The sequence below is a fragment of the Neodiprion pinetum genome, chromosome 5, assembly GCF_021155775.2.
Source record: "Neodiprion pinetum isolate iyNeoPine1 chromosome 5, iyNeoPine1.2, whole genome shotgun sequence".
Classification (NCBI taxonomy): domain Eukaryota; kingdom Metazoa; phylum Arthropoda; class Insecta; order Hymenoptera; family Diprionidae; genus Neodiprion; species Neodiprion pinetum.
In genome coordinates, this window is record NC_060236.1 from 20954160 (window position 1) to 21080715 (window position 126556).

Sequence of the window (126556 nt, forward strand, 5' to 3'; positions counted from 1 at the left end):
ATCGTCTGAATGGGCAACACGCATCTCTGGATCATCTATCGCGTTCCGTGGTACGCTAGATGGGAAGAGATGCTGAGCTCGAAGACTTCGCGTCGAAGAGGACCACCGACCGTCACGCCACACAATAATGCATGCCCTCCAACCTCCCTCCCGATATCGCTTTGTATTCTGAGAACAACAATCCGCATAGCAATGTATCTAATTTAAAAAGATGCAGATGTGGATTGAGTTTCTAAAGAATTTTTGGAACAAGCCCCGGATGATAAAAGTTTTTTGACAGTGTAATCTGTCGCGCCTTATTGCGCATAATCACGAGAAGTGGACGCAGCCTTTTGCGCGTAAATTAATAACGGGAATCGGACACGATTTTTTACGCGTCGATTTTGCAAACAGTACATAAAAGAGTTACACACTCTCGATGTGCTGATCTTGTAGCTCTTCTGTCAATTTTTTTTATGAATAATAATGTTTTCAAGTTCCATGCCGCCCTTTGCGCGTGGACTTGATACTTTTTATCGTTAGTTATGAGAGAAAGCGTGGCATTTGAAAGCCGGCGCGCAACGCGCTGGTACAAAAATCTCGGTTCGGTAGTGTACAGTGATAGTGGAGAATCTTGGCGTAAGTATTTATGAAATATATCTAACATGTACAGAAACACTCGTTTAATTGAACGTATTATTTTCTGTTTCAGGGCAACGAAACCAATTTTTTTAAAAATGCACTGAGAGCTATAGAATGTTCAGTTGAAAAAGATATTCACTTGAATAACTCAAAACACAAAGAGATGTCGATTCAAAAAATTAATAATGCTTTTTGTTCATTAATACAATTAATAATCGAAGCAACGGCTATTATAGCGAATATCATGTTGAACTCGATCCTTTTTTTGTCAGTGTATGGACTTATGTGATTGTGCTAATCATACGTTCGTCTGTTTCAGGTAATAAAACTTTTGCTTATTTCAGATAATCATTCCTTTGTCCGATCCAGCTAATCGAACCTTTATCTGTTTCAGCTAATAAAACCTTTGTCTGTTTCAGCGGACCAAACCTTTTATCTGTTTCTGCTAATCAAACCTTTAGTCTGTTTCAGCCAGTCAAACCTTTTGTCTGTTTCAGCCAATCAAACCTTTTGTCTGTTTCAGTTAATCAAACTTTTTGTCTCTTTCAACTAGTCAAACGTTTTGTTTGTTTCAGCTAATCAAACCTTTGTCTGTTTCAGCCAATCAAACTTTTTGTCTGTTTCATTTAATCAAACCTTTTGTCTGTTTCAGCCAATCAAACTTTTTGTCTGTTTCATCTAATCAAACTTTTTGTCTGTTTCAGCCAATCAAACCTTTTGTCTGTTTCAGTTAATCAAACTTTTTGTCTCTTTCAACTAGTCAAACGTTTTGTTTGTTTCAGCTAATCAAACCTTTGTCTGTTTCAGCCAATCAAACTTTTTGTCTGTTTCATCTAATCAAACCTTTTGTCTGTTTCACCTAATCAAACTTTCTATCTCTTTCAGCTTGTCAAACGTTTTGTTTGTTTCAGATAATCAAATATTCTGTCTGTTTCAACTAATTAATTTGTCTCTTTTATGTTAATTATATATTTTTTACTTATCTAAACTAAGTTTATTTTGTCTGTATCGACAAATGTCACTAATTATATTTTTCTCTGTTCCAGATAACTGAGTTTTATTGACTATGCTGAAAAATTAACGTCTAACTTTTTAGGCTTCGGTCTGATTGAGGTTTGGTCCAGTCTGGTTTAGGGTCAGTAATCTTTTTCACCGATACATAGATTTAGCGATGTAGTTCAGCGTCATCATGATAACAAAGTGTGGTAAAATTTATTCATCTGTAGCTTTTTTTTAATGGTCTAACAGTCTTTTATTGCAATCGTTTTAGTGTCAGAGTTTTTTTTCTCGAATCACTCATGGGTCATGTTCGGTTTGTATTTCACTGTAGAATTATAGAACTTGTCGTATTTTAGGGCTTGTGCTTATTCTACTCAGATTTGTTTCCATTTCTTCAAAGATTCGTGTTTGCGATCTTGGTCTAGTTTATTGTTTTACGTATTTATCAAGTTCTCCATTTTAGTGATTAACTCGTACCTTATAAGAAAAAAAACCGTGCGCGAATATCCAAACTCAATCACCGTTCACCTATAAGATAAAAACAATTCTGCTTCATTCCCAATTAAAACAACCATCTTTCATCCATAATTAGAACAGTCATCTTTCATCGATAATAAATAGTCGGCGGGTTATATGAACTGAAATTTTTTTAACAAACTGCGGATATATGCGAGTACAAATTGATTGGGTAAAACAATTTACCATAATTAACATGTGACAAAAAGTCATCTGTAACTTTTTTCGAAGAACGTAAGATCGATCTTGCTATTATTCTCCGTGGAGTAGGCCTACTGGGGATACCACGTAAAAAAAACGCGCTAGATGCTCTACCGCTTGCGGTGGTGTGGAAACGAGCATAAGTGAACTGATTTTCACTAGACAAATACTAACATATTGTAGTTTTTCAAATGACAATCTTATTCTTGCGTAAATTTTTTTTTTTTAATCGTTTATTTGGAGTCGCACGTCTCTTTTGAGTATTAGCGACTTTGTTCTGAATACATCTTACATTACATATTTGTTATTTCTTTCTGTTGGCTTGCATCCTCTAACACTGTCATGGTAAATTTAATATAATTCATAGGTATGCTACATATTTGTTCTACATTTCGTTATATAAGTTTAATTCCTCAAGGTATTTAATGATGTTTTCACAGACTTTAGGTGATTGTAGCATTTCTTTGACGGTGTACCTCAAATTCATCTCCATTCTTATGCTATTTCTTGCCTGACAATCTTTGAGCACATGCATCACTGTGTTGGTTACCTCACAATGTTGGCAGCGTGGGGGGTCTTCTCTGGCGAAAAGGTACTAGTGCGTCAATTTTGTGTGACCCAATCTTAACCGTTGAATCACTACTTGGTTTCTCCTTTTTTTAAACGAAAGCGCTGGGTTATACTTGTAAACATCTGATCTTATTTCTAGGCTCCATTGGTTTGCTACGCGTTTCCATTGTTGATCCCAGCTTGTTAATATTTTATCTTTCCAGACTTTTTGAATGGCTCTAAAGTTTATTGGATATTCTATGTCTTTGTTGTTCCGCTGGTCTATAGCACCATTTCGTCCAGTAACCGCCTCTTTGTATCTTTTCACACATTTGGTCGGAATTTGGTAAAATACAATTTCGTACCGTGACTGAATCATCTGTTCAGTAGTCTCTATTAGTCTCAATGTAAAATCGTTTTGCTTATATTTTGCCACGATTTTTGCATGTATGTCTGCGATGTTGTCGGCTAAAATAACGAATTTTCTTTTGTCGCTTTTTTCCGTCCATTTCAGAGCTTCTAATATAGATAATGCTTCAGCCTCATTTTTGTTGTGCAAGTTTGACATTTTTGTGATTCTAGGTAATCCACTAGGCGTCATCATGCCGCTATATAAGTAATTTTCGGGATCTTTGTCACTGAACACAAATATGATTTCGTGAGTTGGATATTTTGCTTTAAGGGTGGCTGCTAGAGTCTATCAGCCCCTTACTCTATTAAAAATTTTCAATTTTTTTCCGATTTTCATGTACTGCACGAATGCGGTATACTAAAACTTTGATTATTAGTGCTGCCAAGAATTGCTTCCAGATCTGCAATATCGAAGCATTGAAATTTCATTGCATTCACTGGAATCAGTATTTTTAATAGTCGCAAATAATCCTTTAATCGGTTTTACGATCGCCGCTAATATGTGGAAACTATGTTTCGTATAAAGATCTATGGTGGCGGTAGTAAAAATGCTATCCACGGTGGCCATCCATACCCACCATTTTATTAGTAGGTAAAAGTCTAGGGGGATTTTATTTTCAATTTAGGGGGATTTAGGGAGAAATGTTGGCAGAGTTGGGGAGAAGCTGCTTGAGTCAGATGGCAACACTGCAGTTAGCTGTCAGGAGCGTCGGGACTCAGTTTGAGCGGGAAAGGTGGTGACGGGTGGTCGTTTAGCAATTCAGCGAGTTTAGTGCGTGTAAACATAACTTGGAGTGCAGTTTCAATTCGTGAGACGTCAGTCGGGGACATAATCGCACCTTATAACGACAACGAGTGTGCATAGTGACATCATCGCAGGCAGTTCTTCCATTAAATCGTCATGTGAGTAAATTTTCAGTATCAAAAGCCTGCTAATCTGTTTTTCTTAAGGGGGTATTCTAGTGTAGAAATTTGAAAAAATCGATTTTTTTTTTTTTTATATTTTCAAAGCTTAACCTTTCAAGAATGTGTCCTTAAAAGGACAAGTCAAAATTTCAATTATTTTCAGAGATATAGCTATTTTAGTGACACGTCTTCAATACTGGCTCGGCTGGAACGAATTTTACTCGAAACTTTAAACGCGTTTTTCTCAAAACTACATTTTTCAAAACGGTTGACATGATTTCTCAAGTTCTATTGAACCGATTTACTTGAAATTTGGTGAGAATCTTCTCAATACATGTCTCTATCGCACGAACTATTATTATAACGAAATAATAATTTTTACCATTTTTAAAAAATTCAGAAACGTCCAAAAAAGTCAAAAAAAACGTATTATTTTTTCGGACAGCCGTAATTTGGCAAAAAAAATTTTTTTTCGACTTTTTTTTAGTTAGTACGATAGCTGCATTTATGTAGATTAATAATCTTTTTTTTTTTTTTTTTCTGATTTTTAAAATGCTTGCAATCGTGACAACATTGGCGCGCCATTTTTTTTGTACCCCCCACTTCAACAACTCATAGCACTTTCAATTTTGTATTTTTTGACTTGTTTTTTTTTTTTTTTGTAATCGTGAAATAATAATAAACGCCTGATAAAAAAATGGATGGTAAAAATATTTTTTGTTTTTTGTTTATAGCACTTCAAAAAACACCTCAAATTCATGCCTCTACACTAGAATACCCCCTTAAAGTGCGATTTTTTTCTCACTCGCTGCACATAGCGATTGCGATTCGAAGAATTGTCAAACCCGTAACAACTAGGCCGTTGGACTTGTTTGTTTATCATTGATGTATCTGAATTACGCACTGATATTCGTCACACTGTCGTCGCTCGTATTTACTCAGACTTTTCTCCCATTTTTCCCAATTTTTCGCTAAATAATAAACTACGAGGATAGAAAAGCCGGTGTCACATGCTTGAAGATAATGATCTTTGGCTTTCTCTTGATTTTGGAGAATAAATCAGCCAGCGAACGAATATTATTCTGTGCAATTCTCACAATCAGATATATACTCTGCCCGTCGGATACGTTGAGGTGTTGGTTTATTTATTTATTTTTTTTTTCCAATCTTTCAGTTTATATGTATAACAATCTGTCAATCGGCTTGAAATATTTACATGAGTATCTCCCGCATTTCGTACAAGAATTTTCGCTATTTTCGAATTCATGTCGATCGTTCTACAGAGATTTTGGTAACAACCTGTTAGAAAACGGTTAAAAACAGTTGAAACTTGCGTAAATATTCGAATCGTCTTTTATTGTTTTGCGTATAACCGTTTTGTCATGGTCCGTCGGAACCTTTAACTTTTTTCAAGGTAAAATCTGAAACAAACGCCGTGTTTTATTAATTGAGAACGAACAAACGAAAAATGAATTAAGACGAAGATCGTTCGGGAATCGAGCTAACGCAATCGAAAATTTCTTTACAAGCACGCCGAGGCCTTAAGTAAACGTACACAAAACAGTGACGAATAAATGTAAATATATCGTTTCAATACGAGTATCCCTGTTTAAAATGCACACGTATTGTAACTCCGATGCGTAGAGAAAAAAAGAAATACACACACACCTTTAAAAGACGTAGAGAAGTATACAAAATTCATTTGTTTTCTTCTGCGGAGTGCACAGTTGAAAAAAAATTCCTATGCGCAGTGAGGGACTTTCTTTGATATATGCCGTAATTTCAACTGTTTGTATTTACTTCTCACTGTTACATTATTTCCTATTATTGCTAAACACAATTTTCTCACCGAATAATTCTTTTACTAGAAAGCTTCGTCTTTCTGTTTCATTTACATACTTCTACGAATTGAATTGTGATTGAAAGTTGGTGAAGTGTATACAAAAAAAAAAAAAAAAAATTCAACAGCCGAAGAGGTATTTTTTTTTTGTCCATCTTCGTGGAAACTGTGGGAATAATATTTCTTCTACAAGTTATAATTTCGGATAGAATTCAGAGTTGCACACCGAGTCGCTTGCCTACTCTGCTTCAATGAATTCATGAAGTAAATAGGATAGTAAAATAGAACGTGCTTAACTCCAAGCAGACGACAGTTGGCAGAAGCTACTGGCAGTTGGATGTTGTAGACAAGTTCTCGCGTTTTCATGTGTTTTCCACGCTTGATTGGTTCATTTCAAATTTTTTTTTTTGACGTTATTCCACTTCGTTTATTGTCATAGCAAATGAGAAGGATGATAGAAAACGTTTAATATCGCCCAAAAAGAAGCAGATACTTTACTGAAATAATTCGGCATAGAACATAACCTCGAAACAAAGTCAATCAGCAAGCAAACAGGCTTAGAAAACAATACACAATGTTTTCGTGCCACTCAATAGCTATGTTACGTCGATGTGGTCGACACCTTACCCTCAATATGAAAAGTCTAGAAGTATCTCTGACCATTCCGACAATCAGCCAATGCTCAAAATTTGCCACCGACATCGTCGACCAGAAAAAAGTAATTGATTATAGTTCGGTCAATCAGTTGCAAGCCAGTGAAGCAAAGAGCACAGATTCTGTTCCAAAAGTAGATCACAGAACAGTGGCAAACTATGAGTACGCCGATGAAATTCTTGATGTTGATCTCCTGATGGAGAAGCTTAAAAGAGATCGTCCAGGTCCCCTTGAACCCTGCGATTCTGACCTTTCGCACCTCGGTCCATATTTTCCAGCAACTTTCAACTTCGCAGCGTACGCAAACAAGTCGCCAATGATACAGAAGCTTGCGGAGCTTGGCGTGAACTTTGCCAAGATCGAGAAACGTAACGGTTTAATGAAGTTTCTGCTGCCTCTGGACTTTGAGAAGGACATGAAATACCATATAAGATTTTTAAACGACTGCGGAGTCCCGGCAGATTACCTTGGCGAATTTCTCACCAAGAATCCATTAATATTCAAAGAGCATCTGGATGATCTTTACACAAGGATACGATACCTCAGTGCTCACAATTTCACACCAGATATGATCACTCGAATTGTTATGAAAAATCCCTACTGGGTAATGTTTAGCACTAAGAGAATCGATGCCAGACTTGGACACTTCCAAAAAACGTTCAACCTCAGTGGCAAAGAGATCAGGAAACTCGCCACGAGGCTACCCAAACTCATTACCTACAACATGAACCACGTTAATGGTAATACTTTTGCTGTTAAGGAGGAAATGGGATTTGAAGATTATCAGACCAAGATTCTTCTACTTAATCATCCAAGCATTTGGACAAAAAGTAAGTCTCACGTTGATTTTTTCATGACAGTGTTCTATTCACATGTTCAAAGATCTTTTCTCAATATTCCCGGAATTATGTCAGGATATTTTAATCTCTCGAACACAGATGAAAGTTTTGAGTGATAACAAAATCAATAATAATTTCAACATTAATGATATTTTCAGACCGTTCATTTGTCGTCGAAGTTTTTGACTATGTGCACAACATAATGAAATTATCGCACGATGCCATAACACAGCAGCCACTAATATTGACGTGTAGATTGCACAGAATCAAACAGAGGCATATGTTTTTGAAAAAATTGGACCGGGCTCAGTACGATCCTGAAAAACCGTTGTACGTTCCTCTTCGATCCATAGTACTTGATTCGGATTCAGATTTTTGTATGGAGTTTGCCAAGATGCCGGTAGAAACTTTCAATAGGTTTTTGAAATCTTTGTAATTGTAAAAAATGGTAAATGAAAATGATGACGGAAGTATATCTTTGAAATTTGATGAATTATATATGTTTATAATAATTCAATAAAGCTTTAATAACGATAAGTGAAAAAAACAGTGACAGTACAACCTTGTTACTGTAAATATTTATTCATTTATATTAATCGTGTACTATAGGTATATAGTATGCCCTCATAATTATTACCTATATTATATAAACTGTGGGTTTTCTTATTCTATTTTCACCATCGGGTGTAATACATAAATAAGAAATCGTAAAAATTCATTATTATCATCTTTTTTTTTCTGTATTCTCCTTCAATTGAATCACAATTAAGGCTATGTAATAATAAATTTCATTACAAAGAATTCATAGCAAAATGCGGTTTGTTTTTATAGTAATTTGGTTCGCTGCTTTTTGTGCATTTTTAAAGTTTTTTTGTATTATTTTTCGCCATTGCTTTTTAAACTGTCATCCGCGAATAAGATGTTCGTTTAATTAATTATCAATAGATATCGATAATAATAATGTAAATTTATACTATTATTATTATTATGAAATACTCGTTGGCATTATTTTTCCCCCTCTATTTTCAAACTCACAAGTAACGGTTTAAATAAAATTTCTATGCGTTTATCACTTGACGTTCTGTATCCCGAAATTATTATTATCATATTTATAATCATTTTCAAGTTCCTCTTCAGTACATTTAGAATATATATATATTATTCTGCATTAATACCAAGCGAAAGGAAAAACATGAAAGTGCGAGAGAACAATCTGGAGGAACTCAAGTTTACGTCAAGTTCCCACGCCTCAACGATAATTTAGTATTTCCTTTAATAATATGTTCAATTTTTTTACACCATTTTTCCTGCCATACATACATACACATTTTTCTTTATTAACTGTTGTTGTATTTTTTTCTCGATCTCGTTATCTTACTCGACGAATTGCATTATCATTACATCAATAACGATGTAGAAAGTTCTAGCTAAATTTTCCTATTTCAATTTTTTTCTGTATCGCTCTTACGGAATGATAAAGAATCGAGTCTATCAAACCAGCGACAGTAAAAACACCGCCAACTATAGCGCATAAATTTGTTGCAAAATGTCCGAAGGATTTTTCCTTCTCGGTGTATTTAACCATAAGTGGACTTAATTCATAGCTAAAAAATATACCCGGCATACCGGATTCACCCGTGAACAGGGACACTTGACGTGAATGTCGGGTAACAGAAAATTGATTCGTCAACAACGTCGAACCGTCCGATCTCACGTACGTCGTTGGAACAATCTTTATGTAGTGCTGGAACATCATCGCACCTAGAACATACAAAAAAATTCAATGATTTCTCATTATTTTATTTGTGAATGTTTTCTTTTAGCCCATGATAAGCTATATTGAGGTAAACAAGGTTCCGTATTACTGCAAATTGCGTTTAAAGCGCACTTTTAGTATTCTTGCGTTTAAATTTACCGCTACACATGATACACGACGTTGTACCGCTATTGCGCATGCGCTTGCTGCGCGCGCAGCGAACGACGACGTCACATGAATAATCAAGGCCACATATAGTCGACGGGATATATCAAAATGGCAGTGTACTGAATTTTGTACCAGGGACGTTGAAACCCGAGAAAGAAATTATTATCAGGAGTTATACTCTAACAACGAGTCGGAAAATAATTTAGAGTTGATAATAGTGAGTATGAACGTGATGATATTCTTTAGTATATGAATAAACGTATCGAATCGTAATAATAAAAGTGGCGATAGAAACGAGGATACATTTCACGTAGGAAAACGTAACCTACAACCCACAGATATTGCCGAAAAAACAACTCCGTAAAATCCAGCATAGTTACTCAATTCTGTAAATTGATCGTGATAAAACATTTCTTTTTTTTTTTGCAGATTTCTTATACGTCTTTTTAGATCTTGAAGTCAGTCGATTAATTGAACTACATTTTATTTTCTCTTCACCTTCGTTTTAGCGAGAAGAAAAAATAAAATAAGTCAACATGCCTGTTATACCGGGAGGAGCGTATCAACAAGGGGGTCCCTCATGTTGGGATAGAATGAAAATGGGATTTGGGATTGGATTTTGCGTCGGCATGGCGTCTGGCGCACTTTTCGGTGGTTTTTCAGCTCTTAGGTATACGTAAAAATTGAGAAACATTTTATCCCGAAATAATTATACAAACTGATTTTTCTTGTACTTCTCAAATCTGTGAAAGAAGAAATTAATTCTTTGTACTACATTATACTTAAACGATCGATTATTACGTAATCTCTGCGCTATCATTTTACTTAAAAAGAGTATCATATGAAAAACAGAAACATTGATTTGCCGAAGGTATTAAAATAAAAAATTGTTTTCTAATCCGTGTTTTGTCTGTTTGAGAAATAATAAGGTTGATGACACATTTAAAGAAAATCGTAATGTACAAAGGATTGATTTGAAATCCAAAGAAACTGAAAGTTGATGTACAATAACAGAAATGCTGATCATTCGCAATGAAATAATGTTAGTTTAATTTGAACAGGTATGGAATGAGGGGTAGAGAGCTGATTAACAACGTTGGTAAAGTGATGATCCAGGGTGGCGGAACGTTTGGTACATTCATGGCAATAGGAACGGGAATAAGATGCTAGTAAAACAAATGCGAAAGACTAACAACGAACACGAGCATAAAGTAAATGTTAAAAAAAAAATTGTTAATTACTTAATTAATCTAGAAAAGAGAAAAAGGTACAGTTAATAATATAATCTTCCTCTGATTTGTAACCTTATTAAAAGAAAACATAAGAAAATAGACCGGGAGGAATTATTTTTAACCGAGAAAAAGAAACCTAATTGTACTGCCAAATTACCAAAAGTTTTCATTGTATAGAGCGTTTTTTTTTTTTTTTTGTTCAATGGAGTGATAAATGCATCAATAAATACAACGCGAATGGGAAAAGAGATTCGAAAATAAATAAACCGTATGAAAAGTAGCGGTTAAATGCCGAATACGAAAATTGTCGGCTATTTATTACTAGTTGTAGGAATGATTTATGGATACTTCTCTTTTTTTCTCTCTTTTTTTTATGTCGTACAGAAAAAATGTGTATGTGTTCAAATGGTTATAAAAAAATAACGATTCGACGTACCTTCCGTGGCGACAATCGTTGTGTCGTCCATTGGATTCGTTTTTCCCGGAATGTTGAGCCCGAAACTTAGGTGACGTATTTTGTGAGTCATGTTGAATTGCGTTGAAGCGTAAGGCTGAACGTCGTGAACTGGGCAAAAATAATAAAAGGCTAATGAATTGAATGAGATTGAAAATTTCAAAGTTACTGAAAAGAAGAAAAAACGTTATTCCTGTTTATAGGTATCATAAATAAATAATCGAATGATCGCATAAAGATTGAGATGAATATCTGATTAAAAACTGCGTTTTGTGCATAAAAAAAGGTAAAAAAATAAAAGAAACACCTAGAAAAAGGCAAACGAGTTTTGTTTTTTACCGTGCACGTGATTGACGGAAAAACTTTCGCCTGGTGCGATGTGAAAACTGCCGCCGACACGATTCACCTCTATGTATCCGTATATTTGACAACCTTCCGCAAAGGCGTGCTTCATTTTCTCAACGGACTTGTCATTTTTGCATTGACTTATGGTTGACGGGTCCGGAAACGCCCATTTGCGCATTCTATAAGCTTCTCTCACTTCTTCGCAAGTGTTGCAGCACCTGAAATTTATAATTTAAGAATTATTCAACACAGGTATGAATATACGGACACAAAATACTGTTCAAAATTATGGCCTTGGTTATGCCGAGTCATCAGAGTTTCTGTTGAAACTTATGGAGAATTCAATTACACGAAAACAGTGAAATCAATCGAATTGTTGAAACTTACTTTATTCCGAGCGCTTCACTTGCAGCTCCGTAACAATCTCCGCAAGCCTCGACGGTACTATTTTCCGCTGACTGGACACAGAAATAAAAATATATTCTGCGGTAATGGGACAGTAAATGGGATGGAAAATTTTGAAAAAATTTGTCTGGAATATTCAATTTCGCGTCTCTCTCATAGTTGAAACATAAAATGTTCAAGAGTCTAAAATTAAATTGATTATCAGTGGTCATTTAGAATCAGGGAAGAGAGATTTGATTACTTTTTGATGCTCACTGTCCAGTTATTTGAGAATCACAATTTTCAAAAGATCCAAGATTTTTTAAAAGAAAACGCAAAATATTGAGATATTCTGAATACTGACCACTTCAGTAGATTTTTCCGGTGACTTCGTGTTAGCGATGTCTGAAAAAAGGAGAAACAAAATTCGCTTGAAGCTTTCCAAATTATTGATATGTGCAACGTCTATTTTGAACGAAACGTTGTATATTGGAAATTTTGCTCAAGTTGCCGAAATTCTCAATCGTTTAAATGTCATTGAATTTCTCCGGGTGTTTATATCGCTGAATTTTGCGAAACAAGCAATATTCGAGGAAATATTGTTCATCTACTTTCCTAATTCTTCATACCAGTTTTTTGCGGCTCCTCAATGGGTTTTCCGTCGAGGTCGAGTCGCCGTTTGAATACATTATGATCTATCTGGAGGTGCTGCTCTCCCGTCGTGTCCATTGCGTCCAGGGAAAGTACTACGAAATATTGGAAAATCCATGTAATAAAATTGAATACAGGGTTCGAAAGATTGCGAATTGTTTTACGTGATTTCAAGCGTATTTTAACGATTCTCTGAGACTTCCTGAAAATTTTCGTCGAGAACCGATCGTGATTGTTGTTATTCCACTTTCTAATTTGTTTTATTCTACTTACGGTCGCAGGATATTGCTGGCACAATCAAGTCCAAATTAATCCTCAATCTCGAACCCCTCGAAGTATCGACGAACAGTTCCTCGCTCAAACTTGGCGTGAAATAGTCGTTCAATTCGGACATAAAAAGGCCGAAAATTATCGTCGTGCTGATAATGGTAACTGGAATTACATCGGAAGTAAAAGAATATTAAATTTGCCGTTATCATCACAGAGCAGAGCCGAACAAACTGGAATATTAAGTCGATGATGAATTAGAGGAAATATTAATCTAGCAGACGATTAATCTCGCGACAGGGAAATTTTGACAGCAGCTTTGTATTTTGTCAAGAGAGAAAACTGTCAATACTGAATGCAGGAGGATGCAGAGAATATTGCGAGAAACCGGAAATATGTGTTTCTAAATATTATCAATCTTCCACGCATCCATGAAAGATATTAAACACGAGTATTTATTTATTTACTTGTTGAGTCGATTCAACGATTACATGATTTGTATATGTTTTTATAATCGTATAAAATGCGTACCAATCGCTCCGCCGAATGTTTTTACGCTGAAATCTTCGATGGTTTTTGGATAGGCGTCAAACTGACGCAGCTTTTCGGATATCTTCATTTTGTTGAGGTTATATTACAGATGTCTGCGGCACAGGCCAGCACACGCCACACGCACTACGGTGCCACGATCGCGGTCCTTCCCACTTTCCAGTTGTATCCACAACAGAGCGCATGCATACATAGAGTCGAATCCCCGCGTGGACAATATACAGAGTCTCGAATGCGAGGAGCGACGGTGCTGCTACAAAATATTGAAGCTCAGCTGCGCGCGCAGCCGTCAACTGGCAGACGGCACTCTCCGATTGGTCCGCATTTGAATCTCTGCTCCTCTACTGCGCGCGCATGCGTCAAATTTCCGCCGACGATAGTGTGTTGTGTGTGTTGGATTCACGGCTAGCCGGCGGGCGGTAATTGCATTAGCGGTATATTTCACATAATTGCCTTATTTGCCACGGGAATCAACGCGCCTACATTTTCACCGGATCGTTTTTCATTCACGCATTTCCCTTCCGTAGTGTTCAAAGTTGACATTTTGAAGTATGTTCGAGGCCTTTTTGGCTCCCATTTCGAAAATTCTGTTTTGCGTAAAGACGCGTTTTTCTAAAGGTTTGACAGTCAGAGTACTGTTTGATATGAACCATCGTTATTTTGTATATTTGAATATACATACGTTGTACTCTGTATAAAATTCTTATTCGAGATGTGTATAATTTTACGATTGGTGATTAGATACAAAGACTAACACCGAATTGAAAAAATTCATCGACATATTTTGTACCGCATTGCCTTTAAATGAAAATACAAACGAACTCACAAATTTTCAAATAAATCTTTATTGTTATAAAGTTCTTAAGTGGCTTTTTCTTACCTGTTGCCTATTTACACAGGTGAAAAATAAATGATGGTATATGATGTGTACATATAATATATGTATATGTATATGTTGGTATATATATATACATGACAAAATGTTTGTGAAAAAATATGATATATATATACGCTAGTATGGTATTTCATTGCAAAAAGCACATTTACGGGTTTATTCAGCTAATGAAAATTAAAAGTGAAAGAAAATTTCTCATGACCTTCATTGCTTCTCTATATATATGTTACACAACCAGTTTCGGAGCTAATTAGTGACTTGAAAATATCGCAAAAATATATTAGAATATGTGTACATCATACATAACGTAAAGAAAATAATATATTGATCGGTCAAGAAATATTATGATTGTTATTGTAATTTTCGTAAAGCAATGGCAAATATAAGGGAGAGAAAAATAAAATATAAATAAATACATATAATACATATGTATGTAATGTAGAGATATCATTCTTACGCGAAATTATATAGGTGCGGGTACCGCACACAATCATATATTTCATATTAATTAACATCAATATTGTAGGTATATAATACAGCTAATAATTAAATACGGTGTCTTAAAAATATTGGACGGCATAATCTATAACTCATACACTTATACAATATACGTAAGGTTACGAATGGTGAACTAAAAATGTCTATAAAGTTATACCTATATAGCTTATTCTTACTATTTATTCACTTATATTTTTGAACTTGTTTGCATTAAGTTTACACATATATTACTGTTATACATATATATATATATATATATATATATATATATGCGTGTAATAATAGAAATACTAAATCTTTTTTCTGATGTTTGCGGACGTGTTTCTCGTATATACTAGTAAATCCAGTTTACCGGTACCCACTGATGCTCAGTTGCCAACGCCTCCATGGCGGCAACGACTTGTCTGAACGTCTGGTCGAAATCTTCGTTGACGATAACTAAATCTATGTACTTTTCGTACGCTCGCTGTAGAGCTGCCGATTCCTCAAGCGTTGATCTCAGGTCGTCCTCCTGGGTAAATAAATGAATAAACATACAAATAGATAGATTGACCGTTGCGTGAGGAGCAAATATTAATTACTTTTCATCATCGCAGATACTTTTTTCTCACACTTTTTTTTTATAACGATATAATTATTTTCATGCGAATAATAATACACAATACTTCATGCGTATTTATATAATATGTACACGGTCAACATATGAAAAACAAAGTTAGTATATTTTAATTGTGTTTACAAACCTCGTATAGGGATGCGAGTGATTCCAGGGTGCGAGCTCGCCTTGAGCTAAACCTGATGGAGCTTTGTCGGTCAAACTAGCAAAGCCAACATCGACATACGAAAGTACCAAAAAAATGAAAATAAAAAAACATTGTGTCAATCATTACGGGCATTCTCAAATTAAAGTTTTAACAATAATAATTATAACAGTAATGTACGTCGGGCTTGGCAACGATCAATACATACATGTATGACACAAAACCTACGGATAGGAAGTAGAGGGCTTACGTAAAAGTATATAGAAATAGATAAATGTATATAGGAACTTTTGTAGGGATAAGCTTGAGATAATTTTTCACTCTGAATTCAGTCTACTGAAAATATTTCATCGGTAATCGTAACTCTTTCGTGGATGGATTTAAGTAAAAATATAAAAAGACATTATTGGAGATCCGTGAAGTTGATATAAATTGAATATCAACGTGCAGGGTGATTAACACGAAATAAGTTCATTTTTTTATAGCTACGTAAGTCAAATATATTTGATTTTACGTTAGAGAGTTGATTTTTTGGGGGAAACGTTTCTAGGAAAAATTTGCCATAATTTCAAAATAAGTTTATATAAACGGAAAAAGTTGTTCCAGGAATGACATCTATAGATACTTGATACAATATATATTTACACAATGCTACCATGCCAAATCATCAAAATGCTGAAATACGGTTTTATGAAGTACAAAGAAAAAAACGAATCAGCGTTCAATAGGTATCGGAGAAGGCCTTGAAGATGTATATTTTTTAACTTCTTTTCTTTTCACATAGAAAGGGCATAACTTGTCGAACTTTTCTAGAAACCATTCAATAATGATAGAATCTATAATGCAAAACAACCAAAAAAAAACTAAAGAGATGCTTACAATTTGTTTCCATTTAAAGTCGCGCCTCTATAGGCTAAATGCGGAATTGATATTTATAACAAAAACAGCCATTATCTATAATATGATTTTATCTGAAACGTCATAAAGTCTAGAAACTGATCCAATTGCTTGTGTACCGATTGCCAATGAACTTTTTTTTACCGTCAAATTTCTGCTACTGGCGCCAGTCGACCTTCCAAGATCGTACAGTGATTTTAACTGCTCCATGCCAGGTGCCGCGATGAATATAACATATGGCATGAACTCCGTGCTGTTGTGGAGTATCTTCAGTGCTGCCGGACTGCAGTCGAGCACGCACATCTTCCCTGCCCTTATCAATTCACGAACCGACTCCAATCTCGTTCCGTACAAGTGCCCACCGTGCTCACCGTGCTCCAAGTAACGGTGCTCCAGTATATCAGATTCCATTGATTCTCGGTCCGTGAACCAGTAGCTCCGTCCGTCTTCCTCCAACACCCTTGGAGGTCGCGATGTGTCTGGAAAAAGTCACTCCAAGATCAGACGAAAACCCTTACTTTGTGACCATGTAAACATCACAGCAATATAAGGATGATATAGTGAACATTGTTTTTTTCCTGTCTGTGAAGTTAACATTGACTAGTTGTTCCATACTTTCAGAACTCGCAAAAAATCAGGAATTCAATTTGAAAGAAGAAGTTTAATTCGAACCAAAATGGAAGATCTAATGAAATTGGCTTTTTGGTGATGACTTAAAAAGTTCCAAGCTTGAAAAATGACAAGAAAACTTATGCAGCCAAGCTACTTGAACTTGGAATCATTTCTCACTACATCAGTTTCATCTTTGATGTTGTGCTACATCTTGTCTGAAAACAATTTCGGAACACCTTAAATCCATATTTTCAGCTGACCGAAGCTTCCCGCAGTTTCAAAGTTCATAAAAGAAGAATTCTAAAGTTTATTCCGGACCAGAAGTGATGACAACGGGAATGTTCATTTTGGTGATGCAAATAAAGTCCTTAACAATTTGGTGCAATGACAAGAATTCTTTCACTAAAGTTTGCAACTTTGAAGGACATCAAACAACCTCAGTATCATCCTTTGTGTTTTACAATTTCTCCAGAGAGTGAATTGCCATTAGACAGTTTGAAAACCATCTCAATCCCGCTCAAAGCGTCGATTTTTCGGATAAGTGAAGTACATAGTAGACTCACATGGTACAATTGTGCCGAACTTGTCTGGGTCGCTGTTGATGAGTCTGTTTTTGAGGGTTCTTCGTCCGACGCCACGTGGCCCAACGAGAGCTAGAGTCTTGCGTCTGAAGGGCGGCATTCTGGCGACTTCTTCGTAAAGGAGAAGTTCGGCGCTGTCGAACTGCCCATTCAACTTCGACTGGTACATCTTGCGCTTTTTCTTCTTCGATATTCTCGTGCCGCAGATGCTTATCTTGTGCACGAAATCTGCCTCTGGTGGAACGAACGCCTTTCTACGCTCCTCAAGTTCCAGCGAGGGAATCAGACCAGGAGCACCCAGACCATCGCCCTCAACTCGGCGAGCCTGCCACCAGTTTGGATCTGCTTGATCGACTATCTGCAGGATGTCTCCTTTCTGGAACGGTAAACCGATCTCTCGGCATGGGAGCAACGTGTCTTCGGATGGATCATAGTCGAAAAGAGCTCGCATGTAACACTGCGGATTGAAAAATGGTTTCAAATATCGTTCATTCAATTACAATCGTTCCTTTCACACGTCCAAAATTGGTTCATTTCGATATTTTATGGGAGTAAAGTAACAGGTAATGTGATGCTTACTGATACTTTCGAAAAACAGTTTTATCGATTTGGTTAAATTGACGATAAGAGAAGCTTACAAAGGGGATAATTACCGTGGATTTTAGGGGCCTTGAACCGTCGTTGGTGAGTCCTGGTCCCAATTTCAACGTCAGGTTCTCCTTGGCTTCATGTATCGCTTGTTGCAGTTCATCCGGTGTGTGAACATCTTTTCCGTTAACTTCTAAAACTATTTCACCGACCCTCAAGAGACCCTGACGCGCCGCTGTACCACCACCCAAGATTCTCGCTATCACGAGGTTTCCTACGTCGTCGACTTGCACCGTCAGTCCCTAAAAATAAAAATGAAAATCGAAGAATGATGAATTGTAAAACTTTCAAAACCAAAAATCTACTGCAGCCTTGTTATGGCTAGTTAACAAAAGTTTACAATAATTTAACGGATTTCCATTGCTCGCAACTTAGATGTTCATGCATTGACTTTTTTTCAAAACTCACCAATGGCTCGTCTTGGTTTCTTCGCAGCCCTACGACCCTAACAGCAACGGTTCTGTCATCGGCCGGCATATTGTTGGTTACGAATGATTGATCAGGCGTCGAAGCAGCGTCGCGACGTTCGGCGACCGCGTCGTGGGTTTCGAGCAGGGCTTTGAAATGTGGGTTCTTTAAGAGCCTCGTCAATTCCCTTGCGTTTTGATCGGGTGATGATTTGAAACCGTGGACAATATCGTCAACTATGTCACACGCCTGGCAAACTGGATTCGCAAAACCGGCCGGCGAGTCTTCTAGGCGATCTTGAACCTGTTGGTGCACCAGATTGCAAAAATGAATAAATTATTAATGCTTATTTCAAGTTTGTTTTTGCTGTATCATAATATATTCTTGCAACGTATCATGCATCTTTTTTTATTTTCAAATTCGGTTAGAACCAATCGTGGTGCAGGAGATCGATTTATAGAATATGGCATGATTTTTTGAAACTTGCATAGTTTTCTAATTCAAAATAATTTCAGATTCAAGTGATTGAAAATCAACTAATGATATTATTTCAAATTTCAAATTCGCATGTTTGATTTGGCAGCGATGCCAAAAACTTCGAATCTTCGCTTCAGTGTATGAAAAGGGTAATATTTGTATTGTTTAGATATACATATTTCGCAACCAAAGTGCATAACAATAAAATCATTATACCGCTACTTATTTAAACTTGGATACTACTGTTGTTTCACAATGATAACAATGTTCAATGTTTGTACGTTATGCTTGAAACGCGTTATTACACATGCATAATTTGCAAAAGAATGCACTGCAGACTATAATAACAATAATAATCATAACGATGATAAATGCGACAAAAATACTTGTCGTCGTTTGACTTTCCATACACCTACTGGTGTGGTTAATTCGTTAATTAGCAAATGAAAAAGGCAGTATCAAAATAATAACTTTTTTTCCTATAAAGATTTTTGATACCCTGCAATGGGCTGTGTTTCTGCATGGAAAACAGGAAACGTCGATCTCATAGTTCTCAGACAATCAGCGCAACGTATTTCATGTTTACATGGATCAGTTCCAGGGTTTACATCAATGCAGGTGTATACGTACATACGTATGTGTATATACAGTAGTTCGCCCACGCGATCGTCATGATTAATTCTTGCAAGTGACCAACATAGATCGAACAGAAACTGTACTTTGTATTTTCTGTCTACTTGCGTCGATTTTTACATAAACTTTCATGATTTACGTAGAGGCAGCTCAGCAGAGATTTTGCAAACTTGTGCGGTGTGTCAATAATTAAATCGAGCAACTATCCGGCCTGCAGCCTGTTGCTGTAAAGCGAATTTATCTTTGTACATATACGTATGGGGAATTCCATGCGAATTTGACCACATCTGACTTTGTTTAAAAAAGTTGTTGCCATTGTCCCATCTTTGGAACAGTACGAGATTTTTTTCAGATTTCTTATTCAAGTACTCAATTATTTATAAATATTTAAATTGCTTTTAAAAATGGCCTTTCTTAAAATTCTCAAAAAATTCTCATAAACTGTATTTTCTATTCCAAACATTTCAACACCAGGCCCATGATGTGCCGATTCTTTTCCATTTTACTTCAGCAGTTTCAATTTTGTCGGTCAACTAAAACATCGTTTGAACGGTCTGAAAATTTTCAAAAAATTCTCCAGCCTTATATTTTTTACGTTAAACATTTCTAGACCGGTTTCATTACGAAGCAATTAATTTTCTATTTTTTGGCACATTCAACTTTTTTCTATCAACTACATGTTATATATATACATATATAATATGATGATTTGTTGATGATTTGTTCAATGTATAACTTGCCGTTTTCACCGAACCGCTTCGATTTTATTTCTGCAGCCGATCGATCTGGGCAACGATTAAGTCCAACGCACTTGAGACTTTTGAAATTGAAACATTAGACCAGAAAACGACAGGAAGTCGTTCAAACGTTCTGCTGATCAGGGGCCGTGAATAATTCTCTATTATGTACACTATACCGATTAAGTGTTCTACACGTACACACACATACATGCAACTCTAAATTTCAAACGGACTTGGTCTAAATTTTAAACGAAGGATCGCAAACAACGAGTAGCGTTTTATTGAATATTCAGAAAAAAAATTCACTCACAAAGATCTCTCAAAAATGGAATGATCAACCACGAGCAAGCACTGTTTAAAACACTTTCTTCAAAAATCAGTCAAATATTCGGATATATATGTGTTTCATTGTGCCAATTCAAAATGAAACACCATGTACATTCAAAAGTCATGACTCGACTCAGTATTTTACTCGTTCACGTCGAGAGAGTATTCGATTCAACTGCCTCGCCCACGCTTGATGAAATACACTCTAACTAGTCCCTCAATCATGCTGTTGACGACGCCATCAGAAACCTCATTGGTTTATACAAACCAAGGAACATGTTTGCTGACCGATACTTTTAAAATGCAAAAAAACATTTTATAGTTTATGTTGTCGACAAAATGAACGGCAGTCTGCGTAACCGATGCAAATGATGACACAACCATTGCTAGCAATAAGTCATACGCAAAGACGCGAGTCAAGTTACTATATGTACTACTATACTACAATATCTGCTTATAAGCTACTACACTATTTATTACGAAATACCTCTGAGGCAAAAATAAAGAAAATGTCCTCACGATTGTATAATGATGACTGCATTGTGTATACTAAAAGACATTTGAAACCACACGAAGGCCATCGTGTCACTCACTGCCTGTAGTCAACCATGGATACTAATTTTTCAACCTCAGTGTACGTAAAATTTCAGTTAATACTGTCAAACTAGTATGCGTGTGTCAGTAAAAGGATTCAAATTTCGTAGAATGTGAGTCTGAAGATCTCGGAATTGAAGCAACAAAACAGAAGGAAAAGTAGCCACTGGTGTGGCCTGTACCAAAAGTACGATATTCACCATGTCGCTTCCCGACGCAATGGGAATTAAGCATACGGGGGAAACGCCCAGTCAACAGAAAGAGGTAACGCAAGACCACCAAACGATGATTTGTGTCCCGACGAAGAGGAAAACCACGTAGAGTAGTCCCGTAGAGTCTGGTCCAAAATTATTTCGCATATTTTCGAAACAGCGTTAAGAACAATGAGATCTTTGTTCACTCGTGAAGAAAAAGGTGATAGACTCATCCTCATGATTAATCAAGAAAAAAGTTCCATCTATTTTGACTAACTTGCCTCGAGTGAAAGGCTTCATGTTTGAACATGGCTTGTGGCGCCATTTAGCTTGCGACTCACCGATGATCAAAATCCAAACTGTTCTTCCAACAGGTCTACTTCGAAGGTGCGGAGGCTTGACATAGTCTTTTGGTGAACAGGAGTGACATACCTTGATCGGGAGTTGAACTCCCTCGACCTCAGACGTCGGCAGAGGATGGAACTGCAGATCACTTGTACCAGATTCGTGACGACGGCAATAACGAAAAAACGAAAGCTTATGAGTTCGTCGCAGAATGACGTGCTTCGGAGGACCGAGGTGTGCCGCTATTATCCGCCTCTGGGATCACTTTGTTGGCTTGGCTCGGCTTGACTTCACTTGGGGACCGCTCACAGCACACACGGCACAACGCAACGAACACAGTAGTTCCTCGCCTTCTAGCTTACCGCAGAAGACAGAGAACGGTACGGAATGGAACCGAACGGAACGGGCCCCTCTGCACTACTCCTTTACGAACAGGTGTGGAGGGGAGACCAGAAACCACCAGCCATACTACTGGCTAGGTATGCGATCCGATAACCCGCTCAGAGTTACATTTATGTGCAACACACTCACCTCGACTTCAGCGATTCTCATTTGATCCATGGGACTTTTATTCCATCCTTCACCATCTGGCATTCATGGATCAGAAGGAGGAACAATCATTGTAATGTTCGGACAAATGAATTGCTCAATGGTTCCAATGACCTTCATCATCTCTTCTGTGCGAAATTCACGAAACTCCGCGTCTACAGTCCGCCATTCGAGTGATAACCAAAGTTGACGTTAGATTCAAGCTTCAGCATGAACCCGTTCGTCTGACTGAACAGAATGCTTTTTGATTTCGTAAAAAGTTGAGCAGAGAAAAATCAAACCATTTATTTAACCACTGGCTTCGATTGACCAATAATGAAATCGACACTACTCGATTTTCTTGTGGGTATGAGATTCGACACTATGAACAAACACGATTTGAATAGAAAAAAGAATTACTATTTGCGTTTCGTCTTACAGATTGGTGAAAAGGCCCCATGTGATCAACTGTGTGATGGAAGTTGTTCGAACACTATATGCTGAGTGGAATCACTCAGAACCAGCTAATGCTAATGGCATATAGCATAAACAGCTTTTTCGGTTCCAGTAGCGGTACAACATAGAAGAAAATAAAGGGCTTCTGGGTCTGAAGTGTAACGGATTTGTTGTAATGTTTATTGCAGATGTTACCTGCTATGGCTGACCGACTAACACGTTTGAGAACAGACTGAAGCATGAGGAATAATTGCGAAACTCGTTTACGGGGCATTTGTACCGTTGTTCACTTTCAATTCGTCGTAGTCCGCGTAGATCGGCATGTACTCGATGTTCAATATTATTTTCGCTATTACTGTACCTACTACTAATTACACTCACTGTCACCTGATTGTCTTCGTGTAAAAGCCTGATGAATTTCGTACGGTACGAAGAATAAACAGTTGTGAAGATCCCTTTTCGCACAGATTTCATTCAACCACGCAGAGCTCGAAGGAAAAACGACCATCGTGATCTATTTCCCTGTATGTGTTATATCGGGTTTCGTACATGATAGGAGTCGAATTGCACGTCGTGGCTACAATACCAATCCAGCAAAAAGTAGAGGACCGAAGGCTTGCGCACTACTTGCACCTACTGACCCGAGGACAATTGACTCGACGCCCATTCACCACTGACCACGGGGTATGGACCAATTATGTTCATATTACCATGTTAATGCTGAGAATCTTATGATTCACACCATAATTGCCAATTAACCCTGTATTCCAACTAACGAAGATCTAGACCTCTGACCCCTCAGATCCACTTTCCTAATCCACTCTCTATCTCTTTATCACGTGTCAACACTTCCCAATCTCTGCTTACCAGACTTCCTGACCAACTTTGTTTGGAAACGATTCAGGGTCGACATTCTCTCAGAGGTAATCCGAAAACTTTAATTATCAGTTCATAATGAAACTGCAGAGTGATTTCTGTGAAAACTTGTGTTCAAGAGAACATCAGATTATCAACTGAATTTAATTACCGCTGTGATTGAAAACAGTGTCTAATATATAATTTTTATTTTACTTCCGATAATTGTGAAATTGGATTCTCTCGAATTTGTTTTTTTCAATATGCTCAGCCCGAATCATTCTTTGACCAGTTATCTTTGGTATTAAGGTGAGAATTATGATCTGAGTCAGAATTCAGATAAAAGTTACAATGGCCAAACGTTGATTAGGCTTTATTTATACGAATAGTCATATTTCTATGGGATCTCTTATTTATTAACTGAGAACATTCGATGACACAGTTTAGACTTTCAATCAGAGAGCAATTCACTAGAAATTTCATATAAAAAATGTCTTAACAGTGGTTGAAATTCGATATCTGCATCTCGTGAGATTTTGAGTCGATTATGAACTTCATAATGCAAAGACCGGTGAGAATCCGAGGCTGTTAACCCGTCTTTTCGTCGGTTCTTTCCTCCTTCTTTACACACGCACACATGTCCGGCCAGGCCATGAGGCTTTCTGCCTTACCTGGACGGAATGTGTGGCTCGGCGAGTAGGTAAACATGAAGTTAGGTTTGGTTTAGCTGGATATCACAGAGAGGGGGAATTCTTCATTATACATATTACTGTATATGATGTGGTGGTGGGTGCGTGCCATGCTGTATGCGCATTTACATACTACGCGTATACACACTTTCTTGCTTGCAGCTATCAGAAGATGAAACGATGCTGAAGTTGGCTGGCTAACCCAAGATGTCAGGATTGTAACGATGGTAAAGAGGGCCCGCAACGTCAAACATTATTGTGTCATAAATTTCCTGCAATTATTACACTTTTTCTCAAACAGAAGTGAATTAAAAGAAACGGTATCCCTCTTTACAGAGAATCAAACTTGCAAGGTGAAAACATCAAGTGGAAATATTGAATCGTTAATGATTATGGATAGATTCTACGATTCTATCATTTTGCAAGTGTACCAAGTTTCAGTGCTTTCGTTATGATCATGTTTCAATCGAAGTAAAATTGAATGAATGTTATGATATTGCCTTCAATTGAACTGGTTAGATATTTTTTACATTTAAAATAATAGAACGGAATGATCTCTTGAGATTTTTCAAACAATTGAGCAGTTTTGATTTGGCTTTCACGATATCAAAATTTTTTTCACATCTTGCGCTAACTCGCTAACTAAATTTTTATGGATGGACAGCTCCTGTAATGGGATAAATTTTGCAGTCCATCATTTTAATTCTGAATCGACCGAAATGGTTTGTTGTATCCTAAGTGACACAGGTATATCTTCTTTTAACAAGTTTTAAAATTTACTGTTACGAACGTGATTTGTGCAGATTATACTTTGATAGAGTTTGTGCCTTTCTGGCAAAACGAAAGTCCAGAATGTGAACAATGCGCGTTTTGTTTCACAATAGAAATCAAAAGCAACTGACCTTAATCAGCGAAGTGACAACGGGACTGTCAAGTAGACCCTTCAGGAAAAGTAGATCAGTGTCGTCGGCTGCGACTTGGAGTTTTCCGAGTTCCTCGATGTTGTCGCGAACGTGGTTGAAAGCGGCTGGAACAGAACCCTCCATTGTACTAAAATACGCCAGAATCGTGGTTTTTTTTTAGGGTGGTGTGAGGTCGCGCGAATCGTACAGCGCAACGCTACGTAGTAACGTGCAACGTAACTTATCGTTAACCAAAACGTGTTACGTTATACCTACTAACGTATGTATAATGTACCTAGTCGCCTAAGGGTGGGTGTGAGCTACTCGGATCCCCTGCACGGTGTCGCTACTGCGCGAAAACTGCGCGAACTCGGGCTCTGAAGAACGCGAATGAACGAAACCCAACCCTGCACACCCCGTCGGGTGTGGCACGCGTAAACCAACCCCTACAAACTCTCGCTATATGTATAGCCTTGCCGTACTCTACGGGATCAATATAAGCAACCCCCTCAAGCCGAGAGCCACAGGTGGTCGAATGGACGACTCAAACTCGTGGCGAATTCTTCCGGCAGCTTTCACATTTTGACAAGTTTCAATTCTTTCCAATTTCACTTCCCTGTCAAAGATTCTAACGAATTGCTGACGTTGTTACGAAATTACCTTCTATTTTTTGGGTAGCTGCAATTTTTTTTGCTCAATATTATGAGGAATCTCCCTAGTGTGGCTCATCAGATTAATGCAACGAATTGATATTAAAAAAAAAAAGTAGCATGTTAATCTGAAAAAAAAGACTTAATTTACGCCGTTAACCAACACTTTTTAATTAGAGTAACCGAATTTTATTGTACAATATTTTTTCAATGCCTTGGTTTTTGCTTTTGTATTTCCTCTTTTTCGTTTCACTGTTGTAATTTGAAGATTGTTTACTTTCAGTTTTTGTTAATATATGTGGTCATGTTTTGAGATTTGTTAATTTTTCTTATTTTTGTTTGCAACTTATATAAATCGTGAATGAAAATTGCAATTGAGATTGTGTGGTTATTTTTAGAGAAGGAGATAGCATGAAAAAAAGTTTGAGTCTTGTGGAGAAAAAAAAAAAAAAATACTAGGATGAATGAGTGAAAATTGAAACACAAAGAAGCATACCATTGTCGACTTGGTGTTGAGTTTTGGCGCCATTGACAGCGTCCATACTAGCCAGAAGGTGCCTGTCGTCTGGGCGTTCTTTGCGCCGAAAAAGACGTACCATAGTGTTTTTGGATATTGTATATGCACCTTTGTATTAGAATATCGCAGTTTTTTTTTTTTTGGTTTTGTTTTTTTTCCGTGTCTTTTAACTTTCCGTGCTTCCCAAGCTTTTCTTGATTGTTTGTTTTATTTTTTTCTCTTGCGTCATTAAGAGAACATACTTTTTTCTTAGCTGCTATAATTATACGCACACCTGCAAATATGGTGCTGGGGTCTTTGGCAATCGCATCAACTACGCGATCGTTAGTTTCGCGAATATTTTTTCAATGTCTGCTTCGAATTAACATTATCTCGTATATCATGACACGGTGCATTTTATTATTTACATCTCCGATTTATTTTTCAAAAAATCATCAAATCCCAGCTTACATTTCTTCACTTCCTATTTTTCTCTTCTTTTTGTCTCTCTCGCTCTTATTCTCTCTTATTCTCTCTTAGTTAGGTTGAAAAAAAAAAACCTTATTATACCCACGTGTAATATTTACGCACTAAAATCCGTTTATCCTCGCGTTCATCTCACCCATAGCGGTACCAGTGAAAAGACAACACTGTCACTAATTAATTTTGCAGAGATCGTGTACATAGAAAACATAATTACAGGTAACTGGCTATTACACATTGGAGAGTGAAAAACCCGCAAGGTAAAAACATTTCGAATTGCCTTCCTGTCTGCCTGTCTGCCAGCTGACTGCGACACGAGGCGTGAGCTTTCCTCTATTCATGAATACTAGTTGTTGGACTAGCGGAGTTAGATACGTATAGTATACGTCTAGGCAACGGTCTTCGCTTTAGAACTATGCTAGGTATACATGAATATGTGTAGTATACATGTGAGGTACAGTTCTAACTCGCTACCTACTCACTCACTCTCGGTTTGCGTCATGGTGTGATGGTTTAGCGTGTATGTATGTTCATGGATCACGTGTGTGCATTTATATATACAGGGCATTCCACGCCATCTCAAACGACGTCGTGTCCTGACCATTTCAGATTTTGTTCAAACAATTTATGCAATTGCCCCAACTCCGAAACAATACCCCGGATTTTTTGTGGCTTTTTTTTCGTGCACATTTGTTTTGCTTATGATTTTTGAAATCCAAAATGTCTGTGGCCGTAATCTGAAATCGGCAAAAAAATGTTTAAATCTTGTGTGAGATATTAAAATTTTCAAGTCTAGACCCAGTGCGAGCCAGCGTATCGTCCTTATTTGCCTCGATTTTTTATCGGAAGAAAGATTTAAAAAAAAAATGTATCGAAGAGTTAGTTCACTATAGATGGCTGCTTATAAAATTTCATGAGTAATACATGGTATTTGAAATTTTTTTGAGATTGTTACAGGCTGATTAAAAAAAAAAACTTATAAATCCTGGGATGTGTATGAAAATGTTTGAGCAGCAGCCTATAAAAAGCTGATGATTGCTTTTTTTGAAATTTTTTGAGATCTCTAAATTAAGGTTAAAGATATGTCGGTTTTCAAAAATCATAAGTAAAACAGAATTACTGAACAAAATTTTAAAACATTGAGACCACTGTCTTGGATTTGGGACAATGTTATAAAAATTTTGAAAAAAAAAGAAAAAAACAAATCGTGAGGGTCCGACGTCGGTTGAGTCGGCATGGAATGCCCTATACTTACACTCAGTTCCCTTACTCGTTGGTTTCTCTTCCTCTCCTTTTCTCTTGCGGGAAAAAGAAGGTAACTTTCTAAGGACGCATACTTGCATTAGATACACACGATTTAGATATGTGGATGTACAAACGCATACTCTATACGGAGTGGCCACGGGATTTTAGCCCCGATGAATAAAGTAAAAGAAAGCCACCTAAGAGACTTCTCGCAGTTGAAATGTTTCGGCACTGTCTATATAAACATCTTTGAGACATGTCTACACAAATCTTTCGGACATTTTTTTTCATACATAGCCCTAATGAGGAACAATGGTTTTTAGACGTCTTCCGAAGGTGTCATGAATCTCTGGTATTTGTCATCGTTTTATCAGAAAACTCGATAGAGACGTCTTAGGAAAATAATGTATACGTCTTTAAGGTGTTTTCGAACTTTGAAAGAAATTGGTACGAACTCGAATCAATCTGTTTTTGTTTCTTTCATCCACTTAAAAAAAAAATATACGCAGTCAAAGACGCCCGGAAAATATTAATTTTTTTCTTTGGAAGCTCAAAAAATGAAACTTTCAAATCTAACGGCACCCAGATATCTTCTAAAACTTTTGAAACGCACGTTTAAAAGACGAATTCCCGTATGCTACTTTACAAAATATAGATAGCGAATGTTTTCATAAGTGTTTTTTCGAAGTACAATAGATACGGACCGTACAAAAGTTTCTATCTTGCAATTATGTCACATAAAACTCGTAGGATTTGAATAAGATTTAATTTTACCGACTTGTGACCACCCTATATAACTGTTTTCACATAAACGTGTTCTGTGCCTCCCCATCTCTGTTCCCCTGTAACAGAGTAAAAGCCACGTGGTCGGTGGGGTCGGTTGGTCGGTTGATTCGTGCAGGTATGCACGCGGGTATTGTCGCAGGTAAAAATGCCTTCACCTTCTCGTGTTATTATACCTGGTGTCGCGACGCCTGTGCGTATCATAAGACATTTCTAGGCAAGGTGTTATGCCCCTGGGACGGGTAATATTGTTACATGGATAATGTCACAATTGTGTATTTAGGATTATATGCTTAGGTCCATCAGCAAAAACACTGGTATTTAGTAATGGGATTTTGCCTTCTTTCTCTAAAATTACGTCTCTTTTGTCAATTTTTCGCCAAGTCGTGAATTAAAATTGTAAATAACCCAAGTTTATTTTTAACACCAAGTTTTGCGGCGGTAAATTTTTGTTTTTTAAAGCTTTGTTTTTCAAGATATTTTACGTCAGCGTAAATCCCAGAGTGCCAAGATTATAATTTTGCTCAACGAATCATCAAGGGGGGAGTCGGAGAAAAAAGAAGAATTTTAACTTACCAAAGGAAAAAAATTACGAAAGCAAAAGCACTATCAATTTTCATCCGCAACCAGCTGCGCAACTGTAATATTAATATTTTCCGCCCAAACAACTAAATCGCATACTTGTTTTTTGATATGTTATATAATCCAGAAATCTGTGTTTTCATTCTATAATAATAATAATTAACTCCTGCGTTAAAGTCGCGCTCTTCTTCCTTTGGTTTACCAAATTTTCGCATCATAATTATTTGCACTTATCGTTACAATTCAGCACTGATTTTTCTGTATTAGAGCGATTTTTGCAGCTTTTCATTCGTCGCAATCTTCGCGGCAGCACCAAAGCCGAAGAAAGAAATAGAAATAACATCACACATTAAAAAAATCACAGAAATCAAAAACTCGTAAAACACACGTGCGCAAATAATGGATCAGAATGTTAATCTGTTCAGGGAAAAGTATAAAAAAGAAAAAGATCTGTTTAAAATCCGTTCAACTCATTTCGACGCGAGAGACTTCTATTCTGCTCCGCGACGCTGGATGCAGGCAGTCTCAACAGAAGGAAATCTTACGACTCTGGGATTGTTGCTCTACAGCGGAGAGAGATGGTAATTTCGAAGAGTGGGTCAGATGGTCTCACTGAGATACAAACTACCGACGAGACGTTGCAGGTTAGCGAAGAAGATGAAAACCAGCTGCCTTCATGCTGTGAAGCTGTGATTTTTACTATTGCAATTCGCTTGTGGTTTACAATGAGCGAAAGCAGAAACGAAGCAACAAGAAACATGAAATGCGAGTTTTCAAAAACTTCAAAATTAAAGTGTATTATATCAATCCGTTTGAAGAAAAAATGTTGGTAAAACGCACTCTGACAAACTGAAAATAGCGACAAGTACTGGATAAAATTCAACTATCAGGGTTGTTGGGGAGAGGAATTCTTGGGATCGGTCTAATAACGAGATCCTCAATAATATATAGTCTCTTCAAGAATGACATCTGGATAATATTAACAGAGCTGTGTCAAATAACCTAGCCATGAGTTGGAGCGTCATTAAGCGTTAATTACAATCGAGCGAACTGATAAGAAGAGGGATGATAATGAATTGATGTTTAATATCATCGAAAAAACTAATCGGCCGGGTTATTACTCACCAACTATGTTGGAACGACGATCATTGTAACCGCTTGTGCAACATCCACGACTTCTAAACGTCTCTTGCAACGCTGAACACCCACAAACGATTGTCGAACCCATTTCTTTTCCAGTCTTCATTTCTATTATTATTATTTTATTTCCATCAGAAAAATGAATTCAATTTTTTAATACACATTCCTATAAGGTTTACCCTCTTCTTCTAACTTGCACTCGGACAGATTTTATTCGATTAGGTACACTGAATCTCAATTTGCCTTGTGCTAGAACCATTTCATGATTTCTATCTTCGATTTTCTTTGTTTATTTCTGCGCTCTCGGTTTTTTTCATCCCGATTCTAATCTAATTTTCGGCTTCACTTGATTTGAATTCCAACTTGATCACATGAAGTGGCACTCGACTTTTCTTGGTATGGAATTTGACATTTTGTTTTCCATCTGTTTCTTTCAGTATCCTTAAAATTTTCGAGTCTCAAGTTTTCCTCAGCTTCTCTAACACTCAATTTTTACTCGATCTGTGGTGTACGAGTATAACAAGCTATAGAGGGCTAAGTTGTGACGTAAATCGAGTGTGACGCGCGAGTATAATGGAAGAAACATAAACAAATGTTTTTTGCAATGACGTTTAGAAAGCTATGTTTAATACAAAGTTATCAAAAAGACTATACGTATTAAACGCGCAAAGAAACGACCGCGCTATCCTGGTTAGATGATGTAACGCATGGATCTGCTAATTCTTCTTCACGTCATTCTACTTCTTCTGCCATTTTATACGTACGGTGTATTTAGGCCTTGTGGTTCGCACTTGTAACGCGAGTAAATGATACAATAATTATTATTGTGTCCATTGGGCGTTGGGCCAAAAACTATTGCAGGACTCTCTTCGCAAATTTTATCCGGTAAACGTCCACCCGCCCCCTATTCCTATATTAACTATTCCTCCGGCTATTCCTATTCATAGATCCACGACGATATAAGAAGCTCACAAACCAAACAAATCCGTGACGTATACATACCTGCATGCGTGGTCGTGTTATTCGATCAAACATGCTAATCAGGTCTTGAGGCGATGCCATGCACAACCGTTGAGGCACCCCGAACCGTCGGTAACATGAAAACTGCAGGTTTTTCTTTTCGACAAATCAAGATTTCAACTGTTGAGCAAATTCTTTAAAATATGTTTATTTTATCGCAGTATGCATTTATAATTATTCCGAAATTGCAGTAGGATTCATTTAAGGAGAATTCGTAAAAACGCAGAAGTATAGTAGAACCATCTCACTCGTGGTAGACTACATAAAACCGTTATCAATCATTAACATGAACATTAATTACAAGAGTTTCCTATACATGAATTCCATGCTCGTTTTTTTTTTCACGTCTGTTATTAAATTTCCTCTAAATGTTTACAATTGCGTGATTTCGTGTAATGATAATCTCGTATATTCTAGGTAGTAAAGATTGAATATTTTTCCGATTAAATGTAGTAATAAGAATAATAACAAAGAAAATTAGAATAACATAGTTTTAATACTTACAATATATGTACATTATAATTATACTACAGTTGTACAGCTGATTATTATTTTGTGATTACAACTTTTACAGACAAGAGACGAAATGAAATTTAGATACAATTCAAAATAATCAATCAATAACAATAATAGTGATTTAATGATACCAGCAAGTATAAGTGAACGTATAGAACTCGATTTAAAAAAAAGGAAAGTATCAGTTTTTCGGGATATATCGTCGCTGCAGTGTTTCGAAAATGTCCGAGTGACGTCGCTACTTGCTGGACAAACGTATCCTGAACACTTGTACGAAACTGATTGAGGATCACCACTGTGAGAGTTCCTACACCGTTATACGAGGCGAAATGCGGAAATGTTATTCCTCAAAAGTAAGGCGATGACTTGACCAACTCGTCAAGCTTGTTTTTGAAGAGTTCGCTCTGTATCGGTTCGTTCAATTGACAAAGTGGATTCTTAATCACATACTCGACGTAAATCTGGCTGTAAAGCTGTTGAAGCAGACCCCTAACGTTCTGCGCCGAGTTGTCGGTGTTCAGGACGAATTTCAACCCTGACGGTGTTTCCAAATAGTTCAACGTGTACTTGCTCGTTTTGTAGTGGAGGAAACCGTCCTTCGGGTCCAACGGCGATATTTTGTTTATGAACGATTTTATCGAAAACAGCATTCCGTACATCAGCTTAGCCTCCTCCTCCTTCGTCATTCCGGACTTATTCAAACGGTTCCATTCCGCGTAATACAAGAGGGTGCAATTACGCGAGAATATGTATAGGTTATGGACCGTCATGTTTACAACGTTCGATACTCGAAACTCTCACTCCTTTGATTTAATCTACAGGTTACTTCAGCCAGTCACTCGTCAAAAATACAATCAAATCCGCGTACGTAATCCATTAATTTTGACGATGGATCGACAAGATGTGAATATCTTTATTTTCCTCTCTAGGCTTTGTGATCAACCAATATGACAGCCGTCAAATGATGTTGACGCCTTTGGGATTTCGATTTCAGAATTTAGCTCCGCTGCCCCCGTCCGGAATATCCGAGTTCAGGCTGGAAGAAAGCGTCGACGCGTTCTGCTCGATTGCCGCTAGATGGCGCTACTTGTGGGTGCGCTAGTAATTTCTGGCAACGGCATCATCACAGCGTGATTAGATGTATGTACCAACATTATGAAATCGTGCGCGCGCATTGCGCAGTACCAACTTGGCTGCTGTCGAAACGTGTGCCAAAAACTAACAAGCACCCGAATTGTGTGCCTTCAGTTTAAAGGGAAAGATGGCGGGTGTCCTCGCTAGGTGTACTCGAATACCGAGGAGGCAGTTAGGTAATTATTGAATCATGGAGTAAATATCTGTCGCAATAAATTGGTAGAGCGTCGTCGTGGTGTTTAGGAATTGACCAGAAGTCGAATATTCGCAATTCCTGAACCGCGAATAAAACTAATGTTGAAAAATCACAACAACGTCGAATCGATTATCCTCGGTCAAGGTTATATAATTCTGTGTACCTAATTGATTCTACGTCATTCATTTTTACCTTCTCTTTTTCATCTACCAAACATGTGTGTATACTCGTGTTCCTACCAATGCTTTTATACACACTCGCAACGCATTGTGTGATTCCACTTCGCCTCAAACATCAGGCCTCGTCGGAACATTCCTCAACGCTCAGCAGCCCAAAACTTATTCGAATGCTCCACCGGAGGGAAAGGTAATGCCTTGCCTTCTCAATTGTTGATATTAATCCTTGATTTCAACTCCCAACCATTAACTGCATTTGGTGTTCCAACGTACTTCGAATTCGGAATCAATGTGTTAAAATGTATTGGAAAATTTGTCATGATCTAATACAATCTTGAATTTCAAATTCATCTTAAGCCGAGCTCTAGTTCGAAAAAATTTGAGAATATTAATTAAACACAGAGCCTGATGGATGCTAACTTTTCATTGAAATTGACACTGGAAGAAATTGTAATGCGTTCCTGAAATTCTGATATGATCACAACTCACCTCATCTACATTGAACATTTTTAAACCGCATGCAGAAAGTTGGAGGAAATCTATCTGACGAGGATAGGATATTCACCAATCTTTACGGTCGTCATGACTGGAGGTTGAAGGGATCGCTGCAGCGTGGTGACTGGTACAAGACGAAGGAGATCCTGGACAAGGGCGCAGACTGGATCATAAACGAGATCAAAGTGTCCGGTCTTCGTGGTCGAGGCGGCGCAGGTTTCCCATCTGGCATGAAATGGTCCTTCATGAACAAGCCGTCGGATGGTAGGCCCAAATATTTGGTGGTCAACGCAGACGAGGGAGAGCCAGGGACCTGCAAGGACAGGGAAATCCTGAGGCACGATCCTCACAAGCTTGTCGAGGGCTGCCTTATCGCAGGGAGAGCTATGGGTGCCTGTGCTGCTTACATTTATATTCGTGGGGAATTCTACAACGAAGCATCGAATCTCCAGGTCGCCATCGCTGAAGCCTACCAAGCTGGCTTGATCGGCAAGAATTCTTGTGGATCGGGATACGACTTTGATATCTTCGTTCAGAGGGGAGCTGGAGCATACATTTGTGGTGAAGAAACTGCTCTCATCGAGTCCATCGAAGGTAAACAAGGAAAGCCCAGGCTAAAACCACCCTTCCCTGCTGATGTCGGACTCTTTGGATGTCCCACTACAGTGACCAATGTCGAGACTGTCGCTGTTTCACCTGTAAGTATAAAGGTGGATTTTGGAAATCGCGGAAAAAGAGACGAGGATTCTCCTATTATATTTTCTGAGGTTTTTCTATCTTTAAGGAACGTATAAAACGGAATACTTGCATTTTGGAAACGTTCGAAATCAACAAGATAGTTAGAACTCTGAATACACACAGAGAAATGTTATTATTAAATAACAGATAAGTACAGTAATCAGAAATCTTGAGAATGAAATGTGTAGTGTCTTTAATTGAGCTTCTAGTAAAATAGACTGAGCAATTCATTTTTCGAATATTTCGGATCAAAGCAAAATAAATATGGTAAAACAACTGTTTTAACTAAATTTGATACCAATTTTTTTTAAATCCGTATTCATGAACTGATTTTTGACCAGTATAAAATCACTAGATGTGATTTGGCTCACTTTTGATGGTAAAGGATTAGGAATAGTTAATCTACAAAAAAAAGTATTTCTATTGTTCAATTGCTTTACAAATAATTATTTGGGTTTGTTACTTTTATCAACATGTGAAAATGCAAAGTAAATAATTGTTCCCTTGGAGTGTTCAGGAAACTTGAAAAAAAGTGGGACACCACCTGCTATTTCCTGCTACACTGCCACAATCATGAATTTTTCTTTACAAACTGAAGGAATATACGAAAGAGATTGAAATGCAGTAGAATAATCTTGACGGTTAAAGTTTGAGAATATATACCAAAAGATTTTGATGAAAACCGTGAAACTTGACGCTAATTGGTATATCTTGAGAATGTACGTTTCAGAACAACAAAAAACCGGTTTTATTAGTTTTTCGGAGTCAGGAAACAAAAAGTTAACAAAATTTCAGATTAAGAATGAATAGGCTAGGGTCTGGATCAAAAGTTGGGAAAAGACATAAACCCGTTCGCCTATCTGTATTCTAGGGATGTTATTTCATCTGTGTCCACTATCATTGGCATAAATATCACTGCTGGAGATTTTTCGAACGATTTTTTCTTTTGTCTGGCCCATTTATTCTTAACTATCTCGCGTTTAGACAATCTGTAGGCGCGGTGGCACCTGGTTCGCGTCATTCGGTCGTCCTCGTAACAGCGGTACCAAGTTATACAACATATCCGGCCACGTGAACAATCCATGCACAGTTGAGGAGGAGATGTCGGTGCCGTTGAAGGAGCTAATCGAAAAGCACGCTGGCGGCGTCATCGGAGGCTGGGATAATCTGCTGGGCGTCATTCCTGGTGGATCGTCGACACCGATAATCCCAAAAACGTAAAGAAAACGCAGATAAAATGAATTTTGTTATTCATTTGAAAGTCCTGGAGACCCTGCTGCTACTTCGACACCCTCTTCGACCTTTCAGAGTCTGCGACGAGGTGCTGATGGACTTCGATGACCTCGTCCGCGTCCAGAGCTCCTTCGGAACCGCTGCCGTCATCGTCATGAATAAGCAGACTGATGTCATCAAGGCCATCGCTCGTTTGATCAGCTTCTACAAACACGAGTCATGCGGACAATGCACTCCTTGCAGAGAGGGTATCAACTGGATGTACAAAATAATGTGGAGGTGCGTATTTACGCTCCGAAAATAATCGCCATTCGGTCTTTCATCAGTTTTTCGGCTATCTTCTAATTTAGAATCAGCAAGAAATCAATACAACTGCCTTCCATTCATGTTGATCCGGAAGATCGGATTGTAAAGTTCTCATCCTCGTTCACTTTCAGGGTCTTCGGTTTCTTAATTTTCACGTCATAAGAGGATAGTTTGGAGTCCAACCCTTTTCTGTCTCTTCTTTTGCTTCCATTCGATTTTATCACATACACGGATATTAATTGTAGGGGTTGATTTTCTGATTTTACAGATTTGTCGAGGGTAACGCGGAGGAACACGAGATCGATATGTTGTGGGAAATAAGCAAGCAAATCGAACTTCATACGATTTGCGCGCTTGGCGACGGTGCCGCGTGGCCGGTTCAGGGGCTGATCAGGCACTTTAGACCGGAAATTGAAAGTCGTATACAAAAGTTCAAGTGCGTGGCTGCAAATTAAATGTATTACATGTATATTAAAACAAAAACAGAGAGTCGCGCGTAACTAGATCAATTAAAAATAAATAAACCACATGAAGAAACACTGATATAAACACCGAGAGAGAGAGAGGGAGAGAGAATACAAGAAAGAATAAGAACATGAAAAAAGGATAATTATTATTATTGTTATTGTTATTATTTTATTGTAACTTGTGATGTGTAATATTTATCTCTTTAATGTATAAATCATTTTCAACAAAAGAAGAGAGAGAGAGAGATAGAAAAGTATAAATTGATATACGATCGGTGAATCGAAATTTACATAGAAACGCGATTGCGTGTTTGATTCTTCAGAAAACGTGCTACGAAGATTAATCCAGTGTGTATAGATATCAAGTTTAAAATCTCGGCTGAACCACATTGGGTATAGTTTGAAGTACATAAAATTGCATTCAGCGAAATGGGATGAAATAAAAAAAGCAATGTAGATTTGTACGTGGCAAAATTTCAAATTTGATGAAACCATCGATTCTTTGTTTCTATTTATATTATACGTACGATTCTCGTTCTTCATGCAGCGTGTTAATCGTGAACACGTTATTCAACAATGTGGGAAGATTCAATCATGGAAGGTAAGTCAAAATATTTGAATAAACTTTAGCAAAGAATATTCATGACTTCGTAGAACTAAGCCCAAAGATTGAAATATTAAGTCATTCTTGATTTTGCTTCAATTTTTTTTTTCTTTTTACAGTTTCACCGATATCTTGATAAAGAATTTTTTTTCGGTATTTGTATTTTGATACGTATGCAAAGATTTTTTTTGAAGTGATATCTTCGTTTCAATTATGAATTTCTCCTTAGTTGTGTTCACTTATTTCGTTTTTATTTCCATTTCGTATTTTTTTCTTTAATTACAAAATAAACTGTCTTCATATTTAATTAATGTATACATGTATATCAGAAATAAATAAACATATAAATCAAAAAAACAGCAAAATATCGTAGAAGAGATTACTCACTGACAAAAATATCAAAAACGATCGCTTGTTTCAATACATCATTCGGTGTATAATATAATACAGAATAATCACGTCACGTATGTACGTTATACATAAACAGCATGTATGCATAATATTCGTATCAAAGCAAGGAAAGAAACAAAAAAAAAATATCAACAGAAATTTTGGTTTCCAAATTTTATTGGCTGTGTAGATTTATTATCGCAAGTATTATTTTATTTACTACTTTTTCGCATTATCTTCGATCGTACTAAAAAAAAATCACCATCCATTAGTTATTTTCATACTTTTTATACGTGCTGCATTGGTGAATGAAATTCTTCTTGCGCCAATCGAACTGAAATGGAATCATAATATTGAAGTTATAAAAATGCTACTTCAAAATCACATCCATCTTTTTTCTTCTAAACTTATGATCAACATAATTTGTCGTTCTAAAGTACAAACATTTTCAGATCAGCAAGTGATGATAAAAATTGAGATGGAAAATGGAAAAATGTACCACTTTCTCCTTCGGCGAACCGTCCATCAGTTCCATTTCGAGATTCTTTACTATTTTTCGTTGCTGCTCCAATAACACTCTGGCAAAAGGAGAAAAGGAACAAAAAAAAACAGGATTACTTGGGTTTTGCAAGTTGTACAAATGAACCGTATTTCGCATACCCGTAATTATCAGCTCGATCCTGATTGTAGGCGGACTGACGACGCAAAATGTCTTTTTCTGACTCGGCACTTCCATCGAGTTGTATCGATTTGCTTCTTTCGATACTAATATTGCTAGTCTTCCCATCGGATAACTGATTCTTACTAGAAACGCCTCCTGACAACGTCAGCCGCCTCTGCAATTCTGCATTTCTCAGCTGCTCTTTTGCCACCATTTCTGACATTTCTTGAGACCGCTTCTTCTCCTGCTCAATCACTATCTCGAGTTCGTATACTTCGGGATAAATAATCGATCAGTTTTTAGTCACATCGAAAAAGTAGAAAAAGAAAACAACAAAAAGAATTCAAAAAATATTCAAATCAATCATGAATCGACAATAAGTATGTCTTTAGTCTCACAATCAGTTAATGTTCATAAAACATTCTCACCTTTTTGACGAGCCTCTTGCTCAATTTGAACAATCTCATTCTCGAGAGTAGCTATCCTCTTGTTGAGTTGATGTTTCTCGTTCAGATCCTGTTGGTAATTTCGTTGCAAACTGGTTACCGGTGATTCCGAATTGTCTGGTTTAGACTGCTCATTTGACATCGAGCAAGAAATTGTCATGCAGATCCGATCGTGAAGCTCGGCGAGCTCTTTCGAACTCAATGACTTGTTGGTACCATGGAAGAAGGGGAATATAGAAATGAGGTAAAATTCAATATTGAAATGATTTAAAATTATCTGAAGATTTTTTTGCGTTCACAGCCGTCAAGTTACTTCATGGCTCGTTCACTTTTACTCACCCGCAACCAGCTTTCGGGGTCGAAATAGTCACTGTCCTTAATCGCGTCCTCGTACTGTGTCTGAAGCCTCGCGATACTCTCGTTGTGGTTTTCATATAGCACCTTCAGAGTCCCTTCGTAAGTCATTTTCACAGCCTGTAATCTCTGACTGTTCTGGATCTCCTTGTTCTAAATAAAATAACGTTTAAAATGGTCTTTGTCCTCACGATTATGAAATCACTTTACGAAGAATCAATTCTTACCTTGATAATTTCGTTAAGGGCGTCCCTTTCCTCGGCAAGCGACTTGATATTTTCTCTTAGTGAATTTATCTCGGCGTTTTTCGACTTTACGTCGCACTGAAGCTTCTGCATCTCAGTTTGCCTTTGCTTGTTCTCATTCTCGGCGTGATTGAGCCGGCACGTTAATTCCGCCACTGTATCGAGCTTGTGGCTGGTCTTCTCATTATCCGGAACAATTTGATTATTCGATTCGTCGTTGACATCCTTGTTATCCCCTTTAGTCACCATGAACTGACTGCTTTTCTCCAGAGCTTCAATACTCCTCAGCTTTACACTGAGTTTTTTTATTTCTTCCAGTCGCTTATTCAACTCGTTCTTCAATTCACTGTTCGCCTTTTCCAAAACCGCCAATTTCTCATCACAGATTGACACCTGAGGATAGATATTGATAATCATTCAATTTTCCTACCTTTCTGTTCATTTTTCCTTACATATTCGAGGTTTTTTGTCTAGACTCCATAGGTTTTGAAGGTTTTTCCCTGAGATTTGACCATTCAGATTATGAATTTAGAATAGAAAAATCAACGTTTTATCACACTTTTTATAACAGTTCAGGTTTGTAGCCCGATTTTATTAAAACTCCAAATTTCGAAGGGCAATACCACCTTGAATTCTGAATTCACAAACTCATGCACTCACCTTCTCGTTCTGGAATTTATTCTGCCGCTGAAGTTCGTTGATGAGAACAGCGTCCTCGTTGCGTTTGGTCTGAAGTTGTTCGATCCTGTTCTGAAGATCCTGAAGAATGTTGGAGGCTCGAACTTCGGTGGAATGGAGTCGCTGTTTGAGGGCTGAAATGTCGTTGGTGAGCTTATCGGGAAGTCTGGCGAGCTTTTCCCTGGCCGAAACTTCGCCGACTAGCTCAGACGACAGCCTGACATTCTCGCCGTGGAGCTTCTCGATCTCGAGCTTGAGGCCCTCATTGTCGTCAAAGACTCGGTTCAGGTCCTCCTCCAGTTTCTTGTTCGAGGCCTCCAGCGATCCGAGCTGATTTTTCGAGCCCCGTAGCTCGCTTTCGAGCTTGCGCTTGTCCTTCGTCAGCTTCGTTATTTCACGCTGCAGGTTCGACACCTGTTCCAGCTTTGCTCGATCTCCTTCGAATTCGGATATCAATTTGTTCATGTCGCTAATCTTGCCCTCCGCCTCGACCAGCTTTGCGGTCAAACTTTTGTTCGCTCGGAATACTCGGTCAAATTCTTTCCGACACGTCGCTAATTTCATCTCGTACACAGCTGCGTTACGCTCTGTCATCTCACTCTCCTTTGCTCTCTTATCAATCAACGCTTCTATATCGTTATTCCTCTCAGATAAAATACCCTTCAATGTCGCTACCTCTCCAATCAGTTTCTCGTTTTTGCTTTGCAGTGACAGCAATCTGTGAAATAGACCACGGATCACAAGATTAGTGTGCCATTTGAAATACTAATCTTTTAGAAAAATTATGATTTCTTCTGAACATTGTGTTTCAGAGGAAAAGACATGACACCCTTACCAAAGATGATACCTTTTTAAAAAATGGCAATATTTCTGAAAGTTAATACGGTTCATCAGAAGAACGTAATAATTTCGAAAAAAATCGTATTGCACTACCTCGGTTTCATTTCTTCGACCTGAGCTTCGAGTTGGTTCAAATTCGCGTGAATCCTTTCGGATGAAGTGACTTTACTTATAAGGGAGGACATTTCGGTGTTTGCTGACTCGAGCTTCTTCGCCATCTCATCGTTACGAGCAAGGAGTTCGATTTTCTCGTCTTCCATTGCTTTTATTCGCTGTTTCAGTGAAGCTTGCTCCTTGTTAGATCCAAGTAACTGAAACTGCCAGGACTGAAGCTGGTCCTCGAGCTCCTGTATGGTTCTGATTTTCTCTACAAGTTCGTTCCGCGTCCCCTCAAGCTCCTGCAGGCCTTCCTCAGCGCGATCTCCTTCACCTCGACGCTTCGCAGTTTCCTGAGCCACCTGCTTCTTTAGTCTCATAATCTCCACGTTCCTGACCTGAATCTCTTCCTGCTGCTTGGCAATCTCTTTAACAATCTCGACGCGCTCTTCGTCGACCTCTGAGAAAGTTACCCGAAAAAGCAGTCCATGAAACTCTGCGATAAAAATTCATGATTCATTTTTTGGTACCTTTGATCTCCTTCGATAAATTTTCGAGCCTCTCGATCGACTTCTTCACGTGAATCGCCAGAGCTTGATCGACCTTTACGTCTGTGCCGGTAGCCTGCAGCGACTCCCGCAGTTTCTGTCTCAGAGCTTTAACACCCGAACAGCCCGACGTGTTTTCGGCCTCTTCCAGTCTCGCCTGCAAGCTTTTTATGTTCTCGGCATGCGCCAAGCGCTCCTTCTCGTTTTCAATACGCAGATCGCGCAGCCGTTCCTTAAGCATTGTTATTCCTGCGGAAAATGGATGAAAAACGTCAATAAGAATGACTCTTATCACAGAAATTTGCCACAAAACACGGTACTCAGTTTATACCCTTGCACCCCTCTGCCGATTGCGAATCCTTCAAAGCTTCGGTAAGGTTCTTGATTTTGTTCTGCATTACTTCACGTTCCATTTGGTACTGCTTGAGCTCCGCAAACAGTCGGCTTAGCTTCGCCAGCGAGTTTGAGGCCTGGTCGACGATGCGTCTCTCGACGTTCTCACCGTCTCCGTTTTCCTCTTTTCCGCTCAACGTCGATACCTGAATTTTCAACCGTTCTATCGTCTCCTGCATACTGGCCTTTTCGTACTCCCATGCGTCCAGGTCCAGCATCGCGTTATTCAGTCGATTTATCGTCCGTTTCGCTGACGCCACGACGTCCAGGTCCTCGTCCAATCCAACGGCATCCCGACCACGATTTCCCAGTCGATCTTGAAGCTCCTTTTCTACCTCCTCAAGCTCTTCCCGCAACGCACATTTTCGTTTCCGCAAATCCAGGGTCCCCAAATCGCCGACGTCACCTTTTCTGCGTATCTCATTTTCCGCTGCGATAAAATTCTGACAGCAGAATCTGTTGAGGGTATTGTTAATGTGGTTTTTGTTGTACTTCATTTCCTCGATCTGTCGCAGCAGGTTCTCCCTCTCCAATTTATACTCCTTGAGTTCCGTCATTGTCTGGTTTAGTTTGCAAAGGGCGCTCTTAGCCTGCGAGTAAATGTCTCGGTCCAGGTCTGCGCAGTTGCAGGCATCCTGATAGGCGATCTTGAACTCGTCCATGCTGTTCAGGCTGTTCTTCAGCTTGACGTTGAGGCAGTCGACCTCTTTCTCCACGGACGAAAGCTGTGCCTCGCATTCGCATATCTTGCAGTTTTTCTCGTCTATCTCTAGCCGCATGCTCTCGATTGTTCCCTTCATCTTTACCTGCTCGTAAAGTTTGAGGCTGTTATTGTGTTTAGACGATTTTTCTCTTCCACTCCTTCTTACCTGCAGGCCCTCGTGCTTCGCCGACAGACTTCTGACCAGCAGCACCAACCGCTGTATCTCTTCCTCTTGGTCCGCCAGCAAACAGCTCTGCTCTCGGTTTTGACTTCGCAGTTCGTCACGCTCTCGCAGCGCCGATTTCATCTCCGTCAACGCTCGACCGCATTTCTCTGCGTCCGTTAACAGATCGCCCATTTCATTTACTTTACGCTGGGATAAAGTTCGTCAGGTTTAAGTCATACATATGTTAGCTCAGTTCGCGATTTAGTGAAATCGAGGAATAATATGTTTTCAGCAGAGGGCAAGTGGCCAATTTAAGAGTATTCCCGAGATTTGGCCTTATTTTTTCTAAAAATTTTTCAACGATTTGGAACTTATTGTAAACCGATTGTGCTGTTATCAGATAGTGCGCTCTGGTCAGCTAGAGCTTAATAAATGTCGTACATACAGATTTTGAATCTATTTGTTTCATTGTGAGACGAGCTTTGAAGTAATATGTTGCAAATTATTTATCGGCGCTAGCTGACCAGAGCGCAATTCCTCACATCTGAATGAATACATCACAAAAATTTTCAAATCATCACGATGCTTTACTTCAAAATGGAATCGAGTCTAAATATTCTTAAATCGGTCACTTTAATTGTCGCTAACGGAAGGGATTTTTTAATGACGTTAAAATCGCACGATTTTCAAACTGTAAATCGTAAACCGAATTTTATCTTGGTGCTGTTTCGTTAACTTGTGATATTCATTCACCGAAAATTTGGCAATCCGATTCTTACCAGCAGTGAGTTCCGTTCCACTCGCAACAGCTCGGTTTCTTTCAGACGAAATCGCAGCTCTTCGATTTCATGGCCCTGAGCTCGACATATCGATGCCTTTTCTTTCAAATCACTTTTGAGTTCCAATATTGTGCACTCGCATACGGCTATCTTGTTGACGATAAAGTGACGTGTAATGTTTGAATTTTGTCGAAAATCAGCGGAAAATTATCACTGTCGTGAAAAACATTCAGAAAAGGGTTTTTACCTTCTTCTTCAGCACCTCAGATTCGTACATTATGTCCTCTCCAACTCCCGCAAACTGCTGTTCCGACATCTATGGTAGAATAAAAATAGAGATTAAAACTGAGATGTAAAATCCATGTACAATAAAACAACCTTCAAGTTTCCCTTCAGGAGCTGGATGCCATCTTCCTTCACTTTTAAAGAGGTTTCAAGCAACTTGTTCCTTTCCCTAAGTTCATCGATCTCCATTTCCTTAGCCTAAGCGTTGAACGTCAGAAAACATATTTTCACATGTCACATTTTTCCGTAGAGACCGAGTATTTCAAAGGCCAAAAGTCTCTTGAGAGGATGAAACCAATACATACGCCGATTTCGTTCTTCAAGGCGATGATCTCCGAGTCCTTTTTGATGATTATAGACTTGCTGTTTTCGTCATCGGTTTCGTAGTCGGTAACCGAACCGGTTCCAGATCCTGTTTCCGTATCGCTTCTGCCCGGAGTTCCGGAACTGGAAATCATTTCCGGTCTATTCCGCGTCCGACTAGCCGTAGAATCTCCATCCTCTTCGTAATCATCGGTGTACTCCTCTCCTGAAGTTGAGCCAATAAAAGCGAGCTCATCCTGATTGCAAATCGCAAAAAGGTATCAATCAGGTATCAAATCAGAAATCAAGAATATCGGGACAAAAAATCGTCGCACTTTGCCCGCTGCAGCTGTAGCGGCATTGTCGATTAGTTCCGACCGCGTGTCTTCCGAAGTTCCGTCGGTGCTCAACCAGATGGCGGAGACTGCCCTTGACTGGAGGATCGGGCTTGTCACTGTTCCAGTCTGCAATGATTTATCGACGCCATCCGGTTTCGAAGACCTCACAGGTGAGGCCGAACGGGCTCGTGCCGTCTCGCCGAATTCACTCTTCTGCGTACTCGTAGCCTGCGGCGGTTTCGACCGAGATCTTAATCTCGGGGAGGCGAGAACCTTGACGGTGATAATTGAATTAATTGCAAATAAAAAAAAGGAATAACCGAAGTTGAAAACAGGCTGTGCATTAGATTTGTACATTTTTTTTCTATTCAGCTATCGAACAGGATCTAAAACGATATCCAAAAATTCTATGTTCCAATTTAAGACAGCTGTGATCGGATTGGCTCGCGCAGATGATGGCGGCATTATTTTGGTCTCCCCAACCTCACGACTTTGGAGTTCTCGTACCGCGCGCTGGTTGTCGATACCGTAAAAAAACAAATTTATTCAACTTTCTAAACTTGTGCACGACCGAAACAAGTCAACATGATCAATTTTCAAACGTTTACATAGATCGTTAGATAAGAGCTAACCTTTTTTCTAACCTATTTAACCGACCACGACTCCTTAAAATCGTTAAATCAAAATTTTTCAATAGAATCTTATGGTTGAAAATCATTGTTGACATTTACTCACGGCTGATTGAAGTTGGTGTTGCTGCTCAGGCGTCAACGTGAGGCTTTTATACCTCTGCAATTCCCTTCTGCAGGCGCTCAGCTCATTTTGGGTCTGTGCTCCAAGTCCGATAACATTATCGATAACAACGTTCAACGGCACGATTTTTCCCGGCTGTGTCCAGTTAAATGTGAAACAGTAAATCAAATACACAAAAATGAATTGTGCTTCAAATCATGACGTGGAAATCCCCTGCTCACCGTTTTTGCATGCTCGGCGAGCTCGCGAATGTATCGTGTATTGTCGAGTGAATTTTGGCTCCAGGCCCTGATATCGGTGCACGATTCGTAAGCCTTTAAACGTCCTTCAGATCTCTTTCTCGGCAGAACATAATCGCCGTACGTAAGTGTCTGATCGCCTCTAAAGTTCTTCCGCTTACCGCTACCAGCCAAAAAAATTCTCGGTCCGTGTTCGGCGTACGACATTTTTCTTCTCTTTATTCGGATATTCCAAATTTGTTTCCAAACTGTGCGCCGAACACTGCAGTTACATTTGAACTAACACACTTTCGTAATAATACATTTTACACGCGTATATATAGAAAAACACTAAAATATTACAAAGTGAGAAAAAGGACGAAGTGGATGCCGGAAAAAAATATTTCTCCGATTATCCCCGGACACGACGACAACGGTTATCATGACCTGTCTCAACGGTCAACGTTTGTCATCGCCGGCAGCCATCTTGACACCACTTTTGTTTATGTACTGATTCTTCCGACTATTCAGCACCATGACGACGACGACTTTGACGATTTTTTACTGTAAAAGCTGTATGTTACCTATGTACATACAGTAATGTCTATTAACGCCTATCTCTATTGGCTACCGAATTTTCGGTTCGAAACATAATCCGAGTTCGATTCTATATGGATTATGTGACAATCACTCGATCTCTCACGTTGACGTAAGATAATGAAGGTCAGTCTCACAAAATTGGTATAGAATCGAATTCGCATATTGTGCGTTTATAGGTACATACGTCAGAATTGAAAGATCTTTGACAGATGATCATCGATACACGGATCAAACCATTACGTAACGAGTGTCGCAATCAATTGGTGAGTACCTATCTATTTCTGTATGATTCGAATAGATGGATAAAAAAGTAAAGTTGAACTGTATTATTTATTGCGCAAGGGAGGGGAAGGAATCAATTCATTTTTTTCTACTAAAATGATAAAAAAACACTATTTTTCAGCTTCGATAATATATATATATTACATAAATATATTGTACATGTATAAATGTAGTTTTTCCATTTTTTTTTTTTTTTTTATATAAAAGCATACAAATCTGTTTTACATCGTTACTATTACTACTTCTATTACCGCTATTATTATTTATACCATGCAAGATTGTAACTGAAGTAAAAACAAGTTACAAAAATTGTAGGTACATTTCTCTAATGCAGTACATATAAATTTATGCAAACATTATACGTTTATATCAATACGCGCTATAATCTGTTAGATCTAATATTTATAGGATAAATTGTTATATATTATATATTTACTTATTCTATCGAGAACCTTTATACTTCGTGAAAATGTAGAAAAAAAAAAAATTTCTCGCTCGTTTCCTCCACTTCTTCTCACTTCTCAATATATAAATATAACATTAAATAGGATGGAAAAAAATACTCATTTGTCATACGTGCATTATATTCAAATTTGCTGATACTGATAGCTATAATTGCGGTGTTATTTTTGTATTATTCAAAACTACGTAGGTATTTGTCAATAGGTACCCAAACATATTTGTACCATAACTTCGATAAGAATGGCAGTAATTAGTAAGTATATGAGCAAAAAGAGTAGATAAATGTATTTTTATCGTATTCCGATGGATTTTGAGGTATAAAAATTTCTCGTGAACCGCGCGGAGTTGTAAACATACGGAGAGGGATACAAAAAAAAATCTCATTTTATTTTTCCAAATTGTATCTAAAAAAATCGCTTCCGCTCATAATTTATTATTATATACCTATACTCTTAACTTCACATTCGTTGTACAAATTCATGCTGATCTCCGACTGTTATTGGTCATTATTTCTATCATTGCCATAGTTATCATTGTGATACCATCATTACGAATTGATAGAAAAACACTGTGTATGTATGTATTATGCAAGGTATATGTTAGTAGGAGATTTTCAGGAAATAATAACTCTAAGCGTAATCTACAATCTATCATATTTTATGCTATACACGGCGATTTTCTTAAAAACGATGAATTATATTATGATATTCTTTCTTATTTCTTAAACTTTATTCAATTCTCTACAATCGTATCGTTATTATAATCACAAAAAGTATGCAACTACCTATAGTTATTTATATTTATTGGTTGATTCATTTACTCATTTATCTCTTTATGCAATTTTCTTTCTTTTTTTTTTCTTCATATTTTGGAAATATCAAGTATGGTGACAAAAAAGACGGGGGTAAAAGGGGCAGATAATAATCGATCGCTTATTGTTTTTATTATAATCGGATTCAAAGTAAAAGAAGGAATACATTCAATAATAATAACAATACTAATAGTAATGATAATCACAAGGAGCGGTGTGAAAATATATAACGTGTGATGTATAATTACGTACATGTATATACATATTTTAGATACCCATTAATTTTGTTTTTCACACAATCTTTGTATAACATTGCATAATTATATATTATTTTACGCCTTCGTCTCAAACATAACGTATGGAAGGAAATAATAATTAAAAGAAAAAACACGTCATATTTTATTATCTTATAATAAAATATGTAAAATATTATATTTTTTATGGTATATAGCATATATATTACTATATGTATATAAAACAATCATCTGTTTTGTACTGGTTAGGCCTTTGTATATACCATGCATTTATAATACATGTGCAGATTTAGATTGAAATTATAGACCGTTTTGTTACATTTATTCATTCATTTATTTTATTATTTTCTTTTACTTCCTTACTTTCTGATCCATTTGAATGTACAAAATTATTGATCTCATCATTATTCGCTTCTGCTGTAAGCTGCGGTTCGAATACACTGTACGTATATCAGGCCACTGAGTATTATCGTTCAAGATATTTAATCATTTGTTTATTCAATTATTTATCACTATATATAAATATTTATCGTATCAAAAGTAATTAATCAATCAATTAATCTCTAGTTACCATGGTAACTTAAGGGATGGAAACTTTTCTTGAAATCTTATATTACATACATATACACGTCATGCGATTACTACTACTACTACTATTATTATTATTATTATTATTGTTGTTGTTGTTGTTGTTGTTGTTGTTGTTTTCGTATGCGCATAATGCAATTGGATTGAACAAATAATATTTAATAATTTAGATTTTTCAGTTTTAAATGTTGTTTTTTTTTCCCTCAATAAAATAACTATAACATCATAGTTATCATATGATGTATACACGGTAAAAGTAAATAGTTGTCAATTACTAATTGTATTATACCTATACTCGCACTACGTTCAATAATACACTGAATATTCTTTATCGTTATAAATATTACATTATTTTAATACATGATAATTATGTATTACACTTACGATTATTATAGTGTAATATAATCTACAATTGTATATGTACACAGAGCATAGCTTATTTATTTTTTTTCTATTCGTTAGAAAGTATAAAAGACAAGTAGAACGCGTACCAAAATATTATAAAAGTATTCAAAAAAAAAAAAGACGTACAAAGTTAATCGAGTATCATATTGCATATTGTTTTATATCATATGTTACGCGATAGTTTCTTCTCGTATTCTTCCATTAATATTTTTAACATCTAAGAAAAGGAAGTTGCATATTTTATTTGCCATTTCCTCTTCTTACGATATTTTGTACAGCTGCGAATTCTTTTTATACAACGTATTGCCAATTTCACGAAATTTATACTTTTTCATTCACGTTATGTTTTCCAATTAAGTTGGAAACGGAAATCTTACAGTATCACTGCAAAATACTGCGGCAAATTTTTCTTTCACTCGTCTATTCATTATTGCGTGATGTATCCAAGTACGTATAATAATTGTGCGATAAAAGGGAAAACCTGAAAAAATTACTTACCGACAAGTTATAACAATAGTAATAGTAGTAATAATAATAACAATAACAATAATAATGATAATATTATTAATATTAATAATAATAATAATAATGATAATGATAATGTCGGTAAGTATGTATTACAGTACATGTTATATAAATAGTATGTACATTTGGACGTATTTAATGAATATTGGCAAGAGGGCTTATGTTAAAACTGATTGCGCGCAATCGGTGTGTTAAGGTTGTTATATCGAAAGCATAATTGTGTATTATAATGAATTATCTCCGTCCCGTTAAACTAATCGACGGTAATCGTCGTAAGCGGTTGTAAAAACAAAAGATAGAAGAGTTTTATAAGGAAAAAAAGAAATTGTCATTCGGGTGCCGTAGGAGTATTTAATGATATTGAATGCGGTGTTAAAAAGTTCGGGTTCGGGACGGCTTTGTACAGGATCGGATTTTTTGGCGATCCCGGAATCTTCGGGAGACCAGAGATTTTTAAGAAACCGGCTTAACCCGAAACGCGGGTAACTTGACTCACGTATAATATTCATAATATTATTTAGTAAAGAGTATATATCGTCATTAAACGGGAGATCCGAAAATTCAGAAAACTTCGACAAAACTCATGTTTACGAGAATCCCGACATTTTCATCAATCGACTCGAAACCAATAGATTTTTCCCGATTTTACCCGACCCGACTCGAAAAATTCTGGTTATAATGTATATTACATACTGGGTGTCTCATTTCAATCAATCCAGTCAAATATTTCGAAATTGCCCTTGCAAATGCCGATGAGAAAAATATACTATTGTATTTTAAAACACCAAGTTGACCTTCATCTGATCTTGGCGGGTCTGGTTACAGAAAATCTGATACTTTCATCTTTTTTCCCCCTTCAAACCTTTCAACTTTTGTCTCAAACAGTTATCACTCACACTTTTCGTTTTCGAGATATTTGACTGGATTGATTGAAATGAGGCACCCTGTATGTAACGTTCAACAAAGTTTAAGCTGCATCACACCATCATTATTATTGGTATTATTATTATCATTGTTATTTGAGTTATTATTGTTGCTATCGTCGTTATCATTATTATTATCAACACTATAAATAATGTATAGTGGAAGGGACGGTCAAAAATTTTATATGAGTAGGTAGGTACGTATATAATATATATCTATGAATATACACGCACGCATGTATATTATTTATATATAATATAGTGTAAAAGTATAATTATTATTCGTTGAGTATGTATCTAAATCACAGCTCATGCTACTAATTATTTATTCATATTTATGCAGTTATATGCAGGGTATATAGTATTATATACACCATATATCGTAGTAAAAAAAAAAAAAAATAGGTAAAAAGAGAGAGACGTACAAATTTATACATAATATGATAGGTATAAATCACTTTTACGCGATTTTATACTTTTTTTTCTATGTATATACGTATTTGCACACATCGTTCAGATACGTATATGGTTGCTAAACTTACATATAATATATTGTGGACGTTATTATTATATTACTATATATATTGTTACTATGGATTTATATTTTTTTTTGTTTAATTTTCACTTTAAATTTTCTAGTCAATTCTTGTAAATTGTTTTGAGTCATTGTTATTTGTTCACGATTTCGTATCGTTGTTTTTGTTCTTTTTGTTATGCAGCGAAATTATGCTATCGTACATTATCACAACCGTACAGTATTAGTATAATACATTATTGCTACACGCGTCTATGTGTTCAAAATATTTCAATCAAAGTTCTATCATTATTTTGTAACAGATTAAAAATTATACAGTAGAGTCTCTTTGTCTTCATTTTGTGCGTTTTCTTGTACTTAGGAATAAAATTTCGAGAACCGAGAAAGAAGTCAACGTATTGTCATAATTTTTGCTCGTTATCTTGTTAGAATATTATTTCGTGTTTAGTACGCGTATGGGATTATAGTTATTTTTGTAACTGGATTCAAACAAAGCAGTATTCTTGATACGCCACATAGTACACACCTATGCACCACTATTTCACATAGTATATATAGAAAATTTATGATTCTACTTAAACCAAATTCGTGGAATAATTGAACACAATGAATAATTGAACGGGATTTCAACTAGTTTACATTAGAAAATAGTAGTTGATTCAAACGCCTAATAGTTGAAAGCAATAAAACTGTTGTGGTTGAGTCTGAGGTGTATATTAGTTGATTTGGAAAATAAGGATAATCAGTTTCCTAAGGATATTAATTACACAGGCCCACAAAATGAAAAAGGATGTTGTGCCAGGGTCAGACCCATCGTTTCCTATGTATTACGACTTGCAAAAGTAGGAGTGAATGAATTAATTCTTCTGTTAAAGCCAAAAAATTGGTTGAAAAATCACTAAAAAAAGAGAACGTCGGGAAATTTTTTTTCATGGAACAGCCACCCATATCTACACATATATGCTATAATCAAATTTTACATTCACCCAAAAGTCCAATACTCTAATTAAATTCAAAGTCCAACACTCCAATAACTCGAAAGTCCCATGCCCCGATAATCCTAAAGGCTAAAAACCTTCATAACCTCAAAAGGTAAACTAGTTGTGACACTTGGATATGATATATACGTGTAAATATAGATGGTTGTTACAAGATACAAATGGTCCTTTTTTGAAAAATGTTTATTCAACTGTTTTTTCTCAGCTTAGTGACCAAATTACTTTATCGACCTCTACTTTTGACTCTAGATTCGTGTTCAGTAGGTCAAAATACATGGCAGATGACGATTCTTAATCCCAGCATAACATTTTTTTTTCTAGCCCCGCATCACCAATTCGGGACAATGCAGTTGAATAGTTGTTTGATATGACGAATAGTTATTAATTTAAGGTAAACCAAAAAGACCAGTTCGTTAATTGATTCGATGATTACTGACTGACAAAAATACAATTGCTGATTCGAAAAGTAATGATTGATTCAGCGCACATTCAACTTTATAGTTCAATGGAAAAATAACAAGTAATCGATGTCGATGAAAATCTATTGTGTTCTATTAGTGTAATGTTTTTGAGGTACATCTATTCGTTTCCACTTATTGAGAAATAATTTTCGAAAAATGAAAAAATTAAACAAAAAACCAGAAAGACTACAGGATCTGTTTAGTTGATTCAGGTAATCAATTCTTCCAATACTTGCGACCATATAAATATGATCTAACCAGCATACACTATACAAGCAACATGTGTTTTCTTTTCGTAATCGTTCCTCTATCCAAAATCGCCGGCTTTAAAAATGATCCGACCTCGAAATTCAATTGTTTCCCAGTAACTATGCAGAAATACACACAAAAAAAAAAGAAGAAAACCTCCGCTCTTCTTATCTTTATACCTACACGCTCGCTTTCGCCATAAGCGCGTCGCATATGTAGCGTATCTAATAGGATTTCGATAATAAAGAACTTGTCAATTTTCTGTATACGTATGTAATAGGTACTTTCGAGTCTGCGCTCGGCGCTCTGACTACCAGCGTAGCACCGCTGCCGCTGCAGGTGAATCGCATCCGCTCCTCGCCTCCATCGCAGGATGGAATTGATTCCCCAAAACCGATCAGAACCAAAACCACCCGCGCCTATTTCTGCCTCTCAGACTCTCTCCAGGACATCTAATCAGTCTAATCCCCGGTTAGCTGGTGCTGGAATTGCACGAATTGGGGTTCTGATCGTTACTGCTCTGGCTCCTGCTCGCGGAATTAGCGTCCGATACGGAGGCCGCGGGACTTCCGTTAGCCGGAGTGGACGCAGGCGTGTTTTGCACGCTCGCCGCGGTCGACGCTGGTGGTGTTGGCGCTGGCGTCGGTGGGGCCGCAACACCGGCCGGCTTTTGCGCGACGTGAGTCTGGTAGTGCTTAGCGAGGTGCGCTTTCTGCCTGAAGCTCTTACCGCAGAGCGAGCAAGCGAAGGGTTTTTCCCCGGTGTGCGTCCTGATGTGAACATTGACGCTATACTTGTCCTTAAAGCCCTTGCTGCATATGCTGCAGTAGTGGAGTGAACGTTCTTTGCGCTGAACGCTGCCCGGCGACCCGCCGCCCTGTTGCTGCGTGCCGTTCGCGCTCCCAGCTCCACCGGCCGCGGCGCCACCTCCGCTACCGTTCCTGTTCACCCGCCTCATGTACTTCTTGGTAGGCTTGGTCGTACCGGGAGTCGATGCCGGTGCCGCTCGCGTTGGGGAAATTTGAATCTGACTCGGGGCGGTTTCAGTTTCGGTCCTGACACCGGTTTGCGGTTGCCCTATGACGGTGTCCTGCTGCCCCCCAGCTGTGACCACGGTCACGGTTCCCATCTGGCTCAAATCAGCCGGAAGTGTAATCGTTCCAAGGCTCCCGCTGGCTGGGTCCAGGGTATACATGACCGTTGTTGTCGCGGAGACGTTGCAGACCGGCTCGATCCTGCAGTACTCAACGACCTCGTTCGCTATACTCTTCAGCTTCTCGTAGTCACCAGGTCGGTAGGTCGTCGCATCGAGCTGTGAGAGGAGGAGGTCTTCTTCGGTACAGGGGTGCATCGTCTCGTCGGCGGGCTGGTGGTCGGCGATGATCTGGACGTGGGGGGTGCCGGACGTCGTTCCCTGGAGCGCCAGACTCGGAGTCTGGGAGGTTGTCGATGAGGACGAAGACACGGCCTGGGAGGACGCGCCGGAGTAGAGTTTTCCCTGAAGCGCACTGCGCAGGAGGCTCTCGGCGGAGTCGCCGGTACTTCCGCCCTCCGGCAGGTGGTTCTGGTCCGAGAGCTTCCAGTCGTTGTTGTTGTCGCCGGTCTGGTGGGCCGGAGTCTGTCCACCCCTAACACAGAGCTCCTTGCTCTCGACGAAACCGCTGTCGTCGGTCGAGTACTGAGAGCCCATTCCGGCTACAGGAATGATGTGGAAACTCTCGCGTCGCGAGTTCTCCGTAACGGTTTCGTGTTCGTGATCGTTGGCAGGGTCGAGGTTCAGGATTGCGTCGAGGTCGAGGTTCGGCCGCAGTGGCCAAGAGTCCGTCGACGGCGGCGGCGGGCTCTTGCAGCAGTCGAGGGCGTCCATCGAGTTTGCGTCGTTGTTCAGTACCGTCAAGGTATAGATTGCACCATCGGTGTTCTGCCGATGGGACCCGGAGCAGCCACGCCCCGCGGCCTCACCCTGAACTATCGAGTCGTGGCTCTGGCCGTGGCCCGAGTTGCTGCCTGTCGACCAGCAGTTGTACTTGCTAAGGTCCTCCAGGAATATGCTACAGGTCTGCTCCTTGCCCTCGTCGCCCCAGTAATCGCAGTCTGTTGACGGCTGCTCCTGCATCGTGACGTCGACGCTCTGCTGCGTCGGGCAGCTGTGGCTTCTGTTGTTGTGGTGTTGGTGGTGGTGGTGCGTCAGCGAGCCGGTGATCGTAGAGACCGGTGGCAGCGCCGTCAGCGTGTTGTTGTTCGTCTCCTTGACGAACGGTGAGCCGTGGAGATCGTGTCGTAAATCGTGCGTGTCCTGGTGCCGTGGACCGTCTAGGAAACTCACGCCTATGCTGCGGCACGCGGAACGGTGCAGGAAGCCCTCCTCGTCCGAAACTCCGTCTCCCGACGGCCCGTGCGGAGCAGGCGACACGACAAAGTCGAAGAAATCCGTCTTGCCAAGGTCCTCGTTTCCTCCGCCCGGCGCGAACGTCTCCGTTATATCCATTGCGGGTGCGGTTGATGGGACTCGATTCTCGATTGATGGATCGACTCGTTATCCAGTTCTCCGGGACAAGAAATCGCTCTTTATACTTCCACCTCCACTTTCCAGAGGGTTCTTATCTGCCGTCGGATACCAGAATCTTCCGCGCGGTGATCCTGCTTCGCATCCTTGGCTTTTGCGGTGTTGTTTTTTGTTCCTTTTTTTCTTCAAAACCCTATAGATCAGAAGAGAACATTAAAATTACTAAGTGTAGACAAAATCGATACATAGTTCAAAGCACACCTCAGAAAACTTCAAGCTTTCTTGATCGTGTCCAATACTTATGACGACTTTGTCATTCAAGTAAAATCAGAAATTGGTCGACTTGAAAAAGCTTATTGGGTCAATATTTTTTTTCACCAATCCTGGTAACACCGAGTACAAAATTTAGTATCCAATCCACAATGTGATGATCAATAAATAAGAAATATAAAAATTGCAAACGAGTGGCATAATACGGAAGTTGTTCATCAGATTGGAAATTGGATACTCGTTTTTGTTTCCTACGCTATCAAGTCCAGGTTTTAAAAGAGCCTTACATTTTTTGTGTGGTACTTTAAGAAAATTGTATTGAGGAACGGGATAAAATCCATCAAAACTGGCAAAACAATTTTTGTATACATGGGACATACGTGACCAAAAACCTGACCCTTTCAGAATTAGTTTAAGCTTCGTGAAAACTTTGTGTTAGTGGTCGAGAATAATTGTGATTTTTTAAACACTGTTATTCGACGACGTTTAGAGTTAGCGTTCGATATAATATATGCGGCATACGAGAATGTCGGAAGTTCACTTAAATTTAACTCGAAAACTATTGATTTTATAAAAAGTATCAGTTCTAAGTGAACTTTAACGCCAAAATAGGCAAAAATTTATCGAGGTCGCTGAAAAGTTTTAACAAATCAATAAAAATTAGTTTGTGATATGTTTCAAAAACTTGTGTAAATTTCATCATGGGCTGAGGTTTGGTTTCTACGATACGAGCTTTTTTCTTTCAGTTTTCGTAGAAACGGTTATGTCATGTCGTAATGTTGTCGACATCATATGAAATAATTCCAAAACGTTTTATTCGGCCATAAGGATATGAATACACAGAAGTTTTCTCGTCTAATCAAAATATTCCAAATTCATTTATCCGAGTATAGCTTGAATTACCCGCGCGAACTTCGACGTTTTCGCTTAACAGCGCCTCAGCACGGAGAGAACCCGAACAACGACCACCACAGTTCGTAATACATAACGCCCGGTGAATGGTAGAAATCAACGCGCCGGATACTTACTGAAAAAGTTTTTTTTTTCTTTTTTTTTTAGAAAACAATTCAGAAAAAAATGCGTAGCTTCGAAACTAAATGCCGGCCCATGATGAAATTTACACAAGTTTTGGAACATTAAGAGAAGAATATCCTCTGGACTTTTCAGCGACAAGACTTCAATCGTTTTTAAAAATTCTCAAAAAGTAACATTTATTGAGTTTTAAAGACCTTCAGCGACCTCAATAAATTTTTGCATATTTTGGTGTTAAAGTTCAGTCAAAACTGAAACTTTTTTGTATGTAGCTTTTCTTTTATCTTAGCAGTAGTTTTAGAGTTATACTTCATTACACTTCAGACATTCTCGATTTCCACATATATTATATCGAATGTTAATTCTGAACGTCGTCGAATAAAACTCTACAAAAAAATCACAATCATTCTTGATAAGTAATGGAAAGTATCCACCAAGCTTAAACTAATTCTGAGAGGGTGAGGCTTTTGGTCAGGTCGATCTGACGTGGAATGCCTCATATATTGATTATGGAACTTTATTGATACTTGTAAAATTTCGAGTACATTGAAAAAAGTTTAGAGTTTTACTGAAGTGAAGTATTATAAACATCGAAGTGGAATGCAAGAGTTGATCAACTATACGAGACTATCAACGAATGTCAAGCATTGCATGGGAATTGCGACATGGTCTCCGAACTCGGTGAAGCTCGATTCGTCGACATTGTTTAATGACCGCGTGCTGTGCATGGATGCCCTATATTTTATGCACATTGTATAAGTTGTTGCGCACATAGAACAGCGGCAGTGTAGAGGAGGCGGAGGTGGTGGTGGAATCGGAGGCTTGTGCAGGATAGTTATGCTGGATCTGCACGTGGTCGTTCTCCACAAGGATGCTGGATAGGCAAGAGCACTGGTTGCAGGTATAGTCACTAGGTCGAAGACCAGGCTCACATACTCAAGGCGTGGGAACGCGATATGCCCGGGTATAAATTCAGCATATATATATATTTAAATGTATATACGATACGTATATACATAATATACAGGTAAGTCGGTAACTCTGGCGAACACCGAGTCGAGGAGACACACCGAGCCTAAGTGCAAGTTGCGCAACTCAATCTTGGCAATCCAGTATTATACATTGTATATCTATACATATACATGTGTACACACACAAGTAGATCATACCGTCGGCTGAGAGTAACAACAACCTATCTCAGAACTTGGTTCAACAAATCCTCATCTCAGATTTTGGTCCAACAAAACCTCATCTCAGAATTTCGTCTTTGTATTTCGTTTTTGTATCTCCGAGGACATACGACATTTTTGAACGAAATTCTGAGATGAGGTTTTGTTGGACCAAAATCTGAGATAGGGTTTTGTTGCTCTCAACCGATGATATTTAAACTTAGATACTCGGAATCAGTAGGCTGGTCTTATCAACTGTCGAATTAATCAAGCAATTTTGTTTATCTGGTTACATTTGATCACGGGAATACGTGTAAGTGGTATTCTAATTTACATGGTTCCATCGTTATTACTACAAATGATCGGCTGGATTTGTCTGCGCAAGAAAAGGTTTGTGATGTAACCGTTAGATGGCGGTGCAGATTCGTTTCACTAAATGGTAAGACCTGCTGCGTATACGATTCATATAAGTGTCGAGTGATGTTCCTTATGTATATATTATACATACGTATACCTATATCTATAAGAGTGCACTTTTTAATTGAGAATCAGGCACGTTTTACGGCCAGTTTTACAAGCTGTAATGATACGCCGGTACCTGAAGCTTTATCGGTTAATTAGCCGGAACGATTTCACGATGAGACTCTTTCCCTCGTAACCGTTGTTTTTCCAACACATCCGTGATGCCCTCGGGCCACTTCGTGGCCTTGTCAAAGTTTCTTGTACTGCGATTTCAACTTGCAAAATATCATGAATCAGTTCGAAAAACAAGAAGAAAAATAAAAAAAGAATAATAATGCAGGGAGCAAAGAAAATATGACCCGGTAGTTGAGAACAAGATCTGGTGTATGAACAAAAAGTTCCGTATCGTTCAAAGTAATGTACAAAGCGCGAGAAATAATAATAATAAGCAAACGATTGACGGCAGGAATGAATGATATTGAAATAACCGTGACATTATGAAAAAGAACGGATACACAAGAAACAAGTAAAAGTACAGGGACAATAATACGAAAAAATCGAGGATCAGGAAATGATCGGTACCTACTTGACCTGCACAGAAAAAAAATCGTTCATGCCTGACAATGAGTAGATATAGAAATCGGTAATAAAAATAAATAATCTGTTGATATTATCAAATTTATTTCTCAACACGTTGAGGCACGTTTTTCGTAATCAATCTACAATTCGGATCAAGAAATAAGGTACGTACCTATAGTATCGAATAAGTCGCCAAAGAAGCAACAGATTGCTCATTGATAAAAACGACGTTATTTCGTTGAAACATGGAATCATTTTTTTTTTAGAAACAGTCGAAAACTTGAATCAGGAAATCGGTACCTAGTAATAAATGAAGAACGACAAGATCGGTAAGCTTGAAAAAATTGTAAGACGAATTGACTGAATCGACATCGTGAAAACAGGAGCGTATGATTGTCAGAAACAATCAACAACATGTATCAAGAAATTACTATACCTAATATCAAGTGAACAATGTAAAGATCGGTAAGCTGAGAAATATTGGACGACAACTTGTTTCAATTTATTTCACAATAAAAAAATATAAACGTACAGTTTTCAGGAACAACACAAACCAGGAAATCGGTATACCGAATATCAAATGAGGAATTAAAGTATCGATAAGATTGGAAACATTGGAACACGAAGTGTTTAAGTTTCGACGATACCTCTGGAAGAGGTGTGATATTGCAGTTGAGGGCTTTGGCTTTTGGTCCAGATCGGCTACAGACTTCGACGGTACGAGGAAAGAAAAACGATAGAGATCAAGCCGCCGCCGCCAGAGCAGGGGCAACAGCGGCCGTGCCGCACTTTCTCTATCTACGACGTCGACGACGTGCGAGAGCGAGGAACATATAATGAGCACAGTGCGGGTTGGGGCTAAGCGGGGGACCCGCTGAAGAGGTGACCTGTTCATTTATCGATCAGCGATAACTAAATTGAATTTCCTGCTTCTGTATTTATGATTTCGCCGGGGCTCGTCCTCGTCTTATGTGTTTCCTGTAGTCGACGGTCAAATACAAGCCCCAATACCGCTGGAGAATATGGGGACAAAGAAAATCCGTAACGAAAAGTAGGTGGAACAAAAAGGAGAGAAAGAAAAAATCTTTCAACGAAAGAAGCTCATTCGTTGATCGTATTACACGTGTAACCATGCAGCGTGTAATTTATAAGGAATGTGAATTTCACCGCGTGGTTTTTAAGACTATGTATCATTTTTTTTTCTCTCCCATTTTTTCCGTTCCATGCGAAATCATCAGATGCAGGCTTTTACTTGTTGGGTTGAACTGGAATCGGTCTTCCGATTTCCATAAAAGACGGTGAATCTCGGCTGAGTAGTGAATTATAGTAAAAAAAATATTCAACTCAGATTTCGAGCCGTCACCGGAATTCGGTGCCTTAATTTCCGACCGATCAGCGGCTATTTGTGTGCACCATTTATGTTTTCAGGTTATTACGAACACACTATGTAAGTACGTATAATGTGATTTGCTGAATGAGTCAGAGGCTTGAGGATCGACAGACAATCGTAAATAAAACGTATCGCAGTATAATATATGCGGATAACAACGTTTGCCTGTAGGGGGGAGGAAAGACGGACGTAGTTCCTTGTTGATGGCTGTTGGTTGGTCTGAGGTTAGATACGCCTGGATTATACAAGGCTGTTCCGAAGGTCTAGGATAGATCTAGCATCTCGCTCGGTCTTGAATTTAGACCAGGATGTTGCACGGGCTTTATTTAGTCAAGCATCAGTACTCACTGTCAAGTGTCAAGGAAAGAAAAGGAAAAAGAAGCGGAACGTAGGTAAAAATAAAACAAAAATAACGCATCGTTCTCCGCAAGCTTTTATTGTGTGTGTGTCACACATATTTACATTGCGCGCACACAGGCTTCGATATACCTCTAACAATGTTTTCTTTTTCTTTCCGCAGGGTAGCGGTCCGTCTAGCTATGTACATTATAGATAGATACATAGATGATAAATCCACCGTTATAAACTTCTTAAGGACCATCATCATCATCACCGTCGTCATCATCGCAGTGCGAAGTGAAGTGAAGTGAGTTCTAAACACCTAGAAGCTCGCACTCTCGATGGCTGCAAGGAGAACACGTCACTTCGTCTCTCCTAAGACGCGGTTGTTGCTTTTCCCAACTAATGTTTTTTTTCGTCGTCGTTACCTCTTACGGAGTAGGTACAGACACGTGTATTCTACTTGTATCATTAATTGTCCGTGTACGTAAGTACAGATGCTCGAGTCAATGGACCAGGACACTCGCGCACAATGGGCTCGATATCGTCATCCGGAATTTCCGTGCGAGACACTCGAGAGGAGTATAAGTGGTGAGCAAAATTCGAACACTTCGATCAAATTTCTCCATACGTAGCCACCGATGCACGGAACCTTTGCTCCTACCTTATGGTCGATGAATTAGCGTCAAGTATCTAAAAGCCTACAGGCACTGACATTGCTCGTGACACAGTTCAACGGACACGATCCATGAAATACCCGTTCGATCGCAGAAGTTAGGGAGCTGGAACATCGCGACGATGATCACGAGGTAAATATAGATGAATTCAAATTGCCGGTAAAGATTTGGGAAAAAAGTATCGACCTATCACAAATAGGTACCGTTTTCTGGTGGCGGTGGCGGCTCAGGTGAGTTTCACAACTAGAACTAGCTCTACTTGGATGTATACATATAACTATGTGCATGTGCGTGATATACATACTCGAGTTATTTCTTGATCGCGTTGTAGGCTTGAGCAGGTCGCTCGTTGCCGCGTGTAGTTGAACGAGGCATAATATTATGGCAGCTACCTTGTCTAGTCTGGTCTAGTCCGAGCGATTCCACTTCTCTCTGATTGCAGTATGGCACTAAGAGCGTCCGATATACGGTGCAAAAAGACAATATTTATGCGGGTGCTTGTTGGTGTGTTAACCATTTTTCCAGCACGTGTTTTATAGCCTGGATACAGTCTAACGGTCGTTAATCATTGTCGGTTGTTTCCAACGCGAATCCATAACTCTGGAGCTGGATAAAACGGATTTCGAGACCATTCGGTCCTTGGTATTCCCCCATTAGCCGATATGTAGTTCCGTTTCAAATCAAAGTTTGGAGGTCTGGTACCGTCATCTAGAATTTATTGAAGACGAAAATAATACCGTTTCTTTAATTTCTTAAGTTTTTTGAATCCTCTGATCATCCGGTCATAGAGTTTTACACGCAATCGTCGCAATTCTTTTTTTCTCAAATAAATCTGATAAATCAAGCTGCACTGATGAATCGTAGATCAGACGGTGCGCCGAGAACCCAAAAGAACGAAGGATCGAAACGTAACGAAACGAAACGTGGCGTTGTGCAATTATATCGGCGAGAATCTAGTCCACGAGCATAGCGAGTCGCTCGGTAGCGGCAAGTGTATATAATCTATCTACTTGTACAATACACAGACAGTCGCAGGTGGGTATAGGTATATAAAGTCTAATAGTACCAGTACTTGCAACCCGGTGCAGCACAACTCTGAGGCTAGTGTACCCGATAAACTTCGTGCTTCACAAGCAGCACTGGCTGCATACCCAACGCCAGGGTTTAATAGTGATGCAAGTCTCTTGTTAGGGTCCATCGATGCCGGTAAATTACCTCCCTGTCTTTAGTAGTCCTCTCAGTGCCTAGTTGCGCTTATTTGTGCCTATTTGTTCGGAGGAGTTTGCGTTGACGTGCTTAAAAAATATCTCGCTTCGAATTCTGAGTAGATTTCCTCCTATATCTTTTTTCTTGGAATCCGGGTATTTCTGGCCTTGCCGATTCCAATTGCGACATCAAGGCTGCGGTTTCAGTTGCTTATATTCCTGCACTGTGTCAAAATTCACTAACTCGGATTGGATTATCGACGATATTATCGCATCCCGTTTTATTATGCATCGTTGATTCTTACAAGAGGCTGGAGAAAAATGCCGGTAGGCATATTAATTTGCGCGTAATGTTTGAGGAGAAAAGAAGTGCGGCAAGAACTAGCTGCCCACATCCGGTTAGGAATAAATCGGTTGCGGTTGAAGCTTGGGCGTGTTGTCTTGTATAATACAATAGAGACTAGCGGAGAAAAGAACCGCGGAAAGGTGAAGCGACCTGCAACAGTGGAGACTCGAGTTTGTCTAATCTTTGTTGTGCAGCAGTAGATGCTGTGGCGGCTGTTTAGGTATAATATAATACCTCAAGTGTGTTATGATAAAAAAAGCATATAACGAGCAAAAAAACGGAAGAGAGAGAAAGGGAGGAAAAAAGAATGAAGAGAAAAAGAGACAGAGAGAGAAAGAGAGACACTCAGTTTCCTGCATCTCAAATCGGCGCGTAATTAATTAGCAATATTTATTCATTTATTTGTTATTTTTTTTTTCTTTCCCTTTCTTTGCAATAATATCATACCGAGAAGAGACAGAGAGAGAGAGAGAGAAAGGAAAAAATGTGTATCGAGATCCTGTCGACGACGTAGAGGCCGATACGCCCGACGGATATCCGGAACGGTCGATAATTAACATCGTTGGCAACACACGTATGCACATATCTAGACTTATGAACACAGCATAGTTCACGGCAAAAAATTGCAAGCAGTAACATATACCTATTTTTATATACACGCGCTGGTTATTTATGCAGCAGCGGGCGCGCATAATTTTATATCCACCTAACCTTATGTACTATATTGATTATAGAATTTATTCCGCGGTTTATTATGTACCCACAGCTATTGACATTTTATACATTTACATTCCGTATACCGATATAGTTCACGTATACGTACAATAATGTGGGCATGTATAAATATCACCCTACCCACCAGAAATGACGTGGCAATAATACGTTGCGTACGTATAACACAGCAGGCATGCTGTATATATATCTACGTTTCGATATCCTAGATGGAATCTGGCAAGCCTAACCTAACCTTATCTTAACCGAACAAAAAATGGCGGCAAAATACGATGGCATAATTTATAGGCACGTTGCACGCAAATTGCACGTCGATAATTACGCAAGTGGATTTTGTCCCATGTCTTTCATTTTGCGTGAACAATATTGAGAAGAGCTTCTTTCTTGTACGTAATTGTGCTTCAACCTCTGAACGGCAAAGACGAGTTGAGAATAATATAGATGACTGTTTTTCTTTCCCTTTCTGTTTGTAATGGAATATTTGTCTTTGTACCTGCACAATGGACAATTCTATAACAAAAAATATCAATCGTGTGCTTCTTCAATGTTTGCTTTATACTGACGTTTATTCGGAAAAAATTCTCATTCAAAGTAAATTGTCAAGTATTTTTTTTCATTCGGTGTATCACAATAATATTCTTCAGGTTAAAAGGAACGATCGTTCGAAATCCATTAAACTGTGAAAAACGAAGAAAAATAAAAAAAGAACGAACAAATAAAAATAATAATAAAATCAACAGTTTTGAATAAATACGCGTAAAATTTTTGGTCATTCTCACATTAAACGCTACATAATAGTTGTATACCGTTACTTCTTTTAATTTAGTTTTCGTGTTTCTTCCCGTTCTCGATATTAAAAATGAATTATTACTCTCATTCTTCAATTCTTTCTTTTCGTAGCAAGCCACCTACCTTCTTTTCATTTTGATCTCACATGTACGTTATACACGCGTCCTCTGTGCAATACATACGGTTTCACCTGTAACTTTTTTTTTATATTACATATGCGTACGGTGTATACTTGTGTATACCCACGATAATTATTTATCTCACAGGTATGATCATTATTATACCTGCAACTTTTCATACTAAACGTTGTCACTCGTTTCTCTCTCTCTTTATCTTACGCATACGCCTCGGCACATACGAAATATAAACAGTAAAAAAGTAACTCTTAATCCCAAGAGACATTAAGCTAGCTCGGTTTCTTTTTCAGTGCAGTACAAGTTGAGGTGAAAAGGGGGAGCTCAGATCGCGGACTAAATTAACGTCCAGCGACCGTTAAACTTTATCATTAATTAACCAACCAATGACTCGTAGCTATACGTACAAATGTATATGTACGTAATATATATTCACCTGGATCGAGTGGTTATTTTACTTCCAGAGACGGAGCACCGTGCGTAGAGATGAATAGAGAGAGAAAGATTGAGAGAGAGAGAGGTGGGGGGGAGAGAAAAGTGAGGTTAAGGTGGATGGCATGTCAGCAACGTCCAGTGCAGCGCTAACTCCATAGCCACAAGATGAGCAGTCGGCTCGACTTGGCCTAGAAAACCGAAGCAAATATCCTGAACAAGTCGCGGTCTGCGCATACCAGGAGTAGACCTAATTACCAATTAGTGGCGGAGTTAAGATTTGTAATACCAGCGTTGCGAATGGCTTATTTAATATCGCTTGACAATAATTGATGCGTGTTATTTTGCCCTGAAAGAATGGATCGGCAACCCGATCGATCGATCGATCGTTTGACCCACATGAATATAATAGGCAAGCCTTGGACCTGTAACCGATTCCCTGCGGAGCGACGATAAATCCCGCTTCTCTTTTCAAGAAAGAATAAGAGAAAGACTTGCAGGTCTTTCGCCCAACGAATGTTAATTCCGATTTTCTTCATAAGATGTGATCGGTTGGTGCGAACAAAGAGAGAAAGAATGTGTCTAGATTTTTTACTCTTATTCCTTTATTCCTTGCCATTTACTTTGTCATTAAGTACGTTCTTGGTATCATAGAAACTCGGTTGTGCACTGCTCAGTCTTTCAGTATAATACGATATCCTGCACCATTCGATCCGTAATAACTGGACTGGTGATTGCTTTATGGTCTTTTACAAGAACAAGAAAAACAAAAGAAAGAACAAAAAGCTTGTTACAGGTTATTACAGCTGTCTCTAGTTTTTTGCCTTGTACATTTTAATATACGTGCCACCTTGTTCCGAGCTTTTACTTCTATTTTTTAACCTTATTTTTACCCTAGGTTAAAGAGTACCTGCCAAATTTTTCTAACGTGATTACGGCCGATTTATTTCGTATGCGAAAGAATAAAACAAGGATAAAAAAGAAGGACGGATAATAATAAATAAAAAAAAAAAAAAAAAAAAAAACGTCAAAGAAATGGAGGGAACTGATGGTGGCACTGCTAGTGAGCATCTGAATAAGAAGTACAAAATAAAATGAATTAAACCGAATATACGTGAATTGTGTATAGAAACGTTGGGTGCATCTAAATTCGTGGTAGCATCCGTTTATCCCGATTGTTGTACTACACCGCGTGATTTAACATGGAAAAAATGAGTGAAGAAGAGGAAATATGAAGAAAACAAAATACGCGGGCGAGGACACACACATACACACACACACACACACGCACACAAGTGCGCGCTCGCAAGCAGTGGTTGAAAGGAACACTAAAAAAAGAATAAATAAATGAAACGAAAAAAATATTCAAGTCTTGTACATCGCATACGAAATGACGCGTGTGGTTCCCGGTGCAGTATAAACTCAAACCACCCGTCGCCGTCCATCTTACTTCTGGGGTACGTGCAAGAACGCGGGGTCTCTGTCTCTGCCGCATCGCGGAGTATGCAACATGTGTATACCCAGAATTGAAACAAGGGAGTTTTTTTCATTCTTTTATGAAAATGGGGTTTTACCTTCCGTGTATCTGATTCTCGTCATCGCCATAGATCGAATGTTCGGAATCGATCGACAAAATAGGAGAAACGAAAGATCGTTAACAAAAAGCTCGAGTTCCAAAATCGTCGAATCGAATTCTCCGTTATAATAAAAGTAAAAAAAAAAAAAAAAAAAAATTTGGAGGGAAAGAGGTTGATTTGTGAAATCGTTTAGGAAATCATTTTGAAAGTTCTGAGAGAAATCGATATCAATTATCCGTCTGAAATCGATCCACGAGAAAGAACATGCAATCGTTACGGAATTTTTTCAAGAAACGTACAAGAAAATCGGCAACGAAATCAGAACGAAGATTTGGAAGGAAAAATCGGTAAGAAAATTATGAGCATTGTTTGAAGAAAAGTAGAAACGCAGGCCATAAGATCGGTGAATAAATCTTTGCGAGAAAGTTGCTGAATAAATTTGTGAAAATTGGAGCAATGAAAAAAGCAAATTTATTAATAAAATTAGTGAGAAAATCGGCAGGAGGAGTCAAACAAATCTGAAATGACCGATGAAATTAATTGCAATGAAGACCGTCGGATAAATCGTGGAAAAGAAACGAAAGCCGTGCGAAAAAAATTATGTTGAAAATAAATTTGATCAAGAATCGTTAAGTCGTCGCCCATTATTACAGCGAGGAAAAACAAGTCCGGGTAAGTACCTCTCATGCATATAAATACACCGCATGTGTAATAAATCCTAGTACATATCTCGATCAGAAATCGGTTCCTAGAAAATACAGGGGTACCTGTTACAACCGATATAACAAATACAGGAGACGACGACATATCGGTTTATCTCGTTTAATATACCTGCGCATGAGCGCATGATACAGACTGATTGTAGATTGTGGGATAGATCGGTACGCGACCGGTAGGAAAATATGCATATAAGTAGCCTGTGGCTGAGAGTAGCCCGTCTTAAGTAACAACAGCTGGAGAACAGAGCCAGAGGTATTAAAGGCAGGCTAAACTCTTAATTGTGCACAGGCGGCTGTGTGTGGTAGAATTCTTGGCAATCGGTACATTGGTTACCACTAATCACCCTCGCTTGGGCAACTGTGTACGACAAGCGAATAGTGCACTAGACCTTATTCCATTTGAGAGTATGAGTTACGAGCTGCTACCGACACGGAACGATCGGTAACTCGGCCTCTCAGCCATTAGACAATTGTGAGATCAGGTAAGGGCCCAGAATTTGAAAATGGGCTTCCCGGTAAACTGCAGGAAGGCCGATTTTCAGTCTTTGCACGCAGTTTCTAGGTTAAAATCGCGTTCAAATCGTTCACGGCAATTAGTGCGGGAACAATGAATCTAGTATAATATCAATTATGCATACCACTAAACGCAACGCATGTATTTATCGGTGTATAACCGACCGATCGGCGCATTAGAGCTACGTCTAATAGGCATAGGCAGACCTCCTTTCAACGGGGCTTACCTCTACCTATTGTCAGTGAGCTATTATGCCGGCTTGGCATTATCTACCTGAGGTGAGCCGTAATTCGCCTCTGCCTGTGCGCACTCTTTTCTTCCGACTCACTCGCCTGTTTTTCTTCCCATTTATTCTATCAGTTTCAGGGTCACTGCAGAGCAATTTTTTCACAATTACTCTTGCGCTGTGGGTCTCCGATACAGTTGCGAAATTATTTTTGATTTAAAATTGCGAAATTCAAAGTGACAAATATAATATCGTGGATGAAATTTTGCAATGTCCGTTAATTATTAAGAAAGCTTGAATTTTTTTAATCTTCATTAGGCCAGTTGACTTGATGAACCTGTGATACGAGTGTCGCGTTTCTGAGACTGCATTCCAGAACTAATCGTTTTTCTATATTTGAGTTAGCTATTTTTTGATTTTTATAATTATCTGACAGCTGAATCATATTTTTATGAATGTGCGATTTCGATTTTCAATTTATAGAAGAATTCAAATAGAAATCGGTTGAAAGTTTCCAAAGCAAAGAAACGAGATAACGGAAAATGGAAACCAGAACAAATTGAAGACCTGATTATTTCGGGTGTAGTCCTAAAAAATTCGGATCTGTTGCAAAAAACCGAAAGAAGCTTACCTACATGCATACAAATTTGAATGTGAAGCGATCAGGTTATCGCCGGGCGGTTTCTTTTTCTGTTTCTTTCCTCCGCCGATTACGGTCTCGATGAACATATGGACAGCGATTTAAATCGCAACACCATCAAGACACGAAGTTAAAAACCGAGAAATCCAACTGCATGCGAAGCCTGATATATACATATACGCATGCGCAAAGACGCGCATGCCATCGTGCACGAGGACGCGCGAGTATAGAGGCAATTTCTCTGAAGAGAAATCTGTTTTGAGATATAAACGACGAAATGACCAAATCCACGGGCATGTATCTAGAAAATATGCTATACAGCCATCGCAGCAAACATGTTAATACGTGCAATATAAATATACGAACAACGCGTAAGCGTACACCTATATGTATACGTACGTATAATATGCTCGAATCGAGACGGATAAAACCTCCAACGTATGATGTAATTAATTATTGTAAGCGTATGCCCGAGTTTAAAACATCGCTACGTGCAGCTTCAGTATCAAGAATAAATTTTTAATTAAAAATAAATATATGTGAGACAATTGGACACACGGTCGTGTAATCAAGGCGAGAATGCGATTCAAATACATTATACATTATACGTGTATACGCTACGCAATTATGTCAGTGGTTATATATCTTTTTATCTATACATAGATAGGCACTCATGCAATATAATCGGTGTATTGAAATTGGTTTTCAATATTTTTACCCGCACTTTATCACCCATGGAATGACTCAAAGTCGAATAAATTGGAATAACACGCCCCTAGTGGAAAGAACGTTGAAGCTCATTTAACGTTCAGAATTCAAGACTAAGGTACTGGTTTGAAAACCGTCCAAAGATCAACTGCGATTTTTCATCGGTTGCGAAAAAACCACCGCAATTTTTAATTTCTAATCGGACATACATTTGACGATTATTTGACACCGTGTATGAATGGTGTATGAAACGCGCTTAAATTATATATATTGCGAAAGATTTTACGATCGGAGCTCACCGGTAGTTTCTTTCGTGTGAGTTTTGAAGCAAGTGTGTATTTTTCTAATTATCTAGTCTGACGAGACGCGAGGTAGCCCTAGGTAAGCACACATGTGTATATAGATATATCAAACTGACAATAGCACCGCAGCGACAGTTTCGGATCGACAAAAATATCGCTTGTACGTAGTTCTAGTGTCTCTGTCTGCGTGTGTAAAACCTGAAGCCTAGAGGCGTTTATTTTGCAATTCCCAGTAGAAATCTCAAGTTGAGTCAGTCAGTCCCTCCCGCTGTGACTGACCGATCGTTGCGCCCCGCTGCGGCTGAATTTTTGGAGTACCGATCGCGCGAATCGGAAGGAAGAAAGAGGATATGGAATCCAGTTATTCAATCAATTCTTTGGAGGATCGCTTACTTTGACTCTACAATTCGATCCTATTCTTATTGCAGGACTTGAAGTAGTTTCGTACCTCGAGTAATGTGGCGTAAAAACTGGGTTAAAAGCTGATCGTTTTACCTAAAACACAGGAATATAAAGTGACGGAAAACTTCTTCCATGTAATTCAACTTCTGTTCAGTTACGTTGAGTTATTACCGAGTGACACGTGCGTTTTAGATTAACTTTTACAATAAAACACGACTCGGCTGGTGTGGTATATTTCTTGCCACCAGATGGCATCTTTCGATTTTTTTTTTGATCCCAACTCTCTTACATCGATTTCAGCTGACCCAGTTCGCAAGACGAATTAGTTCTCTACTTCGATCCTCTATCCTTGCTCTCTCTTCTCATTGTGCAAAAACTTTGCAGTAAATTAAACATCCCGTAACGCTGGTGCATTGGGTCCTGGCCGAGGCCACCGTGCAGCGAGTGGTCGGAATGACCAGGAACAGCGTCAGTCACGTATGTATAATAATCCTTGGGACAGTCCGCGGGCAGTCAATCATCCGGTCCACCTCCTTCGAAATATTGGAGGCTGGATAGTCCTTGCCATTCGCAGTTGATCGGTATGGGAACAAAAAAGCATAGGAAAATAGAAGAGAAGAGTGTAAAAAGGTGGACAAAAATCCGAACCTTTTTTGCTCTAACGCCGATCGGCTGCTGTCCGCCTCATCCGGTAAAAACAATTCCCTCAGTGTCAGTCGGGCCACTCGAGTCCTCGACACTATCATTGTCACTCGGTGACCTCGCACATCCACCATGGCCACTCGCGCATTAGTCGCGGAAGAGCAAGACTCGCCCGGTCAATAATTGGACTAGATAAACAATTTACTGTGTATGGTAACGGAAATTTTTTCACCTCCGTATCCAACTGCCGATTTCCTTCTTTCTCTCTTTCTCTGTTTGAATGATTTTATCACCATCAAAATACTTCAAGCCACGGATCACTGTGTTTAACACTTTGACATTCGAAACGAAAATCAAATGAAATGAAATCCGGTTACCGATTTCTGTTTTTAACGATCCTGTCACTCTGCACGGCCAAAGAAATTATTCTGTATATTATGTCAAGCCCAAAGAACAGTCTTACAATTAAGCTTGATTATTTTATTTACTTCACAGAGAAAACTTTAAACTCAATCATTAACGGTTACTAGTTTTTTTCTCTCCATTGTAGATTATAAATCGGTCGAGAAAAATTTTTGCTCATCGTTACCAAGATAGAGCTAAACCGTGAAGAAAACTGTTCGATCGATCGAAAAAAAAAGAACTCAAATCGTGACCGGTTTCTGGATACCGATTTATGGTTTCGATCGTTCGTAGATTATTTTACGTACCTCAGAGAAAACTGTCGAAAGACACTAAATAAAAAGAAACAAACGTCATTACCGATTTTCTACCGATCTATAGTGTCAAACACAAAAGTAGTACATAAACTCAACTCGTGACCGGTTTTTTGATCCAATTCATCGTTTCGACCGTGTAACGCATTTTTGAGAAAACTAATCTGTACGGAAACGAATCAGAAGTAATAATAAACTCTTTCAATACCGATCTATATTTTTAAATACAGAATATCAGTTTAAAAATAAGGAAAAGTGTGTGCAGGGATTGGGTTTCCGAATAGTTGGACCCCGTTATATTTTGAAACAGCGTTACCGAGTTGGCAATCTGTTACGTCTTGATAGTCGAGGAGCCTCGAGCCTGGGGAACCGATCGGATTGAGTTGGTTAGCACGGCTGCTGGCTCGGCGACTCGACTCGCGCTGAACAACGCGTTAAGGTATAACCTATTTACTTAATAACCGACAGAACGATACTAGGCACAGCTTAGGTCCGAATATTGCGCAAGGCGGCAAGTCCGCCTACATAGCCCCGAGCTGTCATGATTCTTGCATGGGTCTTAAGTCTCAACGGGCGTTACGAGACGCTCGTACCTATAGATCCTGAGGCCCGTCGTATACCTTTACGTGCAATAATGTAATGTACTATGGGTGCCTGGGTGTATAAGTACATACGTTACCCGTACACTTAGGGATGTACATAGTTGCCTAGATTTGCCGGTATGTCTTCATACATACATTATACATATATATATACATCATGCTGTGTGCACATGAATTCGATTGCGTTATTAAGCAGCTGAATCCAGTTTTACATGTATAATTTATATATAAATATATATGTATATACGTATATATGTATACATACTCAGTTGTCAAAAATGTTTGTTTCAAAGTTTAGTTTTAGAATTGGTTATGGTGAAAATTAATTTTCAAACTTATCTAATATCCGTTAGTGCACGCCATTTATAATAGTTGTGCAGTTAGAAACCAGATCGGTGACGATAAAACAACTGGGAAACAGTTTAGACTACGGTACGAAAAAAAAAAATCAAAGAAAACCAATCGTTATTAAAAGACATTGAGAAAAATCGTTCGAAGGACAAATATCGTCGTCATCGAATCACCGTTTTTTTTTTTTTTTGAATCACAAATCCTCAGTTTATCACGACAAATCAATCATTCGAGTCTTTTCCTGTTTAGTCTATCGTGGAATGAAACTGGATCGTTTCATATCCATTTTTTATCGGGTGCAAAATTGTACACCGTAGCCATTAACGCCTCTCGAGGGTTCACGCGCCTCTTTGCACGCAAAAAACATTGTATATGAAAATGCGCGCGCACACACACACACACACACACATGCTGGCAGTGACATCATCGCGAGATGTCTTTAGTCGTTATATTGGCAAGCACTTATACTTATGATACCTGTAGATATGATTAGTGTATAACATATACAAGTAATGCTGCCAGGTATACGTATATATGTGTATCTTTACATATATGCAGACTGTGCACGATGACTTTACACATAACCATATGGTTATTATGCCTCGTTCTGCAGTCATTGAGTAGCTCTTTTGCAATAAATTGTGCATCTGGAATTCGTCTTCCCTTTCTTCTTTCCTTCTCCTTTTCGGTATACGTTTAAACATAACATTATAATATTATCATCGGAATTTATTTATTATGCCTAATCTAGACTCGTGTTTACTGAAAATCCGTATAAATATATACGTGTATTATTTATCTGTATTGTACGTAATTCTATGTTTATGTCTGTGATATACAATGCGAGAAAATTACGAACGCATGGCTAAAAAACCTACATCAGGATATAAAAAAGTCTCTTAAATGCGACTCAAATTCGCGCATACATTGTACGCATTTATAATCTGTTAATGTGTTTCTGTGAAATATGATTGATTAGCGCAGCGGTAAAGAAGAGTAACGAAAGAGGAAAAAAAATTGAAAAAACAATTAACGCTTGTGTAACTTGAACCGTCTGTGTGAAAACCAAATTCTTTTTATACGTGACTTAAAGACACACAGAAGGATAGAGAAATGTAATCGAAAAAACTAGAAAAAAAATCGAAAGACCGGCATGCTGGATAAGTATGTTGAATAGCAACTTGTATTTTTTTTGTTATATATACGGCACATCCTATTCATAGTTCATGATACACAAAACTCTTCGCAGTGTCATCAGCCATAATAAAAATGCAAAAATGGTCTGTACCGATCTGAAAAAAAATCCGTTCATTCTCTTTGCCTGCAAGATTCAAAATAAACGCGAATGGGTAATTTTACCTTGTCAAGAAACCTTCCGCGCAAAAATTTTTAAACAACGAATATATATACCTAAAAAATTTACGAAAATTTAAAGTTTTGTTCAACGTGATGAAAAAAGGAAAAGCAAGACATACGTCGAATCACACTCGCCGAGAGAGTACCGATCTCAAATTTGATTGAAATGAGAAAGAGAAAAGAACGGTATTAATTAAATGGTCCCGATGCATTTCACAAACATATCAAACCTGTTTGTTTTTTTCGTTTATACAGAGTGAAGTTTTGATAGGTTGGCAACATTTTTATTTGCCGAAGAGTACGCGACGTGTCGAATCCTGATCAGTTTATTGTTAGTCGTTTTCAGGCATTTTTACGATAGATGTATACTATCTTACGTAGTTTTTACAGACTTTTATGGGTTTCAATATTAAACATGCCTGTTGTTTTTATGTATAAACCCCACTCTACGCGTGTAATCTGTACAACACACTAGCGCTACTTGATTTTCAACTTTTCGAGGCCAAGCTTGGCTCCCGGCTCGCGCACAGCTACCCCAATGCCCTAAGGGCTTTTTATGCGCGCTACTCCAAGCTCCGTGAGCCTTCGTAATTCTTCGATCGCAACGCCGCGTTGCCAAGGCTTCCGTAAACCCGAAACCGCGCGCATGTCTGTTAAAATACATATATTACGCTACATCAGTGATTTGCAATTTTGCAATAATAAACACCGGAGTGTCTCAATTTTTCTTTACCTGCAGATCAAAAACCTACGCAATGTTTCAACTGTTCTAGTTTTTTTTTTATTTTATTTTTTTTATCTTTCTCGACACTCGTTGATTTATATCCCGTGTGTTATTCGTTTGCACGGTGAGCACTGAACCCTGACTCGGCGCGTACATACCTGCGTTTTATATACTTGTATGTACCTGAGGATCTTGGCGAACATGGTCATTTGATATCCGCGTCGAAGTTTGAACGCGCATCTCAAATTCCCTTCACAGAAAGTAGAGACACTTGTATATACATATTACATATAGAAACACACACACACGTATATACGGGTACATAATGGGGTTGGGTTAGTTGCTGGCTGCAGAGAAGGTTGAGATACAAGAAGGCGCTACATGATAACCGGAGAAAAGAAAGTGTGTAGGTATACATATATAATATATATATATATATATATGTATGTGTGAATCATATATTTACGTATGCACCGACATAAGTATTGTCGATGTAACAAGGTAAGAAGACGTTTTTTTTAGAGAAAAAACGATAACTGGAACATAATTGCCGAAAAAACTTGGAGTTAAAAGTTAAAAATCGAGATAAGTACGCATGTATATTGTAACGCAAGAATACGGCCGATGAAACCAGACAAAAAGTTGAGCCAAAAACCAAAAAATAAGAATGAATGAACAAAAAAGTACACATATATACATCGAAGCAGGTGCAGGTGACCCGTTGGTGCCGATCGTTTTATACCTGGGCTGCAACCTAAATACCACGGGTTTCCGTATATCCGTAATTTGACATACTTGCCCGGCAGCTTCGTAAAGTCAACGCCGTTTTAATCCGAGATAGGAACTCCGGTTAAGAAGGAAAAAGAAAAAGGAGAAGAAGAAGAAGAAGAAGAAGAAGAAGAAGAAGAGAAAACGGAAGAGGAAGAATAATAGAAAAACGAAGAAAAGGAAACAAAATGTCTTGCTTCACCGTTCAAGACTCTTTTAATAAAGAGGAACGAAGACGGTTTCGCAATATGATCGATCAGTCGAGGTAGCGTCGATAAAATCGGGTATCAGTGTTACCGACGAAGGACGGTAAAGCAGAACGATACCGATGTATCGAAACCGGATAAATTTGCTATGATCCGTATTTCTGGCGTTATGTGCGTGCATTTTCAGGTGCGTGAGGATCGATGTTCGTGTTTACGGCCAGACTGGGTCAGGACACTCAGCCCTTGGCCAGCTATCCACAGATCCCGGTGTGAGTGACGTGCGGCAGACACTCGAGTCGTGGCTGCTGCTGGGTTGCGCTGTTCCTAGATCGTCTAACTAATCGTGCGCTAGCTGACTGGCCGGCTCGTTGAAAATCCCTCTAGGATTTCTCTCGGCGTTACTCTTGCTGCCGGGCATCAACGTCAGACCTGTTTTGCCACGGTGTAATATAAATATATATATATATATATATATATATATATATATATATATATATATATATATATATGCGTGCATGTACACCTACGTACGTAAGTAATGGCTATGAGTGTGTTTATACCAGTATGTAATAAATACATACAGACGTACAACGACCGCGTCTTTAGTTTAGGGGTATTACTCTTTATCGCTGGCTTGAGTATATGACGAGGAATCTGCTTAAATTTCTGTGATTTGAATATCGGGTACTGATTTCATGAATATTCTGTTACTTGAGCTAGTTGCACGAAATTCTGTTGGAGCAGTTACATCGAGACTAGTCACTAATCGATCGATATATGTACAGTTTAAGTTCGGCTGGGAGTTATGCGTCGGTTTGGAAAAAGTTTTACTGTTATCTGCAATGGATATAGTTATCCCAAAATACCAGTCTTCTACTGGAATACATTAATAGCTGATTAACAAGGTGATTTTCTGAAAAAATGTGGGATTCTGCTTCGGTATATTCGGTATGAAAATCAGTTTGGATTAGTCACTTTTATTCAAATCGTGGCAATAGTTGCTTCACTGTAATCGTTGAAAAACGACTTCAGGGAGTGGAGTTGAAATTATTTAGTACTCGAACTTAGTCGTTGGAACAAAGTATGCCGATTATAATGATGGAAATAGTAGTTTTTTTTGTCTTAAGACTTGAGAATCAGTCGTTGAAAAAAGTTCTGCGACTATGCCGGAGAAAATTCAAATAATTCACCCTTTGAATATTGAAGATTATTGTAGTTTCGTGAACTAATCGTTTAAGTACTTGTCGATGTATCGACTAGTATCTAAAATCTCGTTTCCGAGATAGAAATAGTAGTTGGTAATGGTAAGCATAACGGTCTTTACAGTTGCTATTTTCTTGCCTCGGCTTCTAATCCCAGATTCCGAGCAATTTGTGTTCGCTGCTGTAAAAGCTTCGGTACGCTATTTCGTCATAAAATATAGGAAAACTGGATACAGATCCCGAGGCAACTATCAGCGTTTGTCCACCTCTACTCGCCTCAGTTTCCGTAAATAGAGATAAAATCGTTTTGAAGAATCGTATCCACGGTCTGGATCGTAAAACGCAATAACGTAAAGAATAAGAGGAATAATAAATTGCGGAAAAAACGTGGAGAGGGGGGGAGCGAAAAGAGACAAGACAAATTGTTCCGTATATATAGGATCACAATATAACTTTGTCTCCAGGTGTACGAGTACCGAACCATGGAACGTACCGACCATTTTCCTCGCCAGGACAATAATCCGCATAATACAATATACGCCACAACGCACACTATGCGGTATTATAATTGTACTGTGAACATCTTGTGTGCAATACTTATTGTTAGACTAGCTGAGCTATAAAACGTCCTGCCTATCGAGCAACCTCGAATAAACATTTGTTTTCAGGACGTGGCATCGCCTGCGTAGTATGTTTTTGCCGGGATTTTCCTAGTGTATGCTGAATATACTCTCAAGCACTTATAATACGCACATGCATGTGACACACACAACATGTATACATATACATATATATATATTTATATGTATATACCAGTTGGCTGCTTGCCGAGAACAGAAAATAGCAGGAAGTTGGTTGGTCGGTCGGCAGGTTGGTTTGGTTCAGCCGACGGATCCCGGCCAAAACAAAAGAAAGCTCCGAAATGAGAAAGATATGCATCTTTATGCGTATGTACGTGTATGTTCAGATGTATGCGTATGCACAAGGCGTGGGAGAGACACACTCGGTGTATGAATAATACTATTGTACGAGTATGAATATCTGTATACGTATTGTGCGTGTGATTATATCATTTATCCCAACGCAACAGCCTCGCTTTGTAAATGAGGTTTGTATTATACGCTGTATACGTAAATTCGGATTATATATACGGTACTACTTATCGCAATTAAGAATATTGCACCTTGTAGTCGGGGAGAGATGCAAGCAGTTTCCTTTACGCACGATCACGGAATCTTTATTCCACTTTTAATAAAGATAAATGAAAATTTGTAGAGAAATTTAAAAAAAACGAAGGACTATTTCAGAAAAGTAAGCTCAAAGCAGTAACACTGCGGTGAGAAGTTTATGCAATGTCCAGTAAAGCAACGAAAGCTCGATCGTTAGAGAGAGGGGATGAGATAAAAGACGCAAAACGGTATCTTTTAGTAATTTTTAGAATTCGGTAACATCCAAGAAAGAATGAATATCCGGTGGGAAGAAAAGTGAAATCAAATGAAGGCTTCTGCACGGTAAATGTTGGATTCCTACCTGTTTAAATAATAACATGAATTCGAAAGAAAATTTATAACTTACAGACATACAAAAATAGACACCAGCTATCGACAATATAGTTGATAAATAGCTGTGAATTAAAAGCTGATAAGGTAAATAAAAAAAACGTGATTCTCGAAAAACGGCATGACCAGATTTCAAAAACTGAAGAAAACAATCATAACTGTATCTGCTAATCAACGAGTCATGATATAAATCAGAAGATAAAAGTGATTTATATAGTTACGATTACCAAAGAACAAAAATTGATCGAAAATAAACTAATCTATGCGTTCGTAGCTTGATTGCAAACGTCACGATTGGTAGAAATTGAATAGAGAAATTTTTTAACAACCAAACACAAGTATCATAAAAGTGTTTACTAATGAAAATGAAGAAATCACACGAAGAACAGGACACCGTGGGTATCGTAAAGGGACAGAAATGAGTATACAACTAATTACAAGATGAATACCGAGTACAGTATCGCTCGAGGATCGAGTTGAGCAGCCAGTCCGGCGGTCTAGTCGTAGTCAGTTGCCATCTTTTTCCGTTTTCGCAACAGCTCTCCGCGTATATAACGCTCGTATACCGACGATTATATATTTATGCGTATGTACCTAATTACGTGAATGTATGTATACATAGTTATCGGGCTGCATCTCGAACCTGTAACGTATAAGCCATTCGTCCGTGTCTGTGGAGCAAAGTTTTATGCTAGACGAAACGCACACTGTCTGACATTTAGTCGTGTGTGGGTCGCTGACGGTGGGACAGGTTCTCTCGTGTAGCCAGATGCAGGATACTTTGACATTTGCCGGGTCGGATCCAGCAGCCAGCCAACTCAATAAGCAGCTGGGACCTGAAGAACCTGGCGAACCGAACGAAACGCCGCTTCCCCAACACCGACTATCCGAGAACAATAAATGGCAGAAAAGAAGGCAACGAAAAGACAGAGAATAACGGCATAGATTGGCCGGATAGTGATCATAGAAGACAGACAAGAGCTGAATTGCAAACTTGAATCGTGCGAAAGATAATTCAAATTTTTATCGGCAGAAAGACCGTCGAATTAACGGAACTGTTGGGATCAATTTCAACTAGGAACGAGAGAAACAGAAAAATAACGACTGTATCAAAATACGCGACGTATCACGTATCCTGTAACTACCAATCTACGATATACATGCGTTCGAATGACGAACGAAGCGAACGCGTTGTTCGAGGTGCGTGACCGACCTCGAACGACTCTCTGCAGTATGGATAGGATAGGATAGGATAGTGCAGAAAGACACACACGACGTTAATTAACCTACTACATCGCCTTCGATAGTCCAGCGTCATCGTGGTCGTCGTCTTATTACACATGTGAACACAAATAACACCCGGTTTGTCAGAATTGCACTTTCACCGCGTTCACAATTATCCGATATACGTGTTCATGCGACGCTCTGACACTGGCTGACAGGTCTTCTTCGACGAATCAAATTTTCGATACGTCCATCGAGTTCCTTCCGACAATCCAAGACAGAAGTTCCTTTGCCAAAACCTCGGGGGAACCGCGGTTCGTGAGTTACACAACATTTGCCGTGGACCAATCACAGGCCTACCCGGAATAGCAGACTACACCGTACGAACGCTCTGATTGGGCAATCTTTGAGCCTTTGTTACTGGAAAACCGTGCTTCCCTCGATTCTCGAGCAAAGAGACTTTCGTCTCAGTTTTTTGCCAGGAATCTACCCTCTGGATTGGTACGACACGCAAATATTTCAATCACAGTCACCCGAAAGTGAGAAGAGAATTGCAATAACATCATGTGAATCAAAGAACAACCGGACATTTTGCTTCTCTTTCTTCTTTCCTTTCTCTAGTTTCGTACAGGTGTGATCTCCATATTGCGTATTTAGGTACACATTTACTGGGCCGGAGCTAAGAAAATTCCTGATATGTAAATTACACCGCGCAACAAGTTGCACACACACGTGTTCACACATGTATACGGATACCTGTTGTAGGGTGCCTGTGATTTTGTTATTAATTACCGCTGCACAGCTGAAGTGTGTCTATGGACTTCTGGACACAAGGAATTTAAGCCAATTATATTTATGCCCCTTGCACGCGAGTCGTTGCCCGCCGGCCCACTGTTGGACCATTTTCCCATACGTTTCTACAAATGTGATATACATGCATGGGGCACAACGTTGTAATTTTAACTTAATTAGAAGAAAACAAATTTATGAAATTTCAAAGGGAAAAAATGAAAACGGCAAATTCGACTGGAATTTGGAGTATTCGTAACTGGTTTATGGAACTGGTAGCGATTAATTTAAAAATCTATTCATTGCAGAGGATAAAATCGGCAAGTTACTTATAGTTGGAGGATGTCGATGAGTCCGGAAATCTTTAGCATTATTGGTCAAACGAATCATCGTCTCGGAGACAATTTTGTTGCCGTATTACATATAGAATCTAACTAGACGCAACACGGTTTGAACAATTCAAAAAACGGCTTCTGACAGAGTAAAAGAGTTCTTTCACACTTTCTCCATCCAGATTTCAATCGAAATATTGTACTTCTTGTCTGGTGAATTTCAAATCTGGTGAGAATGATGATTGGTTGGTAGATTAGTAGATTGGTATAAGAACAACTACAATTTAACCAATAAAAAATTATGCAGTTTGGTAGGGAAAACGACTTTCGTTGCCGAAGGCGTCTTTTAAGAGTGGAAATCGAAGGGTAATTCTGGAACCGGATGTCATTGGGAATACCTTGCTGATGTACATCCTGTTTGTTCGGTAAATCACCTGTGCACGCAGCGCCTGTATAAGTTATTCGGTGTCTAAAATGAACAAATATACAACCGTTTTAAAAAGTTCACATCGATCGCCATCGCCTAACTAATTTACCACGATGTGGAATATGGGTTAAGGGGTAAACCAACCTTAAAAACCGGTTGATGATATCAGAACCATCAGCGCAGAGTGTAGGAGAGAGAGAGAGAGAGAGAGAAGACGATGAGGAGGAGAAGTAGGGGGCGTTGCTGCGGCGTTGAAGCAACGCGATGCTGAGAAGAGTCGAAGAAGTCAAAGCCGGCTGGCGTCCGTTCCGGTTGTAAAACACTTCCACGGTTTCTCGTACTTCGATTCGTCCCGCAGGGTGTCGTCTTCAGAATAGCAGAGTGAATCTTTGGTTTTAGGACACAATCTGCTGTCCGATCAGCAGGCACCAAAAACGTCCGCGCAGACCAGAAGGCTGGAAGTGCGTCCAGCTGGCAATCCCAACGAAAACAGTAACGAGCCACTACTTCCAAGGAACATGGCAAATCTGTCACGAAAATTGTGGAGGAAACACGCGGCGCACTTTTCTCTCTCGAGGTGTGAAAATTACGAAGAAGTATAAAAAGGAGAATGTGAATAGAAGAATTGAAAATGAGTGATCAGCTTCAGCTATAAATCACGATCATCCCGATCAACGTTTTCCATTACGTTCCCCCGTGTATTAGAATCTCGGTGCGAACGAGAAGACGTACCAAACACTTTCCACATGACTGCTCTCTGCAGCTCGGACACCGATTTCTTACTTTATTGACGATTTTTTATTTTTTTATTTTTTTTTTTTCCACACTCTCAAGGATTATAACCGATTATTTTCATCACCGCACTTGATTTACCGCGCTCAACGAAACCGGTAGTTCACAGTCCGCAGAAAAACGTCACTGTATGGTGTTCGACGGTAACCGCAGTGGTTGTTTTCTATTATTTTAAGTACTTTGAGTATGCAGCAATTACTTGATCGGTGAAATATCCTGTTCGGCATAAACCGGTCGCTTTAACGGATTATAAAATTGTTATTATAAATACTTGTGTAAAGCGCAGTCAATATTCTCGTCGAGCTGCTATAATTCGACAATTAACTACCTGATCAATCACACGGTACACACTTGAACATAGCGACGATTAATCGGTATAATAACATTATAATATGCCCACGAATCCGTAACAACACCTGTATCATATACGTATCACAAGAGGAAAAAGAATAGAAAATAACGTTGCACGTATGTTTGAATGACGAAAAACGCACATCACGAGGCACAACGACGATGCGTATGTATTTTACGTACGAGACACTGAAAACAGACGAAGGGGGATGATTCAGGCACAGAACTAACTGTTCGGGGTTTTCGGAACGATTATAATTTCAGTGACAACCGCTTTGGGTCCGGGTCCGCGTCGGAGGCCGTCGGCCACGAGAGTGCCAGCCGGTCGGGGGCCTCATCGAAGACAAAGTTGACTCCGCTAACCGACGACCGTTGCTCGGCAAACGCGAGAGTGTGGAGGTGCGTAAGGCCCTCGACGACGGACCGAAGTGTACCGCTGCCTATACTCCGCTCGCTATAACGTTTAACGTGGGCCCCACCGCTGGCCCAAGACGCGTACTGTACCTACCATCGTTTTCTGTGTGCAAGGTAGGTTCGTGAGCTGGTGGTTAGGTAGGTAGGTTGGTATTTCGCCTCAGGGCGCCTCCGAAGCGTAGCGGTACTTCTTTCGGCCCCACCGCTGACATGACGCCTTTTACCACCACCACCACGATCCTTCCTTCACCCCCCCCCCCCCTCCTTCTCTCCCTCCCCCGCACCTCCACCACCCCCCGTCAGACCGCTACCCGCCTTCTCGTTCCCTCGGAACAGCGCCATGCTGTGCACCGAGAGTAGATATCGCTGACCCCACCATGTGCGGACTCCTCATCGTCTTCGTCTTCATTCGCCTCATTCTTGTCGCTCCTTTTCATCCCTCAGGATCGGTTTTCCGTCACGAACGACACGTGCTCTCGTCACTCGTTGTGTCGGGTAGTCGGGGAAAAATAAGGACGTATGCACGGTTTGCGGGATGAAAAAATAAAAATTTTAACTTCATACGGAAGTTGATTTTTTTATTTTCTTTTACAATGTGTAGCTTGAGGAGTTTCTTAATGTGGTAATTCTTTAGTTTTGTTGCGCCCGAGGCGTGATATATTTATAAGGATATTTGAAGAAACTTTAACGGAACCTCGGACTTCTATTTCAGTTTCTAAGTCTGTCCCGAAACATTTAATTTTCCGATTCGAATAAACTCTCTTGACATTTTTATCGGATACCTGAGAACGTAAGTAAAAAATTTACTAAACATCAAATTTTTTTTCACACGTCGCATCGATCGAAAAAAACGTTGACGGTGAATGCCGGTAATTCTGTGTTATTCAAATGGGAGGATTCGAAGGCTTTCGGGCGGAACTCTAAAATGAGATTGGAGTTTGGCGTTTCGAAAAAAATTTTTTAACATTTGTTTCACGATATTTCAGGCTATGGAAGTAACAAAGTTCGATAATGGCAATTTTTGGGGCCACCTCATTACGTATATTCGTTTGAAACCTGTAATTGAACAACATAAACAATCTTGCACATGCTTGATTTTTTAATAGGAAAATTATTAAATAACTTTACGAGAACTGAAACACATGTACAATTCATTCAACCATTTGCGCGACGTCAATGTTCCATATTTGAGCGAGACAAGTTGCCAAAATACCGATAATATAGGTAAGAATAGTGGCGCGGTAGTGAGTTCGGTACCTTTTCAAAGAGTAATAACGTGAGGTATATATTTACAAACTAAGTTATCGTTTGAAAAGGTAGAAATTTTTTTTACGCTTCGGCAATCAAATTTTACACCGAATAATTATATTATAGACAGCGTTTTTTTTTTTTTTTTGTTTCTTAGCCTAAATTACAGGGTTCGTAGTGATAATTGCTTCCCAGTTACCTTGAAGTTACATTCACGAATATTCTTCCGAGTTGTCAAATGCCAAAATTGCTGTTGCTTTTACCGTAACAAAATATCCCGCCCGTATAATTTTATGCCGTAGCGTGCATGTGATTCCGACAGATCAGTTTTTCCGTGTTGTAGAGGTCTTCAACCTTGATTAATGGTTTGGTTCATCTGAAAGGTTACATTTCTTGTAACATCATTTCGTGATCTTGAACCAAACTCGAGAAACATTTTTAACACGTTTCTACTCGAAAAACGATTTTTCACGATTGGCTACTTGACGAAAAAAACAATTGAAAACCTGGATTGATCATGAAAATTTCGTGTCCACATTTAATTATAGACCCTGAATCTCTCTGACTGAGCGGAACAAAATTGTAGATTTTGTTCATTTGTCATCTCTTGTACCTTCATTTTTATTATAATTTATGGTGTACTATTGAAGAAGGTTTGTCATCCTAGATACATGTATGTATATATACGCAGCATAAACTATACATGTATAAAAAAAAAAACGTGATGCAGATAATGCCATGATTATGGTACAGTGCTCACGGTCATCCGTGACCGACCGTCTATTCGTCGATCGAATATTTGGGACTTTTACATTATCTGAGAAGCTTCCGATGAACGCAGAAATTTTTTTTTTCATTTTTTACAACTCCTCTTCTTGTTCAGCGTTCATAACTGTCAGACTAATTTCAATCGGTCTAAAATCCGTTACGTTTCGCATCTAATTCAGGTGTCATTCTTTGTTTTCTATAGAGACCGAAGAACGGTGCATGAAGATGCAAGAAGTGTGTAATAAAGATTCGTCTTCAAGATATTCCAAAGAAATCGAAGGCTCCATGTAATTCTTGCTTTTTTTTTTGATCTTTCACTAAAGATCCAAATCGTTAATTGTGAGTATAATACAAAATAGAAAAAAAAAGAAAAACATGCATGACAGAATTTCCGAGAAGGATACTTTGAAAGATGAAAATTACCATAAAAGGAAGGGAAAACATCGCTGAAGATAAACTTATACTTACATACCGCATTAACGCGAGTTTGGTTTTCCATTATACTGCATGATGTTTGTTTTTCAATTCGCTGCAAGTGATCAAAACTTCATTCAACATCTTTTCGACTCCTTGCTTCTGTCATTCTGGGAAGAAGCGAAGTTACAATAATCTTGCTGGAAATGAAAACTTGACTTTTGACCAGATCTGGACGTTTAGAGAACTATATCAGTTTTTCGTACAACGATACCTCGAGAATGAATTAACGGATTTCAATGACTTGTGAAAGATGAGATTTTTTGGTCCAAAAATATTCGGACCACTGATACTGATGGACTGATTCAAGCGTAACTTGATCCATCGGTTTAGCTTTATTCGACTCAGAAGCGGTCAGGTTTTGAGAAAAATTCGTTCATCAATATCTCAGTTTCTTGTTTGAACGAAAATCCTCTCGTGCAAAATTCCCATTTTCGCAAACAACTGAAATTTATTGTGTGGGGTTAGAATTTCAGGCCAGTCAAGACAACAAGTCGAAAACAGATGGACTAATTCAAGTTCGAAGTAATCAGATACAGAACAAGAATCGATCCAGCAATCTCCGAATATTTTGTAAAAATATAAATCCTCTGGTACAAGATTCTGATTTTAGCAACAAAATAAAACAAGAAAAAACGGAAAATACCTATCGGGCCAGGTCAAAATTCCAGTACGAGTCACAAGGATAACTCGAAAACGAATGCGCTGATTCATCTTCCAACCGTTCGAATTCCGAAAAAAAATTCCTCCAGCGATCCGCAATTTTTTATGTGCCCAAAAAATATTCTCCAAAAATCTTTCCAGGGCAGGGAAAAATTTCAGGCAAGTCGGGAGATTTTGCGCCCGGTCAATTTTCCCGCCAAAGTTCAGAAGGACGATGGTAAAAAACGAAGAGCGATTGATCGTATGGTAGAAAACCGGGGCGGCAAGGCGTTTTTCCTCACGCGCGCCCGGCGTTACCTGAACCTACGAATCACGGTGTGGAAGCCGATCGACTCCGAAAGTGAGGCGAAGCCGAAGGAGGTGCAGGAGAGATGCAGATGACTGTGTAGGCGCGGATGATCGGGGGCTGGGAGGCTCTCTCTCTCTCTCTCTCTCTATCTCTCTCTCTCTCTCTCTCCTCCTCCTCTCCTCTCTCCGTCACTCTCCGGAGCGCCGGCTGCTGCAGGGGTACGCGGCTGTCTGCAGGCATATGCGCGTCATCCGGCCAATCGGGATGCGAGACCTACATTCGCCCCTTCCACAAGGCCTTCCGCTCCGAGCGGCGGGCCCAACACGCCGGTTCCACCAGAGTTCCGGTCCCGTTATACCAACGCCGATACCCCCGCCTCGAGAACTTTTTACGAACAAACCCAGCTCGCCTCTCTACCTACGTGATCCTCGGCTTCACGTCTTATTCCCGGCCATCCGTTCCTCTAGGTTTCTTACATACTTGCATGCGCATATTTTTATTATTTTCATCTAGCGCGAGCGCGCCTTAACACACACACAAATACACACACACGCGTGCAAAAGAATCATCTTTTATTAGAACTCGACATCCTCAGGATCTTCGTTTTTTTCCCCCCCTTTTTTTTTGTTGCCGTTACAGTTTCCGGTATATTTCATTCCTCGTACCTCGAATCGAATCGATACGTAGACTAAAAAAAAAAAAATTTGCCTCCCCCTCTTCTCCCATAATTGCGCAAAAAATTCGTCCCTTATATACTTGCGTATAATCATAAATTTATACATATACCGTTTTCTCTTTTACATCAATATCGATTCTCTTTCAGTTTCTTCGTATACTTCTCCGAATAATTTTTTCTCTCATCGACATTATTATTGTTTCTGTTTTATTGTCATTCATGTTTTCTTTTTATTTTTTGTCTGTTTCGTTTCTATTGCTTTGCTCTTATTCGACTAAACCTCTTCACTTTTTAGTACCGGGCTGTTTCTTCATGCTTGGCTGACTCCTTGACTCGCCGTCGCTGTTGCTGCTGTTGCTGCCTTTGCTCGAGTCGAGTTGAGTTAAGCTGAGTTGAGCCTGAATCTTTACTACCTGCAGTATCCACCTCTTTACTTTTACACTTTATACCGCAGGGTACGTATACGTATAATATTTGTATACATGTATGTATACTGCACCTACGGTTACTCACACACCTGAACAACTTTGCTCGCAATTAGCTTCTAGACCTCGAGACACTGATCGAGACTCATTAAGTGTATGAACATTCTGTTTTTATCCATGTGATTGTATTCTTTTTTCAACCATCGTCGCAAAATATTTAATTTCAATACTTTGGCGAATTTTTGTACCTCTCCCGACTGAATCTTTATGGGGAAAACATTTCATTCCGACAATAAGTTACGATATATGTAATCAAAACAAGACAACTGTCATTTTAAACTAACAAAAGTGACATGTTCGCATGTAATTCATACGGTACGTTTACGATTGAACTTAAGTATTAAAATTGCAGCGGTACTTGTAGAATATTATATTTTCAAAGCGCAATGCGATGCGTCAGAAGGAATTGCTGATAATTGAGAGATGAAGAATGAAATTCCTTGCGCCAAGTTTGCAGCCTGTGAGTAGGTGTGTGTTTATAATTGTGTGTGTGTGTGCGTGTGACCGTGTAATGCGTGGATCATCGCCATTTTCATCGTATACAAGAAAGATCTGCAGAAGCAGCGGTACCGGTATTTAAACGTGATCGTCGAGATGAGCTTCTTCTCTTTGTTTGCCTTCGAGTATTATACCCATAAATACTTACATATGTTTGCCATGGATATACGTGTATATTGTAATAACTCCATACGCTGTACAAATTGCAATATCGGTGCATCACCTCGGAATCGCAAAATGTACGTGTGACCACGTATGCTATCGCATGCACACATCGTTATTATTATACTATGTATGCTGCCAAGGACGTTGGGGAGAATTTGTGAAACGTACTCAACTCTGCATGCACTTCAAACATTACCGTTATATTTATAAATACGTGCAGCGTGTCTATTTCTCGAAGTATAAGCGAACTACATACGTGATGAATGTAAATTTTCTTTACTTTCATTGTTTTTATTGTTAATCCATACCGGGATCATTTATCATTAACGTCACATCTCTGTAATCGTCATTGTCTTTATATCGATGTACGTTGTCACGGCTTTTTCTATCGTATTCTACATGAATCTGATATCAATTCCTGTGATTTTTATCGTTACTCAATTATACTTAGGTATCATTCTTCGAACAGTAGTAGTTAGCATTATCGATATCATTAATATCGATGTAAACATTATTCTCATGTATTATTCCAAAGCATTATGACAATCTGCAATTATTCAGTTTTACGCATATCTGACAAAAATTAATCAATTTCTCGAAACGTGATCAAGACACCGTAAAGTTAATCGTAGATAACAGGTCAACAAAAAAAAAATGTTTTATTTTTTTTTTTGGTTTTATATTTAAACGAATAAATTTTAATTCTATACATCAAATAATAAGCAAAATCTTCATTTATTATTCGTAAAGTTTGCGTTTGTTTTTTTTTTTTTTTTCTACTCCGATAAACAAGTCTTGAAGATTTTGGTTGATAGTATCTATAAGCAGCATGTTGAAATAAAAAGCAAACTTTGTCTAATAAAACTAGTTTTTCCTTTTATTAGTTACGTGGAAGAAGTCAAAATTTTGTCGTCTAGAGCGCAGACGTTTGAAGGAAGGTTAGTGAAAAAATTGTAACAAATATGAACGAGGAAATTTTTCGATACATGAAGTGCATGTTATATAATCGCAGGTTGCATGTATTGAAACACCAGAGAGTGGAAATATTTAATCGTTTGTTCGTTCGGTTCGTTAGCCGTAAACCCCTCGAGGGCTACTCCCCTCCCGAATATATAATATACGTATATACATGCATACATGCATGCACATTTATAATATGTATGTAATAGCACGTGTGTGCGATATTGTAATTACGTACAAAAGAATATTTTCGAAACTCGCATGTGTATCCGGCAAACAGTAATTTTCATTGACGAAATTTATGAAAATCTGATAACAGATGCATTTAAATAACTATATGTACTTGTTCCTCAATAAAATACATTGTGCCGTAAAATTCGTGATAAATTTGACAGAAAAACAAGATTTAAAAAAAATTCACATCGATATTGGGCGGGAAAAAATATACTCGTTACAACAGTGAATATGTATCGCGTGCACGTACGCACACATTAAAATTGACCATTCGAAAATTCGATTTTCCATCCCGCGGGTAAAGAATCATTATATCCTACACATGGACCTGTTACTATGTACACTTTGTTGTACAGAAAATACATTTTACTATAATTATCTATATTATATATAAAAATACATGTTACTATAATTATCTCTACGTATATATTTTCGTCCCTCCAGAATATCACAATGAGTGAAAAAATAATCGTCGTTTTTTTTCAAATGGATGGTCATTCTCATAATATTCTTTCGCGTTATTCATCCATTTAAAAAAACGTCGATTATTTTTTCACTCATTGTGATATTCTGGAGGGACGAAAATATTTGCCGAACGAGTGAATTCGCGCGACGAACTGCCGCTGCTTTATGCTCAGGTAAAAACTTGTTGAAGTCTCCGTCGCGAGAGCCAGCAGAGATCTTTAAATTATACCAACTCGCAGCCGCCGCTGTCGTCGCCTGACAAGGCGTTCAAGTCTCTGTGCCGTCCGGTCAGTAAAAGCATTGCAGGTGCCTCTGATTCTGTGTATAGAAGAAGCGAGGTACCGAAATTATTGCTGAATATTACCGTCATCAACAAAAAACGGTACACTCTTTGTTTTCCGATATTTTTAGTATTTTTCGCGTCGTTGTTCTTTTTTTTTTTTTTTTTTTCACCACATTTATGAACAGTCTAAGCGCCGTATGGGAATTAAAAAAAAAAAAAAAAACCATCGAAAGACTCTACGAACTTGAAAAACTCCGCAAACGTCGGATGAAAATTTGTCTCTCATTTCTGATTATATCCCGATTATTATCGAAGAATTTTTCAAACCTTTCTTACACGCAAAATCTGAACACGAAAATTTTCATAATTTGTCAGCATTGTCAATTGACCATCGAAAAACATTTTCGATTCAGAAATTTCGATCTCGACCATTCTCCCTTCTTTAGAAAAAAAGAAAAAAAAACCCACTACCTTAAATTTTGACAATTTCTTTATACAGCAACTCTGCAGCGAAAAAAACATTCAAGTGTAATTAGGTAAAAGATAAAAAAAAAAAAAAAAACAATCCAACTTACTATACAATACAATGCCTGAAATATAATTATATCAGAGTCGGTGAAAAAAATTTCTCCGAAGTTTCCTATTACTGTTAATTCTCAAAGAAAGTTAAAACAAAAAAAAAAAAAACACATTTCGTCAAGAGGGATATTATTTATATTACATATTACGTATGATCGATTGCAAAATTATTCGCTGTATAAACACAACTACTACATTATAATACGTATTACGGATGTATAATAACGCACATGCATGGGTATATATAATCATGCGGTGCAAAAGGGATACATTAAGAGACGGAGACAGTGAAAAAAAAAAGAAGAAACACTAATGTGCGTTCACACACGAGTCTACACGGCATGGGTAGCACGAACGGGCGGACAAACGGGCAGTCAGACAGGAGATTCGGTTCGATGGTCCCCCGTAGCTCGAGCTAGTTGCGCTGCCCGCCGCAGCAGCAGCAGCAGCGTTACGGGCCGGAGAGTTACGCCTCACGTACCAGCGAGCTGCGTGGGCCGGAGCTACATGCGTCGAATATCCGTCTACCTGCGTATTACCCACTTGCGCGCGTGCGCTCTGCGCGCACTGTTACACAGCCGTGTACGTATACGAGCTCAAACGATCAACCTGACTCTCGCGGAAACGACGCTCATGCTGAGTTTTGCGGCTTGCCTTGTGCGCAGGTGAGCCCGCGAGCACACGTGTTCGCGATTAACTACATGCTCGAATTTTCTCGTCGGAAGGGAACCGGAAGCCACCCCGGTTCTCGCCGAGGATTCGTGTAATGTCGCGTGTAATATTTTACGGAGGTAATTGTAATCTTGATTCGAGAGTCGTTGGGTCGGATGTTTCGGAATGATTTTCCGAGTCGGGGAAAAATAGTTGTTGAACGGAAATTTGTTTAGAAAATATTTTTTCTCATCTCGCGGGGCGATGTTAGGGAAATCCGGATAACGAATTTTTTTATTTTTTTTTTCATCTCTTTCTACCATAAGGGGATTCGTGAGGGTAAACGCGACGATGGTAGTCGGTATGAAATTCGTGTCAACAATTTTTTATATTTGTCGGGAGTTAGTGGAGCGGTGTTCGGGAAGACCGAATCACCGACAACTTTGAGCTCTTTAACGCATTTAGTACAAAGGAATAAATTATGGCGAAGATGCGGAAGGTGCGCGATATATAGGAATGTTATCAACAATTGACACTGTCCGCGAGCTTGTTGGGTGATGTGAAGGGAAGCCTGAATAACGAATAGTTTGAAACCCCCCTTGCTAAATTTTTGATTTTTTGCATTGTTTTTTTTTTCGACAGATTATTTTACCTACGTCAAGATTCTTAGCGCAGTATCTTGGTTAAATTATTAAACAATCATATAAAATCGTTAAAAAAATTTATACAGCAAATAACGTCATAACTGTTCAGAATTTATTTTTAGATGACTCATTTTACTACAATTCTTTCGCTTTCATACTTCGGAACAATTTTACTGTATAGAATACATCGTATCACCTGGTTTATGAATAAATGATACAATAGATTTAAAAAATGTCAAATATTCTGTACATGCATCATTTTTACAACTTTATTAGCCATGAACAACAAAATCCTCGAGTTATTTCGAAAATTTGTTTTCTCCTGCATTTTATACAAAGTATGGACATCAAAGTTATGCATGTGAATGTTTTTTTTTTTTCAACTCATTTTAAGTATCGAAAAACATGGAAAAAACTAATGTAATTTGCATTTAAATTTTCAATCGCTCGGTGGCACGTGTTAACGTTAAAGAAAATACCATTTAATATTATTCGGATATTCTTGGGGTAAAGGTGTTGATACACCGAAGATGATGATATATTTTTTTAAATATAAAAACGTATTCCTTGTCTGAAAATAATTTCCCAAATGTAGATGTAAATGAAAAATAAAAACAAAAACACGTGATTTGAAAATATTTCTTCAGAACCAGAGGGGTAAAATTGGAAAAACACTAATAATGAATATTTTCACCGTACATTATATGTACTGTTTATAAATGAAGTGATATGACCGTTGTGATAATGAAATACATAAAACATATTCAAATTAAAAATAGATATTACTCTGTAATAATTGGGCCGATGTTTGGTGAGCCCGGGTCAACACCGTTTTCGTGTTGCATATTATAAATGAAGAAAACCAGCAACTAGAGCGAATATTTCTGAAAAAATGTACACATATGAGTAAATTATATGAGAATGAAGCGATACGAAAAATAATGTAATATGGGTAAACAGTGTGCTGGGAAAAGTTGGGCAATGCTCGGAAAACACTTGATAGTGAATTTTAGTCAATTCAGATAAAATATAAGAATGAAAACCAAACCGGTGGAAATATTTACGGAGATACTTACTTGACGTGAAAAGTCGTTTATCGGTAACTAGTCAGAAATGATTACAGGCAAACCCTACAGTGAGAAAAATTTCATTTGTTACGGTAACTAAAAAAATTGAATAAAACAGTTATCGTTAAAAAAACTGTTTGGATATTGTTGGAATTACGAAAAACGAGGCACGTGTAACCATTTTGCGCTATCGTCGATCCTTTCTTGGTAATTGCAACGCAAAATCAGTTCGTTCGGTTTACTCTACTTTTTTTAGTTGAATAAGGCTTTAACGTCAATTTATTGTTGCGCGAGCATTAAATTTTCGCAACAGTTATACAAGAAAATATAGTAACAGTGATCGTAATAAGAAAGAATAGTAACGGATACTAGACTTTCCGGTAACAGTTAAAAAACTAATTTTCATCTTGTACCTGGAACTATATTTTTCGATTCTGGCAAAAAATGAAAATAGTTAAGGACCGAACGTTAACCGGAACTAAAAGTTTCTCTCAGTTTAGTAAAAACAACGACCGATGCGTAAGAAATTTGTTTGAAAGATGTATGCACGTTCTTAGACTCAGGTATACGCATCGAACGGATCGTTTACAACAGTGTTGCATTAATGAGAGCGTGATCGCGATTAAGTGCACACACGTGTAATGTGTATGTGGATTATAAATAGAAGCAGCTTCTGTAGGCGTGTTAAGTGTAGTGTACCTCGATATTCGTCATGGAGTGCCCACCTCCCAGCCTGAAACTAACAGTATACAGGTACGTGGATTATATACACATAACCCGTGTAGTTTATGCTTATATATGTATTTACATACACACCCCAATGCCGGTATATGGATAGATGGTGCATATTAAGATTTGCGGAACGAATCAAAGCGCGATGCGCGATCCAATTATTATATCCACTATTTTACACGGATACACATACACGGATCTAAGCGAATATGGATTGCCAATGCCGTCGGTACGCAAAGATACTTGATAGATCTACCTTGATACGCCTGCATGTGTGATCATCACACATATGTAATTGTATCGGAACAGTTGCAAGCAGGTAGCAGGCATAGTGAGAGCTCGATATGCGTATTAAATTATGAAAAAAGAATGAAAATAAGAAGTGTGAGGAATCCAGTTGACTACAGCTCGGGAAAGAAGAAATTCGTTTTCTTTGCTACAAAGGCCTTGAAGCTATTCGTTCGAAAGGAAGCCGTTTCATTTGAATAATCGATGATGTCTGTTGAATAGATTGAAAATGATTTTTTTTTTTTCCCCTCTTCTGTTATGATATTTAAACATCGAATCTGAGCGTGTGAATAATTCAACTGATTCCGAAGCTGAATCGAAAAATCTGGACTATTCTTTTCTAAGTTTTTCATATCAAAACATTACACTGATTGTGAGTGAAATTTTTAATTCCGATTACCGTTCGGTCTTTAACTATTTTCATTTTTTTACCGCAGTCGAAAAATATAGGTCTAGGTAGAAAATGGAAATTAGTTTTTTAACTGTTACCGGAAAGTCTAGTATCCGTTACTATTCTTTCTCATTACGATCACTGTTACTATATTTTCTTGTATAACTGTTGCGAAAATTTGATGCTCGCGCAACAATAAATTGACGCTAAAGCCTTATTTAACTAAGAAAGTAGAGTAAACCGAACAAACTGATTTTCCGTCGCAATTACCAAAAAAGGATCGACGATAGCGCAAAATGGTTACCTGTACCACGTTTTTCGTAATTCCAACAATTCCAAACAGTTTTTTTTCAACGATACCTGCTTTACTGAATTTTTCTAGTTACTGTAACAGATGAAATTTTTCCCAGTGTATGAATGAAAACTCGATAAAAGCGGAATGACAACGTTTTTACCAGTTAACGCTTTCATGTAACAATGTTCTTGCATTTTTTATATCCGCACGGTGCGTATTCCATGCGTGTGTCTCACAATCAAGTGACGCGAAGGCTATATCACTTTCAAATTTCACGACCTACGACAATAAATTTATTTAAGACCTAACGTGACGCGCCCGTTTCATATACATTTGGCATATGCGTATCTTGTAGAGATTCACGCGTTTCGTGCTTATAAATTTAAATACGAGTTTACGCGCATGCAATGATATTACATTTTGAACACTACGCGTGATTATACAAATAATACTTATATAATATCCATGAAAATTGTATAGGCGTATTTATTTTCAACTTCAGTATTTAAAAATCGTATCGTTGACATCGATTTGACACCTTTCGTAAATAACAAACACATGCATTACGTATGTATTTATTCTCTGGATGGACACCAAAAAATTCACTTTAAGATACTCGTTCTCGTCACATGAACAGGATAAATTTTTTTTCTTCACTCCTTTTTGCTGCGTATTTTAGGTAAGGTAAAAAAATTTTGAAACACGATTTGCTGGATAAGCTGTTTATATGTATACATATTCATGCTGTCCTACAATTAACGCGAACTTTTTCACGATTCGAACTACCGAGTTATTCCATTTCTTCATTTCTTGCTTATTTATAGACGAAGAATTTTTACTTTTCTCTTTAGGCACGATCGTTAAAGACTCGAGTGCCTTATAAATTCGCCATCGCGAAAAACTTCGAAAAATATCTCAAACCACATAGGAATCGAAGCACGTTTTGGCACCTGAGAATTACTTTCCGAGCATTTTCAAGAGTGAGAATGTCTTTAGCCCTCGGATTTCTTGCGAACAAAATTACAGTCAAGCATTTACTAACAAGCTTATACATCTGATCCCACTTCTGCTCTTCACAAATCTGGAGACGCAAATATTACGAAAGCATTTTTTGGCCAGAACGGGCAGGTTTATTTAACTTTTTTGTTTTTTTTTCCCATCGTTTTGCCATTTCTGCAGCGATTCTGAGGTTTACCTTTTTTGGGCAGCGTCTCCAAGTGGAGCGAATTAAGATTTGCCGGTCGATAAAATGTCGCTTGATGAGTTAAAAAAAAATTAAAGGAATCACAGGTATATAAATGTTAAGTATGTCATTTTATATGTGCCGATACATCATGCTGCTGTTTAATGAAACACTTTTACGCCTGAACAAGATGCAATCGCACTTAGTTGCGTTGCTAGGAAAGCATTGATGCAGGCGCGTTGAAATATCGATGATGTCTTCGAGCGATCAATTCAGCAATGAATCGTCGACTTTTCAATTCCGGCGCGAACGTACGCAATGCATAATATGATCGCAAAACGCCAAGATTTATATCTTGAATGAAATTTTTATAGATCAGTCTCGAGATTAAAATGCACCAGAAAACAACTACCGAAAAATGAGCAAGTAGGAGATACATATGGATTAAAACCGTGAACTTGGAGAGATGGCTGGTACGATTTATGCAAAAAATTTCAATCAATAAATATCTCAACCGTCAAAGACGTCAGTTGATCGTCAAAAAAAACGGATCCCTTCATTTACAGCTACGCGTATACTTTTATATCGCATTTCACATATGATATAATATTCTTTGAGTTTTGTGTGTTGTTGTTCATTTTGTTTTCTTTTTTGTTTTTTTCAACGAGAAATTAGCTCACCTCGCACAGTCTTCTTTTTCATCATAATTCAGACATGCATGAAGCACTTCGATACACTTTTACATGTAATGTATAATCCATCTTTCTATCCTCCATGTAAAATAGTTCATAAAAGAGAGAATCATGTGCCCTAAATATACGGAAATTTTTTCATTCGCATTATCTTTCACTTTGCTGCCAAAAAATTGCTCTCGTTCATGTATGAATATGTTATTTTTTCATGTAACATTCAATTCCGAAATCTCAATTATTAAACGTGTAATATATGTGTTCGAAACGAACGGAGGCTTCTCAATTCATCCGTCGGCAGTGCAAATCTACATTATTTTTATTTTTTTTACTCAATTTATTTATTTATTTATTTATTTATTTTCCAATTATAATTCCTTGCCGTTGTCTATTTCTTTCCTCCATTCAGCTTCTTTGCCACTTCATATAATAAATTGCCATTCGCGGTTCAATCGTTCGACTCGACTATTAGAAGATCGATGAGATGCGATAGCGAATGTCTACTCGACTCTAAAAATCTAGTATATGTATATAACTGAACCCGCTGATCATTGGCCCGGATATCGCGCGGACGCTTTACTTACACATCTGTAATACACACATGTACGTATATATATATATATATATACACTTATACAAAAATACAATAGACCCTCTTGTGTCTCCGCAAAGATTTCACTCGTGTCCTCGCGTGCATATAAGGCATTCCATCGCAAAAGATTATTTTCCAATCATCAACTCCAATCATCAAATCAATTTAATACACAAATCTAAACTTTGAATCGTTTTAAAAACTCTAAGAATCGAATTTGAACTTTGACCTTCGGTATGATTTTTTTTGTTTTTTTTTTCATCCGAGCTCATACTAAAACAAAAACTAAATTTCGGATGACAGTGATTATTTATTACCGATGAAAAAAAAAAAAATTTGCAAATGTATACGAGCTACTGAATAACCGTCGATTCAAAAATCTACAGGCACGCAGGAAAGAGGGCAAAGCGTATTGTGTACTCAATGGCTATCATAACTGTTCAGGGATTCTATACTTATTTTTTATGTGTGTATATATATATACATACATATCATTCTCTACCTTTTGTATAGGTGTACCGATCAGGCGTGGCTGAACAAATACAAAAGGGTTCAGAAAATCGTACATAGAATATAGAATCGGCTCTTCAGTTTCTTTTTTTCTTATGCGGTTCAACGGAGAAACACAAGACTTTGCGAGAGACCGAATGCGGCGCTGACTTTATGTACATACTAATAGATACTTGATATATAGTCTCTACTTTTAAAGTAACCAGTCGATACATTTATTTGATCAATTGTCTATGTTTAATCTTGATATATTCTTCTTACCATCTGTAGATATAATTTGACGAACAATGGAATACGAAACAGAAGAAATATATCCTATGCATAACCATGTATAGGTATGTACTCGTACATTCATCTATTTTCCATCTTCTAATCTATCCGATCTATGCTCGATCTATTCATGGAATAAATATTACGTTGAAAATATTTCACAATTGATATTGTAGAGTAAAATGCTTTTAAATAGATATTTTGGAAAACGTTATGAACAGTTTACACAGAATTTCTGAAAACGACTACAAATTGTTAGGGTTATTTTCAAAATATGTCAAGGTTATAGGAAACTTTGACGATTTTATTAGGAAAGAATAAACGAGCAAATAAAAACTGTCAGTTTTTCCCGTCGGTGCAAAACCTGGCTAGATATTTTCTTTAAAAGACAATTTCCTAGGAACGCGTACGTACCGTTGTGGCCATTTCACAGACTGTAATTTCGCCTACTTTTATCCGGCGACGGTACCAATCCGCCTTTCATAACGACAGAATAAGTCACGCATACTTGCACCAATTCTTCGAGTGCCCATAGTTGCTTTTTGTGTTGAGTTTCGGCTGTGTCATTCGTTAGCCAACGATCTCAAACTCTCTTCACATATAACCGTGTGCAGTATGAATGTATGTATGGGTATACAGATCACTGAAATACCTATCGGTAAATTGTATAAATGGAATTCTTTAATTACATTCGCCCCGCGTGTAAAAGTACCGATCATCGTGACCATCGTCGAATTGTCGTCTGGTTTTATAGCTACGAGGGCAGCTGTAATTCTCTCGACCATCGTCGACTCGGTCGTATGTATCGGGTAAACACAACAGCCTAGCTATTCCAATTCTAATTTTCTTTTAAACCGCTCCAATTCTTATCCCCTCGGGCGATAGCGATTCACTTCATTTCACCAGCAGTATACACTTGACTCCAAATCGAGTTTAAGCCCGTGCAGATTGGTCAATTCGATCCCAGATCTCGAACGTTGACAATGCGTTCCTTTAATCTCCCCATTTCGCCACTGCAGTCGTAAATTTTGTAAAAATCTCATAAACCGGAGCTGTAAATTATCCGGCCAGTTGAATTGCCCGCGAAAAACCAGGATGATTTTGTATTTCGGCTAAGTTCGTATATCCCATAGGATTCAAACTAGACGGGTTTCAAGTCTCGGCCAATAAGAACGCGCGGCGGCGTTCGAGCGGCGCTGATTGGTCGCGACGTCGGAATGACCGTTAAAACTTGAACGGTCTCTAGCTGGAAAACTATTCACCGTACGAAGATCTGGCTTAGACATAATCGATTCAGTTTTTCACGAGGAATATGATTAGAATACTCGAGAAACCCTTCGAATCGCTTCGAGGAATTCACCGAGGCAATGAGTTCTTGCCTCGTTTCGGCCAAAGTCGGTATCGCTTTTCATGGGGCATGCGATTTACTTCCTCTGTGCAATCCCGGGGCGCGAGTTGAGCGAAATAGAGAGAAGGAGAAAGAGAGCGGAGAGGCAGAAGCGTTCGTCTTTCGCTCGTTGCTGAGAGACCTACTTAACGAGAACTCTGCCCACTGACCATCAGCATCGCGGTCCACCAGCTGGACGCAGACGTATTTACCCACCTCGTCGGATGCTCATGCTGGTATAATTGATTGTCCGAGTCCGTAAGATGCCTATCTGCCATTTAGCATCTTGCTTCTTAAATCAAGCTTAGGTTTATTATCCGCATCTAAACGTGAACTTCTCCACCATCCATATCCGGCACATTGCAGGGTAAAACAGTTCTGCGCATTGTATCGTGCACATTACAATTAAAAAAACAAAAAACAATTCTTCAATTTACTAAATACCGCGAAAGAATTTTTTTTTTAATTCATGTAAACGTGGTTCCGTGTGACATCGCAAATTATCGCTTTACCATTTTTTTTCATAAGTCAAAAAAAAAAAAAATTTCTTGCGCCATATTCAAACGCCGTGTTTGGCAAGTTCAACAAATCCTTTCGTTATGTGACATGCAGGTTTGTGTTTACGTTCGGTATTTATGTCACCCCTTTTCTCAAACTTAATCTCAAAGATGTGATCGAAATTAAAAAAATCGAAGGGAAATTTGTCTTCCTTGCTTCCTGCTCCGTTTCCGTTGAAGCGAATCACAGAAAATTGCACGCTACATCGGATCTAGGAGAGGAGAGAAAAATTAGATACGCAAAAAAATTCAAAGAGCATAATTTGATGGAAAACCGTGAATTATTAGCGCGTGCGCGAATGTGTATCATATTAAATATGGAATATTATAATACGTTTGTACATATGCTAATTTACCGTTATAATTCGTCTGTAGGTTCTTACATATTCCATGTTGTATACAGATTGCGAAATGTATCCTTCGCATTCTCATTGATACCTGCAGGAACTGAAATATTCGCGGTACGCGAGTATGCACGTATCGCGTTATACCAAAGATAAAAATTCATGCTGACAAAGTTCCATGAGTGTGTGCGTAAATATATACGAACGATCAGAGTGTATCGCTTGAACATGAGACGTCACTCCAAACCGCGACGATTGAGAAGCTATAAGGTATCTGGTAGACATAGCAATAGAAGACAAAAAAAAGATGGTGAAAAAAATTAATACTCGTAACAAGGGACAAAGAAAAATTGAATCAAATTACGTTCGGATCTTCGATTTTCGAACTATTATTATTATTGTTTACTTTTTTCGATCGAATTTATTTGTAACGTATAAATCTTGGGTAAAATTTTATCTGTAGATCGCTGGACCGAAGGGACAAAAAAATCAATACATAAGCAATAAAAAAAGCTCTTGCAAAACTTGAGATTTCTACTTTTCTCCTTTAATGCAGTGAATCGACCGTCGATGCAAATTTTTTTTCCACCTTCTCTACGTTTCGACAGATTTCTTTAAATGTCGATTGGACGACGATGCTGTACGCAAAATTATTGATTTGATTGAAACGTTTGTACATTGCAACGGCCATCAATTACGGTGCAAGAAACAAAAATGGAAGAAAATAAATTCCCCGGCAAAGGGATCCGTCAATCATGTTTTTAAACAAGTCTATCACGTAGAATACTACATACAATATACACATGTATAGTTACATAGAAGACCTGCGGACGGGAGAATCGTGAAATCGATTTTACACCTGTACAGAAGGTGAATCTCATTCATCGCCTCGTATCGTTGAAGATTAGGACGTTAAGAATTGTTCATACAGAACTAGCGACCATCATTACATATTTTTTTCTAGTTCAATTAATTAGAAGAATGCAGTTCAAATGAGGAATCAAATTTTTCTCCATCATCAATGGATACCAGATACTGTAAATGTACAGAACTCAGTTCCGTTACGGTCTTATTTTTATGTTACGTAGACTGACAATTATATTAAATTATCTCTTCAGATCTAATATGTATATATATATATATATATATATATGTACACTGGTTTATATTTAGAAATATTCCCCCGAAGGCAAAGAGCCAAGCATCGACGATTCCTTGGATGACTCGGCTCTGTGACTATAAGGTAAGTTTTATGACTATCCATCTATAACTATACCATAGTAATTATTGTATCCACTCTGAATTGAACTATCGCGTAGCGTCTTTGAGAAAATTTCTCTTCGGTCTATCGTATTAAATTGGTTTTGCAGCGTACGCCGTGCAATTTCTCTTTTTTTAGAAATTCTGCGTTTTTTTCACCCTTTTATTTGAAACGCCGTGTCGACATTCTCAGTATAATTGTAATTCCAATAGTTGGCTGAAATTGAGATTAAAAATTATAGAATTTCAGTTGCAATCGCAGTGGAACAGTTGAATTTGTACTTACAATTCTCTAGCTAAAATCATGATAATGGAAATATTAGTAGTGACGATCCTTGGGAACGAAAATTTTGACCACAAATTAGGCGAAGCTGATGTTATAGTCTATTTAAAGTAAATGCATTATACATACATACACTTGTACAAAATAATATTTATATATAATATATATACAGATATTTAATAAGGAGATAAAATCTGGCGCTGTTTCCTGTTAACTAATGGAAGTACAGTAACAACTTACAAAATTTATACCAAGACAATGCTTTAAGTACCTCTGTAATTAACAACAGCCGCTTATGCACTGTTGAACGATTGGAACAACCGCATTGAGCTAACAATAAGCTGAACGGTAACACGATTTCCATACCGCGATCATTTTCTTTCACGTGCAAAACTAATTCCATTTTAATTGCATCTGTAATCACGGAGTCATTTCCCCAGTTTAATTATCATTTTTGGCATATTTTTATTTATTTTATTTTATACTCAAAAGGTTCGTAAAATTCGATTATGTCAAATTAGAGGAAACATGTGAATAAAATACCTTTTAATAGTGCAATTTTAAATTCGATTTCGATGAATCTAAGTAATTTTTACTCCCAGCAGCCATCATACCCACGCATATTTCATATATTCCGGACAGTGGTGTTCGGAGTTTGAAAAAGAACGAAAGAAAGAAAGAAATTGTTAGGGGAAAACCCGAACGAAACGGCCTAGATAATATCCGTGAGGGTTTTTTTTCGCACTTAACGGGTAATGGGAATGAACTATTCGAATAAATGCTCCGTGTCTGCATTATTTGAAATCATTATTTCAAATGAGAGAAGCGGATGAGAGACGATGCAGGAAACGCGAAATTACATATTCCGCCAGTAGATATAGATTCGAGATCTATCCTGCCTTACCGATGTCGGTGACAGTTGGTCGGAGATCGAGGAAAATCTGTGAATAAAGGCGGAAAAATTTTAGTTTTACTCGTTGATATGATTGGCTGACATTTCTATGCTACAAAACAAATCAGTCTTATAATTTTTAATAAGCTGAGAATGTTATAATGTTCGAGCCCTGTGTTGCCGACCAAAATTACCAGCGCCGATAAAGCAGAACAATGGGTACGATTTATTACAACAGTCACGTTCTGCAATGTGTAACATAATAATGCACAATATTGTTTGCCAAAAATATTTGCTGAAATGTTCAGAGAGTGAATGTATAACGCAGGAGAGAAAATACAGCTGATTTTTCGTAAATGGGGACACTCGCCTGTAATCGCCGTCCCATCAATTTCTTCAAACTTTTTCGATTCGGTTTTTTTTTCTAGCCTTCGTCTCCTTTTTCTGTGATTGTTTCGCTCCGCTTGCACGATACAAATATGTCATGCGGCAGCGTGATTAGGTTTAAGCGTACCTATAGCTAAGTAGACTTGCCGAGATTAAGTAGAACGTACGATAAATCGAGGCGACAAAAACGACTCCATGGCAATTACATCGCGATAATTCAGGCACAGATGTGTGGTGTAAGCATGATTTATATCACGCGATGGTCGAAATTGAGCTGCAGCGTCATCGAGCGGAAATCGATCAATGATCGTAAATCGTAAAATTGATACTACGTGTGAGAAAAATCGGTATTCCATTCTTCTGTCGAGTAAAAAAAAAAGCTGATTCGTCTGTATAGCCGAAAAACTTGAAGATGTCGGGCTAAATCCGACAGAATATTATTCTCGTCTTGTACGAATGGTGAAAATATTCAAAAGCCGATTCTGAGGGCATTTTATCGTCGTGCCAACGGAAGAGAATCACCTGAGACTTCGATCTTCGGGATATTGAAGCCCATTCAACAGATCCCCACTCGCAAAGGCGCGAGGTGGAGCGTTAAGGACTCGATGGCTGCCATATTTGATCCATCATTATCACCGCGATTTTCGTGATCCTTTCCTGTATTTCAAGCTTTGAATTTGAATCTGAAACGTGACAGTGATCGCGTTTCATGCGATGTTCGATAATTAAACGACTAGAACTAAACTCGGAAGGGAATTTAAGGGGGTCAAACCTCAAAGTGAGCCAACAGTCCCTACACGGCACGCCACTGATCTGTGTTATTATGGTTATTAAATCGTACCAGTTAACGAGTTACAGATGGTGATTTTTGAGTTATTAACGAGGTGCGATTGTAACGATCTCGAGAGCTGTCGACTGTTCTGTGTCGAGGCTTCTGACAAAGCCGGCGATCCCTGGGGGACGAGTCGATGAAATGCTCGGAGCAATCTTGTATAGCGATCGAGTGTGCACCAACGGGAAGAGCAGAGAGCAAGAGCAAGTAGTTCCGCTAATGAACCGCGATGGGTCTCAAGTGAAAGCGGCGAGGTGCCCTAATCCATTAGAGAATCGTTATCCGTATTCCTACTTCCGCCAGTTCAGAGATGCTCGTCATCTCACCCATCCGGTCCTCATACTTTTCTCGACTCCTTTTCACTCCGTAATTAGACCCGTCAAACTGTGAGCTTTTCAACCATCTCGAGCGTCGGTGGATCAGCACATCGTTTCTGTCTTACTTGTCCAATCACGTTTCGTTTATTATTTTTCCGTCGCGAATGTAAGAGATGATTTCTAGTACGATAAAGCTTAGAGAAAAGCTGTTCTCTTTTCTACAAGTCATTCGCAATCAGACTCTGCAAGTCTGGTACCTTGAAATTTTCTTATAATCATTGCGAAACTGACAGTGAACCAATCTTCGGCATTCCAAATTTATATTGCAAATTTAGCTAACATTTCTGTCTTAATGTTGAGCTGCGTTTGAAGTTTTCAGTATTTTGCTTTACTGAGGTGGAGAGTTTTGGGAACACCTGAAACAGCTACAAACAATTCACGATAGCTGTGTTCGTCAACTTTTATTTCACCGATGACACTGTTGGACAAGACTTTTTTGGCATCTTTTACTGACAGATTATAAATCGAAAATGAAACACGTTAGAGACTTCGAACAAAGGTCGAAATTACACCACAGACTGGAGCTACGATCTCTATCTTGTTTAGAATCATTGACGAATTCCAATAAATTGTCTCAGTTCGTTAAACAATATGAAAAATTCGAGCAAACTTATTTTGATTTTTTATTTCGGTCTCATCTGATGAATATATTCTACCTTCAATTCGGTAAATTTTTTTACAAATTTTCAAAACGTTTCAATCCACATTTCTTTATTGTTACAGAACTACGTAGTAATAACATACAGGTATGCACATGTCACGTAATCTTATCCAACTAGTTACATTGAATAATAAAATAAGACGAAACGAAGTGCGGAGCAAATGAAAGAAAGGAAAAATCGGGCCGATAAATCAAGATAGGGGCGTTAGAACACAATGAGTGTATTTGGTAAATGACACGACCCTGATGTTGAATCGCCGATAAGATTGTTGCTACAATTACTCTGTGAACTAAAATATGTTTATATTTTATACATATATATATACACAGACACACTTATCGTTTGGAATTGATCGAGGTGTAATGATTCGATCACGTACAGGGTACACTGAAAATATTATCCTCGCAGAACAGGAAACAAATAGAGTAAAAAAGCACAGTTAATTGCTAACAAAATCAAAAAAAAAAAAAATTAAAAAGCAGGATATAAGAGTAAAAATTCAAAGCAATTTCAATAGTGTGCATTAATGTAGTAACATTAAGTGAAGCACGCTGCTGTGCGTTTATGCATACGTACATTTGCGAACAAAAACTTAATTCAATGTTGCGTTATTATGTATTGTATACACTGTATTTGTAGACGAAACACACGTTGAAAGGAATCAGCGCATTTAAAACTAGAAAATTACCAGCCTGGCTGCCGTGAGATATACGCTCAGTTAATAATACACGCCTGTATCCAGTATAATATGTGTATATATATATATATATATATATATATATACGTGTCGTAATGTGAATTCGTCGTTTTTTTCTTTTTTCTTCTTCGTTTTCGTTCATTTTTGTCGCCTTGCGTGCGGCCGTCACCTGCAATAACGTCAGATTAAATCTAACGAACAAAAAAGGTTATAAAGCGAAAATATCGAAAAACATATACGTACGAGTATATACGTAGAATTTGCGGATATATATAGTTTGGAAATCTACGCTGCACTCCAGATCGAATTATTTTAAACATTCCCTTTTCCATTTTTCCGATACAACACAAAATCAATTTTCGTACGTATGTTACATTATTTTGCTTTTTGGCATTTATTGTACATATGTTCAAGAATAATTGCCGCTCGTATTTTATTCAAGTTTCGGATCATTGTCCTCAAATCAATTATCGCTTTTGAACACGCCGCGACTAGATGGTAATTAACTGTAATAATAATGATAATAATAATACTGTTTTCGGAATTTGTCGCAAATAAATGCTCTTCGTTTGCAGAATATGCGCACACGTACCCACGGAGGAGATAAAAAGAGAGAAGAAGGAGGATAAAAACGTTCTTCCTTGAGCGTTAAAATTTTTTCTCACCTTCATCATCATCTTTGTCATATTTTTCTTCTCGTTTAATTTTTTTCTTTCCTTCTTTCGCATCTTTCACTTTATACCTCGCTCTTTGACGGTACATCCGACGATATCTACAGATAACTATACACACCTGTAATTCAATAAAAAGCTCCGAGAAACGCGATTCCCGCTGTACGTAATATGTATTATATACATATATTGGTACAAAGGGTGAAATTACCCGTTACGCCCCCCTTTTTCTAATCTGGTAGTCATCATATATAATCGATGGACACGGACCATCAAATGTTATCAACTGAAGAAGGATGCTGCGCCAACCAGGATTATTCTAACAGTCCTGTTTCAGACTTCAAACTTTACAAAATAATTGCCCGTTAAAGCATTTTTTACACAAACCTGTTCGTATTCAACGCAATCAGTATTTGTGAAACGTATATAATTTTTGAACTACTGGTAAATTCGAAAAATTAACGACGGAGCCAGGAATCGAACCTGGTATCTAGCGATGCTTTACCGGAGCCTTACTCCACTAGACCACCTAGCCGCCCTGACTCTGATGTCGTTAATTCCTCTCATTACCAGTAAGTTCAAATTTTTTTTTTCTTGTGCTGTGATAGTAAAAATCAGTATTTTTTTTTTCAGCTTAGCAATCTCAAATTTTGTTCCAAGCTCTCTTAAGTAAGTTATTTGTTGATTTTACGTTTTTTTTAGCTGAAAATCATCAAATTTAACAACGGACCAGCTACAAATGTCAATTTTTTTCTTTTGTCCAAAACAAAAAGTGCAAGTATTTAAAAAAAACATTTTTCGCTCCAAATTTTCTTGCTTCCACAAAACGTTGCCAACCAGTTCAATTGATTGGTTTGTATTTTCAAATATTTTTGGCTACGGATGATAACGCAAAAAGAAAATGATCAGAATAATTTCGAGCGTTGGACTGAAGAATATGTATTTTAGTACATGGCAGAAAAGTTCTGATACAAGTCACGATATTATTTCGAAGGTTTAGCTGAACATTGAACAATAATTTCTCTTCTCACAAGACGAATATTTTTTTCTGTGTTCTGCCACAACTTGCAGAAGATTTGTAGCATTTATAAATTAATAACATCATTATTTCAAACGGTTCGATGTTTGAGGCCTGATAACTCCGAAACGACTTACCTTACGCAAATCTTTATTCAGACCTTTTTTGTAGAGCGTAAAATTTCCTACAAGGATATGTTTTGTTTATATCTTCACACTGATTCTTTTTCGAGCAATGAAATTCTAAATTTTAAAAAAAATTTTTCCCATGTTATTTAAATGGCAAATAGAAAATTGAGAATCGCCACCTCTAAATATCAATATTAAGAGCTCATATTTTACCGAGGTCATTTTTGAGGGACACTCTAATATATAATATATATATATATATATACGTACACGCAAATCAAATACGTGTAAATAAATTTCACATCATCTGATAACAATTGCAATATATTCTGAAAGACAATTTGACCGCACAAAAATCAAACAAGTGAAAAAAAACACTCACGGATACAAATAGAAATCATTAAATCAGGAGGAAAAAAGATTGGTGTCCCCATTTTTTTTTTCTTCCGCTTGTTACACATATTTTTTGCCAGATTACTGCAGCGAATCGGGAATAATAATTGATCTACTCGTAAATGTATAAAAATGTTGTGGAGAAAAAAAAATACACAAGTTATGAAAGGCAGGAAAAAAAGTGAGATTGAATAAGATAATTCATAATGAATCAGTGATTTGCGGAATCGACGAATCAACAGATAAATTGTCGAGTTAAGGATGAATGAATTTTCTTACGTAGGTGAAATTTGAATAAAATATATGGAAAAAAATGATCAACGCGGTTGAGAAAATGACAAAATAATGAAAAAATAAGCCTCAATTAAACACATGTATTGCATAGGTAACGTGACGAAATGTCGAGGGGCCGTTATCGCGTCTGGTTTCTCAGATCCATGCAAGTAATTACACGGGGACAAAAGATGTAGAGCACGTCGCATCACGTCACTGTAAAAACAAAACTACCAGAAAACAACAACTAAACTGAAGAAAGAACAAGAATAATAAAGAGAAAAAGAAGGAGATGAATAAGTGGCGTCGGTTTGCTCTTTCACGCTCGGAAAAAATCAGCGATCGAGAGATAGAAGATTAAGTAGTAAATAATGTATATTGTTAAAAAGAGCAATCAGAAACTGCGTGTATAACGAAATAAAAAGGTTCGTCGTGCCTATCGAGCAAATGTCGAGCCAAGAAATCATGCAGCAAAGATAAATCGAATGAAAATGGATAATTTCGTCCAGTAAATGTTCTCTAGTTGAAGCCGAGATTGACTGTTTTACAATAGTCGCTTTTGGCTGAGCAACCGTACGTGAAAAGAGACATGATTCAACAGCTGATAAGGGATAAAGATTGATATGGTGTGAACACAGCTTCGTTGCAATTATTTCAAATATACACAATAAATGCTACTTAATTTTCCACCTCCTGATCGTTTATTTTTCTCCATCGCGAAAGCGCAAACCGACATCGTTCTCTCTTCTCCTTCTTTTCCTCTTTCTTGTTCAATCGCTTATTGGTCAATAATTTTCTCATTCATCCGATTATTCATTCGCTCGTCATTCATCAATTTGCACGTTGATTTCAAATTAAATTCGTCAACTCTGGTAGTATTTACCCACTTCTTGTTTCAACTGTTTTTTCAGTATTCATTATTCATCGATCTAATAATTTGTTTACGGTCATTCTTCGATTCACTGAATCATGCATATACTCATCACGGTGATTGTGCGATGAATTGAAATATATTTCATCGGGCACTTGTCATTCGTTCATCCGTTTATTCGTTAACTCAATTCTTTGCAAAATCAATTCATTTATATCAGTCAGTTCGTGTATTGGTTGTCGACTGATAAAATCACTTCATATATTCAAATCGATCAAGTTTTCGATTGATTCACAATCATCAACTTGACCCTTTGATTAATTCATTTATTCCCTCGCCGATTAACTAACCAATGATTATATTGTTCGTTGAATCATTCTGATATAATTACCTTTCCCAATTATCGTTACAGCCTTCTGCAGCTACAATTCGTTTCGACCTGAAAGCCAATCGTGTGATTATTTGAGGAACAAAAAACGAAAAAAACTCCAAGAGGAGAGAAATTGGAACAGTAATTTACGAAATTGCAAGAGTATCTATCCATCTCGCCTACAAGTTGCACGTCTTACTAACAACCGGCACGCCCAGCATCCACGCTTCTCTTCGGCTTCTCCCGAGAATATGGGCCGATATTTTTTCGATTTAACTGAATATCGGCGCTCCTCTCTTACGCCAGCATTGCGGGATATACGATCCTGAAAATCACTTCCAACTACTGACCTACCTATCCAAGACAGAGGCCAAACCCTCCGTCGAACTCGACTAAAGTACACACCGAGATCCATTGCCAGTTTACAACCGTTTTACAACCTCGCCGACGACTCTGGGTGGAACTGTAAAAAATTGCAATGTGCAGGTTGCTTTATACGGTATATTCCAAGCCAAATCAGCCAACCTCGGAATCCTACAATTTCCGATTTCCTCCACATTTTTCTCATCCTGTAAAAACCATTCGGAAAATTTACTTTCTCAAATTCGTTTGTTTCATTACTTTTTTTTTTTTTTAATTTTCAAATCAGCCAGAAGATCAAATCGAAACACTTGTGCCTCGTGTAGGTATACTTCTGTGAATCAAAACAGTATTATTAAGCTTGTTTCTTTTATTTTTAAACTATCTTCTTGAAGACGCAGGAAAAATTTGTGTTACACACGAGCTGTCGAAAATGAAGGAAACCTTAGACTAGCAGAAAAAATGTCAAATAATTCGTGATCGTGTTGCAAAAGCTTGACAAATCGAAAGAAATATACATCTACAATTGATAAATATATTGGGGCATTAAAAATTGACGTATACAAGAATTTATTCGGAATACCAATCTGACTCTATCTCTTGCGGTGCGCGATGAATCATATCATGAATAAATGTATAATTGACGTGGAATATCTGGTAGGTAATATATACTATATACATTTTATATATATATTCGCACAAATGCGTGCAATGATCTCTGCTTTAAAATATCCAACTTGGCTCGTATCTGCGAGCTGTGAATTTCCCGGATCGACGCATAAGCCGCGGCACTGTTGAAACGACCCCGATACTCTAACTGCCTTTGATTTTTTGAAGGATCACGAAGTGCAATATCGCCTAGTCTATACTTACGTTCCTTATATTCCTATCGCCTGTATTCCCATAAAATATCCACGACGCAAGTTATAATCTATATCTCTCTCCATTATGTTTTACTTCCAAGATCTACTATTACTTAGAAATTTCTGTGTAAGGTGATAAAAATTCTCGCAGCAACTTTTATTGCGCGTTGTTCTTTGAGAGGACCGCGGTAAACGAGAACATAAATTAAGTTATTCCAACAGTATTTTATCCGCCTACGGTATATAATTATAACATGCGACCGAAGGTGAAAAATAATCACAGAATTTTTCTACGATGACTTGTCTCGGTTCAATATTAATCTGAACTAAACAACTATGGCACAAGTAATTTTCGTATCTAACAGTTTTAATATCAAATCACAAGTCTTGCGTAGACAATCCGTAATTCATGTATGTATTTACGATTGAAGAGTCGACTTAGAATTTAGGAGAGAGAAGAAAAGTGTAGGTAGAATACGGAATACCTGATTATTTTTGTTATTCGTTTGACCTGGATGTTTTATAGGTGGATCTGATCGTTGCGAAATTTGATTCGTACAATTATATGATCGAGCATGCAAAATTTGATCTCAGATCAACGTACAATATAAATAATAATGCTTCACGAGGAAATTGTTGAAGCTTGATCTGACGAAATTTGAAGAGTAGTGAGTTGGGTTTATTTAGCTAAACAAGTAACACATAGGCACGTTGGGAGTTTTGCGTTTAGAGGTCTTTCGCCAAGGTCATATAACCGCGTTTGTACGTAGAGGCACACGCTTAGGCTGCCTAGGAAGGCAAATACATCTAGCTGTAGAGCCGGCATGCATACACAGACATAATATATACAAGAGATTTGCGATAATCGAGCGCGAGATCTCCTCGTGCGCCGGAACCGCGTGGCCCTGGACGATTACAAACAACTACGTATTTAAACCTGCTCGTTGCTTGGTTCTCGATGAATTGCATACAGAAATATACGTAATATATCGTACGTATTCACAATATACTCACCTCGACTTCACTCTCGATTCTCTGCTACTCAATTCTTGTTGTGAAATGTAATCAGTGCGGTTATCATAAATGGATATTGAGAAAATAATCGTATTAAACGTCATGCAGAGAACAAAGTTTACCGTTAGTTGGGTGAAAACGATTTGGCTTGAAAATGTAAAAAATAATATGAAATGATTTATAGTTCGAAAAAAGGAAGAGAGAGGAGGAATAATAAAATTGCAAACGCCTAAATGATGGCAATTTGATCTACCGGAACGCTGACGTGGTGATTAGATTGCCATATGTCAGGCGCTATAATGTGAGACGTGTACAAGATAAGAGTTTACGACTTTATTAGTCGCAATGAATAAAGTTATCATTTTGGTGCGTATAATTACACGGAAGGTGAGTTGAAATAAGTGAAATTCATGCTAATGGTACATCATCTGTTGAACTGTAATAAATACGTACACTTAATTATCCGAGTAGATATATTGATGATTGATTTCTGAACTTGGTAGACGAAATGTTAAAGTTAGGTGCAAAAACCCTTCCTTTTAAGCAATTTGTAGAGCCTGAGACTTTTCACGTCATCAATGCGGAAAAGGCATATAGAACAGCGTAGGAGCAGCAACTGAGGAAATACGAAGGTATTTTCCATCTTTTGGCTGCACCTTTCGATCCGCTGAACTACGCGCAATCAATTACTCCGCAAAATTACGTTGGTATAAAGTCTTAATGAACTTATTCTAGCATTTTACAAAATCTTTAAAAAATGATCATAAGAAACCGAAGCCATCAACTTTCTATTTTTTACCCAGAAAAGACGACAAAATACGGATAAAATATGAAAATATTAAATTGTATATTTGTTTTGATCCGGGTAACATAAAATAGTAACTCTACAATATCATACATAATATATAATATTGTTACAAAGGGTGAAATCACCCGTTTTGCCCCCTTTTAATGATCTAGTAGTCATCATAGATAAAAGACGTTTATAAACCTCTTATGTCTTTAAAAAGAATAAGGTTGCTGCGTCAACCAACATTATTGTAAAAATAGTCTTGCTTCAGACTTAAAACCAGAAACACGTACCCTGCAATTAAAGCTTTTTCTCAGCATTTTATTTATGCCTTTGATTTTGGCTTGATAATCAAACTCACGAATCCATATTTATTTCCGTAACGTCAAAGAACGTTACAATATTGTATTCTGCAGAGATACGTTGTGCTTGTACGCAAGCCAAGGCTTGAAATACTTACTAAGAAAATGATTGTCTGATGTAATATTCGTCTTATTTTGTTTAATCCTAGGGTCGCACCTCGGTAGAATCGCATAATGGTCACACGGGGTGAAATAATAGACTTATAAAGATAGACTGGACGCTCCTATAAGAGGTACTGAAGCTTACATGTAAAGGACAGAGATATGTCGGGAGTACTGCTCTCTCTTTTCAATCTGATTCATACCGGGAGACAAGAGCGTAGTGGAAGTGGAACAGCTATAGATATAGGCGCATAATTTCGTCTCATTCTCCTCTGCCGCCTCGATCCCCGCCACAAATAACGTCGGAGAGACAATGGAGTACTCCCGGCATACTTCTGTCCTTTAAATGTTTGCTTCAAGCGGCTCATAAGAGCGCTCAGTCTATCTTTTATAAGTCTATGGGTGAAATTCACCCCGAACGTGATATTTGGCTTTGTGAATGAGTTCTGGATGTCTGAAAACAGTATCTAGGTATTGTTTGACGATCGCGAATAATCTCTCTCAATTTTCATAACCAAAATTAATTGTTTGAATAGTGTGAGAACATCGGTGCAGCTGAAGAAACGGCCCAATATGATAGAAGGAAGGCCTTTATTTCGAATGACGATTGGCACCGAAAGGCCGATTTCCACTACTAAGGGACCCTACCAAGAGTTCGAAGAATTATTGAGGTGAAATTCACCACCTGTAATCCGTCAGAGTTCGGATGATCTATATCGCACTTCTTTGAATAGTTATAATAATCAGACTTATAGTGTGATGTTCATTCATAGTTTAGCACATTTTACCTCATCTTTAATATGATAACTTGTTAAATGACTACATACTGACACCTAAACACATGTACAAGAAATGGAGCAAACTGAATAAATGTCTCAAACCTGTTGGCTATAAATTTGTGATTATTCTGTACAACCTTTTTGAGAACGGTGTATTAATTTCATGTATTTTGGCCTTAACTTTTGATCCGTGGCTCGCAGCGTATTGGGACTGCAATTGATCAATTTCTCTTGCAAAATTACTTCGGATTGGTGCGGAAAAGAATTTATTCCAGCGCTTTTTGAAATCGCGACGATTTTCCCCGAAAATGCGAAGGTTTCCCCAAATACTTTGCTTTTTTTTTCATTTTCGACCAAAAAATTTGTGGTCTCACATTCGATTTGTATGACCATTTCCCGACTAATTGGACCCCCAGGAACCCAGAAAACGCAGCGAAAAGAGCGTGGGACCAACAGGAAAGCAATTACGAAGTAAAAAGCAGCTGCTGAAAAATGGCGAAAACTCAGGTTCTCGTTTTTTGGCTGTAACTTTTGATCTGTTGATCGCAGCCTGTTGGAACTGCGCCCAATCGATTTGTCTCGCAAAATTACGTCGGAATAGTGCCGGAAAGAATTTATTCCAGCACTTTTGAAAATCGCGAAAATTTTCGCCGAAAAGACAAAACAAAATACAAAACCTTCCTTTTTTTTTGGCCGAAAAATCTTCCGTCTTAGAATTGATTTGTATGACCCTTTCACGACCATTCGAACCTCCAGGAACTCAGAAAACGCAGCGAAAAGAGCGTGGGACCAACAGGGAAGTGATTACGAAGTAAAAAGCAGCTGCTGAAAAATGGCGAAACCACAGGTTCTCGTTTTTCGGCTGTAACTTTTGATCTGTTGATCGCAGCCAGTTGGGACTGCGCCCAATCGATTTCTCTCGCAAAATTACGTCGGGATAGTGCCAGAAAGAATTTATTCCAGCACTTTTGAGAGTCGCAAAAATTTTTGCCAAAAATACAAAGGGGTTAACCTTCCTTTTTTTTTGACCGAAAAATCTTCCGTCTTAGAATTGATTTGTAGGACCCTTTACCGACCAATTGGACCTTCAGGAACACGGAAAACGCAGCAAAAAGAGCGTGGGACCAACAGGAAAGCAATTACGAAGTAAAAAGCAGCTGCTGAAAAATGGCGAAAACGCAGATTCTCGTTTTTTGGCTGTAACTTTTAATCTGTTGATCGCAGCCTATTGCAACTGCGCCCAATCGATTTCTCTCGCAAAATTACGTCGGGATAGTGCCGGAAAGAATTTATTCCAGCACTTTTGAGAATCGCAAAAATTTTTGCCAAAAATACAAAGGGGTTAACCTTCCTTTTTTTCTGGCCGAAAATTTTATCGTCTTGAAATTGATTTGTATGACCCTTTCCCGACTAATTGGACCCCCAGAAACTCAGAAAACGCAGCGAAAAGAGCGTGGGACCAACAGGAAAGTGATTACGAAGTAAAAAGCAGCTGCTGAAAAATGGCGAAAACGCAGGTTCTCGTTTTTTGGCTGTAACTTTTGATCTGTTGATCGCAGCCTGTTGGAACTGCGCCCAATCGATTTCTCTCTCATAATTACGTCGGAATAGTGCCGGAAAGAATTTATTCCAGCACTTTTGAAAATCGCGAAAATTTTCGCCAAAAATACAAAGGGGTTAACCTTCCTTTTTTTTTGACCGAAAAATCTTCCGTCTTAGAATTGATTTGTATGACCCTTTTACGACCAATTGAACCTCCAGGAACTCAGAAAACGCAGCGAAAAGAGCGTGGGACCAACAGGAAAGTGATTACGAAGTAAAAAGCAGCTGCTGAAAAATGGCGAAAACGCAGGTTCTCGTTTTTTGGCTGTAACTTTTGATCTGTTGATCGCAGCCTGTTGGAACTGCGCCCAATCGATTTCTCTCTCATAATTACGTCGGAATAGTGCCGGAAAGAATTTATTTCAGCACTTTTGAAAATCGCGAAAATTTTCGCCAAAAATACGAAGGGGTTAACCTTCCTTTTTTTTTGACCGAAAAATCTTCCGTCTTAAAATTGATTTGTATGACCCTTTCCCGACTAATTGGACCCCCAGGAACTCAGAAAACGCAGCGAAAAGAGCGTGGGACCAACAGAAAAGTGATTACGAAGTAAAAAGCAGCTGCTGAAAAATGGCGAAAACGCAGATTCTCGTTTTTTGGCTGTAACTTTTGATCTGTTGATCGCAGCCTGTTGGAACTGCGCCCAATCGATTTCTCTCTCATAATTACGTCGGAATAGTGCCGGAAAGAATTTATTCCAGCTCTTTCGAGAATCGCGAAAATTTTCGCTGAAAATACAAAGGGGTTAACCTTCCTTTTTTTCTGGCCGAAAATTTTATCGTCTTGAAATTAATTTGTATGACCCTTTCCCGACTAATCGGACCCCCAGAAACTCAGAAAACGCAGCGAAAAGAGCGTGGGACCAACAGGAAAGTGATTACGAAGTAAAAAGCAGCTGCTGAAAAATGGCGAAAACGCAGGTTCTCGTTTTTTGGCTGTAACTTTTGATCTGTTGATCGCAGCCTATTGCAACTGCGCCCAATCGATTTCTCTCTCATAATTACGTCGGAATAGTGCCGGAAAGAATTTATTCCAGCACTTTTGAAAATCGCGAAAATTTTCGCCAAAAATACAAAGGGATTAACCTTCCTTTTTTTTGGCCGAAAAATTTTTCGTCTTGGAATTGATTTGTATGACCCTTTCCCGACTAATTGGACCCCCAGGAACTCAGAAAACGCAGCGAAAAGAGCGTGGGATCAACAGGAAAGTAATTACGAAGTAAAAAGCAGCTGCTGAAAAATGGCGAAAACTCGGGTTCTCGTTTTTTGGCTGTAACTTTTGATCTGTTGATCGCAGCCTGTTGGTACTGCGCCCAATCGATTTTTCTCGCAAAATTACGTCGGAATAGTGCCGAAAAGAATTTATTCCAGCACTTTTGGAAATCGCGAAAATTTTGGCCAAAAATACAAAGGGGTTAACCTTCCTATTTTTTTGGCCGAAGAATTTTTCGTCTTAGAAATGATTTGTATGACCCTTTCACGACCAATTGAACCTCCAGGAACTCAGAAAACGCAGCAAAAAGAGCGTGGGACCAACAGGAAAGTAATTACGAAGTAAAAAGCAGCTGCTGAAAAATGGCGAAAACGCAGGTTCTCGTTTTTTGGCTGTAACTTTTGATCTGTTGATCGCAGCCTGTTGGAACTGCGCCCAATTGATTTTTCTCGCAAAATTACGTCGGAATAGTGCCGGAAAGAATTTATTCCAGCACTTTTGAAAATCGCAAAAATTTTCGCCAAAAATACAAAGGGGTTAACCTTCCTTTTTTTTTGGCCGAAAAATTTTTCGTCTTGGAATTGAATTGTGTGACGCTTTTCCGACTAATTGGGCCCTCAGAAACTCAGGAAACGCAGCGAAAAGAGCGTGTGACCAACAGGAAAGTAATTACGAAGGGAAATGCTGCTGCTGAAAAATGGCGAAAACACAGGTTCTCGTTTTTCGGCTGTAACTTTTGATCTGTTGATCGCAGCCAGTTGGGACTGCGCCCAATCGATTCCTCTCACAAAATTACGTCGGAATAGTGCCAGAAAGAATTTATTCCAGCTCTTTCGAGAATCGCGAAAATTTTCGCTGAAAATACAAAGGGGTTAACCTTCCTTTTTTTTTGACCGAAAAATTTTTCGTCTTGGAATTGATTTGTATGACCCTTTCCCGACTAATTGGACGACCAGGAACTCAGAAAACGCAGCGAAAAGAGCGTGGGACCAACAGGAAAGTAATTACGTAGTAAAAAGCAGCTGCTGAAAAACGGCGAAAACGCAGGTTCTCGTTTTTTGGCTGTAACTTTTGATCTGTTGATCGCAGCCTACTGCAACTGCGCCCAATCGATTTCTCTCGCAAAATTACGTCGGAATAGTGCCGGAAAGAATTTATTCCAGCACTTTTGAGAATCGCAAAAATTTTTGCCAAGAATACAAAGGGGTTAACCTTCCTTTTTTTGTGGCCGAAAAATTTTTCGTCTTGGAATTGATTTGTATGGCCCTTTTCCGACTAATTGGACCCTCAGAAACTCAGGAAACGCAGCGAAAAGAGCGTGTGACCAACAGGAAAGTAATTACGAAGGGAAATGCTGCTGCTGAAAGATGGCGAAAACTCGGGTTCTCGTTTTTTGGCTGTAACTTTTGATCTGTTGATTGCAGCCTATTGCAACTGCGCCCAATCGATTTTTCTCGCAAAATTACGTCGGAATAGTGCCGAAAAGAATTTATTCCAGCACTTTTGGAAATCGCGAAAATTTTGGCCAAAAATACAAAGGGGTTAACCTTCCTATTTTTTTGGCCGAAGAATTTTTCGTCTTAGAAATGATTTGTATGACCCTTTCACGACCAATTGAACCTCCAGGAACTCAGAAAACGCAGCAAAAAGAGCGTGGGACCAACAGGAAAGTAATTACGAAGTAAAAAGCAGCTGCTGAAAAATGGCGAAAACGCAGGTTCTCGTTTTTTGGCTGTAACTTTTGATCTGTTGATCGCAGCCTGTTGGAACTGCGCCCAATTGATTTTTCTCGCAAAATTACGTCGGAATAGTGCCGGAAAGAATTTATTCCAGCACTTTTGAAAATCGCAAAAATTTTCGCCAAAAATACAAAGGGGTTAACCTTCCTTTTTTTTTGGCCGAAAAATTTTTCGTCTTGGAATTGAATTGTGTGACGCTTTTCCGACTAATTGGGCCCTCAGAAACTCAGGAAACGCAGCGAAAAGAGCGTGTGACCAACAGGAAAGTAATTACGAAGGGAAATGCTGCTGCTGAAAAATGGCGAAAACACAGGTTCTCGTTTTTCGGCTGTAACTTTTGATCTGTTGATCGCAGCCAGTTGGGACTGCGCCCAATCGATTCCTCTCACAAAATTACGTCGGAATAGTGCCAGAAAGAATTTATTCCAGCTCTTTCGAGAATCGCGAAAATTTTCGCTGAAAATACAAAGGGGTTAACCTTCCTTTTTTTTTGACCGAAAAATTTTTCGTCTTGGAATTGATTTGTATGACCCTTTCCCGACTAATTGGACGACCAGGAACTCAGAAAACGCAGCGAAAAGAGCGTGGGACCAACAGGAAAGTAATTACGTAGTAAAAAGCAGCTGCTGAAAAACGGCGAAAACGCAGGTTCTCGTTTTTTGGCTGTAACTTTTGATCTGTTGATCGCAGCCTACTGCAACTGCGCCCAATCGATTTCTCTCGCAAAATTACGTCGGAATAGTGCCGGAAAGAATTTATTCCAGCACTTTTGAGAATCGCAAAAATTTTTGCCAAGAATACAAAGGGGTTAACCTTCCTTTTTTTGTGGCCGAAAAATTTTTCGTCTTGGAATTGATTTGTATGGCCCTTTTCCGACTAATTGGACCCTCAGAAACTCAGGAAACGCAGCGAAAAGAGCGTGTGACCAACAGGAAAGTAATTACGAAGGGAAATGCTGCTGCTGAAAAATGGCGAAAACACAGGTTCTCGTTTTTCGGCTGTAACTTTTGATCTGTTGATCGCAGCCAGTTGGGACTGCGCCCAATCGATTCCTCTCACAAAATTACGTCGGAATAGTGCCAGAAAGAATTTATTCCAGCTCTTTCGAGAATCGCGAAAATTTTCGCTGAAAATACAAAGGGGTTAACCTTCCTTTTTTTTTGACCGAAAAATTTTTCGTCTTGGAATTGATTTGTATGACCCTTTCCCGACTAATTGGACGACCAGGAACTCAGAAAACGCAGCGAAAAGAGCGTGGGACCAACAGGAAAGTAATTACGTAGTAAAAAGCAGCTGCTGAAAAACGGCGAAAACGCAGGTTCTCGTTTTTTGGCTGTGACTTTTGATCTGTTGATCGCAGCCTACTGCAACTGCGCCCAATCGATTTCTCTCGCAAAATTACGTCGGAATAGTGCCGGAAAGAATTTATTCCAGCACTTTTGAGAATCGCAAAAATTTTTGCCAAAAATACAAAGGGGTTAACCTTCCTTTTTTTTTGGCCGAAAAATTTTTCGTCTTGGAATTGATTTGTATGGCCCTTTTCCGACTAATTGGACCCTCAGGAACTCAGGAAACGCAGCGAAAAGAGCGTGGGACCAACAGGAAAGTAATTACGAAGCAAAAAGCAGCTGCTGAAAAATGGCGAAAACGCAGGTTCTCGTTTTTTGGCTGTAACTTTTGATCTGTTGATCGCAGCCTGTTGGAACTGCGCCCAATCGATTTCTCTCGCAAAATTACGTCGAAATAGTGCCGGAAAGAATTTATTTCAGCACTTTTGAAAATCGCGAAAATTTTCGCTGAAAATACAAAGGGGTTAACCTTCCTTTTTTTTTGACCGAAAAATTTTTCGTCTTGGAATTGATTTGTATGACCCTTTCCCGACTAATTGGACGTCCAGGAACTCAGAAAACGCAGCGAAAAGAGCGTGGGACCAACAGGAAAGTAATTACGACGTAAAAAGCAGCTGCTGAAAGATGGCGAAAACTCGGGTTCTCGTTTTTTGGCTGTAACTTTTGATCTGTTGATTGCAGCCTATTGCAACTGCGCTCAATCGATTTCTCTCGCAAAATTACGTCGGAATAGTGCCGGATGGAATTTATTCCAGCACTTTTGAGAATCGCAAAAATTTTTGCCAAAAATACAAAGGGGTTAACCTTCCTTTTTTTTTGACCGAAAAATCTTCCGTCTTAGAATTGATTTGTATGACCCTTTCACGACCAATTGAACCTCCAGAAACTCAGAAAACGCAGCGAAAAGAGCGTGGGACCAACAAAAAAGTAATCACGAAGGGAAATGCTGCTGCTGAAAAATGGCGAAAACGCAGTTTCTCGTTTTTTGGCTGTAACTTTTGATCTGTTGATCGCAGCCCATTGCAACTGCGCCCAATCGATTTCTCTCGCAACATTACGTCGGAATAGTGCCGGAAAGAATTTATTCCAGCTTTTTCTAGAATCGCGAAAATTTTCGCCGAAAATACAAAGGGGTTAACCTTCCTTTTTTTTGGCCGAAAAATTTTTCGTCTTGGAATTGATTTGTATGACCCTTTCACGACCAATTGAACCCCCAGGAACCCAAAAAACGCAGCGAAAAGAGCGTGGGACCAACAGGAAAGTAATTACGATGTAAAAAGCAGCTGCTGAAAAATAGCGAAAACGCAGGTTCTGGTTTTTTGGCTGTAACTTTTGATCTGTTGGTCGCAGCCTATTGGAACTGCGCCCAATCGATTTCTCTCGCAGAATTACGTCGGAATAGTGCCGGAAAGAAGTTATTCCAGCTTTTTCTAGAATCGCGAAAATATTTGCCGAAAATACAAAGGGGTTAACCTTCCTTTTTTTTGGCCGAAAAATTTTTCGTCTTGGAATTGATTTGTATGACCCTTTCCCGACTAATTGGACCCCCAGGAACTCAGAAAACGCAGCGAAAAGAGCGTGGGATCAACAGGAAAGTAATTACGAAGTAAAAAGCAGCTGCTAAAAAATGGCGAAAACTCGGGTTCTCGTTTTTTGGCTGTAACTTTTGATCTGTTGATCGCAGCCTGTTGGAACTGCGCCCAATCGATTTTTCTCGCAAAATTACGTCGGAATAGTGCCGAAAAGAATTTATTCCAGCACTTTTGAAAATCGCGAAAATTTTGGCCAAAAATACAAAGGGGTTAACCTTCCTATTTTTTTGGCCGAAAAATTTTTCGTCTTAGAAATGATTTGTATGACCCTTTCACGACCAATTGAACCTCCAGGAACTCAAAAAACGCAGCAAAAAGAGCGTGGGACCAACAGGAAAGTAATTACGAAGTAAAAAGCAGCTGCTGAAAAATGGCGAAAACGCAGGTTCTCGTTTTTTGGCTGTAACTTTTGATCTGTTGATCGCAGCCTGTTGGAACTGCGCCCAATTGATTTTTCTCGCAAAATTACGTCGGAATAGTGCCGGAAAGAATTTATTCCAGCACTTTTGAAAATCGCAAAAATTTTCGCCAAAAATACAAAGGGGTTAACCTTCCTTTTTTTTTGGCCGAAAAATTTTTCGTCTTGGAATTGAATTGTGTGACGCTTTTCCGACTAATGGGGCCCTCAGAAACTCAGGAAACGCAGCGAAAAGAGCGTGTGACCAACAGGAAAGTAATTACGAAGGGAAATGCTGCTGCTGAAAAATGGCGAAAACACAGGTTCTCGTTTTTCGGCTGTAACTTGTGATCTGTTGATCGCAGCCTACTGCAACTGCGCCCTATCGATTTCTCTCGCAAAATTACGTCGGAATAGTGCCGGAAAGAATTTATTCTAGCACTTTTGAGAATCGCAAAAATTTTTGCCAAAAATACAAAGGGGTTAACCTTCCTTTTTTTTTGGCCGAAAAATTTTTCGTCTTGGAATTGATTTGTATGGCCCTTTTCCGACTAATTGGACCCTCAGGAACTCAGGAAACGCAGCGAAAAGAGCGTGGGACCAACAGGAAAGTAATTACGAAGCAAAAAGCAGCTGCTGAAAAATGGCGAAAACGCAGGTTCTCGTTTTTTGGCTGTAACTTTTGATCTGTTGATCGCAGCCTGTTGGAACTGCGCCCAATCGATTTCTCTCGCAAAATTACGTCGAAATAGTGCCGGAAAGAATTTATTCCAGCACTTTTGAAAATCGCGAAAATTTTCGCTGAAAATACAAAGGGGTTAACCTTCCTTTTTTTTTGACCGAAAAATTTTTCGTCTTGGAATTGATTTGTATGACCCTTTCCCGACTAATTGGACGACCAGGAACTCAGAAAACGCAGCGAAAAGAGCGTGGGACCAACAGGAAAGTAATTACGACGTAAAAAGCAGCTGCTGAAAGATGGCGAAAACTCGGGTTCTCGTTTTTTGGCTGTAACTTTTGATCTGTTGATTGCAGCCTATTGCAACTGCGCCCAATCGATTTCTCTCGCAAAATTACGTCGGAATAGTGCCGGAAGGAATTTATTCCAGCACTTTTGAGAATCGCAAAAATTTTTGCCAAAAATACAAAGGGGTTAACCTTCCTTTTTTTTTGACCGAAAAATCTTCCGTCTTAGAATTGATTTGTATGACCCTTTCACGACCAATTGAACCTCCAGAAACTCAGAAAACGCAGCGAAAAGAGCGTGGGACCAACAAAAAAGTAATCACGAAGGGAAATGCTGCTGCTGAAAAATGGCGAAAACGCAGTTTCTCGTTTTTTGGCTGTAACTTTTGATCTGTTGATCGCAGCCCATTGCAACTGCGCCCAATCGATTTTTCTCGCAACATTACGTCGGAATAGTGCCGGAAAGAATTTATTCCAGCTTTTTCTAGAATCGCGAAAATTTTCGCCGAAAATACAAAGGGGTTAACCTTCCTTTTTTTTGGCCGAAAAATTTTTCGTCTTGGAATTGATTTGTATGACCCTTTCCCGACTAATTGGACCCCCAGGAACCCAAAAAACGCAGCGAAAAGAGCGTGGGATCAACAGGAAAGTAATTACGAAGTAAAAAGCAGCTGCTAAAAAATGGCGAAAACTCGGGTTCTCGTTTTTTGGCTGTAACTTTTGATCTGTTGATCGCAGCCTGTTGGAACTGCGCCCAATCGATTTTTCTCGCAAAATTACGTCGGAATAGTGCCGAAAAGAATTTATTCCAGCACTTTTGAAAATCGCGAAAATTTTGGCCAAAAATACAAAGGGGTTAACCTTCCTATTTTTTTGGCCGAAAAATTTTTCGTCTTAGAAATGATTTGTATGACCCTTTCACGACCAATTGAACCTCCAGGAACTCAGAAAACGCAGCAAAAAGAGCGTGGGACCAACAGGAAAGTAATTACGAAGTAAAAAGCAGCTGCTGAAAAATGGCGAAAACGCAGGTTCTCGTTTTTTGGCTGTAACTTTTGATCTGTTGATCGCAGCCTGTTGGAACTGCGCCCAATTGATTTTTCTCGCAAAATTACGTCGGAATAGTGCCGGAAAGAATTTATTCCAGCACTTTTGAAAATCGCAAAAATTTTCGCTAAAAATACAAAGGGGTTAACCTTCCTTTTTTTTTGGCCGAAAAATTTTTCGTCTTGGAATTGAATTGTGTGACGCTTTTCCGACTAATTGGGCCCTCAGAAACTCAGGAAACGCAGCGAAAAGAGCGTGTGACCAACAGGAAAGTAATTACGAAGGGAAATGCTGCTGCTGAAAAATGGCGAAAACACAGGTTCTCGTTTTTCGGCTGTAACTTTTGATCTGTTGATCGCAGCCCACTGCAACTGCGCCCAATCGATTTCTCTCGCAAAATTACGTCGGAATAGTGCCGGAAAGAATTTATTCCAGCACTTTTGAAAATCGCGAAAATTTTCGCTGAAAATACAAAGGGGTTAACCTTCCTTTTTTTTTGACCGAAAAATTTTTCGTCTTGGAATTGATTTGTATGACCCTTTCCCGACTAATTGGACGACCAGGAACTCAGAAAACGCAGCGAAAAGAGCGTGGGACCAACAGGAAAGTAATTACGACGTAAAAAGCAGCTGCTGAAAGATGGCGAAAACTCGGGTTCTCGTTTTTTGGCTGTAACTTTTGATCTGTTGATTGCAGCCTATTGCAACTGCGCCCAATCGATTTCTCTCGCAAAATTACGTCGGAATAGTGCCGGAAGGAATTTATTCCAGCACTTTTGAGAATCGCAAAAATTTTTGCCAAAAATACAAAGGGGTTAACCTTCCTTTTTTTTTGACCGAAAAATCTTCCGTCTTAGAATTGATTTGTATGACCCTTTCACGACCAATTGAACCTCCAGAAACTCAGAAAACGCAGCGAAAAGAGCGTGGGACCAACAAAAAAGTAATCACGAAGGGAAATGCTGCTGCTGAAAAATGGCGAAAACGCAGTTTCTCGTTTTTTGGCTGTAACTTTTGATCTGTTGATCGCAGCCCATTGCAACTGCGCCCAATCGATTTCTCTCGCAAAATTACGTCGGAATAGTGCCGGAAAGAATTTATTCCAGAACTTTTGAAAATCGCGAAAATTTCCGCCAAAAATACAAAGGGGTTGACCTTCCTTTTTTTTTTAATAAAAAATTTCTCGTCGTGGAATTGATTTGTATGACCCTTTCCCGACTAATTGGACCCCCAGGAACTCAGGAAACGCAGCGAAAAGAGCGTGGGACCAACAGGAAAGTAATTACGAAGGGAAATGCTGCTGCTGAAAGATGGCGAAAACTCGGGTTCTCGTATTTTGGCTGTAACTTTTGATCTGTTGATTGCAGCCTGTTGGAACTGCGCCCAATCGATTTCTCTCGCAAAATTACGTCGAAATAGTGCCGGAAAGAATTTATTCCAGCACTTTTGAAAATCGCGAAAATTTTCGCCAAAAATACAAAGGGGTTCCATTTTTTGTGGCCGAAAAATCTTCCGTCTTAGAATTGATTTGTAGGACCCTTTTCCGACCAATTGGACCTTCAGGAACACGGAAGACGCAGCAAAAAGAGCGTGGGACCAACAGGAAAGCAATTACGTAGTAAAAAGCAGCTGCTGAAAAACGGCGAAAACGCAGGTTCTCGTTTTTTGGCTGTAACTTTTGATCTGTTGATCGCAGCCTGTTGGAACTGCGCCCAATCGATTTTTCTCGCAAAATTACGTCGGAATAGTGCCGGAATAAATTTATTCCAGCACTTTCGAAAATCGCGAAAAGTTTCGCCAAAAATACAAAGGGGTTAACCTTCCTTTTTTTTTGGCTGAAAAATTTTTCGTCTTGGAATTGATTTGTATGACCCTTTTCCGACTCATTGGACCCTCAGGAACTCAGGAAACGCAGCGAAAAGAGCGTCGGACCAACAGGAAAGTAATTACGAAGGGAAATGCTGCTGCTGAAAAATGGCGAAAACGCAGTTTTTCGTTTTTTGGCTGTAACTTTTGATCTGTTGATTGCAGCCTGTTGGAACTGCGCCCAATCGATTTCTCTCGCAAAATTACGTCGAAATAGTGCCGGAAAGAATTTATTCCAGCACTTTCGAAAATCGCGAAAATTTTCGCCAAAAATACAAAGGGGTTAACCTTCCTTTTTTTTTGGCCGAAAAATTTTTCGTCCTGGAATTGATTTGTATGACCCTTTTCCGACTAATTGGACCCTCAGGAACTCAGAAAACGCAGCGAAAAGAGCGTGGGACCAACAGGAAAGTAATTACGAAGTAAAAAGCAGCTGCCGAAAAATGGCGAAAACGCAGGTTCTCGTTTTTTGGCTGTAACTTTTGATCTGTTGATCGCAGCCTGTTGGAACTGCGCCCAATCGATTTTTCTCGCAAAATTACGTCGGAATAGTGCCGGAAAGAATTTATTCCAGCACTTTTGAAAATCGCGAAAATTTTTGCCAAAAATACAAAGGGGTTAACCTTCCTTTTTTTTTGGCCGAAAATTTTTTTGTCTTGGAATTGATTTGTATGACCCTTTCCCGACTAATTGGACCCCTGAAAACTCAGAAAACGCAGCGAAAAGAGCGTGGGACCAACAGGAAAGTAATTACGAAGTAAAAAGCAGCTGCTGAAAAATAGCGAAAACGCAGGTTCTCATTTTTTGGCTGTCACAATTGATCTGTTGATCGCAGCCTATTGGGACTGCGCCCAATCGATTCCTCTCACAAAATTACGTCGGAACAGTGCCAGAAAGAATTTATTCCAGCACCTCTCAAAATCGCGAAAATTTTTGTCAAAAATACAAAGGGGTTAACCTTCCTTTTTTTTTGACCGAAAAATCTTCCGTCTTAGAATTGATTCGTATGACCCTTTCCCGACTAATTGGACCCCCAGGAACTCAGAAAACGCAACGAAAAGAGCGTGGGACCAACAGGAAAGTGATTACGAAGTAAAAAGCAGCTGCTGAAAAATGGCGAAAACGCAGGTTCTCGTTTTTTGGCTGTAACTTTTGATCTGTTGATCGCAGCCTGTTGGAACTGCGCCCAATCGATTTCTCTCTCATAATTACGTCGGAATAGTGCCGGAAAGAATTTATTCCAGCACTTTCCAAAATCGCGAAAATTTTCGGTCTCACATTCGATTTTCATGACCCTTTCTTGACTAATTAGACAATCAGGAACTTAGAAATCGCAGCGAAAACAGCGTAGGATCAACAGCAGAAAAATTACGATGCAAGTGACAAAGGACTCAATGCGTGAAAAATATCACAAAATTGTTCGTTCTACAGCAGTTCTGTTTCTAATCAAAAGAAAAATACCTATTACTCACGGTC

At 38.5% G+C, this 126556-nt stretch overlaps 9 protein-coding genes and 1 long non-coding RNA gene across 18 annotated transcripts; 4 read left to right on the forward strand and 6 right to left on the reverse strand.

Moving 5' to 3' along the window:
• Window positions 1-4033: 4033 nt before the first annotated feature.
• Window positions 4034-10793, forward strand: LOC124220390 (reactive oxygen species modulator 1). Of its 3 annotated transcripts, none has more exons than XM_046629193.2 (3): window positions 4034-4200; window positions 9970-10130; window positions 10522-10793. In XM_046629193.2, the coding sequence occupies exons 2-3, from the start codon at window positions 9997-9999 to the stop codon at window positions 10628-10630; spliced, it is 243 nt and encodes an 80-aa protein (XP_046485149.1). In that variant the 5' UTR covers window positions 4034-4200; window positions 9970-9996; the 3' UTR covers window positions 10631-10793. The 3 variants fall into 3 exon arrangements, with proteins under 3 accessions (XP_046485149.1, XP_046485146.1, XP_046485147.1); XM_046629190.1 differs by lacking the exon at window positions 4034-4200 and adding an exon at window positions 9537-9677; XM_046629191.1 differs by lacking the exon at window positions 4034-4200 and adding an exon at window positions 9538-9677 and having other exon boundaries at window positions 9890-10130.
• Window positions 6208-9071, forward strand: mTerf3 (mitochondrial transcription termination factor 3). Its single transcript, XM_046629187.2, has 2 exons — window positions 6208-7527; window positions 7695-9071. The coding sequence occupies exons 1-2, from the start codon at window positions 6618-6620 to the stop codon at window positions 7970-7972; spliced, it is 1188 nt and encodes a 395-aa protein (XP_046485143.1). The 5' UTR covers window positions 6208-6617; the 3' UTR covers window positions 7973-9071.
• LOC124220387 (endoplasmic reticulum-Golgi intermediate compartment protein 3) lies at window positions 8960-13536 on the reverse strand. Its single transcript, XM_046629188.2, has 8 exons — window positions 13325-13536; window positions 12800-12958; window positions 12505-12621; window positions 12240-12280; window positions 11879-11949; window positions 11486-11709; window positions 11129-11257; window positions 8960-9297 (listed from the first exon to the last, which is right to left on the reverse strand). The coding sequence occupies exons 1-8, from the start codon at window positions 13410-13412 to the stop codon at window positions 8960-8962; spliced, it is 1167 nt and encodes a 388-aa protein (XP_046485144.1). The 5' UTR covers window positions 13413-13536.
• A 633-nt stretch (window positions 13537-14169) lies between these two features.
• On the reverse strand, window positions 14170-31774 carry vari (MAGUK p55 subfamily member vari). Of its 6 annotated transcripts, XM_046629180.1 has the most exons (9): window positions 31764-31774; window positions 30747-30869; window positions 25383-25507; window positions 18643-18945; window positions 18240-18476; window positions 17569-18043; window positions 16538-16872; window positions 15479-15553; window positions 14170-15246 (listed from the first exon to the last, which is right to left on the reverse strand). In XM_046629180.1, exons 2-9 carry the CDS (start codon window positions 30865-30867, stop codon window positions 15070-15072), a joined length of 1848 nt encoding a protein of 615 aa, XP_046485136.1. In that variant the 5' UTR covers window positions 30868-30869; window positions 31764-31774; the 3' UTR covers window positions 14170-15069. The 6 variants fall into 6 exon arrangements, with proteins under 6 accessions (XP_046485136.1, XP_068992717.1, XP_046485137.1 ...); XM_069136616.1 differs by lacking the exons at window positions 30747-30869; window positions 31764-31774 and adding an exon at window positions 28267-28369; XM_046629181.2 differs by lacking the exons at window positions 30747-30869; window positions 31764-31774 and adding an exon at window positions 26529-26677.
• LOC124220391 (uncharacterized) lies at window positions 21442-23391 on the forward strand. Its single transcript, XR_006883588.2, has 3 exons — window positions 21442-21677; window positions 21982-22847; window positions 22922-23391. It is a non-coding gene; the product is annotated as an uncharacterized lncRNA (long non-coding RNA).
• A 139-nt stretch (window positions 31775-31913) lies between the features above and the next one.
• Window positions 31914-33338, reverse strand: Bet5 (blocked early in transport 5). Its single transcript, XM_046629189.2, has one exon. It carries the CDS (start codon window positions 33065-33067, stop codon window positions 32645-32647), a length of 423 nt encoding a protein of 140 aa, XP_046485145.1. The 5' UTR covers window positions 33068-33338; the 3' UTR covers window positions 31914-32644.
• Window positions 33339-33456: 118 nt separating this feature from the next.
• On the forward strand, window positions 33457-37538 carry ND-51 (NADH dehydrogenase (ubiquinone) 51 kDa subunit). The gene is made up of 6 exons (XM_046629186.2): window positions 33457-33607; window positions 33926-33993; window positions 34328-34996; window positions 36021-36253; window positions 36345-36548; window positions 36844-37538. The coding sequence occupies exons 1-6, from the start codon at window positions 33559-33561 to the stop codon at window positions 37028-37030; spliced, it is 1410 nt and encodes a 469-aa protein (XP_046485142.1). The 5' UTR covers window positions 33457-33558; the 3' UTR covers window positions 37031-37538.
• Window positions 37539-37889: 351 nt separating this feature from the next.
• On the reverse strand, window positions 37890-41199 carry LOC124220384 (putative leucine-rich repeat-containing protein DDB_G0290503). 2 transcript variants are annotated; one of them, XM_046629185.2, is made up of 7 exons: window positions 40403-41199; window positions 39725-40135; window positions 39483-39650; window positions 39126-39348; window positions 38697-38970; window positions 38536-38614; window positions 37890-38370 (listed from the first exon to the last, which is right to left on the reverse strand). In XM_046629185.2, the coding sequence occupies exons 1-7, from the start codon at window positions 41012-41014 to the stop codon at window positions 38305-38307; spliced, it is 1833 nt and encodes a 610-aa protein (XP_046485141.1). In that variant the 5' UTR covers window positions 41015-41199; the 3' UTR covers window positions 37890-38304. The 2 variants fall into 2 exon arrangements, with proteins under 2 accessions (XP_046485141.1, XP_068992719.1); XM_069136618.1 differs by having other exon boundaries at window positions 38481-38614.
• Window positions 41016-46070, reverse strand: LOC124218530 (girdin). Its single transcript, XM_046625069.1, has 13 exons — window positions 45846-46070; window positions 45607-45759; window positions 44869-45144; window positions 44536-44790; window positions 44324-44428; window positions 44193-44261; window positions 43946-44095; window positions 43167-43373; window positions 42236-43103; window positions 41887-42153; window positions 41354-41816; window positions 41080-41138; window positions 41016-41032 (listed from the first exon to the last, which is right to left on the reverse strand). Exons 1-13 carry the CDS (start codon window positions 46068-46070, stop codon window positions 41016-41018), a joined length of 3114 nt encoding a protein of 1037 aa, XP_046481025.1.
• A 792-nt stretch (window positions 46071-46862) lies between these two features.
• Window positions 46863-82535, reverse strand: LOC124219173 (uncharacterized). Its single transcript, XM_046626398.2, has 2 exons — window positions 81128-82535; window positions 46863-55634 (listed from the first exon to the last, which is right to left on the reverse strand). Exon 2 carries the CDS (start codon window positions 55421-55423, stop codon window positions 53408-53410), a length of 2016 nt encoding a protein of 671 aa, XP_046482354.1. The 5' UTR covers window positions 55424-55634; window positions 81128-82535; the 3' UTR covers window positions 46863-53407.
• Between the last annotated feature and the right edge of the window lie 44021 nt (window positions 82536-126556).

Bases quoted from the DNA above. Each gene is read 5' to 3' on its own strand.
- LOC124218530 (XM_046625069.1), bottom strand. From the start codon at position 46,070: ATGTCGTACGCCGAACACGGACCGAGAATTTTTTTGGCTGGTAGCGGT. The intron at 43,104-43,166 runs GTAAGAAGGAGT...CTTTACGAGCAG, and splicing joins CGAAGCACGAGGGCCTGCAG to GTAAAGATGAAGGGAACAAT. The intron at 41,139-41,353 runs GTAGTGCAATAC...TCTATTTCACAG, and splicing joins GTCGAAGAAATGAAACCGAG to ATTGCTGTCACTGCAAAGCA.
- Bet5 (XM_046629189.2), bottom strand. From the start codon at position 33,067: ATGACGGTCCATAACCTATACATATTCTCGCGTAATTGCACCCTCTTG.
- ND-51 (XM_046629186.2), top strand. From the start codon at position 33,559: ATGGCGGGTGTCCTCGCTAGGTGTACTCGAATACCGAGGAGGCAGTTA. The intron at 34,997-36,020 runs GTAAGTATAAAG...TCTCGCGTTTAG, and splicing joins AGACTGTCGCTGTTTCACCT to ACAATCTGTAGGCGCGGTGG. The intron at 36,549-36,843 runs GTGCGTATTTAC...CTGATTTTACAG, and splicing joins ATGTACAAAATAATGTGGAG to ATTTGTCGAGGGTAACGCGG.
- LOC124220390 (XM_046629193.2), top strand. From the start codon at position 9,997: ATGCCTGTTATACCGGGAGGAGCGTATCAACAAGGGGGTCCCTCATGT. The intron at 10,131-10,521 runs GTATACGTAAAA...TAATTTGAACAG, and splicing joins GGTGGTTTTTCAGCTCTTAG to GTATGGAATGAGGGGTAGAG.
- LOC124220384 (XM_046629185.2), bottom strand. From the start codon at position 41,014: ATGACAGAGCGTAACGCAGCTGTGTACGAGATGAAATTAGCGACGTGT. The intron at 40,136-40,402 runs GTGAGTGCATGA...ATCTATCCTCAG, and splicing joins ATAAATTCCAGAACGAGAAG to GTGTCAATCTGTGATGAGAA. The intron at 39,349-39,482 runs GTGAGTAAAAGT...GGTACCAACAAG, and splicing joins ACCCCGAAAGCTGGTTGCGG to TCATTGAGTTCGAAAGAGCT.
- mTerf3 (XM_046629187.2), top strand. From the start codon at position 6,618: ATGTTTTCGTGCCACTCAATAGCTATGTTACGTCGATGTGGTCGACAC. The intron at 7,528-7,694 runs GTAAGTCTCACG...TGATATTTTCAG, and splicing joins TCCAAGCATTTGGACAAAAA to ACCGTTCATTTGTCGTCGAA.
- LOC124220387 (XM_046629188.2), bottom strand. From the start codon at position 13,412: ATGAAGATATCCGAAAAGCTGCGTCAGTTTGACGCCTATCCAAAAACC. The intron at 11,950-12,239 runs GTCAGTATTCAG...TTCTGTGTCCAG, and splicing joins CGGAAAAATCTACTGAAGTG to TCAGCGGAAAATAGTACCGT. The intron at 11,258-11,485 runs GTAAAAAACAAA...ATTTTTGCCCAG, and splicing joins TTCCGTCAATCACGTGCACG to TTCACGACGTTCAGCCTTAC.
- LOC124219173 (XM_046626398.2), bottom strand. From the start codon at position 55,423: ATGGATATAACGGAGACGTTCGCGCCGGGCGGAGGAAACGAGGACCTT.
- vari (XM_046629180.1), bottom strand. From the start codon at position 30,867: ATGAAGACTGGAAAAGAAATGGGTTCGACAATCGTTTGTGGGTGTTCA. The intron at 18,044-18,239 runs GTAATTATCCCC...TTCAATCCGCAG, and splicing joins CAAGGCCCCTAAAATCCACG to TGTTACATGCGAGCTCTTTT. The intron at 15,554-16,537 runs GTAAAAAAAAGT...TGGCTTTGCTAG, and splicing joins CCAGTAGCAGAAATTTGACG to TTTGACCGACAAAGCTCCAT.